We start from the raw sequence: 121896 nt of genomic DNA on the forward strand, positions 1-121896 counted from the left end.
AGGAATGTGTTGAAAATTTCTCCACATTTGTGATTTTAAAAAATATATTTCTTTTAATTTTATGTGTGTTTGCTTATATATACGTAAGCTACCAAGGCCAGAAGAATGGTAGGAACTAGGTTCAATGGTAAGTCAGTTTATATGGTTCCTGGATTGAGTTCTAGAGAACAAATAAAAACCACATGGCAGAGTGTAGAAAAGGAACAGCCTGAGACGAAGCCCTGTGAAGATATTCATGCTCTTCCTTGGCCCCGGGTGATGTCCCAGCCAGGTCCCTGTGGGCAACTTCTATAGCATAGGACCCAGGTTCCTCATCTGGTTTCACTTTCTTAACCTTTGAAGTTATCATTCTAGACAATATTTAAAAGAAAAATGGCAGTGCACTAAGAGACTGGGTGTGGTGGCTCACACCTGGAATACCAATCTTTAGGCTACAACAGGAGGATTGCTGTGAGTTCAGAGTCATCTCTGGGATACACAGTGAGTTCCAGATCAATCTGGTCTCCCAGAGTAAGTTCCAGGGCAGGCAGGTCTACACAGAGAAACTCTGTCTCAAAAAAACCCAAGTTTTAAAAAGGGAGACTGGAAGGGAAGTGAGCCCACATTTTACTAGTGGGCTGGAGAACCTGGATGCTTTGTGACAGCCGGGTGAGATGTAACGGTGTGTCCTAAATGGACGGATTTTATCATCTTTTCTCCCAGAACACAAACAGCTGCTTTCCAACTTCCTACTTGCCTAGGTGGTCCTTTGTAGGTCTCTCTACCTTTAAACTCTACCCCAGGTACAGTTCAGAGTAGTGGCCTATCTTTATGCTGATCAATATTTGACCAGCCCTGAACAGAAGGAGGGAATTCCTTCTGTGGTTTATTTGTTTGTTTTACAAGACAGAGTTTCTCTGTGTAGCCCTGGTTGTCCAGCAACTCACTCTATAGACCAGGCTGGGTTCGAACTCACAGAGATCTGGCTGGCTCTGCCTCTCAAGCACTGTGCCACCGCTGCCCGGCTCCCTCTGTGTTGTAAAGCAGCTGCTCCTATTGCTTTACGGCAGAGGCAGGCTCTACGCTGGTGAAGAGATGAGGCAAAGGTGAATAAAAGTACCATTAAACTGCCCTAGAAGACCAACTTTTTTTTTTTTTAATTCTTTGTTTGCCTGGTTGCTATAGACCTTTATCTATTTTTTTTTGAATGCCTACAAAGTTCGTTCTGACATCTCAGATTATTTTATCAATGTTTCTATGGAGAGATACTATCTCAGAGCTTCCTTGTTTACTGTTTTCCTGATGTCACTCCTGGATGGCCTATTTTAAAAATCATTATTTACTGATCCTTCAGGACTACAAGATAAGTGAGAACTCCAGATATTCTGCCTCTCTGTCTAAAGTACAAGAGGTGGGCAAGGCTATCACAGCAGCTATGGAAGTTGCATTTAATGCAGATGTCTTGAGGCAGATCACATGGCCACTGCCTGTGACAAAGGGGACTTCTAGTACAGGAAGCATACCTCCGTCTGAACTGTGGGCACAGGCCTTCACCAAATACAGTCTGAAAACAAGGAAGTGAGGATGCCAACAGTAGGCTGACTACTCACATTCACGATGGTCAGCAAAGATAACCTTCCCGGCCTTTTTACATAGACCCCCAAACTCTGAATGCTGCTGGGGTGCAGAGAAGTCAGATTAGTGAACTCTCTTCACATCTCTAGGGCCTGCCTGAGCAGCATTCCTTGGAAAACTACCAAGCAAACACCCTGGTCCCAGAGCACTGCCTTGCCCCAACTCCAAGCTGCCCCCTGACAGTGTGAAGTGCTGTACTGGGCTGCTAAGTGACTACATTGTAGCCAGAGATAATTGTATAAATAACAAATATAAATGAAAAAGAGATTTCATGGCTGACTACAGTTTAGTGGGGGTAGCACAGGCTTACCATGTGCAAGTCTGGGGTTCAAATCTCAGTACTAAGCCCTCCTTCCACAAACCCCGAGGTATCTTCTTATCTTGCTACAGTTGCTAAGTTGGTGAAGCCTGGCAGACATAACACATGACCCATCAAAGTGTGGTGAGACACGGTTATGATTAGGTGAGCGTATGATGAGACACTGTGCTTGCTGGCGTCATTGATGTTTGTCCTGGGAGAGTTGGGACTGACCCTTAGCTAGATACCAGTAACAAAATCTGATAATCGTCTGATAATCCTCATTTAGCCCAAGGAATGAAATTGCCAACAGTGCACTTCAGAGTCATAAATGCACTTAAAATCATAGGCTTCAGCTCTGGGAACACATTTGAAGGAGACAAATTCCAAAAATAAAAAAGAAGAGGAGGAGGAAGGGAGATGAGGGGGAGGAGGAGGAGGAAAAGGAAGAGGAGGAAAAGGAGGAAGAGGAGGAGGAAAAGGAGGAGGAAGAGGAAGAGGAGGAAAAGGAGGAGGAGGAGGAGGAAGAGGAGGAGGAAGAGAAGGAGGAAGAGGAAGAGGAGGAAAAGGAGGAAGAGGAGGAGGAAGAGGAGGAGGAAGAAGAAGAGGAGGAAAAGGAGGAAGAGGAGGAGGAGGAGGAGGAGGAAGAAGAGGATGAGAAGGAAGAGGAGGAAGAGGAGGAGGAAGAAGAGAAAGAGCAAGAAGAGAAGGAGGAAGAGGAGGAAGAAGAAGAGGAGGAGGAGGAGAGGGGGCACATCTTAGATATAAAGGGGTCAATGGACACTTATTTATAATAATGAAATCTTGGCAACCGGCTCAATTTCCAATACTGGGAGAGTAGACCCCTCTGCTGCTCCATGGATGACAATTCCAAATAAACATGGTGATTAGAGACTGAAGGCAATAGAGTGTTAAAATCAAGGGAAAAACAGCAAGTGTGCATGCCTGTGTCACATGTTCATGAATGAACTAGTGTGCCCTGGCAAGGCCCACAGGGACTCCCTACACAGGCAGTGACCTGGGACTGGGTGACCTCCAGTGTGACTGTATGTTTCTCATGTTTTTGGGGGGCTTCAGAAAAGAGCTCAGACCACAGATCTGGACACCCATCTCTCTGGGGTCTGGTCTGGGAACAGCTGAACAACCCTCATGAGAACTGACGTGAAGAAGGCAGGGCTTCAACACCCTTTATTTGGGCTTTTGGGGTTTTTCATGTGACAACAGTATGTGTGTGTGTGTGTGTGTGTGTGTGTGTGTGTGTGTGTGTGTATGTATATACATATATATATTTTTTGAGATAGGGTTTCACTCTGTCACTCTGGCTATTCTGAAACTTGCTCTGTAGACCAGACTGGCTTTGAACTGCCTCCCTCTTCTTCCTGAGTGCTGGGATTAAAGGTGTGTGCCACCATGTCTCTATCAGTAATTCCAGGAGTGACCTCAATCAATGACTAGGTGTGGACAGTACCACACCCTCATCCACTGGTGGGGATCCCCGCCTCAGGGACAGGAGCTATTCTTGAATACATCTTGATCATCACATCTCATAGTTCTTTGTCTGCTTAGCCCCCTGCAGTTACCTGAAGTCACCTTCCAAATAACCCATATCATTTGTCCTAGGATACTTGTCTCAGGGTCTGTATCTGGAGGAATCCAATGAGAACATTTGAGATAAGAAGAGGAGTGGGTGGCATCCAGGGAGCAACAAGAGAAGCAGGTGATGTAGTTAGTGTAGGGTTATCCCTGCACAAGATCAGGCCCTGGGCCCTTCTCCTCAGCCTCTCTTGTTCCCTGCCTAAGCTTGGGTGGCTCCCCTCTGAGCCCACCAGAGCCCCTGGAACACTGGTAGAGCTCAGTAGGAGCCCCTCCCTGTAGCTGTCTCCACAGATAGCCTCATGTGTGGCCTTGAAACAATTATCACAATTATCGGCAGCTCAGCCCTGGCAATAGGGGCCAAGGTCCTGGCCTGTCTTGGTGATAGCAAGAGCCCAAGGAAAGACTGGAAATTTCCTATTGGAAAGAAGCAGAGGGTGAACCATGTACCTGGGCCCAGGTTGGGTGGGACTTGCCACTCAGCTACTAACCAGGGTTATTCAGAGGACTAGGCCAGGGCCAGGACCAAGAAAGAGATAGAACAGGCGTGAGGAAGAAGGGTAAAGGGATCCAAGGAATCTCTGTTCCTGTCCCCTGTCAGGACTTTTGTCATGGAATGACTCTGTCTTTTAGTATCTCTGTTACCTGGGCACTAATATCAACTATTCAGTTGCTAGGACGACAGGTGAGTCTGAGCCTATCCTTGATATTGATCTCAAGAGGCAATGGGTCAGACTGTAGGTTGGAGGCCGAGTCCAGGATAATGTTGACATTTTGTAGCTATGTTAAGCCTGAAAGGTCAAAACCAAGCCAGTGTCTGATCTGGGGGAGGAACAGCTCTGCATCTTTTGCCCAGTTGGCTCTAATCGCCTCACTGGACTTCAGTTGCACTAAGAAATGAGTGAGGACCCCAGCACCTTCACTAGGAAGTTGACCTAAGAAGGGGGAGATGGAATGGTGCCATCTGACGTGGGGAAGAGAATGTAAATTATTAACTAGTATTGCACAGCCCTATTGGCCCTAACGTGGCAGATGAGGGTTGTCACTAAGAGGAGGAGGCTGACTTAATGTGCAAATTCGGGGGCCAGCCCTCAGCTTTCTCCTGCTGTCTCTGAAGCCCTGGCCCTGCTTTTCCTTGATCACTTCCTGGCCCTGAGATGGCAGCTGCCTGGCAGGGATGGCTGTTCTGGGCCCTGCTCCTGAATTCGGTGAGTCTGTCGCTCGTGGCTACTTCCTAGTGCCTCCCATTAGGGCAAGGCAATCTGGGTACCTGATAACGAGGAAGGGTCCCATGGCTCTGGGAGGTTTTCCATGCCCAAAGATAAGTGCTGGTGGAGGGATCTCCAGGTCAAGGGGTTGAAGGGATAGAGGGCCAGAGAGGCAAAGGGATGGAGCCTTTGTCTGTGGTTAAATGCAGACCAAGTCTGAGGCTGGAGGTGGAGAGCAGTGCACAGCACCTGAAATATTGTGGGTTTGGGAGGAGGTCCTGTCATCCTCCTTGTTTGCTCTCAACTTGCCAATGCAGGATGTAGGATGGGGGGGAGGCTCTTGTACAGACCCTTGTACAAGGAACCCTTGGCCTCAGTGTAGAGTTCAGCCTGGAGACTCAAACTGACAGCAATGGAGGTCCCTATCTCCTCTCCCCTGCAACATGACCTTTTAAAGCCACACTCTATCAGATCACTTCCTTTTCTGAATAACCCCATCATTGGGAGGGTGTCCCTCCATTGGCACCCTAAGCACAGCATGTGCCCCAATGAGCCTCCCCTTAGCGCTCCCATCCCCTTACTGCTGTACATCTTTCCCATATCCTTCCTGGCCTCTCACTTTCCAGACAGTACCTGACTGTGCCAACCAGACTCAGGGCTTATGGATGCTATTGGTCCTTTCTGCAGGCCCAGGGTGAGCTATACACACCCATTCACCAAGCTGGCTTCTGCACCTTTTATGAAGAGTGTGGGAAGAACCCAGAGCTGTCTGGAGGCCTCACATCACTATCCAATGTATCCTGCCTGTCTAATACCCCGGCCCGCCATGTCACAGGTGACCAACTGACTCTTCTCCAGCGCATCTGTCCCCGCCTATACAATGGCACCAATACCACCTTTGCCTGTTGCTCTACCAAGCAGCTGTTGGCATTAGAAAGTAGCATGTCTATCACCAAGGCCCTCCTCACACGCTGCCCGGCCTGCTCTGAAAATTTTGTGAGCTTACACTGCCATAACACCTGCAGCCCTGACCAGAGCCTCTTCATCAATGTCACCCGTGTGGTTGAGCGGGGTGCCGGTCAGCCTCCTGCTGTGGTGGCCTATGAGGCCTTTTATCAACGCAGCTTCGCAGAGAAGGCCTACGAGTCCTGTAGCCGGGTTCGCATCCCTGCAGCTGCCTCACTGGCTGTGGGTAGCATGTGTGGAGTGTACGGCTCTGCCCTTTGCAATGCTCAGCGTTGGCTCAACTTCCAAGGAGACACAGGGAATGGCCTGGCTCCTCTGGACATCACCTTCCACCTCTTGGAGCCTGGCCAGCCCGTGGCAGATGGGATGCAGCCACTGAATGGGAAGATCACACCCTGCAACGAGTCCCAGGGTGAAGATTCGGCAGTCTGCTCCTGCCAGGACTGTGCAGCGTCCTGCCCTGTCATCCCTCAACCCCCGGCCTTGCGCCCTTCCTTCTACATGGGTCGAATGCCTGGCTGGCTGGCTCTCATCATCATCTTCACTGGTGTCTTTGTGTTGTTCTCTGCTGTCCTTGTGTACCTCCGAGTGGTTTCCAACAGGAACAAGAACAAGACAGCAGGCTCCCAGAAAGCCTCCAACCTCCCTCTTAAGCACAGACTCTCACCTCATACTGTCCTTGGCCGGTTCTTCCAGAGCTGGGGCACAAGGGTGGCCTCATGGCCACTCACCGTCTTGGCACTGTCCTTCATAGTTGTGATAGCCTTATCAGTAGGCCTGACATTTATAGAGCTCACCACAAACCCTGTAGAACTGTGGTCAGCTCCCAAAAGCCAAGCCCGGAAAGAGAAGGCTTTCCATGACGAACATTTTGGCCCCTTCTTCCGAACCAACCAGATTTTTGTGACAGCTAAGAACAGGTCCAGCTACAAGTACGACTCCCTACTGCTAGGGCCCAAGAACTTCAGTGGGATCCTGTCCCTGGACTCGCTCCTGGAGCTGCTGGAGCTACAAGAGAGGCTTCGCCACTTGCAAGTGTGGTCCCAGGAGGCACAGCGCAACATCTCCCTACAGGACATCTGCTATGCCCCCCTCAAACCGTATAACACCAGCCTCTCTGACTGCTGTGTTAACAGCCTCCTTCAGTACTTCCAGAACAACCGCACGCTCCTGTTGCTCACGGCCAACCAGACTCTGAATAGCCAGACCTCCCTGGTGGACTGGAAGGATCATTTCCTCTACTGTGCAAAGTGAGTATGCCTGAGGGCAACAGGTGGAAGCTGCTATGCCCCCAGGAACCAGACCAGAACATAGCTCCATTCTTTGGAGCCAGGGACAGCTCCTATGTGTGTCTATCATGGCCATCGTGTGTCTGAGTCTATTTGAGTCCTTTCTTAGAGCTCACTCCCATCTTACACCTGTTTTCCACGGGACTTTTGTCCTATCAGTCTTTCTAGCGCCAATCCATATGAACTTTCCTTGATGCTCCTGCTGTGGTGTCTACTTAATAACTTTTAGACTTACTTTAACTTCACATGAATGAACATTTTGCCTGTGAATGTGTATGTACACTGCTTATATCTGTGCCTGGTGCTGAAGAGGCCGGAAAAAGTCGCTAGATTTCCAGGAACTGGAGTTGAGGTCAGTTATAAGTAGCCAGGTGGGTCCTGGGAAGCAAACTCTGGTCCTTTGCAAAAACGCCATGTAACTTCTGAGCCCTCTCTCCTGCCCTTGCTAGAGTCTTAGTTTAAATCTCCAAGCAGTGACTCAGTGTTTGTGTTTGCAATGTTTCTAGACACTGTGTCATGATCTGTAGGGACTTTGGTAGCCTCATAATTGGCTAGAAATATGTTCATCTGGGCTCAGGCAGGACTGTGGTTAGTCTTTTGTCCCAGGCATCAGGCTATGGATCCTAGCGCAGTTTTGTCTACAACCTTTATTCTGATGAAGTTCTGCTTCTGGCTTTGTCCATGTTGGCTGGCATAAACAGGATGCCAGTGAGCTCATCAGACCGAGGGAAGGGTGGTGAGAGGGCCAGAGGTGGAGGAGGCTCCTGGAGAAAATCATGGAGAGTGAAGTGCCCCAAATGGCCTTGCCCTTACTCTAGAGCAGGCAAAGGTTACAGCAGGTAACCACACCTGAGTGCTCTTAGGAACACAGTTTTCACCCTGCAGGTCCCAGGCTTCATGGTCTTTAGCTCCACCAGATTAGAACAGAAAGATTTTGCTGTCTCTCCCTGCTACTGGCTGTCTATCCTCGGCTGAGTCTCAAGTACAAGCTGCTTCCTAGAATGCCCGTGCTATCCCTCAGATGGGAAAGCAGAGAGGGGCTGTTGAGAGGTATCGGGGATCAGCCATGCTAAAGACAGTGTGGTTTTTGTTGTTGCTTTTTTGTCTTTAGACAGAGTCACACTATTTGAGGTAGTCCTCCTGAGGGCTGTGGCTGCAGGCCTAAGCCATCATACTTGGCTTGTGCTATCTTTATTTTGATTTTGAATGCTCCCAACTCTTGGTGAGTCATGATGGTCTATGTTAATTGCATAGACCAGAAAACTGAGGCTCAGAGTGGTATGGTGAGCTGCATAAGGCCACACAGCAGTTCATCTCTCCTAGACCGCTTTGTTGATTCATACACTCACTTGCTCAGACCTCAGAATGTGTATAAAGAGCTTTGTGTTGTTATTCTGTTCTGTCTCCACAGAGGTGTGCTTTGTAGAAAGGGTTTAGTTGAAGGGCACAGGCCTGTCCGAGGACACTGGCCGGGTAGCTGCAGACACGTGGTTCTGAGCTCCAGGGCTCAACTCAACACTTAGGTGGGTTTCAGGCTCAAGGAGGCAGGAAATGAAGAACAGCGTTGAGATCTGAGATCCAGGTGGCCACGGCTCAGATCTGGGCTCATCACTTTATTGTGATGCTCATTTGGAACTGGGATAATGACAGGTCTGGAAGGTTTGGCTATGTGAGGGGACATGGGAAGTATTACCTGCCCAAGGGGTCTCCAAGGCAACCCCTACTACATTCACTGGACTAGGGGACCATATGAGACTACCTTGTGGAAAGATGGCCATTTTGAACCCTCTGGGCCTGGTAGTGTGAAGTCACTGCTCCTCCAATAGGGGGCAAAGGGCCTGGGGTAGGGTGGGGCCAAAGGGTCCAGGCTGGGCCAGGAAAGGTTCTTTTCCTTTGTGGTTTCCCTCTAGTGCCCCTCTCACGTACAAAGATGGCACGGCTCTGGCTCTGAGCTGCATAGCTGACTACGGGGCCCCTGTCTTCCCCTTTCTTGCTGTTGGAGGATACCAAGGTAAGTGAGGAAGGCCCTGGGAGGCTACTGAAGGGACAATTTTAGTGCAGAGATACTAGGTAGGAGGGGGGAGAAACCATGGTAATAGCGTTTCCAGTGTTTGGGGCCTGGCTTAAAGGGGCTGCAGACAATGCCTCCTACCTCCCCTCGGTCATTGCCTTCATCTCCCAATGCTACCCAGGAGCTCTGGTTTTCTGCCTTTGGCTGGGAAAGGGAAATGAAGCATGCGATAAAGACATTATTGGAATGGGGAAGCAGTAGAGGAACAGGAATGGGAGAAGGTTACAGCCTGAAGGGGGGAGGGGCAAGGGCTCAATAGGAGGGAAGCTCAGAGTTTCTCTTCTCAGGGACGGACTACTCCGAGGCAGAAGCGCTGATCATAACCTTCTCTCTCAATAACTACCCTGCTGATGATCCCCGAATGGCCCAGGCCAAGCTCTGGGAGGAGGCTTTCTTGAAGGAAATGGAATCATTCCAGAGGAGCACAGTTGACAAGTTCCAGGTCGCGTTTTCAGCTGAGGTAGGGGCCCTGCAGAGTCCCTGGTTCTATGCTTGCAGTCCCTAATGGTGTGGGTCAGTTCCAGTCAAATCCACATCCTGGCTCTACTTGGTCCTCAATGGCCCTGGGCAATGAACACCTGTGCTCACCCAGATGTGACACTGGTGTTAGAGGCTCCTGTAGTTCATTCCCGGAGAGTGCTGCCCCTCAATATGGAGACTCAGTATGTGGTCAGTGAGCTGGTTGTGTGCTTGTAGCGCTCTCTGGAGGACGAGATCAACCGCACCACCATCCAGGATCTGCCTGTCTTTGCCATCAGCTACATTATCATCTTCCTGTACATCTCCCTGGCCCTGGGCAGCTACTCCAGATGGAACCGAGTAGCGGTGAGAGCGAGAGGGACGCGGCAAGAGTGACTCAGAGCCTAGGACATCTCCAGAAGGCTTTCCAAAGCTTTCCGAGAGTGGGCACCTTAAAATAGCAAGTTAGACACATCCAAATGGAATCCCTTGAAGGGTAGCATTTCTTGAATATGTTCTTCATTGAAAGGCTCAGGGTTTTCTTCCTGTTCTCTAACATATTCTTACCTCCTACCGTCCACATGCAAAGCTAGCATTTAAAAGGACATACAATGCAGTTCTAGGAAGGTGCAGCCAGGCACACCTGCACTCTCTGGTGCCATGGGCCTGCCCCTGGGAGCATGGTTTAGCATAGAGACTTAAATGTGGGTTCTTCATTGAGGTGGGTGGCATGTGAGCACCAAGGATACCTGCCCGCTCCTCACCCACCCTGGGAAGTAAGGGGGGTCTGGGCAGGTGCCCTGGTAGCCAGCTGGCTGAGCCTCATTGAATTACAGGTGGAGTCTAAGGCTACTCTGGGCCTAGGTGGGGTGGCTGTTGTGCTGGGAGCAGTCGTGGCTGCCATGGGCTTCTACTCCTACCTGGGTGTCCCCTCCTCTCTGGTTATCATCCAAGTGGTACCTTTCCTGGTGCTGGCTGTGGGAGCTGACAACATCTTCATCTTTGTTCTTGAGTACCAGGTAAGAAGGGAGGGGTTCTTCATACCTGACATCCTCATTAGACAAGGCCCTGCAAAGAGTCACTGGGATTCTTGTAAACTTATACGTGTAGGAAATAGCCTGGGTTGGCACAAACTCATTCATCCTAATTGAGTCATCTTGAACTTGATTCCAGTTAAAGCCATACAACATCCAGTGAGTTCTTTCCTGCCTTTACACTACCAGATGTGGCATTCCATGGTATAAGCACAAACCAGAGTCCAGTCTCTCTCTGTGCTGTCAAACACTTTCAATGACATGAACACCCGGTCCTTTTCACATCTAGAATGTGCCAGGTTCTACACATCACAACATAGAAGCAGAAAGTGTCGGGGAGAGCTGTTAGTAGGCTTTTCTGTCTCCAGAAGGTCTGGAAGTTTCTCAGATTTGGCCAGGACTCTAAACTTTTACCATCCCACTGCTGACCTTTAAAATTTGGTGACCTTGGCACACCCCGGGTACTCTGTCTCTTTGCCCATGCAGAGGCTGCCTAGGATGCCAGGGGAACAGCGAGAGGCTCACATTGGCCGTACCCTGGGCAGCGTGGCCCCCAGTATGCTGCTGTGCAGCCTCTCTGAGGCCATCTGCTTCTTTCTAGGTGAGCAAGGGCTGTCCTCCACCCAGGGTCAGGTTTGCTAGCTTATTCTAAGAGGGGGCACAGGCTTTCAGAAGGCAATGGGTGTTCCCTGCTTTAAGCTGTCTGTGCTGGCATCTGGCCCATGATTCCAGAATGATCTGACAGACACTGTGTCCCCAACAGGGGCCCTGACCCCCATGCCAGCTGTGAGGACCTTCGCCTTGACCTCTGGCTTAGCAATCATCTTCGACTTCCTACTCCAGATGACCGCCTTTGTGGCCCTGCTCTCCCTGGATAGCAAGAGGCAGGAGGTAAAGACAACTGGGCCAGGACCAAGGGACTTACCCTGCCAGTGTCCCCACATTCTCTGGTAGATGTGGCACAGAGGAAGGGTTGGGTGGGAGGCAGGGACATTATTCTGAGAGAGAATGTTTGGGGCTCTGTGCTCACCAACTTTCCGTAGAAAGAGAATTTCTTATTACTTGTGTAAGTATTAAGAAATTCAACCCCCCTAAAAGTATGTAAGTTTACAAAATAAATTATAAATAAAGAGATAACAGGAAATTTTTGATGATGTAAAATTCAGTATTTGATTAAGACAGGAAGTAAAAGAAAAAAAAAACTGCAGCGGGGACTGGAGAGTTGGCTCAGCATTTAAGAGCACTGGCTGCTCTTCCAGAGGCCCCAAGTTCAAGTTCCAGCAATCACATGGTGGTTCATCATCTATACTGGGATCTGATGCCCTCTTCTGGCATGCAGCTGTACATACAGATAGAGCACTCATACAAAATCTTCAGGGCTTCTTTTGGATGAGATGGAGCCTGTGGTCTGCCTTGGACCCAGTCTTGAGAGTCTGTCATTCTCTAGGCCTCTCGCCCCGACATCTTATGCTGCCTTTCAAGCCGGAAGCTGCCCCCACCTAAACAAAAAGAAGGCCTCTTACTCCGCTTCTTCCGGAAAATATACGCTCCCTTCCTACTACATAGATTCATCCGCCCTGTTGTGGTACGTGGGCTGAAGGGCTGTTCCACTTTTGGGAGTGTGACCGGGAGGAGCATGGTGGGAGGCTGCCCAGGCCCAGAGCGGATACTTGGAGCTAGAGCTTGAGTCTGTCCAACTCTAGGATGTTTCCCAGGATGCCCAACAAAGCCATTCAAGTTTGAGGGAAGATGAAGGCTGTTTGGGGAGAGGTTCTCATGTGCCAGTTTCTCCCTCAGCTGCTGCTGTTTCTGGTCCTGTTTGGAGCAAACCTCTACTTAATGTGCAACATCAGCGTGGGGCTGGACCAGGAGCTGGCTTTGCCCAAGGTGAGCCTGGCCTCTTCTCAGCCCTTTGTCCAGAGACCTGGGAGGGGCAGCAGTGCCCAGCAGGTGGAGCGGTGGTGGTGGTGGAGAAGCTTGAGGAGGGGACATAACTCGTGGTATGGCACCATACAGAGTTGCTCTAAGTGGACCCTGAGAGAGAAACTACATCCATGTTTGTAAAATTCGAGGGTTGAGTGCTGGCTCAGGCCACAGTAGATGTCCTGCATGGAGGCCTGTCCATGTTGCCATCCACACCGAGGGACTTCCTTCTGTGTGAGTTCCTCACCAATAGCTGGTTTGGGATTTATTACTTTATCTGTTTGAGTGTTTTGTCTGCATGTATGTCTATGTGCCATGTGGGTGCCTGGTGCCTGCAGAAATCAGAAAGAGGGTGTCAGATCCCCAGGGACTGGAATTACAGATGGCTGTGAGCTACCCTGTGCTTGCTGGGAACTGAACCAGGCACTCTGCTGAGCCAACTCTCTGGCCCAGCACTTGTTATTTTTCTGTGTTTTTAATTTTTGGTGTTGGGGATCAAACCTGTGATCTCCCATTTGTTGGGAAAGTGTTTAACCAGTTAGCCATCAAGCCATACCCCTTGTCTGTCTTTTATTTTATGTAATAAAAAATAAAGGTTATGGTACAGGGGATGAAGTTGAACCTACCTGTTTGTACTGGTGGGTTCTTCTGCTCTTTTGCTTTTGTTGAGACTTGGTCTCACTAGGTAGCCCAGACCGATCTGGAATGCCACTGTCCTTTTGTTTTGATCTCTTGAGAGTCCTAGCAACACCACGGTCTGACTTTGTAGTGGTTTCGATTTGCATTTTCAACGGTTAGAAATGTTACATATCTTTTCATGTACATACTGATCACCTATATGTCTTATTTAAGAAAAAAAAATGTGTTTAAGTCTTTGCTCACTTTTCAAATTGGCTTTTTGTTGTTGCTGAGTCTGGAGAGTTCCCTGTGGATTCTCAGAGACCTGATTAGCAAATGTTCCCCACCCCCGGGGAGCCCCACCCCCACCCCCGGGCTGCTCTTTTATTCTAGTGGTAGCGTGAAACATTTTAAAATATCCATGGATTCTTTTTTCTTTTATTGTCTGAATTCGGTGTCATATTGAAGACATAATTGATAAATCCAAAGTTATTAAGTTTGTCCTGTTTCTATTAAGGGCTTTAGAACTTCAGTTTAAGTCTTTGATTCCTTTGAGATTTGCTTTTTTTTTTTTTTTTTTTTTTTTTTTTTTTTTTCCCCCGAGACAGGGTTTCTCTGTGTAGCCCTGGCTGTCCTGGAACTCACTCTGTAGACCAGGCTGCCTTAAACTCAGAAATCCGCCTGCCTCTGCCTCCCAAGTGCTGGGATTAAAGGCATGCGCCACAGCCCTACTTTGAGTTGATCTTTATATATGGTGTTATGAAAGTGGACAAATTTTAATTCCATCCAACTTCCCCAGGACCATACTAAACGTATAGCTTTCAAGTGGTTTGGGCCCTTGCCAAAAATCATTCCAGCATGCATGCGTGTGACTCCTTATTTTGCTCGGTTGATCTCCATGCAGACTCCCATATCAGCAGGGCCCTGCTTTGATTCAGTAGCCAAATTGCAAATCAGAAAGTATGAGACTTGCAAATTTGTTCTTTGTCAATTTCTCTTGGGCGATTTGAGTTCTTGTGAGATTACATTTGAATTTTAGCTTGACATTTTAGATTCCTTCAAAAACTGTCCCTGGTATTTATGGAGGGATTGCACCAAATCTGCAGATGGCTTTGCTTTGATAGAACTGATACCTTAACACTTGTCATCCAGTCCATGGACATATAATGTGTTTCTGTTTGTTTGTTTTTTTTTTTTCTTTAATTTCTTCTAAGAAACACATCCTCCTTCACATTTTTATTATTTTATTTTATTTTATTGAGACAAGGTCTCACTATGTAGTGCTGCCTCACTGTGTACTCAAATGTAGATCAGACTAGCCTTGAACTCACAGCCTTGTGCCACCACACTAGGCCTGAGCCTCTGGCTTCCCACATGCTAAGCATGCACTCTTACCACTGAGCTATACCCCAGGCCCTCCTCTCTGAAGGGCAGTGTTGCTGTGGATAGGATTCTTTCTTCCTTTTAGCACTTTGAATATATAAACCTCAGTCTCCAAGGTGGCTGATGGAAAAAGTGAAAGCAGGTGTGTCACAACTCTCCTTGTGACAAGTCATTTCTCTTGTGCTGTCCTCAGAGCTCTCTGAGGTTGCCTTTTGACAGCTGTATGACAGTGTGCCTTGGGTGAAGTTGAGTTTGTCCTTTTAGGCCTTCCTAGAGTTCCTTTAAGCTTTATATCCATGCCTCTCTTTCATCAATTTGGGGGAGTTTTGGTTATTGTTTCTTCAAATAACACATCCAATTTCTTTCGTTTTTCTTCTTTTTCTGAGCTTCTAACAGTGCATCTATGGGCCTACTTGATGTCTCCTGGGGCCTCTCGGTGCGCCTTTTTATGTTAGCATCAGGGCATGTTCCTGGAAGTCCACGGTGCTGTGTGTACCTCAGCCTGTATCTTGTCTATATGTCTACATGTACTCTGTACATTTCTGAGTAAGTTCCTTTACATGTGCTCTGAGCATGTGTATCTGAGTGTATCCATGAGTATTCCTCTGAGCACCTACCTTGTGTGTGTACCTCTGAGTGTGTTCCTCTGTACACTTCTCTGTTTACCTCAGTAGGCACATTTGCATGTACTTCTGAGCATGTATTCTGTCTGACCTGGGGCAAGACCATTATGGATATTTCCTAGACTCACAGATCCTCTTCTTTCCCAGGACTCCTACCTGATAGACTACTTCCTCTTTCTGAACCGATATCTTGAAGTGGGGCCTCCAGTGTACTTTGACACCACCTCGGGCTACAACTTCTCTAGTGAGGCAGGCATGAATGGCATCTGCTCTAGTGCAGGCTGTGAGAGCTTCTCCCTAACCCAGAAAATCCAGTATGCCAGTGAATTCCCTAACCAGTAAGTGGTTGGTCTCCCCAATACCCTGGCTTGCTCCTTCTCTGCTCTCTCTCTCCTCTCCTGTTCTCTCTTCCTGCATGCTCTGCCTCTGCAGCTAACAAAGCCGGAGGAAGCTCCAGCTCAAGGGTCAGGAAGGAGTCACCAGCAGACTCATTGGCTCCACCTCCTCCTCTCCACTGTCTGGCCTCAGGTCTTACATAGCTATTGCTGCATCCTCCTGGGTAGATGACTTCATCGACTGGCTGACCCCATCCTCCTCCTGCTGCCGCCTTTATGCCCGTGGCCCCCATAAGGATGAGTTCTGTCCCTCAACGGATAGTAAGTTTGGAACTACAGGGGGTTCACTGCCCATTACAGCTTAGGGAAACTGAGGCAGGAGAAAAGAAAGGCTCTCAGTCTCCTACCAAACCAGTAGAGTCCAGGCAGTTTAGGACCTAGGCAGGCATACTAACATGTGTCCCTGGAGTATTAGACTTTTGTTTGCAGAGCATGCTGGTTGTAGGCGATGGGTTGTGGAGTTGGGAGTGGATCTATGGCCCTGCATATGGAGCTGCTGTGTTTAACAAGTGTGGGAGATCCCATTTCTTGACCTAACTTTCCCTCCCTACCACCTTGAGAGCTAAGAGGGACATATCTCCCACAACTGGGTGTGGCAAGCATAAAGCCCTCAGAACTAGGGACTTTAGATTGGGGCACAGAGTGGGAATCAGAACAGGAGCTGCCTTGCCTGGTGTGTCACTACCCAGAGTCCCCCCTCTCTGCAGCTTCCTTCAACTGTTTCAAAACCTGCGTGAACCGCACTCTGGGTCCCGTGAGGCCCACAGTAGAACAGTTTCATAAGTATCTGCCCTGGTTCCTGAATGATCTGCCTAACATCAGGTGTCCCAAAGGGTAGGTTCAGAGGGTGGCTCCTGCTGGAGATGGGGGAGGCTTGTGGGTTCAAGAGATGGTAGACACAGAGGGGCAGGAGTGCCTAGCCAGGCCCTTCCTGGGGTACAGTGGGTGGGCTGACAGGACAAGGTCCAGTCCCCTCTAAGCCTTTACTCTGGCCTCCTCTTTGCAGGGGTCTAGCAGCGTATAGAACTGCTGTGAATTTGAGCTCGGATGGCCAGGTTATAGGTAAGTGTGGTGTGGTTTGGGGGAAGAGATCTCAAGTTAGCCAGCTGTTTTAGAGTCCCCCCAAGAGCACCTGTGTATGTGGCTGGTGTGTGTGTGTGTGTGTGTGTGTGTGTGTATTGTACCTGTGTGTGTGTGGGGAGGTAGGTGTGTAAGTGTCCTGGGCCTGTAAGCAAGGGTTCTCCTTTTCAACTCCATGAGCTAAGACTTCACCCGTTGTTTCACCCCAAGTCCACTGACACTGTGAAATGTGTGGCAGCCTTTGAGACAGCTGATGTCATTATTGAGAGCCACCCACTTCAACACATATTCACTCTTGTGTGGATCATATGGAGGTGTCAGCAGCAGCTGCTGGCTAAATGAGGTAGAATGCCTCTGTGGAGTGGGATCCCAAGAGCCATCAACAGTAACTAGAGGGATGACGTCTGACAGGTGGGGAGAAGCTTAACACAGCAGGCAGCAGAACTGGCCAGCCATCTGCATGGAGGGAGCCAGCTGTAGTTAGATCTGTGCACACCACTATGAGTACCCTGGTGAGGCTGGCATGGAAATGGGCCTGGGTGCTTTGGATGAATTTTATTTTTATTGAAACAACTCAGAGTTGGGATCACTAGCTGCAAACTGACCGTAGCACACCTAGTCCACCCTCCAAACTAACTCTTCTATGAAGTTTCTATCTTCCAAGAAGGCACCCTACCTTACCCTGGTCCTTATGTCTAGACAACAAAGCCATACAGAACCCATGTGGTCAAAAGGGATTGGGGTATGATGGACAGAGGAGTAGATTGTTTCTTGGAGGGAAGAGACACCATGCCCTGCCTGGCCCAGGGCAGGTCTGTATCCATCATGGCCCTAAATATCCTACAGCAGCACTTTCCAAAATAAGAGCTCCCCTCTCTCTGCCAACACTACCAACATCCTCAAGAGATTGCTAGACATGCCCACACCTTGCCTGCGACATGCCAGACCATATCTCTGGATGAGGATGACCATCCTGGCTGTGAGTGACCTTTGGGTGCTCAGAGGCATGGCATCAGGCTCCGTAGGAACCTAGTATCCTAAGATTGTACATTGGAGACTACTTCTCAACTTGTCTTTGTTTTCCCTGTGTGTGCCTGGCCCTCGTTTCTTTTGTGGACACAACACTGCCGAACACAGTTTGCAAGCGTTGTTTATTGTACTTATAGGCAGGATCCCAAAGTCACAGCTTTAATAATTCAGTCATTTTTGTTTGCCTGTCTTCCTCTCTAGTCTGTTCCTACAGGAATAGGCAAGCTGAAAATTAATTTTTTTGAGACAGGGTCTCATGTAGCCCATACTACTCTAGAACTTTCTATGTAGTGCTGAACTCATGAATCTCAAGTACAGGGACCACAAATATGAAACACCACACTCCAGCAAAAAAAAAAAAAAAAAAAAAAAAAAAAAAAAAAAAAAAAAAAAAAAAAAACAAAAAAAAAAAAACAAAAAAAAAACCCGGCTATGCTTTTGTTTAAAAATCCAGTGCATATTTTGAAAGCACGTATAGAAAGATTTGGTTTCATCAGGGGGATATTTTAGTTTTTGTTTTGCTTTTGAGACAGTATTTCATGCTCACGTTCAAGCCAGTCTTGAACTTGAGTTTTCCTACCTCTGTCTGCTAGCTGCTGGGATTACAGGTGGTACGTAAGGGATGATCTTTCAGGCTTCACCTATCAAAGACAGGCTTTGGTCTCAGTGGCAGAAGTAAGTACAGTTTAAGGATGTTGATGCAAAGTGCAAATGCAGTTCTTGGGGCTGGGGAGATGGCTCAGAGGTTCAGGGCACTGGCTGCTCTTCTGGAGGACCCAGACCTGACTTCCAGCATCTGTGCAGCAGATCATAACTGTCTTTAACCCCAGTTACAGCAGATCCCATACCCTCTTCTGGCCTCCATGGGTACCAGGAGGGTCTCTTGTAGAGAATCGATCAGGAATGTCAAGTGCCGCTGGTGGAACCTTGAACCCAATGCTGTCACATCTGTGTCAATGTCTTTGGGATACACCAATGGGCACTGACGTTTGACTTTCAGCTTCCCAGTTCATGGCCTACCACAAGCCCTTAAGGAACTCACAGGACTTTACAGAAGCTCTCCGGGCGTCCCGGTTGCTAGCAGCCAACATCACAGCTGAACTACGGAAGGTGCCTGGGACAGATCCAAACTTTGAGGTCTTCCCTTACACGTGAGAACTAGGAGGCTGAGCCCGGGGTGTGGGAGGAAACAGCAACACAAGAGATGTTGGGGGGCTGTAGGCTTTGAGTTGTCTTGGGGGATGAGAACTAGCTTTGTCCCAGCTGTCTCCTGGGTAGCTTGGGGCCCTGTCTGTTTCTTACACTGGCCAGCACCCAAACTCAAATCTCTGAGTCTCATGTTTTCCTCCTGAGATGGGATGCCCTTCCCACTTGAAGGAAGGATTGGTGCTTTGACCACACCCTTCTCTTTGGCAGGATCTCCAATGTGTTCTACCAGCAATACCTGACAGTTCTTCCTGAGGGAATCTTCACTCTTGCTCTCTGCTTTGTGCCCACCTTTGTTGTCTGCTACCTCCTACTGGGCCTGGACATGCGCTCAGGCATCCTCAACCTGCTCTCCATCATTATGATCCTCGTGGACACCATCGGCCTCATGGCTGTGTGGGGTATCAGCTACAATGCTGTGTCCCTCATCAACCTTGTTACGGTAACCTACAGAGCGGGTCTTGGCAGTTGGGGATCTAGACTCATAAGCCACCCCATTCTATGCAGGATCTAGACATATGCCTGGCTTGCTTTCTTGAACCTCTCCCCCCCCACCCTGCCCCATCTTCTCCCTTGTTGCCTGAAGTTTCTTTCTCTTGCCTGTAGGCAGTGGGCATGTCTGTGGAGTTTGTGTCCCACCTCACCCGGTCCTTTGCTGTAAGCACCAAGCCTACACGGCTGGAGAGGGCCAAAGATGCTACTATCTTCATGGGCAGTGCGGTGAGTGGAGAGGGATGGATCACCCTGTGCTCCACCTGAGCCTTTATGTCCTCCCTGACTCCTGGCCATGACCCTTGCCAGGTGTTTGCTGGAGTGGCCATGACCAACTTCCCAGGCATCCTCATCTTGGGCTTTGCTCAGGCCCAGCTTATACAGATTTTCTTCTTCCGCCTCAACCTCATGATCACCTTGCTGGGTCTGCTGCATGGCCTGGTCTTTCTGCCTGTTGTCCTCAGCTACCTGGGTGAGTATCCATGCACACCTGGCCAAGATGTCACAACTATGAGTATTGACCAAAATGGTGCCTGCTCCCTTGAAAACTCAGGGAGTTCAGGCCAAAATTTTTACCATATGTCCTACTTTGGAAGCTTTTGTTTTACATATAATATGCAGCAAGCACAAGCATCTTTCTCTGAATTGACTGTGCCTTAAACACTGTGTAGTCTGCTGCACTTTTCTGTTAGACTTTTGTGCATGTACAAACACACACACAAATAGATGCACACATATATACTCAGACACACATGTACATATTCACACACAGAGAGACCCAAACACACACACACTCATACACACAGACGCACACACACAAATACAGACACCATACACACACACTCACAACTTGCATGCACAGACACACAGACACAGATATACACACTTATACTCACATATAAACACACACCAACACACCAACACACAAAGACACATACTCATACACAGACACACATTCACACAAGCACAGACACACACAGATACAAACACAGAGACATACACAAAAAGACACACACATAGAGAGACAGACACAGAGACAAACACATACACACACACAGACTTACACACACACACTTTTCTGGAGATGGAACTCAGAACATTGCACATACTAGGCAAGTGCTGTACCACTGAGTCACACCTCAGCACAGACTATATATTTTACACTGAGAACTGATGTGTGTGGCCCATGAAATTATCTGAGTAGACTCTGAGCCTCTCCCTTATATAGTAAGAAGGTGTGTTTTGGCCAATCACAGTTTATATGTTTGAAATCGCAGTCTCCTCTGAGTATTAACTGTAGTCATTGAGGCTCTGTTTTGGACCAATCACAGCTTTTCTCTTGGCATCAATTCATGGCTTGTGTTTTAGGCCAATCATAGTCTTGCCTCTTAGCATCACTTACAACAGTTCTCCAGTTACACCACCAGGGGGAGTGTTCACCCTATAGCTGATGCAGGCATAAAGGTCTGGCTGATCTTTTCTTAAGGTAGACAGAAGAGCAAGGGAGAGTCCCACAGCTGGTGCTTAGGAAAAGAGTGCCCCATCCTGCAGCACCTTTGCTTATTTACAGGGGCATGAACATCAGAAAGAGTGCTTACAATATAATCTAAAGAGCTTATTAGAACTAATAATGATTTTAGTAGATTTTTAATGGTGCTGCACAGTGCTTAACTCATCAAGTACCCCGGGAAGAAATGTTTCCTTTGCCCATGTCACTTTCTCCACTGTCTATTTAAGCAGCCTATAACTGCTGGTCATTAGACTGTTTCTGACGCCATCCTACTGTTGCTAGCACTGCACTCACTGACCTTGTGGCTGAATCTTTGACCTTGTCATCCAATATTTTCTTAGAGTAAACCTGGAGACGTTGATTATTGATGTCAGCTGTTAATACTCTCAACAAAGTTTGATAGTGATGGTGGTAGTGACATTAGAGTCACCTATAGGAACTCACTGGCTATCTTTGGGGAGAAGAATATGTATGTTGGGAACAGTAAGGGAACAGTCCTAGGAGATGTTGGGAGCCCAGAACTGGAAGTTTCTAGACCTATATGGGGTAGAGAGCACCAAGGACCCTGCAAGCCTGCCATCCCCAGTGCTGCAGCTGTAGTCAAGGATACCCTGGAGCAAGGGCTATACAAGCAGAGCTGAAAGGCATGTGGTGAGTATAGAGCCCGACTCCCTGGTTGCCCTGTGCCTTGGGTTTGTAGTTACAATATAAGGTATCCTTTTTAGAGGAGGGTTGCCCGTGGCGTCAGTACCAGATTGTCCCAGGAACAAAGAGAGAGAGCAGGTGTCATGGATCCTCTTGAGACAGCATGTCTGCTGAGGCAGGCTGGTGAGAGTGGTGGACATGCCAGCAGAAACGGCTGTTGGTAGTGTGAGGCAAGAGCCAGGAGGTGCGGCCAATGGCAGAGCCCAGCTCTAGCTAGATTTGCATTTTCGGCTGTGATGCCCCATGCCATCTGCATGGCTCTCTAACCATAGGTGTATGTTCTTTCTCTTCCACAGGGCCAGATGTTAACCAAGCTCTGGTACTGGAGGAGAAACTAGCCACCGAGGCAGCGGTGGCCTCAGAGCCTTCTTGCCCACAGTACCCCTTCCCCGCTGATGCAAACACCAATGACTATGTTAACTACGGCTTTAATGCAGAATTCACCTCCGGAGCTAATGCTGATAGCAGCTCAGTGAACCAAAGTGACCAAAGGTTCTAATGGAGTAGGAGCTTGTCCAGGCTCCATGGTTCTTGATGAGGGGCCACAAGGGTCTTTCTTCCCTTTGGTTGGCTTTGAGGCCGGGGGAGGTTGTTCCAGAAAAAAATGGCTGGCATTCCTGCCATGAGGCAACCAGCAGCATTGGCAGTGGCCACTTTGCTCTCATAGGTCCCTGAGGCCTTGGTCAGATTACCTCCTCTGTAGAGAGAGTATCTTGAGTATTGTATGGGATGTATCACATGTCAATTAAAAAGGCTATGGCCTATGGCTTAGGCAAGAAATAGGGTGTGTAACATTCAGGAGAAGAGAGGATTCTGGGATAAAGCCAGGTGAGAGATTCACCTGGGGAAAATGTGACAATGACACCTGAGCACAGGCAATCAGCCATGTGGCAGAATGTAGATTAATATAAATGGGTTATCTTAAGCTATGGTTTTAGCTAGAGAAGAGCCTAGCTGTATGGCCAAGGTATTTGTGAATATATACCGAGTCTGAGTCTTATTTCTGAGGCTGGGAGGAAGAACAGGGTCCACATTTTACATCCTCCTTCTTACCCAGGGTCTTGGAGTTGCTGAGAACATGTTTGTCTCAGACTCAGTCACAGTATGTATCTCTCACCCAGCGTTTCCTCCCCTTATCAAAATTATTTCCAGGGGCTGGCAAGATGGCTCAGCAGTTAAGGAACACTTGTTGCTCTTAGAACCTGGGTTCAGTTCTCCCGACCTACATAGTGGTTCACAACCATCTACAACTCCAGCTCCAGAAAATTTAACACCTTCTGATGCTCACAGACACAAGGCATGTGTGAGGTGCATGTATGCATGTGCAGGCAAGACAAAAAAAAAACCCAAATAAATCTTAAAACAATTATAAAAAAACACCTTCAGGGCCAGTGAGATGGTTCAGTGTGTAAAAGGTGATTGGCATCAAGCCTGGTGACTTGAATTTGACCCCTGGAACTCACATGATGGAAGGAGGGAACCAACTCTTTGAAGGGCTCCTCTTACCTCCACATCCATGCAGTGGCACCCCTACCCCCAAAATGTAACAAAAACAACAACAACAAAAATCTCAGTTCTAGGAAGGGGTTGCAGCTCTGTGGTAGAGCAGCAGCATGCCAGCCTCGTGTGCATGAGGCATCATGTGCAGTCCTCAGTGCTGAAAACGACAGAGAGCAGGAGAGCCCCAACCTTGTCCCTAGCATGTTACCACTTCCAGTGACATTAACTGCCTTTGTTAACCAGTGCCTCTGAGCACATTAAAAAAAAACAAAACAAAACTCTGTTCCATGTCAGCATGACTTTTACCATTCACCAGTAGCCCTAGAACAGAGTGTGACCCCCACCCTGGGCTGTAACATTTTAGGAGAGCAGGGAAGGCAAAGGGCACCATCGCCTCATTGCTTTCTGGCTTGAGAAGGTCTCACAGTACTCTGGGAGTGGTTGACCTCATCTGGAAAATGATGTTCAGTTTGGCCTCCAGTTTCTGCAACTATTAAGCCTGTTGTGGCCAGCTGTGTGTCTGTCTAAAGGCAGAGAGCTTCTGGGCTGGGCAGGTTTTCTGGCATAGGTCTTGTGCCTAGAGCACAGATCCATTGGCTTCAGATCTGCCCAGCCTGTATCTGGTGCTCTGGTTGCAACAGAGACAGAGAAGAAGAAGATGCCTTATTTGTGAAGCACAGACTGCTTAATAAATATTTGTTGAATAGTGTCTTAGAGTTTTACTGCTGTGAACAGACACCTTAACCAAGGCAACTCTTATAAGGACAACATTTAGTTGGGGCTGGCTTACAGGTTCAGAGGTTCAGTCCATTATCATCAAGGTGGGAGCATGGCACCATCTAAGCAGGCATGGTGCAGGTGGGGCTGAGAATTCTGCATCTCCATCTGAAGGCTGCTAGAAGACTGGCTTCCAGGCAGCTTGAATAAGGGTCTTAGGCTCACATCCACGGTAACACACCTACTCCAGCAAGGCTACACCTCCTAATAGTGCCACTCCCTGGGCCAAGTATATTCAAATTATCACAAATAGAAATGGTGTTTCTATCATATATCCTGCTCTGGTTGCCTCTAGGTTAAGGATAACTTTTGCACAGGACACAATCATGATGATACACATTCAGGGAAATTTATGGAAATATATTTTTGCTTTATTCCTCTCTATTTCCAAGAAAATAGCCTTGTGACATATTCATTTGCCTTATGAGAGCCTGTGATGGCCAGGGGTACTGTCCTTCACTATGAGGCACGGGGTTAGAACATGGGGCTTCTCCCTTTCCCAGAGTGGTCTGCGAAGTAGGCACATTTGGAGAATGCCAGAATGCATTCAAGATCAAGGGACCCATTCAGTAAACTACCAGCTCCAAGAATGTACCCTGTTGAGTGAGGTTGACAAGGAACATTCTAGATCCCCTTTGAGCCTTTTCACTCCCTCTGTCCATCTCCTGTTTGGCTGAGGCGCAGCTGCGGTTCCTCCTGTCACAGGAGGAAGGGAGCTAGCACCTCTGGAAACTACTGTCTACTTTCTGATCCAACAAGCCCCTGTGTATCTCACATTACTAGCTGATCTTTACAAGGGCCACTGGCAGGTCAGGAAGTAAGGGAAATCTGGTTAAAGATCTGCTACAGAATAGAGGGTGAATTTCAGCTATCACCTTGTTAAAACTTACACCTTGTTAATTGTCCTATGCATGTTACTGGGCAGGAAAGTGTTTCTCTGTCTTATCCAGCTGTAAACTTGGCCTGGCAAGATATGTCCACAGGCACAAGAGTGTCATGAGTGTTATGGGGCCAACCATTTTCTATGTTTATTTATTTTTTAAAATGTGTATGCACGCTCAACTTGCATTTATGTGTTTGCACTATTTGCATCCTTGGTGCCTATGAATGCCAGAAAAAGGTGTCAGGTCTCTTGGAACTGGAGTTACAGAGTGTTGTGAACCACTATGTGAATTTCTCTGCAAGGAACAGCAATGTTCTTAACTGCTAAACCTTTTCTCCAGCTTCCCACAAACCACTTTCTGATTGGACTTGAAGCCAGTTTCACAAGATAGAACCCATGCTTGGTACCATTAACTGGGCTAAAACCTTGTGGCTAACTACATCATAGGCCATGGGGACAACCTAGTCTTATTAGTCTGTTAAATGGACACAGTAACAGACATCCCTTCAAAATCTCATCTTCACACTCAGAGCTCAGTTTATTCCTCAACTTTTATCAGGGAACCTTCTTTTTGAAGTAGGTGGTGATTGATACAACATCCAGTAACTGGTCACCATGCAGAGATTAAGACTGTGGATAGCTCAGCTCTAAATGGGATGTCTATGCCCTGTGCCCTCTCTGCAATGCTCAGAGATCATTGTGGAAGAGAGGGCAGAATGTCTGTAAGAGACAGAGTGAACCAGTGTAGTGAGACAGTTTTTGCCAGACATGATAGGGTCATTGCATATGTGAACTCACATGTATAAGATCTGCCTGCCTAAGATCAAGCCAACCAAAATTATAACAGGATAAGTGAGGGGCTCAAGAAGGCTCACCCCATCTGAGGCACTATGGACAACAGAGGGCTACATAATAAGCTCACCCTTCTCCAGGGATGCAGGCTGTGGTGGTTTGACTAGGATCGGCTCCCACAGACTCATGTGTTTGAATGCTTTGCTCATAAGGAGTAGCACTGTTAGGAGGTGTGGCCTTGTTGGAGTAGGTGTGGCTTTGAGGTTTCCTATGCTTAAGCCATACCTAGTGTGTCTCACAGTCACTTCTGCTGCCTCTGGATCAAGATGGAGAACTCTCAACTCCTTCTCCAGAACCATGTCTACCTGCATATTGCCATGTTTCCTGCCATGACAATAATGGACTAAACCTCTGAAACTACAAGTTGGCCCTAATTAAATGTTCTCTGTATAAGAGTTGCTGTGGCTATGGTACCTCCTTACAGCAATAGAAACCTAAGCTAAGACACAGGCCCTGAGAGGCTACTTATGTTCCAGTAGACAGTTCCACACTGAATGGACTGAATGGACACAGTGGGTATCGAATTGAAGAGAAAGAAAGAGGGTGTGTAGGGGAGAGAAAACATTTGCACATGAAGTTGGGAGGGAAAGACTGTGGAGCTAGGGAGAATCTGGAGGGGAGAAAATGGGGGTAGGTTGGATCCGTGTATAAATATTAAGTAAAATATTTATAAATCCATAAAACTCTATGACCTCCAAAGAACACAGGGGAGCCTGTATAATCTTGGGAGGGACAGTTTCTCCAAGCATAGACCAGGAAGCCATAAACTAAAAGCACAAGATTGGCCTATATTCAAATGGGAACCCTCTGTAATACAAACCAAAATAAACAAAACAAAATCCAAAAGAAAGCTGAGAAATGCATAGTGATCTGAAAAAAATGTTTGCCCTGTGTTCAATATCCGAGGATTAAAACCACGAATACACAGAGGGACGAAGTAGTGGAGTGAGCATAGGATAACTGTCTGATGGAAAACAACATCTCTGGCTGAAGGAGGTTGGGGAGGTGGCTCAGTCACTAAAGTGCTTTCTGTACAAACATGAGGACCTGAGTTTAGATCTCGAGCATCCATGGAAAGAGCCTGTGTGACAGCGTGTTTTTATAATCCCAGTGCTCCAGAAGCAGAGGAGGAGGAGCCCCAGGCTTGCTGGCCATTCAGTGTAGCCAAATCCAAGTTCAGTTGATAGATGTTGGGAGCCGCAGTGAGCATGTCAGCATTCGCCATTCCAAGATGGCTCGGGCATCTTGTCCTCCCACTAGTAAACAATGGACTGCGCAGGTGCAAAAAGGCAAAAGCTCGCCAAAAGTCACTGCCCATCCCGGGGCTTATTATGGGTAATGAGTGAACAGCCAATCAGAAGTGAACACGTCACTCTAGGGTGTATTTAAGCTGTGCCTCTTCCTGTCTTTTCATCTTCCCGCTTCTGCTTATACAAGAAGTAAAGCCTCGTAGTAACCACCTGAATTCTGCCTCTTGTGTCTCTCTTCCACGGGCGAAAGGGGACACGGAGGGGCACGGAATATCTGGCGCCGAAAACCCGGGAATTTCAAGGCGCTGCGGAAGGCCCCCGAGACTCGGGGAGGGTTAAAAGACTACAGGATCGAGGTACACCTCTGGAAGGTATGCCTGGGGTAGGTAGAAGCCTTCGTTGCGAGCAGATATTCACCCATTGCCTCTGCTGCAGTAGCTGGCCTCTTGCTTGTGTTTTCGCTGTTAGCTTATTTGTGTTGTGAGGATTCAATCCAGCAGCACAGCTATTAGGGCAAGTCAAGAGGTTTCAAGAGAGGTCAGCTCCAGGCTATCAAAACCAGAGCGTGTTAGCCGGCATCAGGCCAAAGGGCCTGGAGAAACAGATAAGGCCAAAGAGCCTGGGGAGACAGAGTACTCAAAAGGAACAAGGGCTACTGCAGAGCTCGTTAAGCTTAAGGACCCTTCACCGGCTGGTGGAGAGAGAGTGGAGTAAAAAAAGGACCCTCCTTTATGACAGAATCTTTGGGGAACCAGAGCAAACAATGCCAGTGATAGAACAGATGATCTTTGAAAATGCCACAGCTGAATGCCGTGCGGCCATTGTCCCTCGTAGGAACAGGAGGCTACAAGATTGGCTGAGGGCCTGTTGTGGCCCGGGAAGGGAGATGTTTGTGCTTATTCCACAGGTGAAAACAATTCAATTTGGGTCCCTATGCGGCTGGTACAGATTGTGAAGAAGGAAGCCAGATTGCAAGATGATGACCCTGATTCTTCTGATACTGACGTTCGATTTGGGGATAAGTATACCACTGTGGGACATAGTTAGATCTTGGCCTGTTCCCTTGCCAGTACATTCAAATGCTGCAGCGCTGCCTTTGTTTATAGCTATTGAGTGTTACTTGGTTGCCCTGGCCTCAGGCGCATCCGCCAACAGCCTGGGTCATAAATGCTACAAGTTTTCCATTAAATTTTACACTTTGTTTTGTGGCAGCAAAACTTTATAACATAAAGGTAATCTACTTGGTGTTGATTTTAGAAAAAATAGATTGCTTACATTGTTAAAGATTGGTTTTTTGATTTGCCTATGTTTATAGAGAAAAGATACAACACGTGTCTTTTAAAGTTAACAGTTTAAATTTAAGGTTCAAAGTTAAAGTCAAAACCTAGCCAAGCCTCAGAGAACAGGCCGGAGGGAGGTTACATTTACATTTGAATTAAGACAATACAGACTGAGCTACAGAAGCCCAGGTGCTAAACATCTCTTTTGTTCTGGGTCTTCAGACCAAGCCCTAGAAATGTGCTTACCGGAATTTGTCTTTTGTCCTCATTGTTTCTTGTGAGAAGAGGGATAAATCTAAGACCCAAAGACTTTACAACAGTCTGTGGGCTAAAAGTTTGATTATGCTGGAGGCATTAAAATTATGCCTACTTCCCTCCATGAGTATAACTGTACCTGCTGATAAAATATGGTTCAAATTGTTCTAATTCCTTTTTATTCAAAGTTGTTAAAAATGAGATGCTTTAGATTCCTCTAATATATGTAACAATTATTAGAGAATAAGGTTGGCTTTTATCCAATATTCTCATTGGACAAAAAAAGATTGGTTATTAAATTAATCCAAAATAAAGTTCAAATTTAAGATCTATATAGCCTAACTTGCCTACTCCAGCTGCCATTTCAGTAAATGCTTATATAAAAGATGTTTTATACCATCCCTTTACATTTCTGGTAAAGGTGAAAGGTTTACAGGCAGTAAATTTATTCATAATTTTTAAGAGCCCATGAAGCGATATTTGTTAGAAATAATTGCTTCAGAAAATGGTTAATCGTTTTACATTATATATATATAAATATTGTTGTTACTTTAATACAAAATATTAAGAGGTTAAATCTTTAGTATATCTTATTCATTGTGTGATACTTTATTAGTGGATTTCTCTAAAAAGGTTTTTTCTGCAAGCCATTGCTCCAATATAACGAGCTTTAAAAATTTTTAGAGTACTTGTTACTCCAAAAAAGGATTCAAAGACAGTGTTTTTCAATATTTGAGACCTCAGTTATATCCTAATCAGATGGGGCTAGAGAGATGGCTCAGCCGTTAAAGGCTAGACTTTTAAAATATAAAAGCTGAACTCCCAGCAACCACATGGTGGCTCACAACCATTTGTGGTGGGGATCTAACGCCATCTTCTGACTTGTGAGTGTACATGCAAAAGAAAATGGTTTACTTTTAATCTTGATTTGCTCTTAGTGACTTTTAAAAGTTGTTAAGAGATATTATTTAGCTAAAACCTCATCTTAAGCTTACCATAGGAGGATTTAAACCTCTGTTTGATGTTTTCAAAGGGATGCAAGTCCTAAATTAAATCATATGTATATCTTCTTGAATTTATCCTGCTTCAACACAATTAAATTATGTGTTGTAGCCACTGTTTAGAATGTTAAAAGGGGTGTATCTGCCTTTGTCTTGTTAAATGGTATATTTCATGAAATACAAAATGTTTCAGCTACATGATCTAATATCTCTAGCCATTTGGATAACATTAAAATTAATAAGGTGTTTAGGAATGCATCTGCACAACCGGTGTTGGTGTGTGTCGACCCTCCATTTTTTTTTATGTTATCCAACTTTCAGAATAATTCTGATATCTTGGATTGTAAGAATGTTACATGCCTTTTGGCACAATGCTGGAGTGGATCACTAGACCTAGCCTTGGTTAATCAAGTTACAGCAGCTACTGTTGTTAATCAAATTTCAGAAAAGACCTTTAAGGCCTTGACCATTTTACAGAAAGTGGATGCATATCAGACATCCTGTTGGTCAATCAGAGAGTTGATTTGCTCCAAGCCCATGTAGAGCAGCTCACGGATGTGGTTCAAATGAGCTGCGTGTCAGCAACCCCACATCCAGGTATTACACCTCTGAGATTTGTGAATGATACATTTATTCAAAGCCATAATCTTTCTGCTTATTTTAAAGAGAATTGGACTGGGGAGCTGGACCAGATGCAGCAACAATTGCAGATCCAGATCTTGAGCCTTGATGGAGTGCAGATGGACCCTGTTTCCCTTGGCGATTTTACTTCTTGAATTTCTTCTGCCTTTTCCCTCTTTTTTAATGGGTGGGGATAGGCCTGTTTGATGCAGCCATAAGTTGTGGATTAGTGTTCATGATGGTTGGTCTGTAAGCTCAGAGCCCAACAAAAATGTGACAAGACCGCTATCGCCTAAGCACTCGCAGCCTTGGAGCAAGGATCTCCCCCTGAAATTTGGCTATCTAGGCTAAGAAAGTAGCCGATGACTGAGACCCTCAGTCGATGCACCCCAAGGGTTCAGCCCATTGCACTGGGTCGATGAGAGGTCTAAGTCCAGCCAGCCCTTGCCTAAATAGCTGTGGTACCTGAATAGTAGGTTGACAGCCCTTGCACTCCTGGGAGCTATACTCCATTGCACAGGGATGGGTGTCAATTCCTCTTTACATCCCCTTAGCCCTTGCACCCAGAGGACTTGTTTCCATTGCACCTGGTAGGGTAAGGGAGAATCTTCGGGCTGTAAGCTCTTGATCGCTTATTCCCCCAAGATGGAGTTTGCTTGATTGGGCTTGAGTTCGAATCTTAATTGGTGCTACACTTTATAGGCAAAAGGCTGTTCCATATTAATAATTTAAACAGGGGGAGACGTTGGGAGCCGCAGTGAGCATGTCAGCATTTGCCATTCCAAGATGGCACGGGCATCTTGTCCTCCCACTAGTAAACAATGGACTGCGCAGGTGCAAAAAGGCAAAAGCTCGCCAAAAGTCACTGCCCATCCCGGGGCGTATTATGGGTAATGAGTGAACAGCCAATCAGAAGTGAACACGTCACTCTAGGGTGTATTTAAGCTGTGCCTCTTCCTGTCTTTTCATCTTCCCACTTCTGCTTATACAAGAAGTAAAGCCTCGTAGTAACCACCCGAATTCTGCCTCTCGTGTCTCTCTTCCACGGGCGAAAGGGGACACAGAGGGGCGCGGAACAGATAGACCTGCTCCCTACTCCCCAACAAACCAAAACCAAAACCAAATAAAAACCAAGCTGGGCAATGGTGGCACATACCTTTAATCCCAGCATTTGGGAGGCAAAGGCAGGCAAATCTGTGAGTGATGCCATCCTGGTCCACAGAGTGAGTTCCAGAATAGCCAGGACTACACAGAGAAACCCTGTCTCAAAAAGAATCAAACCAACTAACCAACCAACCAACCAACCAACCACCCACCCACCCACCCACCCAACCAAAAGTCGGAGAGTGATTGAGAAAGATACCTGATGTGACTTCTGGCTTCCATACGTATGTGGGAATGCACAGTCCCACAAATGTATTTATTTACCATACATGCATGCGTGTGCTCACACACACACACACAAATACACAGAGCAGTTAATAAAAAAGATAAATCCCATTTTATTGTTGCTTGATAGCTCATTCCTCCTTCTCCTCCTTTTTTTTTTTTTTTTTTGGTTTTTCGAGACAGGGTTTCTCTGTGTAGCCCTGGCTGTCCTGGAACTCACTCTGTAGACCAGGCTGGCCTCAAACTCAGAAATCCACCTGCCTCTGCCTCCCAAGTGCTGAGATTAAAGGCATGCGCCACCACTGCCTGGCAGCTCATTCCTTCTTATTGCTGAATAGTATTTCCTTTCATGAACCATTCACCCACCGAGGGTGAGGAGACTCTTGACTGCTTCTAATTTTTGCAGTTATGAGTAATGCAATGAACATTTCTTTGTAGATTTTTGTATGATCAAAGTTTTCAAATGCTGGACAAATGATAGCATGTTTGCTATACTGTAAAGTCATCTTTAGCTTCTCGCTTTCTTTTAGGTCTCTTCTTCCTTCCTTCCTTCCTTCCTTCCTTCCTTCCTTCCTTCCTTCCTTCCTTCCTTCTTTCCTTTCTGGGGGTAACTGGCCCTCTCTTTGTAGCCCAGGCTGGTCTTGAACTGTTGACACTCTTCCTGTCTCAGCCTCTTAAGTGCTGGAACTTTACACATAAGTCACTCCACCAGCCCACTAACTTTATTATTTATTGGTTTGTTTGATTATTGCTTTTTTTCCTTTTCTTTTAGACAAAAATCTCATTGTATTTAGCCTTAGTGGGCCTGCCACTTGCTGTGTAGATCTGGCTAGCCTTGAACTCACAGAGATCAGTGTGTCTCTGCCTCCTGAATACTAGGGTTAAACCTGTGTACCACCATATCCAGCTTCCATTAATTTTATTTTAAATTGATTTTATTTACTTTTTGAATGTGCAATTAATGCAAATGCACTCAAAAGTACCCTTCCCTCCTATTTTGTATCCTATTTCTCTTTCCTTGATGTTTCTATTCCAGAGGCAGTCTGTTCTTGTTTTCTTTCTTTCTTTTTTTTTTTTTTTCGGGTGTTTTTTGGAGAGAAGGTGTCATGTGGTTCAGGCTGGCCTTGAACTCCCTATGTAGCTACTGTTGGCATTCAAGTTCTGATCCTTTTGCCTCTACAATAAATGCCAGCTGTGTACCACTATGATTGATTTCTGTTCTCTTCCTTGTGATACCTTTTAGATAGTAAATAATTATTTAAAGTGGCTGGCAATATGACTCAGTGGTTAAAGCACTTGCCATGCAAGTGTGAAGACTAGAACTTGGATCCCCAGAAGCTAAGAAAATGACCAATGAGTGTGGTTGCCTGTAATTCTAGTCTCAGAAGGCAGAGACAAGAGATCATCAGAGAAAGCTGGATGGCATGACTAGCCATAGCATTAAACTCTGTTTGACTGAGAGACCCTTCCTCAGTGAGTGGTAGAAGAGTGGGCAAAGGGGATTCTTGACATTATCCTGGACATTCTACATGTGAGCAAGTGCTCTTCACCAGAAAGCCATCTCTTTAGCATCCACGTTATTTCTTTTTAAAAGTTTGTTGATAGCAAGCAGCACTGATTCAGTGAATTACAAAAAAAAAAAAAAAAAAAAAAAAAAGGAAATGAGGTAGGAGGTGGTCACACTGGGGTTTGGAATGTAGGGACTGGGATTCATATGGTCAGGATATACTGTATACATGCATTGTATTGTCAAAAAATAAAAAATATTTTTATATTTTTATATTTTTGGTTGTGAGCCTAGCCTTTAAGGATGGAGCCATCTCTCCAGCCCAAAGACACTCTTTTTAAAAGTATGTTGATGGTTGAGGCCTGCTCCTTTCAACATAGCTGTAGCCATTTTTATTTATTTATTTATTTATTTATTTATTTATTATTTTTTTGGTTTTTTTGAGACAGGGTTTCTCTGTATAGCCTTGGCTGTCCTGGAACTCACTCGGTAGACCAGGCTGGCCTCGAACTCAGAAATCCGCCTGCCTCTGCCTCCCCAGTGCTGGGATTAAAGGCGTACGCCACCACCGCCCGGCTAATGTTACTAATAAGCCAAAAAGTTATGGCTTAATCGCTTATGCCCTGTTATCTCAATGTTATGAAATTCCCTTGTTCAGAACCTGTCCATCACCCTTCTTACCTCGGTCAGGACCAATCAGCTTAAAGGTTAGCTGATTAAAGGTTAGATAATTAGCTTAAAGGTTAGAAAATACTTTGTCTAGTTAGCCAAAACTGTTGTACCACTTCACTGCTTGCCTTTGAACTCTAGAACTTGGTTTTTCTTATAAAAAGCCTGCCCTGAGGACAGACTGGTGCCACAATTAGGTTTTTCTTTCTTGTGGACCTGGATATCCAGTGTTATGCTGCGTGTTCAATAAACTACTCTTGTTTAACTGAAATTGATTTGTGTGGCAATTCTCAGACCCTGACATTGACATGTGATGTGTATGGTTATTTACAAATTAATATATTTAAGCATTAACTTCCAGGATAGTAAATAATTATGAATAAAACATGAAAACTGTTTGGATTCTTCAACAAAATTTTTCTCATCTTATGTGTATGGGTGTTTTGCCTTCACGCATGTTTGTATGTGCATGCGTTTGCCTTCATGCATGTTTGTATGTGCATGCGTTTGCCTTCATGCATGTTTGTATGTGCATGCGGTGTCCTCTAATGCCAGAAGAGGGAAGCAGATTCCCTGGATTTATAGATGATTGTGTGTCACCAATCAAATCTGAATCCTCTGGAATATCAGCCAGTGTTCTTTGTTTTTGTTTTTCTGAGACAGGGTTTCTCCATGTAGTCTTGGCTGTCCTGAACTCTCTGGTAGACCAGGCTGGCCTTGAATTCACAGAGATCTGTTTGCCTCTGCTGGGATTAAAGGCGTGTGCCACCTCCAACTGTCATATCTGCTGAGCCACAGCAGTAGCTCCATGGGTTCATGATACAAAATTTAAGACCATAAACAAGTTCTAAGTTGAAAAAATTTTAAGTTATTACTTTACATCAATTTATCTGTATGCCTTTATTTAAAATTTATTAAGGCCCAACACTATTAAGATATTTGTTAAGGCTGTGATGTATCTTACTAGAAAAGCATTTGCCTAGTATGTTCAAGACCCCGAGTTTGACTCCAAGTACCACACAAAAAAAACAAGAACAAAATAAGTATTTTGCTCTGTGTGGTGGCATATGCCTTTATTCCTAGCACTTGGGAAGCAGAAACAGGCATATTTCTGTGAATTTGGGGACAGTTCGGTCTAAACAGCAAGTTCCAGGTTAGCCAAGGCTGCATAGTGAGACAATGTCTTTTTAAAAAAGTTAATTTGTAGATGTTAGTCTAGTAGAGATGCAATTCATTTTAAAAATCTTTTCCTTTTTTTTTTTTTTTTTCTGGTGAGGATCTCATAGAGCCCTTGTTGGTCTTAAACTGGCTCTGTGGATGAATACATGTTTCTGGTTCTGTCTCCACCTTCCTAGTGCTGGATTTACAGGTGTGGGTCACTACACAGTTTATACAACACTCAGGGCACAGTAGTCACACACTCTACCAATTTAGCTACATTGAATGAAGAAAAGAAATAAAAAGGAGGACATGACTGCTTCTAGGTATGGTGGTGGAGGTTTATTGTAGACAGGAGGGAGCACACAGTCAGAAGCAGAGGCATCTGGGAGAGTTCAGAGTGGACAGGACTGTAGACATAGCTGAGCGAAGTGAGGAGAAGGACTAGGGGAAAGGATAAGAGAGACCTGGAGTCAAGAGGCCAGGAGACCAAGAGACCAAGAGGCCCAAAAGGACCTCATAACCAAAATGGCTGGGTTATATAGGAATCAGAGAAGCTGGGGAGGAAAAGCCCAGCCCAGACTCTGGACTGGAGACGTTTAGGATAGAGGGCAGGGTATGCCAGCTAGAAGGATCCTGTAACAGAAGGAACTGAGGGAGACTAGTGGCCAGTCTGCTTTGATATGTTAGCAGGCATCTCAGCCATTGGGGTTTGTGACCTAGCATATATGTCCCTAGTCTGTCTGTCTCTGTCTGTCTGTCTCTCCCTTTCTCCCTCCTTCCCTCCCCCCTCTCTTCCTCTCTGTCTCTTCTTGAGACAGAGTTTGACTCTGTAGCCCAGGTTGGCCATGATTTGGATGCCGGGATTACAGGTATAAACCAGATTGATTGTGTGTCAATCTTACACAAACGTTTTTCTTAAAATGTCTATATACAGAGGCTCAAAGTGATCTTTGAATCAGCTTTATACTACTTTGACAGGCATTCATTACTAACAGAATGTGTACACACACACACACACACATATCTACAATATCATAATTCTTGTTTCCTTCATTGAGCTTTTCATACTTTTCTTGTCCTTTCAAGCCACCTTGAAATCTGGCGCAACCTTTTAAGTTTCACCCATAGCTCTGTTATTAATAGGAATTCTATAAAACCCTACAACATTCCTTTTCCGTTCCCTGACTCACAAGCAAAATGTGGTAGCCCTGGCTTATAAGAAGGCGCACCAGATACCTAGACAGGAATTCAATCTACAAAGAAGAAAGGCTCCCAGACCACGTGACATCTCCAGGGAACACGTCAAGTGGCCGTCACCACAATGCTTCCGCCCTCTTCAAACATGGTTGGCAAGCGCTCTCCACACCGCGACTATGGTTATTTTTGCATGTAGGAACTATACTGAGTGCATACCAATCTCCTTTAGGCAGGTGTCGCGGTGGAGGACATCCAGCAGGGCATCAAGGAGCACGATTGGTTACCGCCGGTAGCAACAAGCGCGGACCGGAAGTTCCGCGTCTTCGCTGTCCGGGGGAGCCGTTAGGCGTGCACGCCGGAAGTGGCCAATCAGCCGGTGTGAGGCGGTGCCCACTGTGTTCGCGTCCCTCGGGCAGCAGAGCCATGGAGCCTGGGGCTGCTGAGCTTTATGACCAGGCCCTGCTGGGCATCCTGCAGCACGTGGGCAATGTCCAGGACTTTCTGCGCGTGCTCTTCGGCTTTCTCTATCGCAAGACCGACTTCTACCGCCTGCTGCGCCACCCTTCGGACCGCATGGGCTTCCCGCCCGGGGCCGCACAGGCCCTGGTGTTGCAGGTGAGGTGGGGAGCGGCGGCGAGCCGTTGGGACCCATCAGGTCCCTACCCCAGTTCCACCTCCCGGCTCCAGAGGTGCCCCCGGCTCACATCCTACGTCCGGGAACAGCGTCAGTCCTCATCCCACCCTTCAGGTTTTCTGTTCTCTCTGGAGTGTCAAAGGTGATTTTGTGTAAATGGCCAGGCGTTATCTGAAGCACTGAGCCGGTGTCAGGAGTGCGTTGCTTTGGGAACGAACAGGCTGGGTTTGTGCGGGAGATTCTTAGGTGTTGGAACCTGCCAGCCTGGTTTTGAGGGCCTCTCAGCGCCCTATGGGCACCGCAGAACGGTGCAAGGGGCTTGCTAGTCTGTGTTCAAACCGTGCAGGCTAGAGGGGGAGGACTTTCACAGCGGGAGAAACTGAAGGATTTCAGAATTCCCGGGCTCAGGAGGTGGCAAGAATGACTGGTATGTATTGATTGGTGGGTGTGGCCTCTAGCCGTAGATTTACTAGGTCGGAGGACAATTGAAATGATTAGGAAATTTACATTTGGATTAAAATCTGTATGTCCTAGGTTAAATTTACTGTTTCTTTTTTTTTTTTTTTTTTTTTTTTTTTGAAGCGTTACTAATGACCGACCGTAGTTGTTTGGACACCCTTTTAAAAATTGTTTTGTTTTGAGACAAGGTCTTGCTTTTAACCCTGATTGACTTGGAACTTGCCAGGTAGATCAAGATGTCTTCGAATTTATGGTCCTCCTTCCTGACTCTCCAGCTCTGGGACTGTTGACATTGTTGAGTTAGTAATAAGCAAGCATTTAATGAATATATGTAACAGTCTCAGCTGCGATATAGGCTCTGATGGTATGGATATTTAAATAATGGTCAGACAATAAAGCATAGAAGGTAAATAGCAAGCTCTGCTAGTTCTCTGTGTGGTAGAGCTCTTTGGAAGGGAGTGATAGAAATAGTAGTTATGAAATTGAGACCGTTTTGTAGGAGACTTTTAATGAGATTAAAAGTAGGTTTTGAAGGGAGCGTTAAACTTGGCTGTTAGAATCTGATTCATTAGTACCTATAAAGTTGTTTTTTTTTTTTTTTTTTTTTTTTTTTTTTTTTTTTTTTTTTTTTTTGACAGGGTTTCTCTGTATAGCCTTGGCTGTCCTGGAACTCACTTGGTAGACCAGGCTGGCCTCGAACTCAGAAATCCGCCTGCCGCTGCCTCCCAAGTGCTGGGATTAAAGGCATGTGCCACCACCGCCCAGCTATAAAGTGCTTAATGTCACCTTCTTTGCTGTTTGTTTTCCCCTGCACCAGCCCCAGACAGGGCTTCCCCATGTAGCCCTGAAGTCCTGGAACACTCAGGCCTTAAACTCAGATATCTGCCTGGAATTAAAGGTGTGCACTACCACCACCTGTCTTACCTTCTGAAGTCTTAATCCAGTCTGTGGGCTTATCAGGGGTTATTTTCCTCAGCTTCTCTCAGTGGAAGAAGCCAACGCTTAGAATGTTCTAGTAACTATCAACATAATGGCTGTCAGGTGATCAGTGGGATGCTTTGTTAACTGAGTTTCAGTTTGAGAATGGAAACTGATGAGTTCCTGTAGTAGCTCATCCTTATCAGTGGCCCAAGTGCCATCTGAGTAATTGGAGCATGTGAGAGGTGGCTGGAATGGAGGAGCCTTACCTTACTGTATAATGAAGTCTTGCCACCTGATCTTCATACTCTGAATCTGACGTATCAGTTCAACAAGGTTAGATGACAGAACAAGAACTTCACCCTGTTTCCTTATAGCTGCAACTCAGGACTTGAATTTTCTGATTCCAAGTCTTTCTGCCCTGTCGTTTAGCCACTTCATAATAGGGCGAGAACTTTTGATTTGGTTATTGAAAGGTTTGGAGGAGGAAAGAGTATATATCCCAGTGGCTGGCTGGTATTTAACTTTCTGATGTATAACATCTTATTTTAGCTTTAACACAATTTGAGAGGTTGGTTCTTGTTTGTCTGGTGAACTGATAGAGGCAAGATAGCTGCACTTATCTTGTAACTTTATAAAACAGCTGCCTCTGAAAGGTTAAGATAGGTTAATACAGCTCTCTAGGTTACAGTGTGGTGCCCATGCTATCAGAGGTAGGGAGCTGAGGAGGGGACAGGGAACCAAATATTCCAAGGTTCTAAATCTGGGTGACTGGAACAGTGATGTTTATTAACTTCTTTGTCACTTGGATTTGGGGGGTGGGAAAGTTTTAGACAGGTTGAATTTGAGATCACAGACAGGTTCTGACCTCTGAACTGTTGGAATGGTGGAACTGGATCTTGAAGGAGATGGAGGAACTGGTGAAGTCTGTAGAAGAGCCCAGAGTAGAGGACAGTCACAAAAGGGCATTGGGTTCTACTAAAGCCAAGGGTAGTCTCAAGGACAGGCTTAAGAGTTGCTTGTCCTTGTCCTCCTTCCCCAACCCCAGGGGGTTTTCAACCATCAGCCTTGACCAAGAAATTATTTATCTTCTCAGTTTCTTTCTTTCTTTCTTTCTTTCTTTCTTTCTTTCTTTCTTTTTTTCTTTCTCTCTCTCTCTCTCTCTCTCTCTCTCTCTCTTTCTTTCTTTCTTTCTTTCTTTCTTTCTGAGTTGAGGGGTTGAAGACAAGGTTTCTCTATGTAGCTTTAGCTATCCTGAAACTTGCTTTGTAGGCCAGGCTGGCCTCAAACTCACAGAGGTCTGCCTGCCTCTGCCCCCTGAGTGCCGGCATTAAAAGCATACACCACCACTGCCTGGCTCGGTTTCTATTTTCAAACTATTTTCAAAAAAGTATTTATTGAGTGCCCACCATACACTGATTTGGGCCCTAGGAAGCAGAGGCTTATAAATTGTTGTGCGTTTTGGATTTTTTTTTTTTTTTCTGAGAAAAAATGTAGCCTCTCACCTTGGAGCCTTGACTGGCTTGGAACCTACTATGTGGATCAGTCTGGCCTCATATTCAAAGAGATCTGCCTGCCTCTACTTCCTGAGTGCTGGGATTAAAGGTGTGTGCCACCACATCCAGCCAACCAAGAAACTTTAAAAATATATATATATTTTATACATACATACATACATACATATATATGTATATATATGTGTGTATGTATATTTATATATTAATATATATATTCTTGAATAATATTTTCATTGAGTAGATCATAGTAAGTTCCTTGAGGATTGGCTGCTTTTTTAAAAAACTTTTTTTAATTTACAGAAAGCCTTTCAAGAAGCTTGTAAGGTACACTTAGTATTGGTAAAGGTTTTGTTGTCCTTTCTACTCATTTGCTTCTTTTTCTGTTCCTGATTCAGTGATCCTAAGATTCCTTCCTGTGACTTCCTCTCTCAAAGTGTGCTTGATACCCAGGATCTCTGTGCACAGGCAAAAATGGTTTGGGTATATTTCTGTGGAGCTTGGGAGCTTCCTGCTAGTATTTTGGGGAGTGGACTGCTGGTGTACGTGCTGGTTTGTGTGTGTGTGTGTGTGTGTGTGTGTTTTCTTTTGTTCTGTTTTGTTTTTGTCAACTTAATACAAACCAAGACCAAGAGTTAATCTCAATTGAGGAATTGCCTTCATCAGATTGGCCTGTAGGCAAGTCTGGGGGTCCTTTTCTTGATTAGTGATTGATGTGGGAGGGTTCACCGTGGGCAGTGCCGTCCCTGGGCAGGTTGTTTTGGGTGTATAAGAAAGCACTGTTCCCCTTCTCAGGTCTTAGAGCATGAGTGAAGCTTGTGAGGATTTTGTTCTGTTCATATATTAGGAAATGTTAAGAACAAAAGTAGTTTAGTCAGCCAGTACAGTGATAACTCCTGGAGTCAACGTGAGCAGCACTGCTAAGTGGAACTCTTTGTTATGAGAGTCAGGGGCCACCTGCTTCTCACTTCTCTTGTAACTTGTTGGAAAATCTTAGAGAAGTCAGTTCACCTCTTGTCCTCTGCGATGGCTTAATGAAGGCCATGGACATCTATTCCAGCAAGGACACTGTGACTCTAGGGTGAGTACTGTAAACATAGGGCAGCTGGGGCTCTGGAGTGGCTTGAGAACCAGGTGCTGTAGATGGGCAGGCGGAAGGGATTCAGCATACATGAAGGCTGAGGAGTCTCAGGCCTTGGTTTGGAGCAGCCTAAGTTTACGGGAAAGAGTCTTTGCTGTCTGACTTCTTGTAGTTAAGTTGAAGATTTGAGGTGTTAGAGATAGACACTGTTAGTGATGTGTTTATAAAAAGGTAAAGAGATATGGGATGGTTCTGTGGGTATGGGGGAAGGGGAGGTCTCATCAGGCCCATGCTGAGACATCCCTTCCCGCTCAGGGTCCAGCCACACGATGGTATAGTATAGAATAGAGTTTATTTAGGGCATGGGGAGGGGAGTTAGGAGGGAAGTGGAGAGAGAGAGAGAGAGAGAGAGAGAGAGAGAGAGAGAGAGTTAGAGAGTTGAGAAGTAGAGGCTGGCCATGACCATGTGGAGAGGGGGAAGGGAATGGAGAAGGGGAGAAGGGGAGGAAGAAACAAGAGGCAAGAGATGAGAAAGAGCAAGAGGAGGGGGCAGGCAGCTTCTTTTATAGTGGGTCAGGCTACCTGGCTGTTGCCAGGTAACTGTGGGGGTAGAGTTTAGACAGAATGCTAACAGTTAACATGGATGCTGGAGAGTCAGACCTTTAGGTTACTGGCAGATTAGAAATGGTTCTGGGCTTGTCTGTAGGTGTTTTGTTTTGTCTTTTTTTTTGAAACAGGGTCTGACTGTGTACCCTGGCTGGGCTGGAACTCACTATGTATCAATCACTATACCAGGCTAGCCTGGAACTCTCAGACATCCACCTGCCTCTGCCTCCTGGGTGCTGGATTAAAGGTGTGTACTATCATACCTAGCCTTTGTCTCCAGTTTTACATCTTTTAGGAGTCCATCCATACATCCATCCATTTATTTTGGCTAGATTGATTTTTACTGTTTGTTGTGTCCCGTGTAACCTCTCTGGATCTTGATTTTTCTTCATTTTAGGATGTTGGTGGTGTTTTTCACAGGGTTTTTTGAATTTTAAGACTGTTAGAAGCACATAGCATAGTTAGCACTGTCTTTTGTCTTCCAAGTTGTGCTCAGACATGTTAGTGAATGCTCAGTGTCCTAGCCCTTTGGAGTTGGGTCTGGACCATGTCCCCACTTACTTCTTCAGCCTTTACTACCTGTGCCTAGTGCAGGGGGTCTTGCTCTTTCTTGGTGATACTGCTTCTTGAAGCTCTGGTGGAAACACTCCTTCTTTAAGAACCTGATCCTTCTTCCTCTGTAGATTTCTTTCTCTAGAAATGTTCTCACCAGTCTGACAGGGCATCAAGGCTCCATGGTGCCTCACTTGTATAGAGTTCTATCAGTGTGAGTCTGTATTTGTGTAGTGTTGAAGATAGAACCCACTGACTTGTCACGACTAGCCAAGCTGACCTATGCCCCCAGCCCTTTAGCTGTATGGACCATCCATGATAGTCTTAGCACCTTCATGGATGTGATTATGTCTGGGAAAATGTTAAGGGTGTGTCTACATACCAAAGGAGGACTATCAGACCCCAGTCTTGGGAACTCCTGTGTTAGAAGTCCCAGGTAATAGGGGTAAGTTTGTATCCTTTTGTTGTTTTAGAGTTTTTATTCCTTGCATACTGTAGGCCCAGAGTGGGTGTTTATGGAGTCAAGTACTCACTCCTACATCCCCTCAGCTGTCAGTTGGGAAAGTGGTGGCAAGAGTCTGGTAAGCCTGAGTACATCTTGTGTATTTTCATTTTTTCACTTTTTTTTTTTTTTTTTTTTTTTTTTTTTTTGGTTTTTCCAGACAGGGTTTGTCTGTGTAGCCCTGGCTGTCCTGAAACTCACTCTGTAGACCAGGCTGGCCTCTAACTCAGAAATCCACCTGCCTCTGCCTCCCAAGTGCTGGGATTAAAGGCGTGAGCCTGGCTTCTTTCTTTCTTTCTTTCTTTCTTTCTTTCTTTCTTTCTTTCTTTCTTTCTCTTTTTTCTTTCATCTTATACTTTTTTAACCTGAATTGTTGGCACCTTGAAGAATTCACACCCTGAGTGTGTTCTTCATGTTGCCAGCAAGGTTGGTGAAAGTAATGACAACTGTGGTATCCGCCTTTAATTTCAGCACTGAGGAGGCGGAGGCATACAGATCGATGAGTTCAAGGCCAGCCTTGTCTACAGAGCAAATTCCAGGACATCCAGGGCTACACAAAGAAACCCTGTCTTGCTATAACCCCCACCCCCCACCCACACACACTGCGGGACCGGTGGGTGGGAGCACCGGGAAGTCCTCCACTAGGGCTGCATGAGAAAGTCCGTGGGTTTCCAAAACAGCTTTATTGGCGTGGCGGATGGTAGACGGTCTGGATGTTCACCCCACCCCCCCTAAAACAAAACAAAACAAAACAAAACAAAACAAAACAAAAAAAACTCAGGGCAGACCTCTGGGAAAAGGAAACTGTAATTGGCTATGCCCTCTGGCCTTTAGGTAACTCATTAATATAGAAGTCTTTTGATGCTGAAGCCTGTGGTCACACCTTCTGCCTGTGCTCTTTGGGAAGGGCTGGATCCTATGTGACTGAACAGCACAGGTTAATGGAGATCCACGCCATGTGTTAGGAGCCTGGATTCTGGGAGTGTGGTGGAATAAATGCCTGTCCCTTGCAGGGTCTCCGGGCTACTACTTCTAGCCAGCGCTTCTACCAAAAACCCAAGACCCCTTTTACGGCCCTACACACCACCTCGGTCCCAAAAAAGTAGTGAACAATTAAAGCTGTCTAGTTTTTTGTACTCTAGGTTTGTATGTTAGATTTGACTTATTTTGAGCTTGTTCATTTTGGAACTTCTTGAGGAAGAGCAATTCCTACCAGCTTTTGGTGAAGTCGTAAAGTGTTTCCATTTTGCTTTGGTTTACTGTTATTTAATTTTGTACTTAGAAGATTTTCTTATTTCTGTAGTGATATGGCCTGATAGGGTGCAGAAGAACTTATTGTTGGATTGATGTTTCATTTTTAGGTCTTTAAAACATTTGATCACATGGCCCGCCAGGATGATGAGAAAAGGAAGAAGGAACTGGAAGAGAAAATCAGAAAAAAGGAAGAAGAGGCTAAGGTGGCAGCTGAGAAGGAAGCTGTGCCAGTCCCAGTGCAGGAGGTAGAGATCGATGCTACTGCAGAATCGAGTGGGCCTCAGGAAGTGGAACAGGAGGAGCCCCCAGGCCCACAGGACCCTGAGCACAAAGTGACCCATGGCTTGGAGGAGGCAGAAGCTCCAGGAACAGTTAGCAATGCTGCTGAAGGCCCTAAAGACCCTCCTGTGCTCTCCAGGTAGGACCATCTCTGCAGTGTCCTCCTTTCTCTGCTGTGGTTAAGTTTGCCTATGAGTGGTTTTTGTTTTGTGTGGTTTGTAAAATATCAGTTCTATTTTGGTGGACAGTGGTTAACTACAGAAATTTATTTTCTAGTAGTTCTGGAAACTGGAAACCCCAGATTAAAGTATTGTCTCAGTTGTTTGAAGGCATCTGTCAGTGGCTTGCAGACAGCCATCTTCCTGTCTCCATATGGTCTTCACATTCCTTTGTTCTTGCCTTTGTCTTAGGCTCCTTTTCTGAAGCAGCACTCAAATGCATTAGTGAGCCAGACTGCCTTCCACCCGGTGCTGCAGGGGTCTCCTTTAGGAACTCAGCTTTGAATTTCGTTACCTCAGAGGTTTTCTTTATTTTGTATTTTTATTTATTTATCTTTTTCAAGACAAGGTTTCTCCGTGTAGCCCTGGCTATTCTGGAACTTGCTCTGTAGATTGGGCTGATCCCGAACTCAGATCCGCCTGCCTCTGCCTCCTGTGTGCTTGGATTAAAGACGAGTACCACCAACTGGCTAGGGTTAGTTGATTTTTTTGGGTTTTCTTTTCAATGCTGTAGAATTCAGGTATTCAGAAAAGTTTTCCCATGTTTATATACCTATAATCCCAACACTTAGAGGTAGAGTTAGGAAGATCACTTAAGTTTGAAGCCAGCCTAGTCTATATAAAGAGTGAGAGGCCAGCCTAGGCTACAGAGTGAGACCTGTCTCAAAAACAAAAAATAGCAAGTGCAATGGAACTCGATTTGTCTGTCTGTTCCTAAAGTGATCTTGAAGATCACCAAGGTGGAGATTGTGAGAGTCAGTTTTTTTCTGTCATGTAGGCAAGGCTGTAGTTTCTAGTCACTCAGATACTTGTCCAGTATTACTCTGAAAGAATATGTAGCTATGTGTAGGGTCTGTGGTAGTTGACTACAGACTTCTAAGAAGAGAGGCTGTTCTACATGAGAGGACCTGATCAATCAGTTTCAACTTCCCTGAAGTAGAAGAGATTCTGGGGATGGGACCTGCACTCAGTTCTGGGGAGTTTACAGTGTCCTATGTGGATTTTGGACTGGCATAGACATTCTCCCATAGTTATATTCATTCATCTGTCCATCTCTATATAGCCTTAGCTATCATGCACCTCTCTATGTAGACCAGGCTAGCCTTTGCTTTCCGAGTGCTTGGACTAAAGGTACATGCAATCATGCCTGCTCTCTGTTTATTTTTTTAGTGTGTGGGTGGACTTGTGTCAGGGTGCTTGTGTGGAAATCAAAGGGCAAGTTCTGAGGCTTTGTTCTAACTTCCTGTCATTTGGGCTGCAGGGATTGAACTCAGGTTGTCAGACTACCAGGCTGTCTCACCATCATCCTTCACAGAAATCTTTTCAGTATTTGCTGCTAGTTCTTTTTCTCTTAACTCTTGACAGATACAGATGTTTCATGGTATAATTAATGTTAAGTGAGAGTAATGGTATATACCTTACTGTTGAATGCCAAGGTTGAAAAGAAGAAGAATTGCCCGAGAGAAGCAATGCATTATTAATGATGACTCACAGAGCCAGCAGTAAGGAGTGTTTTAGTTACCTTGTGTGTATGAGTGCATTTGGCAGTCAGAACACAGCCTTGGATGTTGTTCCTCAGGTGCCTTTTTTTTTAAAAAATTAAATTCTGATAGAGTTTCATCCTGGAACTTTGACAAGTTGGCTAGGCTGAAGGGACAGTGACCTTGCAGGGTCCCCCTTATCTGCCTCTCCTGGACTGGGATTACTAACCTCCACTGTACCTGACTGTTTTGGTTTGTTTTGACTTGTGTTTTCGAGGTTAAATTCAGATCTTTCCACTTTTTATTTTTAATTTTTATTTTTTTTTTAAAAGAATAGAGTCTCACTGTGTAGCTCTGGCTGACATGGATTTCACTCTGTAGACCAGGCTGGCCTCATTTACAGACATCCTAAGTGGTAGGATCAAAGTAGCCTAGCTTAGGTTGCATTTTAAAGGCAAGTACTTTACTATTACTGACTGAGCCATTCCCCCAGCCCCTCATTTTTTTTTTCTTAAAAAGAGAGAGTTCATACTTTTTATTTTTAGAAAATGTGTAATCCTATGTACGAACATTCAAAGCAGGCTTGCCCCAGCGGTATTTTTTTTTAATTGGATATTTTATTTGTTTACATTTCAAATGTTATTCCCTTTCCTGGTTTCCCCTCTGCAAATTCCCTTTCCATCCCCCCTTATCCTGCTTCTGTGAGGATGCTCCCTGACCCACTCACCCACTCCTGCCTCACCACCCTAGCATTCCTTTACACTGGGGCACCATCAAACCTTCTTAGGACCAAGGGCCTCCCCTCCCATTGATGCCAGATAAGGCCCCTTCAGCTCCTTCAGTCCTTTCCCTAACTCCTCCATTGGGGTCCCTGTGCTCAGTCCAATGGTTGTCTGTGAGCATCCACATCTGTATTGGTCAGGATCTGGCAGAGCCTCTCAGGAGACCACTGTATCAGGCTCCTGTCAGCATGCATTTCTTGGCATCAGCAATAGTGTCTGGCCAACCCCTCACTTTTATATTTACCTGTTTTAAAAACAGAAATGAAGAATTTTATTTTACCTTTTAAAAAATACATTTTTTAAAAAAAGAAGAAAAAAAAGAAATTTATTATTTGTTTTTAATTTGAGTAATGGACTAGACCTTATTGTAGGGACTCTATTTTAAATTCTTATCGCGCCAGTCAGAATGCTACCATAGCAGTAAGTACAGAGTGAAGATTTGCATGTGTTTCCAAAACCAACATTTTTACTTGCTATTCAGGTTAGACTTCTACTGTCCTTACATTTCTTTCAGTGCTTAGAAATGCAGCCTCTCACCTTTCAGTAGTTGAACCACAAATCAATTACACGTTGAAGCATTAGTTTATAGCTGCAGCTGAGATGAAGTTTCTGCATATCTGAAAATGAAATGTCAAATGCTGTTCTTTTCTTTGTTTCACTTGGAGCTGGATCCCAGAGTTCTTCCTCCAGTTAGCTCTCCATGGTAGATGTGAAGAGTTGTCATTTTGTCAGTTGAATAATTGAAGAAGAATCTTAAGGTGACTGTCTATACTCAAGCACCTCTCCTTTTGAGTACTCTTTTCAAATCAGTTACCCAGGACCTGAGACTTGGAGCATTGATCTCTTTTCTTTTTTTCTTTTTTCCTCCTTTGGTTTTTAGACAGATCTTATAGCCCAGAATGACCTTGAACTCCCGATTCTTTTTCTACCTCTCAAGTGCTGGGATTACAGGTGTGTGCCACCATGCCTGGCTTTGATTCTGCTTTCTTCCTGCACCCCCATGTTTGACTGCTGTTTCTGATGGCCTGTGCTAGAGAATCATTTGCTGCCAGTTCTGTACAGCATTGACAGATGCTCCTCTTCAGTAAAGTCCTTGAGATGCTTAACAAAATTTGGCATAAGTGCTGGGTGAAAGAAAGACAAGATGATAATGTATGTATACTTTGCATATCCATTTTTATTACAAGTTGTTTATTAGTATATATATATAGTATACTGGTTTTTGGAGTTTTGTTGTTTTAGTTTTGTTTTGTTTTGATACAGGTTCTTACTGTATAGTGCTGGCTGGCTTGGAACTTGCTATGTAGACCAGGCTGGTCTCAACTACAAAGTCTATTTGCCTTTGTCTCTCCTTGCTGGGATTAAAGGTGTGCACCACTGTGTGCCTTGTTATTAACCTTCATGTTTTTGTGTGTGTTAAACAACACTTCATCACAGCCAAAATGCTGAGAAGCAGTCATTTTGTGTCTTTGGAACACAATTTACTGAACAGTGCAATGAACTTTTTTGGGATATAGTTATGACTTCTCTCAGGTAGTTTTGTAATTCTTGTAGCCACAGTAGAGACATTTGTGTTAGTCAGGCTGCATGGTGCTTCTTTGTTCCTGTCCTCAGGCCCTGCATCATTGACAGTGCTCTGCCTTAAAGTTTTATGGTAATAGCTTTAAAAATTTACATGTATATGTGTGTTCTTTCCTTCTGTGGTGTGGGTGCTGGGACTGAGCTTAGGTCATCAGGGTTAGTGACAAGTGCCCTACCCAGCTGAGTCATTTTGTGGGCAAATTTCTTTCTTAAGAATTATTTTAACATTTTTGTTACTTTACTTTGGAGACAGGGTCTTGCTGTGTAGCCCACGTTGTTTGTAACCTTGTGTGATCCTCCTGTCTCCACCTTCCCAGTGCTGGAATTGCAGGTGTGTGCACCATGGCTGGCTACAGCATACATTTTACCTATATGTGATGATGTAGAGTTTTCACACAAAGCTACAGCCACAGCATCCTTGGGATGATTAAGGGGTATATTTGAAGGATATTTGCTGTCAGTCTGTTACTGTCTCCCTTACTAATAGGCCGCAGTTGCTTTAAGTCTCATTGTTATTTTAGCCCGCTGTCAGAGGTCTCCCAGTCTGAGCATGGCATGGTGGTGGCACATGCCTTTAATTCCAACTCCAGGAGAGGCTGTGGTGGAAAAATTGCTTGAGCTTGCAAGTTTAAGACCAGTCAGACTTGGCAACACAGTAAAAGTCCACTTAAGGAATGAGGAAAAGAAGAAATAAAGGGAACAGAAGTACCAGGATGCTTGAAACACCCACTTAATTTCCACTTATTTGGGTACAAAAAAAATGTCCTGGTTATGCAAGATTGTAAAGTACATCATAGTTTTATAAGTTTGGGAGTAGATATTGTGTTTACTTTGTCTCAGTGTCTGTGTTGTAGTTGATCAGTAACCAGTGCCTGTGAGCATGACTAGTACTGTGGAAAGAAGGGACATGCAGCTTTCACCATCTCCTGCCAGCTCTGTTTAAGTTGCCTCTTGGCTTCATCCCAGCACTCACAGCCAAGCTATCAGAGCACCTGCAGTTCAGGCTCTCCACCTGTAGGTGTTGCTGCAGGCAGTGGAAAAAGCTATGGCTGAGTCTGGGAATGCAGATGGCTCTTGACAGCTTGTGGCAGTTCTGTTTTTCTTATATAAATCATGAGTAAAACCCTTTATAAAGGAAGGAAAGGGTAAAATGTCATAAGAATATTAATTATTACCCAGCTATGGTGAATGGGGGCCTGGTTTGGGCTCCATAGTGAAACCCTCATCTCCAAAAAGACAAAGACAAAAGAGAAAAACCATAACCAGGTAGACAAAACCAAGATCACCCCCACCCCCAAACTCACAACAAAACAGTCAAAAGGAGTATCAGTTATTACCTGGAAATAGTTACCCTGACTGCTAGGACCAAGTGCCGTTTTATCCCTTGGATGAGTGACCCCATGCTATTGTTGATTTCTCCTGCCTGTCCTGGTAGGTAGAGTGGGACAGTGTGAGGAGAGGGCTTCATGGAACCACATAGTGTATGGCTGCTTCACTTACTTGGATATGGTGCTAAACGAAGCCATCAGTATTAGTATGTTTTTATAGTTTTGGCAGTGTGTACTTTGTGCCTAGGTGTTACAGGGACCTAGGCATTTCCTGGGAAGAGAATTGCATCATTTGGAAGAGGATTCCTGACAGTGTACTATGCCTCGTAGCTGGGATATGCTACATAAGTGCTCCACTGGGCTCTGTTACCAGCATTTTTTATTGTTGTTGTCTCTCCCACCCCCTTTTTCTTTGAAAACAGGGTCTGGCTTCAGATTGACCTCAAATTCACTATTTAGCCAAGTATGGTTTGAATTCCTCTTGCTCTTCTTGCTTTTACCTCCTAGTGGTATAGCCATGTTTACTGTGGCTGGTCCATCTCAGTCTTCTTTCTGAATTGTCATGTTGATGTGCTTCTTGGCTCCTTGCTTCTAAGTCTGTTAAGCCTTATTAGTAACTGCTTGGCCCTCATGACCTGATCATCTCCCGGAGATCCCAGCTACAGTTAGCTGCACCTTGAGGAGTAGGGCTTCAACATAGAAGTTTCAGGAGAACACTGACATTGATCCTGCAGCACTGACACCTTTGATGGCAATTGTGTCATTGATGCTCCTTAGGCAGGCTGTCAGAGCAAGGCCTGTGTCAGAGGCTCTCTGGGTGCAGTCACAATACCTGGGAAATCTGGTCCTTTGGTTTAGCTTTATACAGTTCTCTGTTTGCTGCTTTAGGCTTTTCTCAGGTGTCCATCATAGGCAGTCTCTTGGTAAAATCATGGTGGCATAGTCAGAAGTCACTCATGTAGGTTGTTGTGAGAGTTGAAGAAAGTGAATACTGAAGACCCACTTAGCATGGTTCCTGATAGGGTATCAGTCAGCAGCTAGCTGTTATTACTATTGTGTTTGTCCTAAAAAAGAGAAACTTGTTTTTCTTTTGGATGATACTCATGTGATACTTGGAAAACAGATTAAGTATGTAAACGAAGAAACTCTTACTATTACTCACTAAATTTTTGGGACATTTTCTGTTGTCTTCCCTATGTATGTAAACATATTCATATATTTAAATATGTATATTTGTAAACATTTATGACATACTTTTCTATTTTGTTGAACAGTATATGGAGAATTTCCAGCATTCTCTTTTGAACTTTGAGTTCTTTCTACACACTGATTAGTATGATATGCATGGAGTGACTCTTGTCCTTGGACAAGGGTGGGTGCTGCATAGCATGTGCTCAGAGGGAGCAGGTAGAAATCTGGAGAGCAAGTGGAATGAACACTAGGAGTAGAGGGGTGTTCGCTCGTCAGCTTAGATTCTGCACTCTGTGGAGCTTTCTGCTGTTTCATCTTGCAGACAGACTCACCTTGAAATTGCTGCTTTTTAAAGGAAGCTCAGACAGCAGCCATGAGGGCCTGATTAAATCATAGCCAGGCAGACTTGATTTCTAGAAGGCTCTTGGTAATTTACTCTTGAACTAGGAACCTCTTATCTAGCCTCACTGGCCTAATGCCCCTGCCCAGCTGGCCTTGTACTAGGGATTGCAAGTATAACAAAGTGGGTGGTGGTGTTGCTGCTGCTGTCTTTTGTTTTTTGCGTTTTTAAATTTGGCAGTTCATTTGTTTGTTTGTTTTATATTACACTGAGACATAACAGGCTTTGTTTTTAGGAAACAATAGTTTGTGGTTTTTGATATTGAAGCTGTATCAGAAATTGACCTGCTGTTCTGGCTTGTCATAATTACAGAGGGTCTGGGGTGGAGGTAGTAGCATGGTTGCAGTAGCCAGAAAAAATGTGTTCTTCACACACACATACACACACTTTTTTTCATAAGGCATTTGTTAGGTAAAGAGTTTGTTGTTAGGTTTGAAGTAGAAGTCACAGTGGGCATAAGAGTACAATACTCTGAACAGCCTCACTGTCTGACCTTCTCGCCTGTCTTCTGTTATTTTGAAGCAATCAGCCTCATAATATTTCATGTTTTCGGCCAGTATTTAAACTTTGTTTCCTTATGATGTTGTATGGTTTGTTTGTATCTGACTATAAATAACCCTGCAAACACCAATGTCTCCTAATTGACAGTTTTCCACCCCTTGTCCCAGAACATCCTTGTTAAAAGAAGTCAGTGTGCAAGACCCTGGGTTAATTCCACAGAAGCATTTTTAAGGGAGAGGGGGAGAGGGAGAGAGGGAGAGAGGGAGAGAGGGGGAGAGGGGCAGAGAGAGAGAGAGAGAGAGAGAGAGAGAGAGAGAGGGGCAGAGAGAGAGAGAGAGAGAGAGAGAGAGAGAGAGAGAGAGAGAGAGAGAGAGAGAGAGAGAGAGGAAGAAAAAAAAATCAGGCTGTTAGTTGGGCTTGCCACTGTGAATTTTACTAATTGTTAGTTGTGAGCTGGTTCAGCATGTCCTTTGTCCTATTTCTTGTAAGTCACAGTTGGATTAAGGGTAACATTTTTAAAGTTACAAGGCTATGTAATGGAAATAAATTGTTCTTCCTGGAGACAATTTGTCCATAGTGTATTTTGTAAAATTTATTCGTGTGTGTGTGTGTGTGTGTGTGTGTGTATACTTTGTCTATAATACACAGTACATGTGTATACACAGCACATCTGTGACTGTTGACTTTGCCACATCCCCTAAATATGTTGTGATCACTCAGGCCTGATAAACAGCTGGCACTGACTTGGTGATTTCTGTTGCCAGGCATCCTCTCCTTAGCACACATGTGAGTTTTTATAGTCCTTAAAATTACATGGGGTAGGACTGTCCTCTCCTATTTTGCAGTTCAGAGAAGTGGCTTGTGCTTATGTTGCTGGTGGGGAGGGGCATCTGGGCTTTTCTTTCTCTTGAATGATTGGCCCCAAGGTTCTTCACTACTGTTGAAATTACCCTCACCTGGGATGCAGGAAATTGCTGGGCCCCTTCGCTAGAGGGCTGTCTGAAAGGTCTGGGTGTGGTTTGTATATCTTGTGGATTTTCAGAAGCGTTCCAGTGACTGACACATAGCCAGGGTTTTTCTTCACTGCCCATAGTCTTGACTGTATTCTATATCCTATGGACTTTAGAGTCATTATCTAATGGGTCCCTAGGGCGGGGCATAGGCGTATTTAAGCTGTTTATAGTATGCTGGTGTCACAAATGATGCTGCAGCGAATATGGTTGTGTGTGTTTCTTGGAACATGTGTATGCATATCAATTGGATGAATTCCCAGAACAGGAATTACTGGGTCAGAAGGTTTTTTTAATTTTGATGGATGTTTCTAAATTGGCCCCTGAGAGAGTCTACCCATTTGCTCTCTCACTGCCAGCTTGCCTGAGGGAACCTGATCCCTTTCCAGCTTCTTGGAGTGGCTTAGGCTTAGGTCTGTGCTGCTCTTACCTGCTTTTTAAGTACCATTCACTGCTTTATGTTTTGATTTGTCCTCATGGATGGTTTTCTGTTACTTACAAACCCTAAACTATATATTTCTTCTGTTTGCCATTACCAAGCTATTTACCATACCATGGATTTCTAATACATTTTAACACTTGGTAAGACTCATGTTTAATCATTTTCCCCAGACTTTTCTTTATAGAAATTAATTTTTCTTTATGGAAATATGATTGAATGTGTTATAGGAATAACTTCAGTTCATGTTTTGGGACAGGATGAGTTGATAGCTTTATATTTTTCTTTCAACCTAAGAATAGAGTGTGTCTTTAAGGTTTGTGTGGAATTTTAATGTTTTTGTTTTTTTCCAGTAGAGACTCTGGAAATGAGACTCTTATCTCTTCTTGGCTTCTAATAGTCTTTTACTTAATTTTGTTTGGTTTTGTAGGTATATAGACTGTTTAGTATTTATTACGTTTAGTAGTAAATTATATTTTATTACTATATAATGACTGTCTTTAGTAGTAAATTATATGTATTTTTTTGCACTTAGAATTTTAAATGTAAGTGTATTTTTCTCCCTGTCAAGCTTGTTGCCAGGCAACTGAAAGGATGGAGTTGACAATCACTAAAGCACAGGAAGGGAGGCTTCTGTGGGAGATGGGGGTGGGGAAGCTGTGGCTTTATTGACTTAAGGAATTGAGACTGACCAGACATCTAGGTGGCATTTGAGCTGTGGACACTGGTTTGGAGTTTTGTGAAGAGCAGGGACTATTGCATTTAAAGCATTCGCATTTAGATGCAATGGAGGCTGGCTGTGGCTTGGATGAGTGTCACTGAGGCAGCTTGATGAGGTCTCAGGATTCTCCTAGGAAGGGCCTTTGTCTACCTGTTTGCAGGGGATCCTAGTACTTGACACATAGGTGGCACTTGGTGAACCTGGATTTGGTGATCTGAAGAGAGGGGGTAGGAAGAGAGCTTCAGTGAGGAGAATGAGCCTCTCTGAGCTGGTGTGTTCAAGTCAAGCCTGGAAACATAGGTGACCCCTATGTCATGTAGCAGTGAGGTCAGTTTTGCTGCTAGAGCTAGCTCTCTTTGGTGTTTCCCTAGAATCTCCGTAAGCACCTAAGATCCTATCTAGTCTTTGGTGATTGTTGTTGCCCCTTTTTCCTGAGGTGCTCACTGAGGATCCCATGCTGTCTGCTTTGTGGTAGCCCCAGAGTGTACCTAGGTAGGCTGTTTTCTGTCTTGTGGGTGGTAGATGGATACACTCACAGCTCTCCACATGACTGTCCCTTTATGTGCTGGCTTTGATGTCTTCTTTGGATTCCTTGTGCCCAATCCTCTTATTTTCTTGGTAGAATATTGAAGCAGGAAGTCAGCTGATAGATGTGCAGAGCTGGGGCTGGCCCTGCCACTTTTCTTGTGTGTATGTCTCCATTAACTTTTGTCTCCCTGTTGGCATCTGACTTTCCCACTAAAGGAGAGCATTTTGTCTACCTAGTCACCGCTGATTCTAGCACCTGGCACAAACTTGGCACCGAGTAAACAGTTGAATGAATGGTGATGGGCATTAAATGTCATCTTTACAACGACCGACCTTGGAGTTTTAACACAGCTCACGAATGCTATCAACTAGTAACAATTATTATTTGTTTTTCCTCCATTTTTGCATTTCTTCATAATATATACTGTACTGTCTTCATAGGGCAATTTTGTCTTGAGCCTTGGGGTGTGAGCTCCTCTAGTTTTGCCTTGGTATGATCCTGTTGTCCCTGTTCCTGTCCCTTGTGATTCACAACGCTTGTCAACACTTGTGTGACAGCTTAGAATTGTGCAGACCACATTAGAGGGTTGGGGGCTCTGAGCCCCACTGTGAGAGGATTGGAGTAAGTGACCTGAGGCACCCCTCCTTGCAGATAGAGACTCAGTATGTAGGCTACGCTGACCTGGAATTCATATCCTCCTGTCTCTGTCTCCCAAGTGCTAGGATTAAATGCATGTGTCACTACACCTGGCTGAGTGGCATGATTTTTAACATCTCTTAAGATGAAGAAACTGTTGTGGAAACCGTGCTTTCATGCTTGGGTGAAGATAGCTTCACCTTGAAGAAATCCCCTGAGATTTCCTGGAATAAGTCACCTCAGATGAATGGGCCAAGAATTCTGCAAACTGTGGTACAAGATCAGATTTGGAGCTCATGGAGATCTGGTCCGTTAGACAGTAGCATGGGGTTCTGTAGAGTATGGTGACATGTGTGGCATGTGATTTGTATACTTATGGCCTTTGAATACTACCAGTTTTGTTCTTGGCTAACCAGGGACTAGTATATTATCACCACTATTACTCAGTTTTGTTTAAAAAAAAAAAAAAACCCTTGATTTTTAGATAATTCAACTTTTTAAAAGAATTGTAAAAGTCATACCAAGAATACCCGTATTTCTCAGTATTGGCTTATTCATAGACGTTCAATTTTGCTCCTTCTTTCATTAATGTCCTTTTTGCAGGGGTTGGGAGCAGGGTTTACTCTACTATTGCCATTGTATTTATGACTATGTTTCCCCAGCTCCCACTTTCTTAGGACAGTTTTTAAATTGTTTTTCATGACCTTTAAAGACAACTTATTTTTGCTCCCTTTCCTTCCTTCCTTTTCCATCTTACCTTCTCCTCCTTCCCCTTATTCACTTTCCCTTTTCTCTTCCCTTTCCTGTATGAATCTACCTGTCTTGGTGGAATGTTGCTCATAGTTTCTTCTGATGCTTACTTATGACTATATTCATGATACAAATTTTGGGCAAGAGTGCTTTCGAAAACGTTGTGTTTTTAATCTTATATTAGGAAGCTCACACTGTCCGTCCCATTCCTTTTGATCATTACTGTGATTGTAGGCTGAGGTCAGAGCCATCACATTTTCCTCCTGTCTATGTATGATTTTTTTTTTTTTTTTGTAATTGCTAATATCTTGTGGGGAGATACTTTGGACTAGGTAAATGTTTTGCTTCTCAATATACTTAGAGTTCAGTTATCTTAGCTCGATTATTTTTGCCTAAATCAGTCATTACTATAATGCTTGGTAATATTTATTTATGTGTATGTATGTTTTTTTTTTTTCATGCATGTTTGTGCACTGGTACCTGTGGAGGTCAGAAGAGGGTGTTGGATCCTTTGGACTTAGAGATAGTTGTGAACCACCATATTGGTGCTGGGGAATTGAACCAAGCTCCTCTGCAAGAACAAGTGCTCTTAACCATTAAGTCATCTCACCAGCTCCATTCTACATTTATTAATATACTTACCAAAAGACAAAATTAAAATAAACTTAAAGATCTAATTGGATCATTTGCTATTTTAGAATCAACAATATGTCATAAAAGACCAATGTTTTCTGGAGCGGAGAAGGAAATTGGTTTTATATACAAAATGATTAAGGTTAGCAGAATCCAGGGGAAAGTGGATTGGCTATACCATAGATACCTTTGTAAATGGTTAAAACCAGAAGAGGGGCTTCCCTATCATGTTGATTCTGCTTGACCTGAATTATCTTTTTTTTTTTTTAAATGACCAATTCTAAAATTCCGTTTTGAGGTAGTAGTTACCATTAGTTACTCTATTTTGGTCTGATCTGCTGGTGGCTAGTGTGGGAGCTTAGTTCAAATCAGTTAGCTGTCAATTTTGTGTAACTCTGTAAGAACAAGATTTTCTTTTACATTTGAGATGCGGTTTCTCTATGTAGCCCTGGCTGTCATGGAACTTGTTTTGTTGACCAGGCTGGCCTCCAACTCAAAGGTCTGCCTGTTTCTGCCTCCTGAGTGCCAGATTAAAGCCATGTGACACTGTTACCTAGCTCATTTATTAAATTAAAAAAAAAATTTATATTCAGTAATGCTTGTTACTAATATTTGCTCAAGTAGCTTCTCAGTTGACTTGTTCTTCTGATATGATATACATGTTCAAACAGAGTTTTCCCCAGAACTGGAAGGGTGTTTTTTTTTTTTTGGGTTTTCTTTTGGACATAGTATTTTTTTATTTATTGTATGCTAATTTATGTATTAACTCTAAATAGTGGGTTTCATGTTGACATTTCCACACGTGTAGCGTACACATTGATCATGTTCATCGCCCATTGTCCCTGCTTGTCCAGCCCACTCCTGCTGAGCCCTTCTTCCTCACTAGTCCTCCTGCCTTCACCTCTTTATTCATAATTCTGTTTATTTTCTTATTTTGGTCTCTGTTCTCTGTGTAGCCCTGGCTGTCCTGGAACTCAACTCTGTAGACCAGGCTGGCCTTGAACTCAGAAATCAGCCTGCCTCTGTCTGGGATTAAAGGCGTGTGCCACCACTGCTTGGTTAATTTTATCTTTTTAATTATTTGTATGGATGTGTTCAATGTTGGGGTCAGAGGGTAATTTTGGGGGTTGGCTCTCTCATTGTGGATCCTAGGGATTAAATTGAGACTGTCAAACTTATGCAAGTGCTTTTAACTGAGCCATCTTGCGGCCCTATTTTTTTTTTTTTTTTTTTTAATGGCCCAAGGGAATCACAGTAGAGCTGCTTAAGGAGCACAGGTGAGGGCCTCATAAGTAGCATGAGCACCTTGCTAGCAGGTGACACTGCTACACTGAAGAGCGCCCTTCCCTCTCCCACCAACTGTTGACTCTGTATAAATCCTCAAGGGTAGGTAGGACCTCATGAGCTTTCCTCCTCCATGTGGATGTTATTGGGGTCAGTCTTGTGCAGATAGCCACAGCTGTCTATTCAGGCATGCAGTAGCCATGTTATGCCTGGAAGTCAGCATTCTACATGATTGGGCCCATTTCTTCACCTCGGACTTTTTCTTTTGACTCAGTGTTTCCTGAGGAGTGTAGAAATGTAGCTGAGGACTCAGCTCTTATTCTCACCACTTTAACCAGGGATGGGCTGCTTTCTTGAGGTTAAAAAAGAGAGTTATGTATGTGAGTTTCGTCTGCTTCAAGTGTGTGTATGTATGTGCGTGTGTGTGTGCGTGTGTGTGCATATGTCCCCTAGAACTGGAGTTACAGATGGCTGTTAGCCACCATTTGGGCACTGGGATTGGAGCTGGGTCCTCTAGAAGAGTAGCCAGTGCTCTTAAACCTCCAAGCCACCTCTGCAGCCCATGGCTTTGCATCTTTACATTCAAAAACCATGCATTCATTTATCCCCTCTTGATTCCATCCTCTGTTCCCCTTAGATTATTTTATGGATTGAGAGTGAGTCTGAAGGCCCTACCTTCAGTTGCTAGCTCTCTGGCTTTCAGAGATTGCTGCATCTCAGTGGGCCTTAGTTTTTTGTTTGTTATGTGTGTGTGCATATGGGTGCCACAACATGTGTAGAAGTCAGAGGTCAGCTTTCAGGAATCAGTTCCTTTCTTCTACCACATGGATTCTAGGGATTAAACTGAGAATGTCCTGAACAAGCCCAGCGGTGGCCAGCGCCTTACCTGCAGAACCAGCAGAGGGTCTTGGGCCTCCTTTTTGTCATGTAAACCTAGAGCAACAACACTTAGAGGGTTTAAGGATTTTAAATGAGATAGTATGAGTGAATCCTGGAGTACAGTCACACATTACTTAGCCAGGTAAATTCTGAGAAATGCATAGTTAGGTGATTTAGCTGTGGTACATACATCATGGAGTATGCTTACACAAAGATGGTAGATAAGCCTGCCCATCATGTTACTGTACTGAATACTGCAGGCAGTTGTAACATCATGGTGAATATTTATGTGTTTAAAAATAGAAGGACAGCAAAAAATAGGATGTAAAAAATAAAAATGGTACATGTCTTCTAGGCACTTGCCATGAAGAGGTTGTGGATTGGAAGTTCTGTGTGAGCCAGTGAGTGAGGGGGCGTAAGGGCGTGAGCACGGATGCCTGGTTAAATTGGATACTACTCTAGAGTTCAGCATTGGCTTAGCTATATTGGTTTCTTTCTTCTATAATAAAAGTTAATATGCTTTTTTTGATTTCATAAATTTATTAATTTTTTAAACTTTGACTCATATAATAACACTTGCCTGAAAAAAAACCATGAACACATTGTACTTCGTTTCACTGTACTTTATTCTTCTATTACCTTTTTTTTTCAGACTTAATTCACTTTATTTCTCTTATATAAAGTCTCTTATGTGGTAGCTACAGCTGGAGCCTGGGTCCTCTGAACAGAAGCTCTGGTATGGGTTTCCAAAAGATGATCAGTGAATTCCTGGTAAGGAGACTTGGTGAACACAGTCTCTTTCCAGACACTGGGGGTCAGGTCTAGGAGATGCCATAAAAGGTGGCCTTGGCAAAGTTGCTAGGGTGGCAGTGCAGTTCCTGGCTTATGTGGAGCAGTCATCAGTGCCAGCAGCTCTTCAGGCACCACCCTAGTGGTCTATTACCTTGCACAGAACAATGTAGGGCTTGCCAGTCTTGTTCCCCTGGAATTCTATTCACACAGGGATGGTGGAAAGCTTGGCCAAGATGATGGCCCCTTTGGATGTCAGTGGCTACCTCCTTGGAGCATGTAATACCAAGACCAACATGACCATTTTGTCCCCAATAGCGACAAAAGCCTTGAAACCTGGTCCACTGTCCAGGGCAGGGAAAGCAGGTAGATCTCCTCTAGGGACTTGATCTTCATGTCCTAAACCAGGAGGCCCAGCTTGATGACAGGCATTCATTCTTTGTCTTCAGCTTTACCTCCATGAGCCTCGAAGCCATGGCCTCGACCACAAACCATAAACTGAAGCTCCTAGGACCACTGCTAATCCACCGTGGAAGCTGCGGGAGGCCTCCTGATCCTGAGCCCTGGGCTTCTGGGCCCTCCCGCTGCACTGGCATCAGCTAGCATTTGTGTATCATTATTTGTAAGCTTTTTTTGATATATGTGTTTTTAAATTTGCATTTTTGTGTATGTGTAAAGCTAACACCCACCCACATATACAGGATTAGGATATCAATATTACTGTTCTCCACCTCCATATCTTGTTTTCCTGGAAGGTCTTTGGGTTAGTAACATGCATGGAGCTGTCACCTCCTTTCAAGACAGTGACTGCCTTTTGTGGGATCTTCATGAGAACCTGCCACAGGTTGAGGAGGTGCTGCTTCTTTTAGCTGTCTGTCCATGGAGGTTGCTGTCCATGGAGGTTGCTGTCCATGGAGGTGGCTGTCCATGGAGGTGGCTGTCCATGGAGGTGGCTGTCGATGGAGGTGGCTGTCGATGGAGGTGGCTGTCCATGGAGGTTGCTGTCCATGGAGGTTGCTGTCCATGGAGGTGGCTGTCCATGGAGGTGGCTGTCCATGGAGGTTGCTGTCCATGGAGGTGGCTGTCCATGGAGGTGGCTGTCCATGGAGGTGGCTGTCCATGGAGGTGGCTGTCCATGGAGGTGGCTGTCCATGGAGGTGGCTGTCCATGGAGGTGGCTGTCCATGGAGGTGGCTGTCCATGGAGGTGGCTGTCCATGGAGGTGGCTGTCCATGGAGGTGGCTGTCCATGGAGGTGGCTGTCCATGGAGGTGGCTGTCCATGGAGGTGGCTGTCCATGGAGGTGGCTGTCCATGGAGGTGGCTGTCCATGGAGGTGGCTGTCCATGGAGGTGGCTGTCCATGGAGGTGGCTGTCCATGGAGGTGGCTGTCCATGGAGGTGGCTGTCCATGGAGGTGGCTGTCCATGGAGGTGGCTGTCCATGGAGGTGGCTGTCCATGGAGGTGGCTGTCCATGGAGGTGGCTGTCCATGGAGGTGGCTGTCCATGGAGGTGGCTGTCCATGGAGGTGGCTGTCCATGGAGGTGGCTGTCCATGGAGGTGGCTGTCCATGGAGGTGGCTGGCCATGGAGGTGGCTGGCCATGGAGGTGGCTGGCCATGGAGGTGGCTGGCCATGGAGGTTGCTGGCTTTCTTTCCCTTTTCATAGTATATATGTTCTAGCATATGGTGTGCCATGAACATTCCTCTCAATTAGGGGAGAAACTGGGTGCTGGGCCATGTTTCAGACATTTTGTGAAGCTGTTGAGGCCTGTAGCAGCCTCTCCTATACCTTACCCTGAGTTTTCTCAGATCTTTTTGTGTTCTTATCACTGTTTCCTTTTCTTTGTATCTTCAGCCATGTGAGTTCAGTTCTAACCGTATGATAGTATGTGTTCAATTTCACAGCTGTGTTGGGTTTGTTTATTGGATTCAACAAATGTGAAAGGAATAAACATTTGTTTCAGAGTCTTGAAGCAATGAGGCAGAGAGTGTCAGCCCATCCCAAGCCCCCTGCCCTGTCTCTACTGGCTTTGCTTAGGGTGTTCAGGAGCTTCTGGCTTCTTGGTTCTTTGTTCCCTTGAGTTCTCAAGCAGTTCAAGTCAGGACGAGAAAAAGGAAGGGTTCTTCCTGGCCACCCACGAGTAGGAGTTTTAGAGTGGGTGTTGTGCTGTCCCAGAGTTAAATGAGCAGTTCTGATTGTGTCTGGGCACATTCTGCCTCTGAAAGCAAACCCCACTCACTGATCTGCGGGTGGAACCGTTGTGCTGTGCATTGGAAAGGACTCTGCCTCCTTCCAGCCTCTTCTGCTGCCTAGTGCTTGTTTTTAATTGACCTGTTCTTCACTAGGGTTGGGTGCTGCTCCCTTAGTGGCAGCACTGTCTGCTATTTAGGATCTAGGGAAGACCTCAGGCAATTTTCTTCATCGCTGCTCTGTTGAATGCAGTGAAGGAAACTTACTAGGGCTCCCTTCAGCCTTCAGTAGGTGGCCAAGCCCATCAAAGTGCAGACTAGACTCGTCTCTTCGGGAGGCCAGTGCTCTCTTCCTGTGACCTGTAGGGGTCTGGAACACAGGTGTGGGCTGGTCATGTGCTCTCCTCTTGGGAACTTTGTAACCTGGTGGTCCTGGGTAGCAGCAGTTCGCTGTGTTCTCCCCACCCCCACCCCCACCCCCACCCCCTGCTTGGCTCATCCAGAGCTTCCTGTTCTCTGCTGCCAGAGCTCCACAGAGCTAAAAGACTCTATCCTGCGGTTCCTTTGTCTCTTGTAGTTGAAAATTTCCCTTTTCTACAGTTGTTAGCCAGTGTCAGTTCCTGCTGTTGCTCCTCCTCCTCACTAGCCTTGGTGGGTCCTGGGTAGCAGCAGTTCGCTGTGTTCTCCCCACCCCCACCCCCACCCCCACCCCCTGCTTGGCTCATCCAGAGCTTCCTGTTCTCTGCTGCCAGAGCTCCACAGAGCTAAAAGACTCTATCCTGCCGTTCCTTTGTCTCTTGTAGTTGAAAATTTCCCTTTTCTACAGTTGTTAGCCAGTGTCAGTTCCTGCTGTTGCTCCTCCTCCTCACTAGCCTTGGTGGGTATTTATTGGCTGCAATTTCTAGAGTGACTGCATAGTGTTCTGCTTCATCAGGCTGGGCCTGTGGGTGGGAATAGTTTTGCTGGATGATCTTACTCCAGCTGTCTTGATCTAGTCTTGAAACTTTTTTTCCAATGGGGTTATGGGGGAATGGTGGCTGACTACAAATGATTATGAGAATTTGAGCAATTCTTTAGAAATAAGCTTAAGGAAAATTAGAACAATAAGAGTTTAAAATGTTTCCTGGAAATGGAATATCTGTGATGTGGACCCCTTTGTCCTGCTTTGGCCTGAGTGCACCCTTGTACCTGCTTGGCTCCAGACACTTCTGTCCATATGAGGTCTCCCAGTGCTCTCACAATCCCACCCCCAACATAGATTTTTGCAGTTATAATTGAATTTCCAAAACAATGACAAGTGTTTAAAATGACCGTTGTGGCATAGTGTTATTATGTGCTATGAAGGCTGCAAGCTCCTCAGCTTCCCACGTGGGCTCCAGTTTCCATGTTGTGCTGTAAGAGCAGACTCGCAGGTCCAGACAGGGAGTGTGCTGACAGTGCTGGCTACTTTGTGTTTCCGTGTGACATGTTGTGAGGAGGAAGTACTACAGATTCTTGATAAATTTGGCTCTGTTCTAATAGGAGTTTTGCAGGTTTTTGCATTTGGGATGGTGTTAACCCAGCTTCTAAGGGAACATTTACTTACAGAGCTAGGAGATGATCGATCGGCAGCTTCACAGCTGGACAAGCTGTGAGGGAATGGAGGCAACGAAACTGAGTGTGCCAGGTGAGCTGAGCGTGTTGTCCATCTGTGGCAGCATTGTATATCGACTCCACATACTGCCAGCTTCATTTCTGCCGTTGTAACCAATTTTGGTTTGATTTTTGTTGTTGTTGTTCTTTACTTTTGCATATGTAAACCACAAGTTCACAAGTAAAAACATTTCCAAGTGTGAGTTCACATTTGTCGCTCTACATTCTTTCTGCCTCTTGCTCTTTAGAGAACACTTTTTTATAAATTAAATTTTATTTTTTTACTTACTCACTTTACATCCCACTCCCTGCTTCCCTTCCAATAACTCCCTCCCACAATCCTTCCCCCATCCCTCCATCCCCTCTCCTTTGAGCCAGTGGGGCCTCCCTGAGTATCTCCCTCATCCTGGCACTTCAAGTTAGAGAACACCTTTTGAATTTTTAGTGAATTCTGGTGAATTTCTGTCTTTTTCCCCCTTCAGAGGAACTACAGTATCCATATATGTACAAGCTTATTCTTATTTTTGCTTCTTATAAAAATCATGTACTCTCTATGTTCTCAGCATTTGACTTTAAAGCTGACCACAGGCTCTGGCAGTCCTCCTCACTGGAGGTCTGTGCCTATGAGTATTGGTTCCTGTGTAATAATGTGTGCAGTACATGGCATAATGACTAGCCAGCTTTCTATGCTGGACTGTTTACATGTTGTTCCAGTGTTTTGCTGGGACATGTGTTATAACAGTGATAACTTCATATTATATGTTGTTTTAATTTTGAGGGAATGTGAATTCCCAGGAGTGGGGTGCTGATGGCAAGTTAGTGCTATCCAAATCTCTTCTGATAGTTGTACCAGTTTATATCCTTGCCATAATATATGAAAGGCCCAGTTCCCAGAGTTGACCGGTCACTGGGTGGGTAGTTAGGGTTTGAATTGGATTCATTTGGGAGGTAGTGCATACTGATGTTTTAATATTTATCTTCATAGCTAGCTGTGGTACTGCACATCTGTAATTCCTGAGAGGGTGGAGACAAGGAGGATTAGAAATTTAAGGCCAGCCTTGACCACATAGTAATTGCTATGCCTACTTGGGCTGTGGGATACACTGTCTCAAAAATGAAACAAGTGTGGAGTTTCATTTTGGGAATGGACATTTGGGAAGTAGAGGCAGGTGGATTTCTGAGTTCCAGCCCACCCTGGTCTACATAGTTCAGGACAGTCAGGGAAAAAAAAAAAAAAAAAAAAAGGAACAACAGAAAACAAAATCTAGATAAATAGATCTTTTATTTTGTGTGAAGATACATGCATATCATTTCATTTACAGGAGTCTTTTTTTTTTTTTTTTTTTGTCTTTTTATTTTTAATGTTGGGATTCTACTTTTCTACTTTTGTTTTGTTTTGTTTGTTTGTTTTTCGAGACAGGGTTTCGCTGTGTAGCCCTGGCTGTCCTGGAACTCACTCTGTAGACTAGGCTGGGCTCAAACTCAGAAATCCACCTGCCTCTGCCTCTCAAGTGCTGGGATTAAAGGCTTGTGCCACCACTGCCCGACTCTATTTTTTAAGAGTTTACAGTATATAAGAGAGGATTAGAACTTCATCTTTAATAGTTATTTTAATGTTTCCTCCATTTTATCTTTTTACTTTGTTTTTGCCTTTTTTCCTTGCTTGGTAAGTTCTTTTTATTTTCTTTAATGTTTAAAATGTTTATTATGAAACTGAATTTTTTATCTGAAAATTTCAAAGTTAGGATTATTATTCATTTTCCAGTAATGCTTATACTTTTTCCTATATTTCTATAAACTTCTGTGAAAATGACCTTTGTGTAGTTTGAGTTTTATATTTATATAACTGACCCACTTGGACTTTATTCTCATTGTGGAGTATAAATTGAGTTTTATCCTTTTACAAATGACTGTAAACTATAGGAACTGCATTTTTAAAGAAGATTCTTAGGCAGTGCCTAGGGAGAAGTATTGGCTGAGACTTTAAACTGCCTGAATATGGGGGCGTGGCTCGGGTGCTATGAGGACAGGAGTTCACTCACCATCCCTTGTGTTCTCAGGTTGAACTGTGTGAGTGCAGACTGAGGGCGCCTTCATTTCTCTCTTGTTATTGGGATGCTGCATCTCTGCAGTTACTGTTTAGCACTAGAGGCAGCTCATGAGTCTTCTGTATCTGATCCTAAAAAATGTTTGAACCTGCCAGGGCACAGGGTTAGAAAGTGCTTTGAGTGCTTAGGGCAAGTCTCTAAGACTTGTTATTTTAAAGACAGTTTTCTTCTAGAACAGCAGATCTCAGCCTGTGGGTTGAGACCTGTGTGTGTGTGTGTGTATGTGTGTAATATCACATATCCTGAATATAAGGTATTTACATTCATACCAATAGCAAAATTATAGTTTATGAACTAGCAACAAAACAATTTTAAGGTTGGGGTCACCACAACATGAGAAACTGTATTAAAGGGTCACAACATTAGAAAAGTTGAGAACCACTGTTCTAGAAAGTGTTCATCCATGATTGCTGAAGTCCTTTGTTAATTCTGTGAAAGTGATATTTGTTTAGAACATTTGTGCTTCATAGAGTGCTGGAGTTCTGACCTTTGAACTTTCTTTACAGTCTGGGTTTGGATATTGTCTTGTACCCATTCCTCAGGGCTCCCTAGGTTATTGCCCTTTCCCTTACCAAGAACCCAAGGTTTTAGAGGCATTGGCACAACTTTGTGGGTAAGTAGGCTGGGTTCAATGGAATTCCCAGAGAAAAACTGAGGAGAAGCCATGTTGACCTGCTAGAGTATCCATCCTTTTCTGACCTTAATGTCCTGTTTTGAGTTTCAGACTTCTAACAGTTTATCTCCAGAGAGGTGAAGAGCTCCAAGCTTCCAGTTATATAAAATGTGTAACACTTTGTACCCTAGTCTTCCCTGGCTACTGTTACATCCTTAAAACAAATACTATTATCCTGAAGTGAAGATAAACTATACCATTTTATCTATATACTCCTAGAATATAATATTGTATATGTGTGTACACATATACAAAGATAATTTGAGAGATCCCAAGTCAGTTTGTCATTGTATAAATACCAGTGGCCCTAATGAAGTAGTTTCTGGTGACATAGGAACTGCATGTAAAGCTTGCTTGAATCTTGATAGACAGACTGGTGTTGGTGCATGCATGGGTGGTCAGTTTTTAGTAAAGCCTAAAGGCAGACAAATTTGCATAGTACTTGTCATTCTTATAAAATTCATGGTATAATAAAGCCATGCAAAAAAGAATTGGAGTTTTGTCTAAAATTAAGTTAGAGTCTCATTCAGATGCACCAAGAATAGGTTTCTGCCTCACTGAATGATGGAAGCATGTCAAGGTAGTGTGGCTTTTAGCATGCTCTGCTCAGTGACTGTGGTTGCAGGCATCTGCTGACACACAAATCCCCATTCTCGGAGTCACCCAGCACTACTCCATATATCCCCCCCAGTTACAGGAGTTGTCTGTTTTCCTTTGTGTTTGAAGTTAGAGTAATTTGCTTCATGATTTCCTTTCTTTTTTTTCTGGTCTAGAGTTTACTGTTCTGATCAAGCTGGCTTTGAACTTGTGTTATCCTTCTATCTTAACCCACTAAGTGCTGTGATTAGAGCTGTGAGTCACTAAATCTGGCTTAATACTTTTTTCATTTAGGAAGTTTTCTGGAGACATAAGCAATAGGGGATTTTTTTATAAAAGGGATATGATATACTGTATATGTAACCATTTGATACAGTAATTGTATAAACAAAGATGCTGACAGCATACATAATGCTTGCTTTTGTCCAGCAACTGTCACTAGAACCCTTGAAATTAAGTGCTTTGTAAGGAAACCTCATGAAGTGGTGTTTGTTAGTAAAATGTGCCTAGCTCCTTAGCGGAGTTATTTTAAATACACTCAAAGATGGGAAGGTAGTGGGCAAGAGTGTATAGTGTTCCTGATAATCCCATTAGAGCAGTGGAAGGTGTCTGCGTTTAATATAGGTACTTGTGTTATATTTGTAGAATACTACAGAATATCTCCTTGGGGAGACCACCTGTGTTCAGACTATCTGCTTAAACATCTGAGCTCTGATTTTGGTTACTGTGGAGTGAGGCACTTGGATGCTGTTCCATTACCACCTGTCCTTCCCAACCGTGTCCGTCAGTCAGGGCCTGGCTTCCCTCTTCCTTTGCTTCTTCCCCTTTTGGCTACTGTGGCTGAACTATAGACATAGTGCATGTTACATGGTTAGAAGTAGAGTCCTTTTTCTTTGCCTTTGGAGTCCTTCCAAAGGCTCTGTGATCTCAGTGGCAGGGTCTGAGTTTCTGTGCCTGTTTGTGGCCATTTTACTTAAGGCTGGGTCGGGCAGTGGTGGTGCACGCCTCTAATCCCAGCACTTGGGAGGCAGAGGCAGGCGGATTTCTGAGTTCGAGGCCAGTCTGGTCTACAGAGTGAGTTCTAGGACAGCCAGGGCTACACAGAGAAACCCTGTCTTGAAAAAGCAAAAAAAAAAAAAAAAAAAAAAAAAAAAAAGTTTAGGGCTGGAAGATTTTTAGTACTTTGCTACAGCATGTCCCTGATGGGTGGGAAATTGATACTGTTTGTTAGAATGGCTCCAGTTTCAAGAAGCTTGGGCTGATTTGAATGAAGCAGCCTCCTCCTTTTTTCCCCTTTCTTTTTCCTTTCCTTTGCTTCCTTCCTTTTTTCCCTTCCCCCCTCCTCCCTCCCTCCCTCCCTCCCTCCCTCCCTCCCTCCCTCCCTCCCTCCCTCCCTTCCTCTCTCCCTTCCTACCTTCCTTCCTTTTTTTCTGATTTATTTCTTTTTATGTACATTGCTGTTCTGCCTGAATGTCTCTGCAAGGGTGCCAGAATCTCTGGTACTGGAGTTACAGACAGTTGTAAACTGTCTTGTGGGTGCTGGAATTGAACTCAGGTCCTTTGGAAGAGCAGCCAGTACTCTTAACCACTGAGCCTTGTCTCCAGCCAGCCTGCCTTCTCCTTTTTAAAGAGGTGTTTTAAGATAAGTGTTCAGGCTTCCCATGCCATCTCTCCCTCCACATGTGTAACTTCGATGATGTGCAGGTCCTATTCTAGGAGCCTTACCACAGCAGGAGGTGCTTGCTGGGCTTGTAGTTCAGTTACAGTGTTGACAGTCATCTGTGCTCCAGTGTGAGTATAGCAGTCCCTCGGATGTCATTCCTCTATGCTACCTGTTTATGAATTCAGTGTTTCAGGAAGCCAGAAGAAAGGGGAAGAGACATTTGTGATGTGTGTGACTTGGATGTGTAGAGTTGGAAGGAGCATTGGTGATGAGGAGGATTGGGTCCATGTTGGTTCTTTGATCTGTTTTGTAGGACTGCCTGAAACATTTGAAGTAGAAAAGAAGGATGGAGCAGGCCAGCTAAGTCTTTAAGGTGACTCAGATTTTGTAGTGAAGAAAACCCAAAATGTCTTAATGCAAATTTTACAAAAAAGCATACTGACTAAGGAAGTGCATAGAACATAATTAATTTACTTGGCACTGTGTTTCATGGTTATATGTGGTCTTCATAATGGGCTTGGGTTTGATAGTAGGTCCAGGACTTAAACTTGCTGATTTTCCCCTCACATTAAAGCATTTTATCTTTTTTTACTTTTATGTTTTTCTTCATCATCTTATTTCTTCTTCTAGGTTGTGGGTTCTGCTTTTTACTGATAAAACGGAGGTGCAGATAGGTTTAAAAACCTAGGTGGTTTAGAACTCCAGATATTGGACGAAGCAATGGTTAAGAACACTGGCTGTTTCTCCACAAGACCCAGGTTCAATTCCCAGCACGCACATGGCTGCTCACAGTTATCTGTTCCAGGAGATCTAATGCTTTCTTTTGGCCTCTCTAGTTGACAAGCATGCACATGGTGCACAGAAATATATGGTGGGTGGCAAAACATTCATGTATATAAAATTAAAACCAAAACAAAAAAAGAAAAAGAAAAAACCAAAACAAAACTAAAAACAAAAAAATCCCCCCAAACCAAAAAAAACCCAAAACCAGCCTTAACCCAGATACCCAGATGTAGTCTATGATAAAGATTTCTTTTCTTGGTTAAGAGATAGCTTTGGTGGTGGTAAGAGTTATATATGCTGGTGGTTTTGAGGAAGAGCCTCTGGTGTAGGCTGGCATCTTTTTTAGCAGAGTCTTGTGGTAACTTACTGTTTCCTGTTAACGCAGTGGAACACATTCCTGACTGCCTTCTTTTTGATCTTTCCTGAGTTGGCCAAGTCTAGATCATAATAGATAACGAGTGTCTTTACATTTTAAATAGTAGTTGTGATATTTATGGTTTAATTTGTGTCTCCTTACTTACAGAAAAAGTTTTGTGTTATGCAATGGTTTATTTTTTATTAGTATTAACTATGTAATGAGGTTGATGTGCACCTCAACATTGTCCTTCTATGGTTTTAGAAGTAAAACTTTACATATTTTTTTAATTCACTGCTTTTCTTCCAGTTGATTGGCTGTCCTTTCTTAAAGAACTTACTTTATGTTAGACTTCAGAAATTTCTTTCCTTCAGTGACTAAATGTGCCATCACGTATTTACAGAAGGGCCACTGCTAGTCTTCAATGTTGCTTGATTTTTTTTTTAATGATTTCTTTTTATTTTTAATTATGTGTATGTTTGTTCTGTGTAAGTGCATGAGTGCAGTATCCGAAGAGACCAGAAGAAAGTTTTGGGTCCCTGGAGGTGTATGGGTTGGAAGTTGTTCAGTGTGGGTATTGAGATTCAAACTTGGGCTCTTTGGAAGAGATGCAAGTGCTTGTAACTCTCTATCCCCTAACAAGGTGTTTTCTCTTCCTCTTTGCTATGCCATGGTGGGGATTGAGCACAGGACCTAGTACATCTTAGGTAGAGTACTTTACCACTGATATAGACCCATTTTCTTGATTTCCTTAAGGTGTGTTTCATTCTGACTCAGTGAATGGGTTTTATGTTCCTTAGAAACTAATTGGTAATAAATTAAGTTAAGACAGCATATTAACTTGAAAATTACCCATTTAGTTTTACTCATTAAATAGTCCTATTAAAAGCAGTAGCATGCTGCTGGTGGCCCCATTCAATCTGGTTACAGAAAGTTACTCTGAAGGATTTTATACAAATTGCATGTGTGCTGAGTTTCATTAAAAGCCAGGTAGTTAATGCTTGTGTTGTCTTTAAGAATGCCATCTTTTCCAGAAAATGTTCTACCTAGGTGACACCATAAAAATAATAAGAGCAGGTTTTAGAAAATATGGAAAATAGAAAAAATTAGTTAGGTTTCATTAGTATAGTATCTTGTTGTTTCCTCTAATTAAAACTGTACTTACTTCTTTTTAAGAACTTTATGTATTTAAATTTTGTGTATGTTTGCACTATGGAGTGTGGAGGTCAGAAGAGGTGTCAGATTCTCTGGAGTTGGAGTTAACAACTGGGAGCCACCATGTAGATTCTCTGCAAGGGCAGTAAGTATTCTTAACTACAGAGTCATCTCTCCAGCCCCCTTGTTGCTTCTTTATTATAGAATTCTAACATTAGAAAATGCTTGGCTACTGTGACTAGTGAATTGCTGATATGTGAAAAAGAAGCCTTGCTTAGCCCTAGTAACCCTATAATGAGCAGTGGCACACCATGGGGTTCGTCTTTACTTACAGGTTCATATACATGTGTACACCCCTTACCACAAATGCATACACACACAGTATTCAGAAATTTTAGATATAATTCATATACCTTAATATTTATCTTGTGTGCTGTTTAAGGCATATGTACAAGGGTATACAAGACTCACTATTGCTAATTGCAGTACACCTCTGCTTTTCCAGAACTTCACACTCACAGGCGGATATTCTCCATATCCTCTCATTCTCAGATCTAGACTCCCAATAGATCTCATGGTTCAGGTGGATGGAACATGGAAAACTTGTTATTAAAATTTGTATGTGTTTGGCATGTCCCATGGCAAATATATTGAGGTCAGAGGACAACCCAGAGGAGTCAGTTCACTCCTACCATATGGGGCAGAGGGATCAAAGATTGCTGATAGACTCTTGGCTGAAAGGGCCTTTAACTTGCCCAGCTACTTCCCTGGCCTCATGAATGGAATCTTTTAATTTTTTTCCCCTCTTTAATACTGATTTTTGTGTATGTGTCTATATGAGTGTATACCACATGGGTATGGGTGCCTGTGAAGGTCAGTAGACAGCATCAGATCTTCTGGAACTAAAGGTATAGATGGTTGTGAGCCTGATATGGGTGCTGGAAATTGAACTCGGGTCCTCTGCAAGAGCAGCAGTTCTTGATCACTGAACCATCTTTTTAAATTTTTTAAATTATATTTTTACTCTGTGTGTATGCACGCGTGGGCATGCATACACACGTGTGCAAGCACATGCATGTATGTATATGGTTGTGTGTCATGACATGCATGTGGAGGTCAAGAGGACAGCTTGTGGGACTTGGTTCTCCTACCTTTCTGGGACCCACTGGGCCCAGGCTAGCCTTAAACACTTTGCCTCCTCATACCTAGGATTACATTATACTCACTACACTCAGCTTGCTGTATGCTTTTACATGTAAAGAGTAAAAGTCCTTTCCTAGAACCTTACAAAGAGCATAACAATGAACTGCTTTCCCCATATTCTAAGTCTTGTTCTCTCATTTGTTTACCTTGTTGAAGGAGGATCTAACTTTTGCATCTGTTCTCCAACAGGCAAGTAATCAGTCGCCAAGACCAGTCTGCCCCAATGAACTCTGTCATTACCCCATCCTCCTCCTGACTCTTTGGGAAGTCAGTGACTGAGGCCTTCTCAGATCTCCAGATCTCTGATGCAGAGCCCTCCAAGGCTTTGGTTTTAGGAACAATAATTTAAGTCCTTTAAAAAACGTATGTGTGCATGCACATGCGTGAACGTACATATATGTGGCTGGCTTAAGACTTGCCATGTGTCTCAGACTGGCTTTGAATTCAGAATCTTCTTCCTTTTGCCTCCTGAGTGCTGGAAATATAAGCACAGGGCACCCATGCCTAGCCAGGAATTCATTAAAGCAACTTAGTGATATCTTTAGGATTCTGTAGACTTTGTTCATTTAGAAAATCATTTCTTGCATCAGTTTCACTATTGCACAGAGCCGTAATGTGCATCTATAAGAGTAAGTGGCCTTTTGGTCTGGGAATGGAATATCTCTGAACTGTCACAGCTGGTTTTCCTTAGAGATGCCCAGAGTAATGAAGGTAGAGAAAGTGAGAATGAGAGGTCCTTTAAAGCGCTGTTCTAGAGGAGTGAGTCATCAAATGGGCAGTCATGGCCCACGTGCCCTCAGCCCTGTCTCTAGGCCTTCTTTCTCATTTTAGTCCTTGGGCAGCCAGGTGGCTGGTCTTGTTGCTCTGTCAGCCCTGTGTTCCACTGGCCCTTCCTGGCTCCTTCTGACCTCTGTTAAGTCAGATCTTTCTCAGCAATGCATGATGCTATGACCTTGCTGTTCTTCCCCACAACCATTTAGGGGAAGGAGATACAGAACAGAATTACAAGTCCCTGCCTGGTGCTGGCTGCTGCTGGCCTTTGTTGTCCTCCTGGGTTTCATGCTGTTCCAGGAAGAAGCTTGTGTGGAGCTGTCCTGACTTGAAGCAGTCTGTTGTACTTGTGGAATGCTGTGCAGTTTCCCTCCATAGATCCTGGTCTTGGGATTTACCTTAGTCAGGGAGCCCTTTCTCTTTGTTCAAGAGGTTTCTGAACCCTGTTCTGTAAAGGCTGCCTGAGCCTGGTTTGGAAATACTCCACACATGGCACAAGGTTGGCAGTGCCGTCTTCATCCATTATGCTTTCCTCTGAACCTTTGTCCTTCATAGTATGCTTTGATTCTGTTGATAGGGTTATGCCAAAGGTATGAAGTGTTTGTTCTTTCTCTGGGTAGCTCTCATCAGCTATCAACGATCACTCTGGCTTCCTTTTGTCTTCCTTTTCCTTCTCTTTGTCCATTTTCTATTCAACTGAGCCCTTCTCAGAAGAGGAACCTTCCCTCATCTCTACTCTCCTCTTTCTCTCTCAGACATGGTCTAAGCCCAGTCTGCCTCCTCAGCTTGTTATGTACCCGAGGATAACCTTGATCCTGTTCTTCCTGCTCTTCCCTCCTACGTGCTGGAATTGTCAATGTGTGCCACCACACCTGGCTACTTTCTTACATACTAAGTTGCATGCCTTTAGAATGTAACTTGATGAGTTGTTCATGGACATGCCCATGTTTTATTTTTGATGTTCCCTCTGTGTCAGGCCTCAGTCTTGAAACATACCCTTGAGCTACAGTTGATCTGTTCTCTCTCATGAAGCTTAGTTTATATTTTCTAGAATTCTGTAGAATAAATTTCAAAATAATTGTTAATGCCAGATGTAGTGGTCCAGGCTTGTAATCCCAGAATTTAGGAGGCACAGGCATATACACTCCCATACATATGTACATATATACACATGTGTGTGTATATGTGTGCATCAATAATTCATTTGTTTTTATTTTCTGTTCCCCCCCCCCCCCCACTAATCTACTGATAGGTATTTAGGTTTGTTATGGCTAATCTTTTCTCTATTTTATTTTCATTTATTTATTTTTATGTGTGCCAGTGTATGCTTACATGCATATATGTACAACACGTGAGTGCCTGGTGGCTGAGGAGGACAAAAGATGAAATTACAGACAGCTGTAAGCTACCATGTAGATGCTGGGAGCCAAACTCAGTTTCTTGGGACGAGTAGCAAGAGCTTTTCATCCCTGAGCTGTATTTTATTTGTGTGTGCGTGTGTGTGAATACGAATATGCACATGTAGGTATGTAGGTGCAGGTGCCTATGAATACCAGAAAAGTCCACCAAGTCCCCTGGAACGGGAGTTATGTGAGAACCCTACTGAGACCCTAAGCAGGATCAGCCCCCTTTCTTTTAATGGCTGTTCTTGATCTTGTCAGCTTGATTGGATTGAAAGCTACCTAGAAAAGTAGTGAAGCAGACTAGTGGGTATGTCTGCAGGTATGTTTCCATGAGGTTTTTGACCTAAATTTATTGATGGACTGACAATGTTAATAGCCTGTGGTAAGTGATGGAACTGAAAGATGCGGCCTTGCTGGAGAAGGTGGATCCCTGGGATTGCTTTTGGGGATATCAGGGTTCCTTTCTGACATACTTGTTTCTTGGCTGCCATGAGGTGACTAGCTGCGTCTCACCATGCCCTTCAACCATATTTTTCTACTTCACCACATGCCAGAAACAATACACGTCACCAAGTATGAACTGTATGCATCCTCTGCAACCAGAAACCAAAGTAAATATCTCCTCCTTTTAATTGTTTTTCTCAGATACTTGTCTAAAGTGGTGGAAGTTTGTCTAACACAGTGCTATTTGCTTGGCTGTTAAAAATGAAGCCGCCAGGGAACACTTCTCTGTAAGTTCTAGTGGGGACACACACTTTGTAACAGTCCAGGAGTAATAAGGTTTTGTCCGTAGCAGTTACCACATTGTGCTGTGTGTTACTGCCCACTGTGTGTCAGGGATTCAGTGGCTCCTCATCCTAATTAACATTTGATGTTCCTTTTTTTTTTTTTTTTTTTTAATTTTAGACTTTTTCATAGGTGTATGCTGGCATGTCATTGTGGTTTGAATTGCATTTCCCTAATAAGCAATGATGGTGCAGTTCTTTATGCCTTCTTTGGTGAAGTGTCACTTCAGAGCACTTGCCTATTTTTAAAAATTGAGTTGTTCATTTTCTTAGTAAGTTTTGAGAGTTCCTGTATACTTTATTAGGTATGTAATTTGCAGATAGTTTTTCAGTCTTTGAATTGTCTTTTTGATCTTTTAAAGTTGCTTTTTGTACTTGAGCTTAGGAGAGGTGGGGATCAAACCCAAAATCTTGCACATGTGAAACATGCTATGTCCCCAGCCACCACATTGCCTTTAGAAAATAGAAGGCTTTATGTTTTATTTTATGTCTATGCGTGTTTTGCCTTCATGTATGTCTATGCACCAAGTGCATGCTTGGTGGCCATGATGGCCAGAAGAGGGTGTTGGATCCCCTGGAACTAGACTTACAGATGGTTGTGAGCTGCCATGTGGGTGCTTTGAATCAAACCTGGGTCCTCTGGAAGAGCAGCTCCTAGTTCCCTTAACCTCTTAGCCAAACTTTGGCCCAACCAGATGACTTTTGATAGGGTATAGAATGGCAGTTTCTTTTATGGATTGCGTTTTTTGTTGCCGCATCTAATTTTACCTAGCATAAATACTTTAAAACATTTTATAGTTTGATTTCTAAATTCTGTCTATGATGCATTTTGAGTTAATTTAGAATGTGAACATTGGGGCTGGAGAGATGGCTCAGTGGTTAAGAGCACTGGCTGCTCTTCCAGAGGTCCTGAGTTCAATTCCCAGCAACCACATGGTGGCTCACAGCCATCTGTAATGGGATCTGATGCCCTCTTCTGGTGTGTCTGAAGACAGCTGCAGTATACTCATGTAAATAAAATTAATTAAAAAAAAAAGAATGTGAACATCACTTCCTGTTTGTGGATATCCAGGTGTGGCAGCAGTGTTTGTTAAAAGGAGTCTATTGAACTTAGGGATCATGTCCCCTTTCCCATCTCCTGGTTTTTAGTGTTTTTGTATGGTCACTTTCCCATATCCCATGCCTTCTCCTGTCCCTGTTCCCATTATGGTTATTAACACTTTTACTTCCCATGTCTTCCTTTTGCATTTGCAGTTGTGCTCAGTCCTTGTCTATGACTCTTGTGTGATTGTCAGCTGTTTCTCTTTACAGTTCTCTTTGTTTTTAAGTGAGTATCTCACAAGCTATGCTTATGTTTCTTGATGTGAGACTATATGTCCTTTAAAAAAACTTTTCAAATTATTTTACGAGAGAGAGAGAGAGAGAGAGAGAGAGAGAGAGAGAGAGAGAGAGAGAGCAAACACATGTACATATTGAGGCCTATGATTAATTTCACTTTCCTGTTTGAGACAAGACTTGTCATTGACCATTGAACTCACCAATTTGGCTAGATTGGCTGGCCAGTACGCTTCAGGAATTTGAGCTTGGGTCCTCCTGTTTGTATGGCAAGCACTTTATGAGCTAAGCCATCTCCCTCAGTCCTCAGTGGCTTTTCTCAGTTCTTCCAATTTTGATGCTGTCAGCTCTTGTTAACATGTGTGCTTGGCTTCTGTGCACTCAGCTGTCTTCCTACCATCAGTGACTTTTCAGCCTTCCTTAGCCTTGTCGTCTTCCCACCCTTGAACGTGGGTGTTGTGGAGTTATGTGTATAATCAGTCTTTGTCTTCCCTCTTGCAGTACTCTTCTCTTGGAGAACACATCTACTCTTAGAGACTGAAGCAACACAATTTTTCTAGGGTCTGACTCCTTTTCCTTGTTTTTAGTCCTTCTGGCTAATTGTCCTTATGCCATGAGGGTCTTTAGGTGATTGTGTCACCCTTTGATCTCTCTCTGTGAGGGCTTTACCATTCCTCCCTTGCCCAAGTTCAGATCCCAGCTAGACTTCATTGTGATTTCCTGACATTCTGAAAAGAGTGGACATATTTTTTAAAGAGAAAGACCTATAGATTACTTTTCTGTCTGTTATTCTGGCATGAGCCTAGTAGAATAGAGTGACGAGTGGACCGTGCCTCTGGTTTATCTACTTCATCAGAAACAGGGCCTTAGATGTGTGCTGTGGGTTGTAGAGAGTAGGTCTGTATGGTTGGGTAGACTCAGGATATGTCAATCTTCGACTATATATTACTGTGAGGACAGTTCTCAGTATCAGTAGGATTTGCTTTTCCCTTGATGGTAATGTCTACTGTGATTTGACTATATTTCTAGCAGCAAGGAAGCCGAGGTGTTGGGCTAGTGCCAGCAGCATTGGGAAATGGCCTTGACACCCATGAATTAAAGTGTAAGGCAGAGCTATCACACCCACTCTTTTCCAGTGCTTTGAAGGTATTCTGGGCCCTTTAGAGAGCCTCTAGTTGGGTTAGCATTTGCTCTCCATTTCTCTCTGGCATAGTAGGCAAGGTCACCAGTCCTAGGGAGTGATTGTATAGATTGATGGAAAAGGCTCCAGGCCCTGAGAGGTCTTATTGCTGCTCCTGCCCACTGTGCTACAAACTAGGAATTAACCCTGGTTTCTATCTTCTAACTAGGCTCCTGAAATTGGGAGAGAGGGTGTCATGTGGTTCAGGCTGGCCTTGAACTCTGTCTTAGTCAGGGTTTCTATTCCTGCACGAACATCATGACCAAGAAGCAAGTTGGGGAGGAAAGGGTTTATTCATCTTACACTTCCACATTGCTGTGACCCAAGGAAGTCAGGACTGGAACTCAAGCAGGTCAGGATGCAGGAGCTGATGCAGAGGCTGTGGAGGGATGTTACTTATATTAGCTTGCTTCCCCTGGCTTGCTCAGCTTGCTTTCTTATAGAACCCAGGACTACCAGCCCAGGAATGGCACCACCACAATGCCTCACCCCCCCCCAGCCCCTTGATCACTAACTGAGAAAATGATGTACAGCTGGATCTCATGGAGGCATTTCTTCAAGGGAGGCTCCTTTCTCTGTGATAACTCCAGCTTGTGTTAAGTTGATACACAACACCAGCCAGTACATCCTACCTTAGTTCTTCACGTTGATGTCATCTATCAGCAGCTTCTCTGTGACCTTAGTAGCTACGATCAGTGGCTGCTGTGGTTACCAGAGAGGGTGATTTATAGAGAATGCATTTTGTGTCTTACTGTTTTGGAAGCTCCAAGATCAAGACACTGCTAAGTTGGGTATTTGGTGAAGGTTACCTTTTGCATCCAACATGGCACCTCACTGATGCCTTTTTGGAGAGGAAAAGCCATGTTACCACACAGTGGAAAGGCAGTTGGGTTGCATACTGGGAGAAACATGTTTCATAAAGGCCTTGGTGTCATTTATTAGTAAGGAGCCTTAATGGCTTAATCACCTTTTATAGCATCACACTGATTATTAAATGCCACTCTCTGAATTTTAGAGGGAATATTAAAATCATACATAGCAGGTGCAAATGTGTGGAGTCTCCAGAGAAAGTGCTTACTACAGCCTTTTCTATCATTAGAGAGGGGCCATCAGTCCTACCAGTTAAAGAAGCTTGTTAATTTTTTTTTCCTGGAGTTTTTTGCTTTGGCTCTGGCAGGTTAAGGTCATGGCTGTTGAACTTGCTGGGACTGTCATCCCATGTGGGGCATTAACAGATGGACTTTCACAACAGGTCTGTTCTCAAGGAATGAAATAGCCCTACAGCAAACTGTCTCCTTGTTAGAGGCTCCTTCTAAGCCAAGAACTAATTGCTTTTTGTCAGCCGAATAAATAAACACTCTTGTCTAAGCTGGCTTTCTGACATTTGTTTCATTACTGCCTGTTTATTGAAAAATTCCATGTAATTCACTACAAAGAATTCTCAAAAAACATCATAAATATTGCCAGAAGCCAGGCCGGGTTTCTGAAACATTGTTTTTTTACTTACTTGATTTTTAGTTGAATTGTGTAATTTGTTTGTTTGTTTTGTTTTGAGACAGGGTTTTTCTGTGTAGTCCTGGTTATCCTCTGATCTGTAGAATAGGCTGGCCTCAAACTTAGAGATCACTTGTCTCTGCCTCCTGAGTACTGAGATCGAAGGTGTGCATGACCACTGCCTTGCTCTATGGTTATGTTTGATGGACTATCTAGTCCCGCTCATTGAAAAGGTAATAATAGTATATGGATACTAATTTGTGTATTTATGAGCAATCTCCGTTGATCAGTGATCTTCCTTCTCTGAAGTTCTGTTTTTAGGAATGTGGTCACAGTTGACTGTTAAGCTCGCAGTGAGTTACACAATCTGTCCAATACCTTATAATGTCAGATATAAACCAACAAGACAAGTCTAGTGTTTGAAGAACCCTGTGGTCTGGGCTTTGGGCTTTCCTATCAGCATTCCAGTCCTTTGGGTATAGGCTGCTGGAGGATCTTATCCCATTTATATGCAAAAGACAACCAAATTGGCTAACTTGGGGCTTTATAAATAGTAGGACTGTTTCTCCAGCCTGTCTTCATTCTGCTCAGTGCTAAAATTTCCTGGCAGCCTGTAACTAATGAAATGGAAAAGTACTGTTTGCAGAACTTTAAACTAGCTTACTTGAATGCTCCTGTGATTCCTTGTCACCAGGCCATGTATTGGTTGCTCTTGAGGTGGCCAGTTTCTTCCTGAGTTGAGCTTTCAATAGCAACTCTGATCAGAATTCCAAAACAGTTATAGGAAAGCCCATTTGTCACCATGAGGTTATGATATTATATTGCTAAGAACAATGGAGGTCAGGGCATCTGCTTAGATTTGAGTAGTCCAGTCTCATATGTCAGCTTGATAATGGTTGGACTGGTTTAGACCTCAGGAAAGTGTATAGAATGTTAGATGCATGTGGTCCCTGTGCTACTTCTACAGTGAAGATATTAGTTGTTTTCTGCTGTTTTACTGATGAACAAACCTAGGCCTAGAGACCCAGGGATAAATAGTACAATGTCAGATTGCTGGCCAGTGGCAGGGCTGGGATTTTGACTCAAGTTTGTATTCGTAAGCACTAACTGGTATTGTTATTCTTTTGATATGAAATTCTTGTGCCTTCTCAACCTCAAACAATATCTCTCCACTAAAGTTCCTGCAGCTTTTTGTAGAGGAACTATAAGACGTTTTTAGAAGGGATGAGAGGCTGCTGCACACATGCCCATGGAGCATGTCCTGAGCAGATCAACACAGCATGGACAGACACGCAGCGTGGAGATTGTGTAGAGTGCTTTTGCAGAGTAGGTTGCCACTGGTAGGTTGGTGTCCACAGGATCCAGTGTCACCTCTTTCCTAGCTGCTGTGGATACGTGCTCACCCTGCTCTTTCATGCCCCAGGACTTTGGCTTACTGTCTGTAGTTGCTGTCTATCTCTCCACTGACCAGGAGGTGAACTCTAGTGTTTATCCAACACACTGCCACGGTGAAGCAGGGACTGCAGTTCTGTGTGGTAGGGTTTTGTACTTTGCTGCTATGTTTGTGATCTGCAGTTACAGTGAGAAATGCGTGTTTCAAAGATCCTAGATACACACAGTAGCAGTTTTGAGAAACAGCTTGTTACATCTGTGGTGTGTCTTCATACTTTCACTTCATTTTGTTCTGTTCTGTTCCACTGGATAGGTGTTATACAAAACGTTATTTTAGAGTATGCATTCTCCAGTAGTGTCTGAAGACTTTAGTCTTCTTGCCATAACTCTCTTACACTGAGGCTGAGGTCTGGAATAAGACTGGGTGGGAAATAGTGCAGAATTAGTGAAACCCAAAAGTTTATGGTTTGAGGGGGAGAATTCACAGCTGTAAGAGGGTGCTACCCACTGTAGTGTTGGTGGCTCTGTGGAAAAGTGTGTATTGTCTAGGGGGAGACTTTGAGAACAGGCCATATTCTGGGGTGGGAAGAATGCTGGGATGGAGCTAGGGGGTGTCACTGAAGATAACTATCTGGACTCCAGTTCCAGTTTCTTTCTCATGTTTAGGGGTAGACTGCAGATACCTGAACTTTTTGTGTTTTCTGCTCTTAATGACATTTAAAAACTTTAAAGACACTTAGTACGAATGTTTTGCCTGCTTGTGTGATTGTACATTGCCTCTGTGCCTACCACAGTGTGGCAGGAATTGCAGTTCTGTGTCATTGGTTTTCACACTTCCCAACTATGGCCCAGACTTGAAGTCACAGTGAGAAATGTGACTTGGAGGACAAAAGCGGGCGTTGGATCCCTTGGGACTGGAGTTACAGTGTCATGTGGGTGCTGGAATCAAACCCAGGTTATCTAGAAGAACAGCTAGTATTCGTAACCATCTGCTGAGAGCCGTCTCCAGTCTCACATTTGATAAACTTAAGAATATATTCATTATTATTGTGTGTGTCTCCTTTGGGGGAGGGGCCTGTAGGGATGTCAGACAATTTTTTGGAGTCAGTTCTTTCCACCCTTCCATGGCTTCTGGAGATCGGACTCAGGTGATCAAGGCACACCTATTCTGACTGAGCCGTTGTGCTAACCCACTTCTGAGAAATGACATGTAGTGCTCCAGAGGCCTGAATCATGATGGTAGTTTAGTTTAATCATTTCTCATTTGGGACTTTTTTTTTTTTTCCTTTTGAGGGAACTGAAGTAGAAAAGTAGTCTGAATGTTTCTGATTTTGCATGCATAGGAAAAAAAAGTTATATCAGACATTTATGTGCTTATATAATTTAGAGTGAATATTTAGGAGCGAATTGATTGTCTAATATTTTTTTTTGATATTTCATTTACACTTCAGATGGCATCCCCTTTCCCCATTCCCCCCTTAGAAAACCCCTATCCCATGCCCCCTTTTCCTTTTTGCATTTATACACTTTTTTAAAAATGTTAATCAAAGGCTTTATAAGTTTGGTAATGCTCAATCAGAGGTGTAACCCACTACCCAACCTAGATATATCAACTATCTTTAATTGGTGGAGATACGTGAACATCTGCCTCCCTGTCTGAAGAAATTGAGCATCTTTGGAATTACTCCAGTTGTGGTGAGACAGCCACTAGACAAGAATTGTCTCTTTCCATCTACAGACAAATTACCCTCCAGAAAAGGACACATTTGCAGAATAGTCGACTGATTATATCTGCCTAGACAGAGTAATCAGCTCTTAATAATTCTGCAGCACTAAGGTCTGTCAGATGATCCTGGGCCAGAAGGTAGAAGAACAGATGCTCCAACGTTTTGTAGTAGAGGGAGTGCCTAGGTGTTCAGAGGTCTCTATAAATTGGCTAAGGTTGAGAAGCTATGCTTTGTGCTTCCCACAATTATAGTTAACTCAGTCATTCTGGATTTCTGACGGGGTTGAATTTACCTTATGAAATTGGTTCTATTTACCTTAAGAGAAAAGAACATTTATTAATGAATTTTAGAATGAATTATACTCTGTCACTAAGATCACTGATGATTTGGAAACTTAATGGCTTTCAGTGAATGTAACGTACGTTATATTGGAAATTGTCGTGTGTTGTTTGAACACACAAGAAACTGGTTTTTGGGGATGGTGTTGCTACCCTCTGATTCAGACCCAGTATTTTTATGTATTGTATCCTCCAAGAAAATCCTTACTGGCTGGCTCCCCTAACTTTGAGACAGAGAGAGAAAAATAAGCAAGACAGCCCATAAGTGAAATGCCACCTCATGAATATCTAGAAGTTGAACTGTTGCCGACCAATGTTTCTTCTATTCTTCATTCCATGACGTAAAAGTGCCTCCTGTGGAAGGGAGAAGCTGGACAGTCAGCCATGAGAGAAAGCTCAGTTAGGAACTCCACCTGACTGTGCCTCAGCTTCCTTAGTCAATTTCTGTCAGATGTTGTGAGTGTCCAACATTGCTGCCTGTTCTTTTTCTTGGAAACCTCACCCAACAGGACACTCTGCTTTGAATGTTATTCCTGATGGGGAGCTCTATCAGGCTGGTTTGATGGAGCTTCCTCTGTGACTTCCTGCTGGATGTTTGTAAGCCTCCAACTTGATGGCAGTATTTTTCTGTTATTATTTGGTCTTTTGTTTGGAAGCCTCTTTCTGCTCTTCCCAAGACTCTATTGGGAACTTGAGGTGGCTGCCTTTAGGAGTTCCCAGTTAATTTCTGCTGGGTGTTTGAGAGTCTGATTTGATGGTATTTTCCTGTTTTGTCTACTTATCTATCCATCCATTTCTTTCATTTTTCCCTTTACTTTGACTTATAAACAATAAATTCACTTATTCAAAACCCAAAATATTCCTATTGTAGATCATCTTCTAGATTGCTCAGAATAGTCCATTTTTCTGAAATGTCTGAAAAGGAGCCCAGAACAGACACTTTTCTTCTTTTTTAAAATTTGTTTTTATTTTATGTGTATGGGTGTTTTGCCTGCATATATGTCTGTGCACTACTTGTATACCTGATGCCTGTGGAGGCTAGCAGAAGTTATCAGATTCCCCTGGAACTAGAGTTTAGACACAGTTTTGGGTGCTGGGAATTGAACACAGGTTCTCCAGAAGAGAAGGGCCTAAACCCAGGCTTAGAGCCTGGCGGGTTAGAGTGTAAGGGCTCTGGAGCAGGACAGTGAGTAAGCTATTTTTCTAACTGTGTCTGTTTTATAAAGTCTCAGCAATAATGAACCCAGAAGAAAAGTTACTGGATCTCCACCAGTTGTAAAGGACTTAGGCAAAATTGAGTACTGTCAGGGAGGAGTTAACAAGAGAAGGAAGAATCCTTTATAGAAGGAGAATGGGAAAGAGGACTCTGATGACTGATAATCATGAATACCTTGATGAAGTCATAGCCCAGAAAGTTGTTGAGGTCCACATGGTCACACTGGCTTGGGGGGAGGGGGAGCGGGGGAGGCGCAGACAGAGACAGACAGAGACACAGAACACATAAAGTTGGGAACAGCTACCTTCTGCTTACTCCCTCATACCTGTGGCATGTCTATCCACAGATGTACTCCACATGTGCACATATTACATTGGTGCTGTGTGTGTGCATATGCTTTGTCTCAGCCTATTCAGGCTGCTATAACAAAAAGCCATAGACTGGTTGGTTTATAACAAGAATCTGTTTCTGAATTTCAGATGCTGGAAGTTTACTATCCAGTCATTGGCAGATTGAGTGTTTGATGTGTATGCTCCTCACATACAATGTTTTCTATGTTTTCATATGGTGAAAAAGCAAGGGGTCTCTTTAAGGGCCTTTTAATAAGGACAATAGTCAGAGATGAATGAGAATTCGTGGGGCTGCATCCCTTTCACCAGCCTTTCCAAATCCCACTTTCTGAAGCTGTCATGGGCAACTGGACACATGAATTTTGGAAGGACATAGTTTTCAGACCATAGCACATACATATGATCCCTCTTCTGATGACCAAATGGACAGTCATAGGAGTGTGGAGTCAACATATCTGGATTGACTGAGGCTGGCAAGGGTGGTGGACATTGTCAGCCAAGCACAGAGTCAATGATCTTTGAGCATGTTATGCAGGATCCTGGATAGTATTGGTAAGAGAAGTAAAAGACTGGCTCTGCTCCCCTAGGGAGAGGGGTGACCTGCAGCTGAACTCCACCTCTGCTGTGCTGGGACCTTGGGAAGCCAATCCCCCAGCTCCCTTCCATCTTGTAACAAATGCCTCCTGTATTCACCCTTTCTTGGGAAAGAAATGAGGGCAATGCATATAATCCCGTTGAGTTTGGGATTCTATCTTGTACAGAAACCTTTAGGTTAAGGATTTAGTCTCCTTTTTTACCTTTTTACATATGTTTTACTAGTTATTCTAAACCCCAAATTGTCTCTGAGCCTTTGGTTTTTAAAAAACAAACTAAAGGAGAAGCTTGAGGTTAGTTCAGTGAGGGTTTAGCCCCTCCACAACAGCAAACAGAAGGAGAGAGGTCCTTTTGGTTTGAGTGATGGCTTCAAGCTGACAAAGTAGGTTGGGCTCCTGCCCAGGCGTGAGTCTTGTTCCTATTCCCTGAGACAGTGATGGTTCCTCGTGACAGTATCTGCCACACTCAGGTGATTCTAGTTTCCTGGCTTGCCCCACTTTGGTGCCTAGGCCTACTAGGAATTGTTTAGCAGTCAAAACTGTTGTGTCTTCAAGGAGACTTAGAGCTTGTGGCCCATAGTGCCCAGCAGGATGTCGACCCTGTGTTCTCTTTTCCTTTGTCAAGAGCCTTCTTGTCCCGTGCTCCTCAGCAACAGAGTGGGAGCTGCAGTGAGACTTGGTTGCTGACTCACCGTCTCACTCCCACCCTGATGCTGAAGCTCTGCTGCTCATCCCTCCTCCCCCGCCTCCTGCTGCAGGCCCACAGCTGCAGGGGTGGCCTTGGATTTGCTGGGTGGGGCTCAGAGCCACCTGCACTTGACAGGACACATTTTTACATACTGTTGGCTGGAAATAATCAACTTTATTTAAAGAGAATGTGAATTCAGAGTGCTATAAAAAGCAACAAGCAACCTGGTAGGGCTGTTTTAGGAGGAATTTTCCTGCCTGCTGTGAGGCCCATGCTAGGGTACCTGGGGTCTGTCTGGACATAGTGGGAAGAAGATAGACCAGCAGGTCCCAGGCAACAAATAGAGAGACCCTAGTAGGCATGCAGAGCTTGAGGACCTGATAAGGGGTCAGGCAGAGACTGGCAGCCTTTTTGCTGAAGAATTGAGTTTATATGCCATACCGATGTTTGCATGAGGAGCTAATTTAGAGCAGCCATCCAGAGCCCTTTTCCTAGCTAATCCAGGCTCTTCTTTGTACTTAGTCACTGATCTCTGTGAAGTGCTAGGGCCATTTTGGTTTTAATTTCATGTGTAAAGGTATTCATTTATATTTTTATATTCTTTTAAAAATATTTATTTTATGTGTACTAGTGTTTTGCTTTTGTTACTGCACCATGTTGGATTCCATAGAATTGGAGTCACAGATAGTTATGAACCACCATGTGGCACCAGTTCCTCTGCAAGAACAAGAAGTACTTTTTAACTGCTGAGCCATCTCTCTCTAGCCTTGTTTTCATAGTTTTGTCTATTTTAACATGGTAATATTGATAGGGCTGTCAGTGGAGAGGGATCTGTTTCTCCCTACTTCCCAGCTGTAGAAGTAGCCACTGTTACCCTGTTGTTGTTTTAATTTTCATAGATACCACTCCATATTCATGTGTGCCCATGTCCAGTGTGAGCCTAGTACTACCAGTGGGGTTCACGTGGGAGGGCTGGGTGGAAGCTTGTTGACCTGCTGGGCAGCACTGTTTGCTGTTCTTGTTTCTTTGTACTCATTTCAGGAGACTTTAGGGGCTGGGTTGAGGCTACTGCACTGGATCCAGGGCCACGGGTACATCTTCACTCCAGTCTGTGCTTGTAGAAGTAGTTGGCATTCTCTTGGCTAAAATGTTTGCATATTGTAGAGAATTTGGATATTACCTAAGGAAGCAAAGAGGCCAGATCCCCTCTTATCACAAAAATCAAACCTGCTTATGCATGTATGCTCATTTCCTCTTTCTAAAAGCTGAGACAATACCGTATGTAGAAGTTGTATATCCTTTTTAACCCCTTCAGGTTTTGTTGTTGTTGTTGTGTTGAAAGGTTTCCCATACCACTAGTCTACAGTAAATACTTCACGTGTTCTGGATGTTTTCCTTGTTTTGGTGCCTTCATCTTGCTCTGCTTTGTCAAATCATCAAGCCAGGTGTCCTCTGTGGCTCTCAGTTCCTGTGTGTTCTCTGTGCTGCACAGTGCTTCCCTCAGACGGTCTTGAGTTGGTGTCCATGCTGATTGATCTTCACAGTATTGAGTGCTGAAGTTTTAAGTCACGTGTGTTGGAAGTGAATTTCCTTAGCTACCTTGCTTGTGCTGACATCAAAGCTTAAATAACAGATATCTGGGATCAGGTGTGGGCTGGCTCTCACTCCTGAAGCTGTAGGGAAGAAGGATCCTTCTGGCCCACAGTTCTTGTTCTATCATTCTGATCTCTGCCTGTTCTTCATAGCCACCTTTACATCCCTTTCCTTGATAAGTGTGTGTTCAGAGTCTCCACTTGAAGAACAATGGTCATGGTGGGTGAGGGCCCATCTTAATTGACCTGAATCACTTTTGAGGCTTTAGGGGTCAAGACTCAAGGATATCATTTGATAGGGCACAATTTACCTTCAGAAGCCTTCTCTTATCCAGCCCTGAGATTTCAGGCCATGTTAGAGGCCCAGTCTCTTAAATAATACAGACACAAAAGTACACATACCATGAGTAAAAGTATTCTTTTTTAAAAATGATTCTTTAATTTTATAGGCATTGGTGTTTGCCTGTGTGTGTGTGTGTGTGTGTGTGTGTGTGTGTGTGTATCTGTGTAAGGGTGTTGAATCCCCTGGAACTGTTGTTATAGGGAGTTGTGAGCTGCCATTTCAGTGTTGGGAATTTAACCCTGGTCCTCTGAAAGAGCAGCCAGTGCTCTTAAATCACTGAGCCATCTTTTCAGCCCCAAGATATTCTTAAAACTTGAGTAGAAAACCATGTCCTCTTTAATTACCCTTTCCCCAATCCTGGTCTTGTTTCTGTGTCAAGACAAATGTAGGCACTTGCAACTTCGTGTCCTCCCAAGTGCTGGGATTAAAGGTGTAAGCCACCACTGCAACTTCATGCTTCCCGGAATGAGCAGAACCACAGACATACCTAACAGTGTGTGGAATTCCCTGCCTGCCTCAGTTTGTCTGTTGCTGTTTGAGAAGACTCTTAAGGGTGACTGCTGAGCCACATCTGCTTGAGAATATTCTGCTACCTTCTCTAGACAACGGCTTTTATCTGTGAATTAGATCTACTCACTTAGTGGACTTGTTAGTCTAGACTCATCTTTAAGGCATTTATATGATTTAACATAGCTAAATTTTATGACAGATTTTGTATTTATCTTCAACATCTGCTTCCTGGCTAGGCCTTTTTGTACCTGGACTAGGTTTGTAATACAAGGTACATAATAGGATTTGGTTGACTAGGTTTTTTTTTTTTTTTTTTTTCTCATCTCATTAAATGAATTGCTGACCTTTTACTAATGATGTGCAGTTTTAATGCAGTCTTTGTGGCTTTGATTTACTTACTAGGAGGAAAGAGAGGCTTAGTGTTGGGTTAGGATTGAAGTAAAGCAGCTGCAGGATGGAGTTTTTTTGACTGTTTGAAAAGGGTAAGTTCTACTTAGCAGTTCATCAGACACACCCAGTGCTCATGAGCCAGGGATTTTCTTAACCAAGCTGTTTGTCTACTTTACAGGGCTGGTTCTGAACTGACAACAAGCAGAACTGTGATTTCCTGGGAGACCACATATAAGTGTCACCAAGGAAATTGCTCCAAAAGAGACCTTAGCAGACCTTATCGTGTGTGTGTGTGTGTGTGTGTGTGTGTGTGTGTGTGTGTGTGAGAGAGAGAGAGAGAGAGAGAGAGACAGAGACAGAGACAGAGAGACAGAGAGATACACAGAGAGAGATATTTCTTCAAGACATAGAACTAGCACATGTGAAGCTGCTCTGGGATTTCTCTGGTGCATCTTAATTTTCCTGTTCTTTCTCAGGATTCAGGAGCAGTTCCAGAAAAATCCTGACAGTTACAACGGTGCCATCCGTGAGAACTACACCTGGTCGCAAGACTATACTGACCTGGAGGTCAGGGTGCCAGTGCCCAAGCATGTGGTGAAGGGGAAGCAGGTAACAGCTTGTGGGCAGGGGCTTCGCTGCAGCCAGTCTGAGCTCCAGGCAAAAAGCTGGTAGATTTCAAGAGAGCTAGGATTGGTTTTCGGATCTTGTCCCCCAGGGGGTGGTGCCTTTGCTGTCCTTGGCCTTTGCTTCTTTGGTAGCCCTTTTCACCTGGTCTTCAAGTTTCCCTGGGGACAGTGAGCCCTATTCTTAGTCTGAGCAGCCATAATCTGGAGAAAAGCTCACATTTGATGTCCTAGACTCTTAGAAAGACTCGGACATTTTTTTGGTCTCCTTGTAGACAGCTACTCTGTTGGTTTTCAAGAACAGATCCAAACATTACCTTTAGCAAAGTCTACCTTCAGCTTCCCTAAGAAAACTCCAGCTAGCTGACTTCACAGTGAGGGCTAAGGTGCCTTGCATGTTGACTGTCATGTCTGTTTACTGGTATGAGACCTGTGTTCCACACAGAATAGGGCAGCAGAGCCCTTTTGTGTACTTTGGAGGTAAATAAATACTGAAACTGTCCTAAGACAGTAAGATAATAACACAGGAAAACAGTTCCTGTTCACACACTTCTTTGCTGATGTTGGCCAGAGGTTACCAGAGGACATCCCATTTCTGTGAGGTCCAGATTTGGTATTACTTGATGTACCTACTTTGTCAGTGCTCAGTTTCATTGGCCAGGCCTGTCACTTCAGGGTGCTCATGGAAGGATAGTTCTACTTCCTCTGGCACAACTTCTATGATGTATACATTTTCTCCCTCTGTTGACAACGTTTATTCTCTTCTTCAGATATAAACACTCCCTATAACCACCCGCCCTCAGCCTCCCAAATTGTGTCCCAAATGGGTACCAGATAATGTATGGAACCCATTGCAGTTCCAGCCAGTCCTGAGGCAAAGCAAAGAAGTATAGGATAGGGAGATTAGTCACCTGAATGCAAGTCCATAGACAAGCAAGCTGGGTGGGGCTACATATTCCTAATACTGTAGAGGGTGCACATAGGAGGATAGCCCAACAGCTGACCTCTTAGTTCTGTGAGATGTCCTATTTCTAAGGAATAAGGCAAAGAGTAATAGAGTAGGGATGTACATGGATGGCCACTACCACATACATACACATACAAATCTAGGCTACAGTGACCAAATTAATACATACATATATATATATATATATATATATATATATATATATATATATATATATATATATATATTTTGGGGGGGGGGTTTCAAGACAGGGTTTCTCTGTGTAGCCCTGGCTGTCCTGGAACTCACTCTGTAGACCAGGCTGGCCTCAAACTCAGAAATCCACCTGCCTCTGCCTCCCAAGTGCTGGGATTAAAGGCGTGCGCTACCACAGCCCGGCCCAAATTAATATCTTGGCTTATGTCCTGTGGTTCTTCCATAGGGCAGGAGCTATGTCAGTTATGTATAGCTGTGACATTACCAATTTAGGGTGATTTCTGAAACTTCTGTTTAGGACCTAATTTTTTGGAGGGAAAGAGGTTTATTTAGAAAACTTTGGTAGAAATAACATTATTATAGGTTGTTATAAATAAACAGGATTTGCTTAAAATAATCTCAGGTAACAGATTCAAATAGGATATAACAGAATTTGAGTCCACATTATAACAAAGCTTGACATGTACCAGAATCTTTCCTTATTTTAAACTTCAAAAGAACCTTAAATATATAAAACAATCCTGTGTTTTATAGATGAGATTAAGGCTGGGAGAAATGACTAAATTACCCAGTGTTGGCTCCCTTGTTACACCCAAACAGGGCTTTTAGATAACCTATTTGAGGGGACTGGAGAGATAGTTCAGTGGTTAAAAGCACTCACTGCTCTTCCAATGGTCCCGAGTTCAATTCCCAACACCCATATATCTCACTGCCTAATGTAGTCTTCTGGTATACAGAAGTACATGCAGACAAAGCACCCATACATAAAATACATGAATAAATATTTAGAAACCTATTGAGTAGAAGACCTGCTGGATAAATACTGTGTTTTGGTTCAGATGTATCTGTTTCTAAGCTTAGACTTCTGTCTGGGTCTCACCTCTATAAATTCCTGATTTAATGGATCACAGGCTTATGTGGAATGTGTAACATGGAAGTTGAGTTATACTTGTTTTTTAGGGGACAGTTTGCTCTGACATTGGGGACAACTTAGATGTCACTCTCCATCCCACATATTGACAGTCCATAAAGCTCAGTTCACCTTTGTCTATTTTGGATGGCTGGAGCATGTTGTGGTAATATTTTTTAAAAAGGGGCTGTGTGGGTGACCATCTAAGTGGCAACCATCTAAGCGACAGCGGCTATGCCTAGCTCAAGCCGCCATGCTCCGCAGCCTGAAGCCAAGTGCTCCATAGCTGGAGCGGCCAGAGGCCACGGGCACACCCCAGCTAGAAATGGCTAGCCAGAAACACTGGCCCTGCCACCCACAAGACCAGTGTGGGAGATAGCCCTGCCAATCTTCCACACTGTCTCCACAAAGCTGGACTGGGCCCAGAACATCCGCCATCCAAGCAGGCCCAGTAGAATGAGACTCTAATGCTTAGATTATCCAAAGGCTTTATATGTTTGGTAATGCTCAATAACAAGATGCCCACACAATCAGAAGTGTAATCCAATACCCAACCTAGATATATCAACTACCTTTGGCTGGTAGAGACACTCGAATGTACACTGCCATGTCCCCCCACCCTCCTTCTCTCTCTCTCAGCTTCTCCTCCTTCTTCCTCTTCTTACTCCTACCACCTTTGCTCCTCCCAACTTGTGGAAAAAATATGCCAGTACAGGAGCAGGTGCTGATATCCTTTCCCAAGTTGCCTGCTTAACATCTTCTTTGATATTAGTGGATCAGGTTTTGTCTTCCAGCTCATTTTGTGGTAAGAGCACTAATAAATTCTAAACAAATTTAAGGGCCAGGGGAGATACTTCAGTCGATAAAGTACATGCTCTGTGAGCACAAGGATCCGAGTTCAGATCCCCAGTACACATATGCAAAGACTTAAGCCATACTGTTTGCCTGTAATTCCAGTGCTAGGGTGGCAGAAACAGAAGGATACTGAGGATTTACCAGTTAGCCAGCATAGTTGAATCAACGCTTCAGATTCAATAAGAGACCCTGTCACAAAATAAGTGAACAAAATAGAGAAAGATACCCAACATCAATCTCTGGAACACACACACACACACACACACACACACACACACACACACACACACACGCGCGCGCGCGCGCGCGCGCGCGCGCGCGAATATATATCCCCTTATACAAAATAAATTTAATAAGCTATTTAAAATTTAAAATTTTATTTTAAATTATACATATATCTTTGGTTTGTTAAGGTTTAGTTGCTGTGAAGAGACATCATGACCATGGCAAGTCTTATAAAAGAAAACATTTCATTGGAGTTGGCTTAGAGTTTCAGAGGTTCAGTCATTATCATCATAGCAGGTAGCATGGTAGCACACAGACAGACATGATGCTGGAGAAGAAGCTGAGAGGTCTGCATTTTGATCCACAGCCAGCAGAAGTGACTATGAGCCACACTGAACATAGTTTGAGCATAGGAGACCTCTAAACCCTCTTCCACAGGGACACACTTTCTCCACTAAGACTACACCTACTCTAACTTCCTAATGGTGCCCCTCCCTATAGTCTTTCGGTGCCATACTCATTCAAACCCCCACACATATAAACATGTGAGTGTAGATGCTCACGAAGGCCAGAAGGAGGGTATTGTATCCCTTGTAGCTGGAGTTAAAGGTCGTTGTAAGTTACCTGACATGAATGCTGGGAGTTGAACTCAGATGCTCAAGGGAAGAACCTCATCTCTGAAGGTTTCTCTGAAAGGCTTCATAGTAGGCCCAGTTTAAAATTAGTTTCTTTTTTCTGTTACTCAGAAGAACTGTGTTAGTAACCCAGACAGCTTCTAGGGACATAGGCTTCAGATATACTGGCTCAGAGTTGCTACCACACCATGTAGTTTAGACTCATATCTCTCTTATGTATTTGTTTTGATCTCGATGGTGATGCAGTCCTGCTTTTACTAACTAACCCTGGATCTGGCTCATTCTTCTGTGGACATTGTCATAGCACATGGCCCAAGTGGTGTTACCTAGATAGATTGCTGGCATCGAACATTTGTCCCTGTTATTGCATAGGCAGTAATGGTTAGCAAACTGATGGTTTGTGTATGTTCAGCACAGATGTTGGAGTGCCCATCTCAGTGACTCAGTCCTTTAGCCCACCACACAGAAACTACTGTATACTTAGGGGAGCCCAGCTAAGAATTAAAGCTATCCCACCCAAAGGAGGCTTAGCTTCTTTCTTTAAAGCACTGTGGTGGGGTGAGCAGCTTTCCAGTTCTGCTGCCAATTTTAATGTTGGCATTTTGTGACACCTACTGATGTTGCTTTACCTGTGAATGTCTTTATTTCACACATGGTAAGAAATTTTCTTTTTCTCCTTAATAATATTTCTCCATGCTATGCTTAACAATATCACAAACTTGTTTTACAAATCCCTGGTATGTTTGATATAAGACCTGAACCTGTGAAACTGTTAGAGGAAAAAGTAGGGAAAACACTTCAAGAAGTAGGCACAGGCAAGAACTTTCTGAGTGGGTCTCCCTTCACTTGGAAATAATAAGACCAACATTGACAAATAGGATCGCATGTAATTAAAACCCTTCTACACAGCCAAGAAAGCAGCTAATTGAGTGAAGAGACAGCCTACAGAATGGGAGGCAATTGCTAGTTATGCTATGGACAGAAGACCAATATCTGGAATATACAAGGAATTTTTTAAAAACCCAACCAAACAACAAGAAATCAAACAGTCAGACTGATGAAACAGGCTGAGTCACTGACAGTCCCTGAGGCTGGCACTAAACATGAATTGTTAATAATCATAAAAAATGTTTCAGCAGCCTTCATATAAATGCAAATCAAAGCTGCATTGGGTAGTAGCCACACACAATACCTCAGAAGCAGAGGCCGGTGAATCTCTGTGAACTCCAAGCCAGCCATAGCTTTATAGTGAGAACTAGTCTAAAGAAAACAAATACATTGTTAATACATTGGGATTTTATTTCATTACAGCCAGAGTGACAGTTATTAAGAAGATAACAAATGCTGGGGGGGGGGGGGGCATGGAGTAAAGGGAACTCTTACACACTGCTGGTGGGAACCTGAACTAGTCGTAACCCTGTGAAGTCAGTGTGGAGGTTTCTCAAAATAACAACAACATAAATACTGGACAAAACCAGAGAAGTAAGTCTTGCATCTGACTCAGCTGAAGCACTCTAGGTACTGGCCGAAGGCCCTGTGTCAGGATAACAGCAGGGGCTCAGGCAGCATGGTCACAGCAGCCACGACGTGGGCCTAAGCAAGGAATCACAGAGCAGAGAGTGGAGAGAGATGCGTGATAGAGACCACAATGAAAGTCTTACAACCATAAAGTACAGTTGTGTGCTTGGCGGGAACGTATCACATCTGGCAAGTTAAGGTAGTCTCAGGCAGATACATGCTTCTTCTTTGTAGTCCTATATTTTATGTACATACATAAAATCATACGCATACACGTGTGATATGAAAGTGAAAATGAAGCTGTTAGTAGAACAAAGACTAATGGGGGAGGGAGGATGGGAGGTAAAGGAACCGCATATGCTTACTGTGCAGTATGTTTACTTAAAACTGTAAGAACATCTTGGTCTATTAGTTTCTTATGATTTGTAAGAGTTTTGGCAAGCCTCTCTTAAATCTGTGAAATAAGTTTCTTTTGTGTCTCTTGGGTTCCACTGGCCTAAGGGCTTTTCCTCAGAGTTGCACTTCTTGACTGGTTCCTTTCCAGTTGTTCCCTAAGTGTACCTGTCACAGTTGCCTGTCAGCAGTATTTTATTTTTGGTTTGTCTCTGGCATCCATCAGATCTAATCATGGTAGCAACCACGATTGCATCAGCTTTGTTAGATTGAGCCAGAGTTGGTTCTGGTTGGGGGTGAAGAGGCCCTGTGTAGTTTCCTTGGGTGTGAGACAAGCTTAAAGGAGGGAGCATTGCACAGAGCCTAGGCCCTCTGTTCTCCAGTGTAGCTAGCTCAGTGCTGAGTTGCCTCCTAAGCTGTCTTCATTCATCTTCTTTCTGAGGAAGTAAATGTGAGCATGCCAGCCTTTCAAGGGTAGTGGAGAATGAATGGAGTGTTTACCAAGTGCATTATGTTCTTCAGGGGAAATAGGAAGTTTCTTATTTTCCATACAAGATTTTAAACAATGGTTCTTCTGGCTATCTGAAAGATTCCTCTTGTGAAGCTTCTCATCTGCCTCAGTGAGCATTGTCTGGTCTCTTGTTCACCATAGTCTTTGCTTACCTGTTCTCTGCTGCACAGGGGGAGCAGCATACTTGTCTTCCTTTCTTATGGAACCCCTGAGAGCAGAGGTGAAGAGCTGTAACTCCATGGTTGCTCACTTCAGTCAGCGTGCTGACTTCTCATGGCACCGTAAAATGTAGTACCCTGAAGAGTAGACTCTGTGAGGTTTTGTTTTTCACATAAGAAAACTTTCTGCTGAGATGGCTCTGGAGTGGGGACCAGAAACCAGGCTCACAGTCACCTTGTTTTGACTTCTTTTGAATGGAAAATGCTAGGATTTTATCACAAAGTCATTATTGAATATTGCTGAGTAACTAGTGAACCCGTCTCCTGATTTTCTTTTCTCTCAGGGCTGTGGGTACTCAGGACCTGTTACATCCCTAAGTTATCTCTGACCTCACACCAAGAGCCTCTTGGAATAGATTTGGTCCTCAGACAGGATTTGTATGGCTCTTGCCCTCCTAAGCTTTGACTTGTGGTTGCATTCTCCTGAGCTCGATGCAGGTACTGAAAACTGTGTTGAAAGCTTTAACACACAGCATTCGTTATTACAATTGCTCTGCAGAAAAATGTAGGAAGATAGTGGGGCATGATGGCTCCCAACACTTGAGGGGCAGAGGCAGGTTGATATCTGTGAATTTGAGGACAGCAGGGCTAAATAGAGAGACCCTGTCTCAAAATTAACAAAAACAAAAATAAATTAAAAAGTAGAAAGACTTTATTGCAAGAAATTTTCATAATAGAAAAGCTATTAGGCTGCATTTAAATTTACCTAATGTATTCAAAATGTAATTTTTGAATGTACAGCATACTATTTGTCACAAGTGTAACTGTAACCATTGGAAAGTCCCAGACCTGACTTTGTGCCTCTTGTACTGTGAGATCTTATTGCTAACTGCTTTGGGGTCTACTTTAGCAGAGGCATGCATAATCAAATATAAATATGTAATTCTGCATTCCTGTTTTTAGCACAGATGATAAATTCTACTTAGATGCCCCTGTTGCTACTACCCATTGTTCATCTGGCACCATCAGGGCAGTTCTGGTCACTTGTTTATCTCCATGCCTCAAGGGCCCCTCCTTGGTACACCTCACTGTCCTTAGTCTTCCAGTTTGGGTGGCTGCCCCTGGCACTAAGAATTTCCATCCTCTGCTTTTGCACGCTTTGAGCAACAGGGTGATTATTAAACTATACTGAAGTCATGGTGGCTCCTGTAGTAAACAGCAGTGCTCCAAAACATTTTGTTTTGCATCTGTGCATTTCCATATGAATAAATTCTGTAAAGTGCAGTTGCAAGACCAAAGGTATGTTTTTGTAATTACTGCAAAACTCCCTTTGTAGTACTGTACTAAATCTATATGATTGCCCACTAGGATGTACAGGAGCTTTTTTTTTTTTTTTTTTAATATTTATTTATTTTATATATGTGAGTACACTATTACTCTCTTCAGAATACCAGAAGAGGGCATCAGATCCCATTATAGATGGCTGTGAGCCACCATGCAGTTGCTGGGAATGGAACTCAGGACCTCTGGAAGAGCAGTCAGTGCTCTTAACTATTGAACCATCTCTCCAGCCCCAGGAGCTTCTTTTTAACAAACTTGTTGACAGTGCTCTTCCTCAGATTGCTGGGCCTTTTGAAGGTTAGGTGAAAAATATCATCATAGTATCTAGTGGGCTGTGAAAAGTGCATGCTTGTAAAACCAACACTTTGGACACAGACAGCTGGACTATCTAGGAAGACTGTTGCAAGCAACAACATTTAAAAAGTAATATTTAGATTCAGTGTGAAATTATATTTCTATGAGTTTGTTCTCTCTCAGCTTCCCCATTTTTCTAAGTTGTTGCTCTTTTTCAGGAGCTCCCTGTGGATAGAGAGGAGCAATGTTTTGTGGTGTGTTGTGGGTTGTGATGTGTGTGTATGTGTGTGTTATCCTCAGGATATATCCCCTAAGGAATATTTAAAACCAGAGATGGCACCAAAATCTATATATGATGCATTTTCTTTATGCAACACTCATATGATAAAGTTTAATGTATAAAGTGGGCTCAATAAGAGATTAACAGTATGTAGTAATAAAATATGAGCATTTAAAAAGTGTACTGTAATAGTTATGAATATCATCGCTTAAAATTATGAGATGATGCAGTGTCTGTCTGTGTGATGAGATTAATATGCCACCCATATGTATGTGGCGTTGACAAATGAAATCATGTCCTCAGCAAGGGGCTGATATGTTGAGGTTGTGTTTGGATCAAAAATATAACCCCTACATTAACATTTTCATGGCAGATCAGAATGATGGATTTGTCTATCATTAATGGGACATTCTCTCCCCCCCTCCCCGCCCGCCCCCTCCCGTGGAAACACTAGTGAAAGGATTCCATAAACAATATGGCTGTCACCCACACTTTCTCATTAGGTTGCCAGTGTTCTGGAGTTTTATTGTTGTTTGTTTTTTGTTTTTGAGATCTCATGCAGTCTCCTCTCTGTACTCTGTGCCTGACTTTATTATGTGACCTCAGATTTCACTGCTACATAGTACCCAGGCAAGTCTGTCCCTCTGTGTCCTGGTGCTTCCTTTGCATGTTTGTGAGAGAGACTCTTTGAGCATCTTCAAGGCCCAGTTTCAGTGCAGTGCAGACAACCGGTTTCTTTAACTTTGTTTGAAGTGTGGCAACAGCTTCTTTGGTAGACCAGGTTTCTCCAGTAATTTTTATAGTTTTCTATATAACCATATTCCTGAATCTACGTATTTTTCCTTCTTTTTAGGTGGTTTCCTGATGAGATTTATATAGTTCCAGTGTTTTCTAGTGTAACACAGTGCTATTATTTGTTTTTGTTTTTCAAGACAGGGTTTCTCTGTGTAGCCCTGGCTGTCCTGGAACTCACTCTGTAGACCAGGCTGGCCTCAAACTCAGAAATCTGCCTGCCTCTGCCTCCCAAGTGCTGGGAATAAAGGCGTGCGCCACCACCACCAGGCCGGGGGAAAAAGGTTTTTGAAAACAACTTTACATCCAGGTGTGCATCCACATACACACCCCAATACACACCCTTTCGTTGGTGGGGTCTTCTAAGCACCCTTCAGTAGGTTATACAACGCTTGGAGAATGGAGTTTCTTTTGATGGTGACTAGTTCAGTGAGAATTGGAGCTGCTCAGGGCAGAGAGGATGGGTTTAGGGCAAAGTAGGAGGTCACAGAGCTTACTGGGTTTCTTCTGTAGCTTTCCCTGGTTAGTTTCTAAAGTGCATAGTGGAATGCTGACAGATTGTGTCATACTTTTGAAGCACATATAGAAGAAGACTTTTTAGGAGCCCCTTCACCATTTTTACTGACATACTTTTGAGTTAGGAATTTCTCTTATAATTTTATTTTTTTTATAGATTTCTTACTGCGTTTTTTCTATATTGTCAAAAACAATGTACTTTCCTCATGACCTTCAAGTTACTGAGTTAGTCATACTCTGTGTTGTCCAGAAATCAACTTTCTTCTTGACTTTCTCACCTGTGACTCCAGCATGAGTGATTTGTTTCCAGTTGTGCCTTGCACTCCGAGATTAACACGTTACAGTGTTTGCATCCTGGTTGAAAAGTACTTCTAGTTTTCTCATTTAGGTTTTTTCCTCACTGAAGTGATATGTATGAGAGAGATCTTGTATGTTTTAAGATGTATTTATTTTTAACCTTTACTTCAGTTTGAGTGTGTGCCAAAGCCATTTTAATTTTTAAATTACATTGTCTGTCTATCTATCTATCTATCTATCTATCTATCTATCTATCTATCTATCTATCTATCCACACATACATGCCATCGTGTGTGGAGGTCAGAGGACAGCTTGCAGGAATTGGTTCTCTCTTTCACCTTGTGGGTCTCTGTAATAGAACTCAGATCATCAGGCTTAGCAACAGAATCATTATCAGCTGAGCATCTCAATGTGACCCTCTCCTATTTCTTACAGTGTTACTGATTCTGCATGTCTCATCTACTTGGGATCTTTGTGAGTAAACTTTATCATGTCTTTTATAGTACTAATAGGACCTTCTGAAAAACACTCAATGTTATCAAAGTACATGAGTCTAAGTCATCCTGTTTTCATTCTGTTCAGCTCTCAGGGATTCTTTTCAACAGAAAGGAATAGTTTCTTACACTTCCAGAGAATTAGATTATTAGAATTTCTGGACTACTCATTTTTAAATAAATTGATCTGATTTGTCTTTTTTCTAGCCTTTCTCTTGAAATTTTATTTATGTATTTTTTGCAATTATGTTTTTAGTTCTTTTTCAGTTTCCTTGGTCAAGCAAAGTTATAAACTGGAACTATTTAAAAAATTTTTTTCCTGATTAAGTCTATTATTTTTGGTTTTGCTTTTTAGCTTTTTTCCTTTATGTTGCATTTTTCATAAGCTACAACTCTCATTTCCCTACAAGATTTATTTTTCTTGTTAATATTTAGTATCTTCCCACATTGTCTTGAGTGTGGGGCTTTATAGATGGTTTTTTCTGTTGCATTTCAAAGGTCTGTCTTTCCATCATCTGTCAACTGAGTGAATTGACAGTTAGGTTTGCCTGACAAGGTATGAAGCCTTAGTGGTTTCTGTGTTTGAGGAATTAGTATTTTACCTGGAGCATGGCCATCACACCAGCTCCTCAGAATGATGGTCAACCTCTGAAGCAAGCTGCCTCTGCAGATCCAGCTGTTCCCTTGGGCTGCCTCTAAGCTGTTCTCACATATGCGGTTTCTGTGCCTGCCTTCTCCTAGCCAGAGCTTCTAGCTGCCAGTGTGCAATGACTCCCAGCCTATGGCATCTATGCCATGTGTCATTCTGTTTTCACAGATGTTCTGGACACTCATCCATTCTTCCCTTCACTGTCTCTTTCTGTCCTGGTTCCTCCTTTGGGTATTTATTTTATTACACTGGTTAGTTCCTGTTAGAATCATACCCAGATTTGGAAATGAGCATGTTGTATAAAACTACTGGGAGTTTGTTAAGGTGAGTTTGTACTTGGGAAGTAGTACCAAGGCTGTATCATGTCTTGTTTGCAAGTAGAAATTCATAGTTAGATTAATTTGGCCAACATTTGACATGATTATCAGGAATGAGCCATGCCACATTTGCTTCTGTCTCTTTGGCTGTTAGAAGGTGGACAGTGAGCCTAGACTGTAATCAGCAAGACTATCCAGGTAAAGACTTTAACAATAAATATAGAGAGGGGGTGACAGTGCCATAAGTCCCATGAGAAGTCCCAAGACAGTGTCCCTGAAGTCCCATGAGAAGATGCCTCCCCGAGTCTGCACTTGAACCTGGCAGTGTGGCTGTGACAAGTACTGTGTAACAACTTTTCTTACTAGGGCCATGTGTCCTCTGGAGCAGTCCTTCTATGACCTCCTCCCCCAAGCATGCGCATAGTATGCTTTTTCATGCACAAGCATTTTCACTGAGAGCATAAGGTGGGATCACTTTCATGTATGGTTAGTCTCCCCCCCCCTTTTTTTTTTAATAAAGGAATTCTTCCAAACTCTTCTCCCCTTATTTTTATTACATTTTGTGTGCATGGGTGTTTTACTTGCATGTATGTTTGTATCACATGCATGCCTGATGCCCAAGGAGGCTAGATGGGGAGGTTAGATCCCCTGAATGAGACTGGAGTTAGAGATGGTTGTAAATTGCCATATGGGTAGATGCTGAAAATCAAATCTGGGTCCTTAATCACTGAATCATCTTTCCAGTGGGGGTGGGGCTTAATTTTTTTGTTGATGGGTATTTAAAATGCATTTAGGGGCTGGAGGGATAGCTCAACTGGTAAAATGCTTACCATGTAAATATGAGGGCCTAAGTTCAGTTCTCAGAACCGTCATAAAAAGAGCAAAAACTCAGATATGGTGGCAAGTACTTATAATGCCAGAGTTAGAGAGACAGAGACAGGCAGATTCCTGGGGCTTGCTGGCCAGCCAGCTTAGCTCAGTTAGCAAGTTCCATGCCAGTGTGAGACCCTGGCTCAAAAACAAGGTCTATGGGTTCTTGAAAAATAATATCCAAAATTGTCTCTGGCTTTCACACATAGGCACACACACACTCTCATACATGTACCCCTTAACACACATATACACAAAACTACACAGGTTTTACTATCAGAATTCATTAGCAAATAGTACTTGACTCAGAAAATTAAAAGCACTCCCTCCCACATCTAAAATGAAGCACTTAATGAGCATTTACTGGGTAGTCTCTGAAATTTAACTTCATAAACCCATTAGAAGAAGAATCTGAATTGTCCCCAATGTCTATTTAGTATTGCACATTATACAAATACACCTGTAGTGCAAAATTTTCAGAGTAAGGAGGTTCGACTAGTTAACATCTGGGCAGATACTCCAAAAAAGAATGAAAGTCTTTTTTTATGTGGTTCTTAGACAGGATTTCTCTGTGTAGCCTTGGCTGTCCTGGAACTCAACTCTGTAGATGGGGCTGGCCTTGAACTCAGAAATCTACCTGCCTCTGACTCCCAAGTGCTGGGATTAAAGACATGCAGCACGGCCTTGCTAAGAATGTCTTTTTAAAATAAGAAAAGTGAAACAAATACAAATATATATTTTTTTCTAATTAATTGAGCTTATGGTTAGGGTTAGGGTTGTTAGAGTTAACCTTTTCCTAGCACTTCCCAGTCACATATATTTAGGGCAGGAAGAGATGACCCATGATAACAAAGTAGACACATAGACAGTCCCTGCCCAGAGCAGGCCCTGAGGCTGGTTTTATGAAGAACCAAGTAAAAAGCCCAGCATGGTGGCACATGCCTTTAGTCCCACCACTTAGGCAGCAGAGCTAGGAGGATCTGAGTGAGTTCAAAGCAAGCCTAATCAATGTAGTGAGTTCCAGACCAGGCTACATAGTAAGACTCTGTCTCAAACAAACAAACAACCAGACAAAAACAAAGCTGAAGGAATTGGTTTTACTCTCCTGAACAAAGACCAAGCTATCTATGGTCACACCCTTTGTAGCAGCTCAGGGAAAGAAGAGGCCAACCACATTTGTCTTTTGCCAGAAAGTTATGAGTGAGCCACTCTAGGCATAGTGGTCCAGAACCTTAAGAGGTCAGAGAGAGTGCTCTTGCCAGTGGCTGTCTGTGTGGCCATTTGCGAGGGGAGTGGAGAGATCCTCCTGGAAACAATGTTGAGGATTCCCTCCAAAACCTTGAGCTGAGGCAGTCTAGGCAGTCATAAGGGAGATGGAAGGAAGCACCCACCTCTCATGTCTTCTGCTTGCCTCCCAGCATGAGAACCAGTCTCTGTCACTGCAGAGGGGAAAATATTTGGGTAGAAAGTCAAGTGTTGTGGAGGTTGCTTGGAATATGGACTAGGGTTTGAATGGCTTCCTTCACAGAGATGCTTGGTGAGCCCATGCACAGCTGGAATGCAGTAGCTCCCACCTTCACAAGCAAGATGATTTTTTCCTGCTGTGTTCTCAGGTCTCCGTGGCCCTTAGCAGTGGCTCCATCCGAGTGGCCATGTTGGAAGAGAACGGAGAGCGTGTCCTCATGGAAGGGAAGCTCACTCACAAGATCAACACAGAGAGTTCCCTCTGGAGCCTTGAGCCGGGCCGGTGTGTTTTGGTAAGTGTGGTCACCTGTGTGCAGAGCGCCCATCAAGGTTTTGAACCTGCTGTGATGACCCTTTGTCCAGGTCTTTCCAATAAGCAGTGAGGTCTTTAATTGCAGTAATTGGAGCAGACTTAATTAATCTCTTCAGTATTTAGTACCCCACTCCTGCTTGGACTCCAGCTCCATGAGCTTTTCCATCTGTATATCCACCCTCAGTGTCCTCATCATTCCTGCCTGAGAGCCCACTTTTCTATGTATAATGCCAAAACCAAGTATATTAAAATGAAAATGGTGAATTTTCCTAGTCTGGGGTTATTAAGTTCACCAAGTAGATCTCACCTAGAATCTGGCAAAGTGTGGGTTAAATAAAATCCATGAATATGATAGAGAGGTGTGAATCCAAATGAATAAAGTCAAATGAATAGCAGTCGGCAGACCCTTTACAGTTGGGCTATATGTTTGGCTAGATGTGCCTGTGGCTCAGCCCACTCTGCCGTGATAGCTCTGACCCCTGTTAGTGACGGTTGACTGCATGCAGGCACCCAAGAGGAAAATGGCAGCACACCATATCTTGGACTAACTTGTTTCCTCTTTCTTCCTTTCAGAGGGAACAAGTTAGGTAAGAGAGATAAAGATGAAAAGGAAACCAGTATGTCTTTGGATGAAAAAACCCTTCAGGCATTCTTCATACATGTAACGTATACAATAAAGAAAGCATTTATTAGATTCTACAAGAAGTATTCAATGGTGGCCGGCTTATCTAGGATATCTTAGTTGGTACTGGCAGATAAAGAAGAAAGTTCTCGAGCCCATAGTTGTTCTGTCTTTGCTACACTCATGTTTCAGAGGGAGGTATAGGCTAGGGACTGAGTGGATTGAACTCTGCCTGTGAGAATTGGGAGTATCTTCTGCCTCATTTTGCTATCAGATCCAAAAATAGAACTTATTTGCTTATGTGGAAATGTCCCCCTTACCCTAGGCATGTGCCTAAATGCTGCCATGTCCCTGCCCTGTCCCAATTCCTCCTACAGTCTCCTAAGGCCCATGTGATAGCATATGCAGTTTTCAGAGGTGGGGCTGGATCTGGTCTGTCGTGTGTTCTTGAATCTCCCAATACCCAGCACTGATGATATCCAGAGGGATGTGGCCCAGGGCTCTACCAGGCTACATCTGTCTGATCATTGTTCTGTGCAGAGCAGAACTCCACAGCCAGAGAAAAGAGAAGTACTGTTCTGCCTAAGGTATGCCTCTTGCCTCTGAAGGTGGACTTTGGGTGTCAGCATGTTTGGATTGAATGAACTGGCAAATCATGGATGTGCAAGTATGTTTCAGAGAAGAATTGCATGTGTGTCAGTGATCTGAATGAGAAAGATCTGCCCTGAATGTGGGTAGCATAGAACCATTTAGTAGGCCGGGATTAGATTAACAGGGTGTGGTGGAAGAGAGACATTTCACCTATTTCTTGTTGCGGGAAATATTAAAAAAGATGGGCATGTTCCTGCGCTATGCCCTGCTACTCTCTACCCTGGAGGGCTGGCTGGCTATGTACTGACAGGCAGGCTATGCGAGCACCAGCAGGCAATGGCCGACCTGTTTTTATCTCATGGAGACTCTCAGACTCAGTGCTCCAAAATCTCTCAACCTAGCTCATCAAGTTCCCACTGGCGGGTCGCTACCACACTAGCCCTATGCTTCAAAACCCCCATGGCCTTTCTAGTGCACATCTGGCAAATCCAAGCTTTGCCATTGTACCTTTTTCTCTGGAACCCAGTAGAACCGCCACAGGAAGGAAAACACCACACAAACTTAGTTCAGAAACAATGGTAACTCAATTTCTGGGCAAAACAACTAGAATACTAATCTTGTATCTATATTAAATCTAAATATTCCAATGGCTAATCCTGGCAGATCCGCCATAGAATCTGGAAGACACTAATAGCTACATCTTGTCCTCACACTGTCCCCATCCAAAAAGGACCTATCTCTCTCCTGCTTCCTTTCTCCCTCCTACTCGACCAGTGATTGGCTCCTTTATTCATTAGGGGATGGTTTTCAAGTCACCTGAGTGAGTACCTCACTCCTTATCCGCAGTCCCTCCCAGGAGAGTGGAAATTGCATCAAAATACAAGCAACCACAGGGCTATCCACCACAGTTTCTGTCTCTCCGCTCCCAAGCAAGCATGCCTTTTGCCTTGGATACCAGACTCCAGCTTCTTGGTCTTTCCAACTCTATGGTTTGTATGAATGGCCTTTGCACATAGATCTCTCTTAAATTTGGCAGAACTGGACTAGTAGCCTTGCTTTTGGTAGGCACTTCCTGTCACTGCTTTGACCACCATGCTAGGGTTCTCTGATTCTAGGGCTGCTGTCTTCAAGGACTGAGAGTTCTGAGACAGCCATGTCTTTTGCCTTGGCTAGTTAAACCTCTCTACAGAGTATGAGATCCCAACTCTGCACAGATCTCTTTTGAGAGCACTTCCCAAGTGGTCTGTGTCACTCAAAAGTTACCAGTGTTCACTACTGAATGGTCTTTACAGACTGCATTTGTGTTCGGAATCCACTGGGATTAGAATCTGTGTACTAGTAATTCCTTTTACTCTATGTCTATAAAATGTGATCGTTACTAAATTAACCTCCTAAGAGCTTTTGTTGATAAGTCCAACTCTGACTTGATAAATATTCCAGAGCCATGATACTTTTGGGGGATAGGGGGTGTCCATATAAGTGGAATAGGATGTATCAGACATAGTAACTTGTACCTATAATCTTTATACTTGAGAGACTAGGGCAGAAGGGTTTCCATGAGTTTTATGCCAGCCAGAGATATATAGTAAGAAAATACCTCAAGAAAAGAGAAAACAAACAAAAAACTGAGCCAGCAAGATAGCTCAATAGGTACGGGTGCTTGCCACCAAGCCTGACGACCTGAATTTGATCTTTAGCACTCACATGGTGAAGGGAGAAAACCAACTCCCACAGTTTGTCCTCTGATATCTCTCTGTATGTATGCTATGATGCCTGCACATGTGTATGTACACACACAAACACACATGTCCGTGGCTGATAGCTAAAACGCTAACTTCTTACATTAATTGCCAACATATATATTGAACACATTTGTGCGCTCTATGAAGTACATTATAATGTTTGATTCTTTGCAAAGTCTGAGAAGTCAGGACCTTCAGGCTTTGAGTTTGCCCATCTGTGGGATTGAGCCTCAAAACCCTACCTATTAGCTGCAGTTTCTTTCTTGAATAGATTTTGCTCCTTTAATGGGGGCTGGGAAAGGTGAAGGAATAAAAATAAGATGAAAAGGGAAGGTAGATGATTATGGTGGTTTTGAATAGTTCTTGTGTGAGATAGATATGGTGATACTACCCCCAGGCTGGAGAGATTCATGTATTCTACCTGTACCCTGTAGAGACAGTCAGATGTTCTTGTCCCTGGTATCCATGCACACATTCCCTTCCTGTAGACTCCCTAAGGACTCTCCATCCGTGTTCTGCTATGGCCTGGTTTACTTGTGTGCCAGTTGCTGTTAAGGTTTTATTTTGATTATTGCCAGGTCTACTGTCTGCAGAGTTTATGAGAGAAGCAGAACTAGCTACATCCAGGTGTTATGTCATCTCTCGTAGAACCAAAGAAAGCCACTTGGAACTGATACCACACCATCAGTTCCTGTAGTCCCCCAGAGTTGGATGTTTTTGTTTGTTTTGTTTTTCAGGGAGCATCACTTGTGGACAATAAGTGATCTTACAGAGAGGAGCCATAGGCATTATAGCCACTTCTCCAGGCTCTCTTATCAGCCTGGGCCCATGCCTATACTTAGAGTCCCTTCTTGATGAGAAGTTCAGGGCTGGTCTCCCACCACCCAAGAAAGTACTGTGTATTATTGAATACATCTACTTAAAGATGTTAAAAGTCCAGTGTGTTTTTATTTTATTTGTTGGTGACATATGATGGCCAATTTTTAACTTTGAGTACATATATGAGACAATCCTATAAACTGTTAAGGAGATTGTTTTTATTCATGAAGGGTTTATTTTTGAGCCACTCATCACATTGTATTGGCTGTGTGGACTCAGCATAAGAATTAAGAAAAGGTTACCTAAGGGGATAAAGGGTGGTGTGGGCCTGTGGGCCATCATTGTGGCCATGTTTGATTGCTTTATGATCCTTGAGATGAACACTTGGCTCCTTAATCTCTACATGCCCACTTACTGCTTCTTGTTAGGCCAGGAAGTTGGCTGTGAATATAACCTTTTTTGGAGAAAAGGACTTTACAAGTAGGAATTTTAGTACAAGATCATTCTGGATTTTCTGGATGACCCCTGAATTCATTGAAAGACACCCTTAAAAGAGACAGAAGAAGAGCCATAGACATAGGAAGTCCTTATGAAGACCAAAGACTATAATGGTGTGGCCATAAACCAAAGGATACCAGCAGCCACCAGAAGCTGAAAGACGTAAAAGGATCCTTCCTTGAAGCCTGCAGCGGATATAGCCATGCCAACTCCGTGATTTTGGACACCTGGTCTCCAGAACTACAAGAAATGAATGGGTGATGTTTTAAATACCCTCTGCTTTGGCCCAGTCTGATTTTTATCATAGCAACCTTGGGACACTCACAGAGGGTCCTTGCAGCATCTGTGAAGAGGAGTGGCGTTCAGAGCTGTTATTGGTATCCCTAGACTCTTCAGTAAGAGCTTCTGACCTTCTCACCTCCAAGCAGGGGAGTACAGACATGCTACTTGCTTCTCAGTTCTTCCACGTGTCCTGCTGCTTCTCCCTTTTGTGGTGGATCCCACACCAGACAGTCAGGGCAGGCAGGGGTGGCAGCTAAAACCGTGTGACAGTTCTTGCCTCCCTCCCTCCCACACTTGAGAATGTTAAATGAGACTTCTTGACTCAGGCAAGCTCCTTGCCTGGTTACGGAGATGTAAAATCAGCCGTGGCAACGGCACCAGCTACTTTTACTGACTCTTCATTCGGTTCCAGAAGCCAGGCACTGAGCTTGTGCATTGTCCTCGTTTCTTCCTCCCTGTGGAGAGCTGGCAAGCTGTCTGCCCTCTGCATTGCGTGGGTAGCTGTAGGCAGGCGGCATGCTCTGCTTCAGGGACTCTTGGACATGGCTGTGTTACAGAGGTAGTTGGATCTGCCTGAGCAGTGAATGCCATTCCACACACACATATTCATGTACTGACATCTTACACACAAACTACTTAAGCATTGCTCAGATAGCGCTAGAATATTTTCTGAAGAAATAGATGTTGGAGTTCAGGCTTTAAAATTTACTGCACTATGTTTATTTATGATTTTTTTTAAGCCCTGTGAGTATTTTTATATAAGTTGCACCTCCCTGACTGTATTGAGATGATTTCCTGAAGTTATTATTTCTCAAAAAGTGGAAGCCCAGGATAATTGCTCTGTGGCTCTCCCTGAAGTGGCACTAGTACTGCGTCAGCACTGGCACCCTTTGTCTCCCAGCTACAGACTGCTTAACGTTTCTTGCCAGTTTGTCTGGGCATTTCCAGTTTTCTTTTAAGGATGAAAGGGTTCACTGTTGGACTTCCCTGAGTTGCAAGCCACCTTTCCTGATGTAACAACATTCCCTGGCCTGTGAAGATGTCCTTGCAGACCACTTACTGATCATGTTCATTAATCCAGAATGGAAGCTACGGATTAAGTTATTTTAGCATTTTGGCAAGTGTCCCAAACCTTGCATGTGTATGTACTAGAATGTGAGCCCTTTTATGCCTGTAGTGCCATGCTGTCTCCAGGCTGAGTCCCGTTTCCAGTTTTTGTCTTGATTTTTAGTATTGTTCCTGTCCTTGGACACTAGTAGGGAAGAGCTGAGGCTTGGAGACCACACAGAAGGCAATGGCTTAAGACTGCTTGTTCCAAATGAAGGCAGGATTATGCTGAGCAGTGGATGGCCCTCAGCACCTCCTCCTGTGTAGTAGGAAGAAAGTGGTACATAGCTTTGTAGCACTGTGTTGTCCCCACTCTACAGAGTGTAGGTATATTTTGCCTCCCTGGATGAGATCCATGGTGTTCCTGTCTGACCTGTGTAGCATCTTAGTTTTTGTTTTAATTTCTTAAGCTCAAAAAGGCAGGTGATGACACTGAAAATCAGGAGATTACTTGTATAGTACTGGCTTGCAGTATATCCACAGGAGTCAGGCTGCCCACATCTCCCAACAGTGGGTGTCGAGCTGAACAGGTGCTCCCACCATGCTGTCATCTCACCCCATTATCTGCCCTTGTTCCAAGGTGCCTTCCTGGAAGGAACGTCCCACAACATTCCCGTTGGCCCAAACTCAATCACACGGGCAGCTGCGAGGAGTAAAGCCATCCTCACTGGGCACAGTGCTTCCCTGAATAGAAATGAGGTTCCGTTACTAAGGAAGGAAAGGGATATAAATGCTGGTGAGTCATCGGCACAGATCGGGGGATGCTGAGGTAAGTTTATTCACACTGAGGGTGAAGTTTTTTTGTGAGGACATTTTGGGAGCACTGTTCAGTCAGTGACAGTCTGGGGTCCCTCTGGGAAATTATTGTGTTCTGGGACCAGGCAGATAAAAGAGGACTTGGAAAATGAGAGTGTAACCAGGAAATGGTTAGGTCACAGTGACCTTGTAGAGGGCCACCTAATCCTGACCCAGTGAATGGTTCAGAGTGACTTTCTAAGCCACTGAGAAAGGAGGAGGCCAGGAGGCAGCAAGCAGTTTCCTTGTACAGAAGGTGCTCACTTTAGCAGTGCCCGTGCCCTGTCAGTAAGGAGAGACTGGCTGCTAGGTCAGGTGTCCTGGCCTGTCAGGAGATGGGACCTCTCCTGACAGGGTCCTAAGATCTTGACACACACATGGGAAGGCCTGGGATAAGAGGGAATATCCCTGCAAGATACCTGCGGGTGGACCACAGATACACCTGGGTTCCTCAGGAGACACTAGACAAGGTCCTTGGCGAAATAGAGAAGACTATGGTCCTATGCTGCAGGGACGTTGAAGTCAGACTGCTACTTCAGAAGACTTGCTTAGTCTTAGAAAGTAACTCAGGGTAAAGGGCCAACACAATGTTCTTCAGTCTTAAATGATTTTTAAAAACCCATTATTATGTTTTATGCAAACACATACAGAATGGGACAGCTGCTAAATGCCTATGAGGCTGTCTGTACTTTGAGCATTGTGTAAATGAAGTTATTTGCAAATAAGAAATGAGTAGTGTTGCAAGCATACAAGTAAACTGAGTAACATTAGGGAAATTAAGTCAAAATTACAGTGAGATGCCTTGTATTCCCATGAGAGTAGCTGTTAAGAAGCCCATAGTGCTCAATTTGGAGGAGCTGTGCTACCCTGAACTCTCCTCACTGCTGCCATGTGCGCCAGGTGGTGGGCCTAGCCAGTGGGCTCACATTGCAACCCTAATGACCTGCTCTGTACTCCCAAGAGTTGAAAATGCACAAGTCCTTACAACAGCATCCTACCCTACTGCCAAACCCTAGGAACACCTACATGGCCATGGAGAGATAGCGATCACCTACATCATGGAATAGTCTTGCCAAACGTCATAGCCCACAGGATCCAGAAAGGAATTGTGTATACAAGCCCACAAACTGTGGGTTTCATGGGGAAGACATCCTGGACCTGGACAAGCTGGATGGCAAGATGAGCAATGCAGAATGAAGTGGAGAGAGGGGCCTGGATGTGGGTAGATTGTAGTGGAGGCTCGATGAAACTGCAAGGGGGTGAATTTTAATGTGTGCAAACTACACCTCCGCAAGTCTGACTTGTTACAAAGTAACAAAATGTTAAAACAAAAACAGCTAATTTAAGCAAGCCATGGGACTACTTTTGCCAGGGTGTGGTCTTTAACCAGGAACCCTTGAAATCTGCTCTATGAGTGTTTTTTCTCTGTTCTTAAACAACTCTGATTCTGTCTTCAGTATCAAGAACACCATACCCTACCCTCAGAGACCCGAGTGTATTCTAACCACTTTAAGTAGTTTATTTAGAAGATGCTAAGAACTTGTCAGCTAAGACTTCTGTGACATGAAGCTATATAAAAAGTAAAGGATAGGTCCTGGGTGTGAGGATATGGAGCCAGACAGAACAGCATAGGAAATGCTTCAAGGAACCTTTGTGGAAAAGGAGGCCAGGCCAGTGAAGGGTTAGGATAATCATCACACTGACACTATACTGCACCTTACTTAATCTTTGACTACCCACTCAGAGTATTCACAAAATTTTTGGAAATGACATCTTGGGTTTCCCAAGAACCTTTGGTGTGGTCTGCTGCCCCAGATTCAGGAGCATCCTGAACCTTAGGAGAGAGGGCACTGAGGAAAATACTGGACCACGTATGCTTGTATGCAGCCAGGCAAAGGAATGACAGTTAAGCTACTGCACCCCTGAAAATAGCCATAACCAAAAAAACAACAAAAGACCAAATGTCCACGAGGGAGTAGAGAGCTGGATCCCTCCCTTGTGCGGCACCAGGATGGGGAAGTGGTCCAGCTCCAGTGGGAAACTGGTGGTTTCTTGAAACCTGAAGTAGATGTACCAAGTGAGCCAGCAACTCCATTCCTAGGTACATACCAAAGGAATGGAGAACAGAAACCAATGCAGATAGCAGCATTACTTACCATAGCCAAAAGGGGGAGAATGGGTAAACAGGCTGTGGTAAGTTCAGTCCAGTGAAATGTTACTCAGCATGGAGAGGAAGCAAGCTCTGATACATGCCACAGCACTGATGACCTTCAAAAACTTTATAATAAGTGAAATAAGCCAACACAGAGCAGTATAAGGTTTCATTTGTATGAAATTCGATGAAACAAAAGTAACAGTAATTGTGCCAGAGGTGTCGGGAGATTTTTAAGAGATTTTATTACAGTAAAATGAAGAGTAACTACAACTGGCTATAGGGCTTGTTTTCAGGATATAGATGTGGTGGTTGGTTGTATACCATCATGAATGTACCAATTGCCATTGAACTGTTCACTTTTGAAAAAAAGTGTTATATAATTTCACAATAAAAAATTGTTTTAAAACACGGTGGCTGACATCTTTTACCAGCATAAATAAGTGATGCATTTTGGTGATACTTGGTGATGCAGTGTGGGTGAAATCATGCTCTCGGGAATAATAGCCCTCAGCTGCTAGCAACATTCAGCTAGATAGTTGATGTGCACACCTGAGGAATGTTTGTGTTTTAGTTACAGATATTTTAAAAGCTGGTTGTTGTGGTGGTGCATATTTTGAATCCTAGTTCTCAGGGACAGGATAATCATGAACTTGAGGTCAACCTTAACTAGAAGACCGGGTCTCAAAAAAGGCTTGGGGGCTGGGGGAGTAAGGGGCTTGAGAGATGGCTTAGTGGGTAGAACACTTGCTGTGCAAGCATGAAGACTGAATGTGAATCCCTAGGACCCATGTTGCGAGGGTTTATTTCTTTGTTTGTTTTAGCAAACAGCCAAAACCAGGCATGGATGTTTGTGTCTTAAATGGGGAGTGGGGCCAGATCTCAGGAGCTCACTGGCCAGTTAGCATAGTTCATGGGGTGGAGAGTAATAGAGGAAAATACCCAACATCCTCCTCCGTTCTCCACTTACACACACGGGTTACACACTTGTACACACACACATACCCAAAGAACCTGAAATGTAGTGTGGTAGTATATTACTTGTCTGCCACGCACAGTGCCCTTACATTGATCCTTACTGCTACATTAACTTTTTTGACAATATTTTGGAAGAATCTGAGCATGTACCTGTAATTAGAAGTTCTGTGAAAATAAATATAGATAAAATATTTCTTTTTCTTTTTTTTAAGATTTTATTTATTTATTTATTTTACATATATGAGTACACTGTAGTTGTCTTCAGGCAAGCCAGAAGGGGGCGTCAGATCTAATTGCAGATGGTTGCGAGCCACCATGTGGTTGCTGGGAATTGAACTCCGTGGCAGGACCTCTGGAAGAGCAGTCAGTGCTCTTAACCACTGAGCCATCTCTCCAGCCCTGATAAAATATTTCTAATGATAAAAAGTGATAGGATTCATCATAAACTTTGAATTGCTAAGTATACAGGTGGGCCTGGAATGGAATGAACCCTACCCCATCTTCCCACTCTAGACTTGGAAGTGAATCTTTCCCTTATATCTGGTAGGTGGCTGTAATCCACTCTGTCCTGTGAGGCAAACCAAAGACGTGACCTGTGTTCCATTTCTCATCATGTCTGTGGAGCTATGGGCTTGAACATCTGTGTAGACTTGGTGGTAGTTTTTGAGTCTGGTCCTTGTGGTGTGCAAAGGTCCACTAGCAGTAGCTGATCTACAGACAGTGTTGGGTCTTTCCCTGTAGTGCTATTGGTGGGCTTGGAGCTGAAGGAGGCTCTGCCTTCCACAGCCCTGACTTAGAGGATTTGCCTTTATCTTAAATAGTGACAATGTGTGTGTATGTTACAGAGCCCGGGGTGGGGGAGGGTGTTTTAATAGTTTACTACTGTAGATCTCAGTAATGATCATTATTGATAAAGATAAAAGGCTCTCTTCTTTCCAACAGCTTAACAGTTCTTCTGTAAGCACCTCAGACTGTCTTCTGGAATAGAGAAAGCATATTTACTACTTGAAAGTTCTTCATCCCTCAAGCTTGGTAAAGACAGGGCAGAATTCTCAGCATCAGGGTTTCTGTGGCTTATTTGGGGTCCCCACGTCATAAACTGCACATCATTTTAGGGCCTGTGGATTGGAAGATCTAGAATAGCTTTGTTTACAAGTTTATAGTTTATAAGTTGGGGCTAAACAGCAGAAGCCATTTACTGGTGGAGCTGCCACCATAGGCAAGTGCTTTTACCTATTTAAAAAGTGTTTTTTTTTTTCTCTCTTTCTCGTTTATTTTATATATATGAGTGTTTTGTGTGCAAACTACACGTGTACAGTGCTCAGAGAGGCCAGACGGGGGTGTTAGGTCCCATGGGACTGGAGTTATGGGCAGTTGGAAATGACCATTCAGGTGCTAGGAATCAAACCCAGATCCTCTGGAAGAGCAGCCAGTGATCTGAACCAGTGCATCATCTCTCTGGCTCCTCTTCCCTATGTTCACTTTCTTGTATTTTGGCCATAAGAAGTAGAAGTTACAAGGTACTGATGTCATATTCTGATTACATGTTTTTTTTGTGTTGCTTTTTCCATTTCTGGAAACCTCCACTGAATGAATGTTCCTCAACCACCAGCCTGACCTCTTAGATGATGTACTCTCAGGGACTGACTCTGGGGTTCTTCAGGTCAGGCGTAACAGCCTTTAACCTCATCTAACTGCTGTATTGTTTACCCCATCGCCGTCATCTTAGAGGGTGGGCAAACATTATACCTTGGTCTACTCAGATAAAAGTTCCCTGATGACTCATCCAGCCAGTGCCCACAAAGCCTACTGTCAATGCTCCCAGTTTCTTTTGTGTGCCCGTTTGACCAGTAGCCTTGGGGAATGGCATGTCCCGTACTGTGTCCTTGTGACAAAAGCAGCTGTGCCCTTGAACACTGGTTTTGTAAGATGCTGCTGATGTTCTTTGTTCCTTTCTTGCTGAAATTCCACTTGGCTTCTGAGTTTCTGTGGTTATAAGTACAGATTCCAATACTAAGGACACTGCATGGTATTGGGCAGATGCTGCTTTGCTTGCCCACATTGGTCTAGACTATCCTACAGCTTGAGTTCATCTCTTCTTGGGCACCTCTTTGAACCATTGGAGGTCAAGAACTGGGCCTGCCAGGCAGTGGTGGCACACACCTTTAATCCCAGCACTTGGGAGGCAGAGGCAGGTGGATTTCTGAGTTTGAGGCCAGCCTGGTCTACAGAGTAGGTTCCAGGACAGCCAGAGCTACACAGAGAAACCCTGTCTCGAAAAACCAAAAAAAAAAAAAAAAAAAAAAAAAAAAGAACTGGGCCTGAAGGGTTACCGTAGGTACCAAGGAGGAAGTGGGGATAGGCCTTGTCATGGGAGGGATCCTTGGAAGATTCTGTCATGTATTAATTAGGCTACATGCTTCATCTCAGAGGTTCCACCTCCCAGAAAGGCAGCAGGAGACTGACTGTGGCTCTTGGAAGGAAGAAAGATCATTGCTAAGGGAGGAACTTGCTTGAGCTGGGCAGAGACAAGGTCTTACCAAGCAGGAATGTACCAGAATGTACCAGCGTGGAAAGGCCCAAGGCCAGGTTTTAGAAAACAGTGTCTGCCTAGGAAGTGTGGACACATGTGGCAGACAATATTCTGACTCTGAGGACTAAGACCTGTAGGATTCAGGTCTCCTTAAGAGCCCTCAACATAACCTCTGACTCAGAGTTCCTGCATGTGACCTCAAATACCTACTCATTCAGCCACCTTCCCTTCCCTTTATGCAGGTTGTAAGCTCAGCCTGGAATATCTGCCCATCACACACTTTGCTGTGTTTCCAGCACAGTATGACTGTCTTCTACTAGGCTCTGTCCACAGTGCTAAGTATTCTTTCCCAAGAGGCTTGAGCTGTCTCCTGCCATACTTGATACAGGTTTTCTCCCTGCTTGTCCAGGTGAATCTAAGCAAGGTTGGCGAGTACTGGTGGAATGCCATTCTGGAGGGAGAAGAACCCATCGACATTGACAAGATCAACAAGGAGCGCTCCATGGCCACTGTGGATGAGGAGGAACAGGCAGTCCTGGACAGACTCACCTTTGACTACCACCAGAAACTGCAGGGCAAGCCCCAGAGCCACGAGCTGGTATGAACACCATGGCCCTCCTTGTACCATCAGCAGGCGGGTGGGTCAGAGGGCATGGGAATAGGCTAGTTCTGGCTTGGCCTCTGGCCCCTGCTTCAGTTCTAAAATGCCTTACCTAGCTAGAGAAGCCCAGCTGGTCATGTCACCTAGTCCTTACCTGAGGACAGGTAAACGTTGCTGTTCAGCCCTATCTCATACCTGAACTGTGAGCTCTGGTGGCACAGCTTAGGTTTTGACTCCAGAAGCTAATGCACAGCAAATAGGGAGGCGAGTGGAGTGGAGTGCTGGGGCTGTAACAAGGGAGTGTGAGGTCAGCAGCTTCTGGAGAGCAGAAGGCTCTGCCTGACCTGTATAGTGCCCAGGCACAGGCTGCTCGTGGTACAGAATGATTGCTTAGATAAACACATTTGTTCTTCATCTTAATAATCCTGAGAGCAGCTACTTAGGGAAATAAAGGCTGTTGCTTCGGGTTTTCATCATGTCAGATGCCCAGCCAAACAGCACATGAGCTTGTGTACATGGAGATCAAGCATGGCTCAGAGCAGGATTGGCAACTGGGTAGAGGCTATCTGCAGAAAGGCAGCCCCCAGTCCTCCAGAGAAGTTAATGTGTGTTCCCTGTTGTCTCTGAAGGAGCCTTTCTTCATGATTTGTTTGGAGTGGCATTGTATCTTGTAGCAGAGGTCTTTAATATGCTCTGTTGCATTGGCCACTGTAGTCTGTTTTCATGACGTTTCCTATGCTTGAGGTCAGGAAGCCTTTAGAGGCAGCACTGGTGTCCTTACTTCTTCCAGGCCATCCCAGGACATGTCATGAGCATGACCTATGATGGACTGGGTGGGTTGACTGGCTGTAGGCTCTGCACAACAGTTCTGGTTAGATCATCTGCTTCAAAAAGAGATTGCAGTTTTCAGGTCTCGGGATATATTATGCCTCAGAGTAGCTCTAGCAGAAGTCTGGGGTTTACTTCTCTGTCCTGGCCCTGTGTGTGGTGAGGGGAAGGACATCTGTGAGGGGGAAGATCCATGCAACACAGAAGTACTTAGGCAGAAACTTGGAACTTCAGAATCTCAAATTAGCAGAGGTAATTACACAGCTTGGTCACAGTGTAATCCAGTCATGTTGGCCTGTGTCTGCTGGACAGAAGGTCTATCTGTGACACTTTGCCTCATGGGTGGGACCTTATGAATCTGCTCACTCTTATGCCCAGGGTCAGGACTTTGTCCAGAGAAGGGCTTAGATGTGTATAGAAGGTGACTGCCAGAGAAGAGACCGCCTTGACTGGAGAAGTGAATGCAGCTGCTATCATCCTGGGTGGGTTGGAAGGAGGAGCTAGCAAGTACCACTGAGAAATGTGTGCCACAGAATGGAGAGACCAAGGATGCGTGACTCTTCATACCTTCCCCAGATGCTGTCACTAAAGTCTTTGTTGTAGAGAAACATTGAAATAGATATTGATTGTGGCTTGAATTGCTTTTGTGCATTTGCCAGACTTGAGTGAAGTCTTCTGCAGATTTGAACTATGAGATTTAAGAGAAGCTAGAAGGTCCTACAGCTTTCTGCACCTGAGAGTCTCAAGGTCTTTGGGTTTGCATCCCTTTCAGGACACATGTCAAAACAATCTCAGTGCCACTTGCCTGGGAGTTAGCAGCAGTGCAGGATTTGCATGATAGGTCAGGTTCTGTGCGCCCTGTCTCCCTTTCCCTTCCCAGGTTCTTGTCCCTTGATCTTTGCACTTACCTCTCCACACTGTACAGCCCTCCTTTCTTTCCTTTGGTGCTGATGCCCTCTGGCATGGCTTAGTGTCACCTTCCTCAAGGACAGATGGAAAACAGTCTGCATCAGTGAGAGCAAACACACAGCTGTCTTCAAGAAATTAAGAGGCCAGCCTCTTTAATGTGACCTTATACAAAGAACAGTTCAGCCTTGTTTTGCGGTCTTAATAATGGTCCTCTGCAGGAACTGGCTGCTTTGTTCCCATTCTTGTAATTCTTACATCACCTGGTTGTGATGACTACTTCCCAGCCTGCTGTCCCGGACTGGGCATAGGGTAGTGTGCTTGGCTCCAGTAAACCAAGGCAGCTCTCAGGAAGTTCCTCACTGCCAGTCTGAAACAGGCTAGCAGAAGGATCAAATGATAGCAGGGCTGATCCTCATATGTATGCACTGTGCACAGACACTGAATACAGTCTCCTGTGTGGGGGCTGCTACTGGAAAGCTGGCAGGCTGGCTCACTCCAAAGGCAAGGCTTTGGGGGTGTCCTGTTTTTGCTTTCTGTGAAGACTGCCCTCTTTGCCCATAAGACATTGCAGAAACCTGAGTATGGAACAGAAGGTCCTTACAGCTGTGCATAGAAGACTTGCCCATGGCTGATGTACAACTTCCACACAGCTGTGTGTGATCCAGCATTGTGAAACTGAGGAGACTGAACAATAACCCAGCTAAGAAGGACCCTAAGGAAAACCTTGAAGATGCTGTGGTCTAGTAGAAAGGGCTTTGTCTTGAGTCTAAATTGATTTTGCTGTGAACTTGTCATGGATCTGGCAAGGGCCATTGAGGGAATGAGTGTGCTTGCGCATATGAGGTCCCAGCAAGGCCTTCAAGGAGCTAAGGCATGAGTGGACCCAGTGTGAATCCCTCCCCAGAGTTGAATGAATCAGGATGGCCAAGGAAGCCTCTGGCTGTGGATAGTCAGGAGCATAGCTCTTAAGGCTTTGTTAAATTCTCACATGTCCCACTACCTGCTTAGTATCCGTGCTGAAGCTTTAGCTCCTTTCTAGGCTTGAAATGCCTTGGAGACATCTTCAGTGTACAACACCCTGAGGTTCCATGTAAAGTATCTTTAGCGCTTTCTTTTATTGAGCAAAAAAACAGAACTAGAAAGGTAGGTCTAGGACTTTGTGTTTCCTGATATAGCAGGTTAGCTCATAGTCAGGACTTACATGCAGGGGCTTTGTGGGTAGTTGAGGTCACTTCTCTAGGATTGCTACTCCTAACTAGCAGAGAGAGAATGGAAATGGGGCCAGGTTCCTCTGCCAGCCTCCATCTGCTGTGCATGTTGGCAGTCACAGTTACCAACGGGCTCTGTATTGATGCCCATTTATGGTGTAATCTTGAAGTTTTCTAAATCTGCCAGAATTTTAAATTGTGTTTCTAACACCACCAGTGCTTTGTATTTTAAAGCATTTTAATTTTGAAGTGGTAATATACCTCTTTTGTCATTTTTAATTCTTTAATGTCGCCATAAGGTCACTTATTTCCAAAGCCAACAAATGGAATACTCTTCATCTTTTCCCCAGGTAGATTTCTTTGAGTGGGTGTTCATCTAGAAGGGTTATGTGGAAGGACACAGGTGCCATTGCTCTGTCTGTACTTCGATGTGTCTCTAGGATTTCTCCAGCCTGATGGCACTTATCCCTAACAAATCATGACTGACATTGCACAGACAGGTGTCACTCTATCTATCCTGTGAGTGAACTTGGTGGTACACAGGCATCTCCACCTTGGCCCTGGAGAAAAATTTATGCTTTATCTTGGCATCCTGGGCTCCTTCAATTGTGAAAACAAACCTAGCAGCTTGCCCTTTGCATAGTGGGTCCCCATACAGCTACTAGGCTCTTGTTCATCCTGCAGCTGGCTAAGGCTCAGCAGCCTCCTGCCTAGTTTATCTAGCTCGGCTCATCTTGTTTTCTTTTGAGACTATACAGCTTCACACTTCTCATGGACAAAGATGAAGGCCTATTATATACTAAGTATCTCTAGCCATGTGTCTTGTTAGTCTTTTAGGTTTCTTATGGTTAGAAGGAAGGAATGATCTCCTTATCTTGGGTATGTCTATGGTAGCATCTGAGGAAGGCAGATGCTCAGAAGAAGGGTAGCCCATTAGCATAGGCACAAGTGCTGTCACCAGGGACATTGCCTAGAACCACACAGCTCCAGTCTGCCTCTGGTTTTCAAAGGCTAGACAGTAGTGGCCATAGGCTCGGAGGAGCTAAGTCTACCAGCTCTTACTAAAGGCAGTGGGTTGTATCTGACTGCCAGGCCCACAGCTAGACATTTGGAGGTCTCTCCTTGCCTCTGCATCATCATATCCTTGGTCAATTCCAGTATTGTCTGATGCATTTCTCAATGACAAGAACTTCCTTGGGCAGGAGGTGTTAGAACACCTCTGCATACATTAATCATGTCCTTAAGGGGCTGGGGCACCACCCCTTCATATCTGAATCATCTCCCTGGGGATTACTGTAGGCTCTGTGGGTTTCGTGGAACTTGGACAGACCTAATGGGATAGGGACCGAAGACAAACTAAGATCAGTCAGGGTTTTACTGGAAACTGAAGCTGGAAAGCTAGAAATTCAGTCTTGGGAAAACAGTCTTGCAGAGAAATTAACAGTCAGGGGTTGCCTCCCTTAGCACAAACTACTGCAGGGCCTGCAGTCCTCTGGCCAGTTGGCCCAAGTCCTCAAGCCCTGAGGAAGCAGGATGTCTCTGTGCCTGCAGGCAGTCTGTTCTAGGAGAAAGCATGCAATGCCTTGTGATCTCCTTTAATCTCTCTATTTTCTGTTTGTAGAAAGTCCACGAGATGCTGAAGAAGGGGTGGGATGCTGAAGGCTCTCCCTTCCGAGGCCAGCGATTCGACCCGGCCATGTTCAACATCTCCCCAGGGGCTGTGCAGTTTTAATGACCGGAAGTAAAGGAAACCCTCACCATCGGGGAGATGGAGATGTTGTCCTCCTCACTCCCTGCATGCCAGGGACACACTCCTCCTGATCAGTCCTAGCCATTTTTTTCTTTCATAATGAACCAGGCCTTCCATGCTGACCTTCCACCTTCAGACTATACTAGAGAAGGTGCAGGGCCAGCTGCTGCTTGGCAGTGTCTATGACCAACACTAAATGAAGGTGTTTGACATGCAGGAGGGACATGTCCCAGCCTACTGGTAGCACATGTTCTGTCTCCACAGCAACCAGGCACTGCAGGCAGCATTTCTTTTCTCCCCTGCTCTCTCTGCTTGCTGTTGTTTTGATGCTATTCTGCTTGCTTGTCTTCTGTTTGGGGATAAGGAGTGACTGGGCTCAGACAGAGCTAAGTTGATTGTATGGGGCCAGGCACCTGCATGAGGGCTAATGGGGCACGGGGCATGGTTGTGGGGCTACTTCTGGGCCTCTTCCCCCTTACTATCCCCCACTTTCTGTGTGTGTGTCTCCTCCCCCCGTCCCTTTCTCTTTCTCTCCGTGTGTGTGTGTGTGTGTGTGTGTGTGTGTGTGTGTGTGTGTGTGTGTGATGTGTGTTTTCCATCTTGGTCATTTCTTTGTGAATACACTTGACCTGGCTCAGTTTTATGGGTAGAGCAGCAGAAACTGGGGTCTGTTTGAGATGTTGGGAGAAAGTCTGAGGTTCTGGTCTCTGACCCTGGTGTGGCAAGGATCCTGTCTGCCCTCTGACTGCTGCTGCCTTGCTTCGATTCTTGTTGAAGTGAACTGAGATTAGCCACCACTATTTGCTCCCCACAAGACCTCCTTGGGTATGTTGCATTGAAGTTTGGGTACCTTCAAGAAGAGATCACAGCATTTTGGAAGTTCATTGGCAGATCATGTCAACTATGCTCCCTAAGGAGCTCTGACCCTGAAGGATGCCTCAGGAAGAAAAATATACCCACTAGCTTGAAGGCAACTATAACTGAGTCCAAGGAAATGAAGATTTCCCTGTGCCTATCACTAGACTGCTTCCTGGAGCTCAGAGCCCGTGTGGCCAGGCCAGCCAGTGTGTGAATACCTGACCAAGGGACCAGGACCCAGGTATTCCAACCCTTTAAGGACTCTCTCTGTGCCTGTTGGTGCCTGGCATCTCCATTTGCCTAGTTTTCATATGTGTGTGCGTGTGTGCACACCACAGCACTGATTTCTGTACTCTGATAACCAACCATTAAAACTGCAAGAATTAAGACCCACTGAAGCCAAGGCAGCCTGCTCTCTGGAAATAGCCCTGCACTGAGTGCCATGTTCACATGCTTGGAAGAAGCCATTGGAAGAGCAGATTGTAGAACTTATTCAACTGTATAGACAGGAGCTGGTTCATTGCAGTTATTTAAGGGATTTCTGGTTTACATCTTAGAAGTCCATACTGGGAGTTAATCTGTGGGCCCAGGTTGACCACAATGATGGTCAAGGGACAATGGTGAACTGCAAATACCCACTCTGGAGTCTGAACTTGTGATTGGACATTGATCACCAAGTAGATTAAATCTCTCTTAAGGTCACCATCCAGGAGCAGAATCTGTCACATTCACAAGATACCCAGAATACTTAGCTATTTGTTCCTGAAGTTTCCATCAAGGTCCTAGGCTATGCACATCCCTGTCCCATGCAAGCTGTCTCACCTAATGAAGGAAGTCTTGTGGTGTGTATGTATCTGCAGTCTTCTCTCTAGTCCTAGTTACCGCCCTCTCAACCCTCATCCTTTGGGTAGTCTTCCAGAAGGAGTAATGCCGTGGAGGAGCCCTGCCTCTTTTTATTTAGGACCGTGCTTTACTCTGTGACAACTCCTCTTCATCATTGTAGCATGGTTTTCTTTTCTGTGTTGCATTTTTTCTTTATTTCTGCCCTGTTTCAACAAACAAGCCTGTGTAGAAAAAGTAGCTTGAGTGATCTATAGTGTCGGGTGTAGGCCGTGTGGCAGGAACCTGTGCTCTGTGTGATCCCTTTGGCGTGGTGTAGTGCATGGTGTGGTGGTGTCTACTGTATCTACATGTCTCCATCATAGTGAGACTCAATCCCAGCCAGCCAAGTAGATAGTTCTTTGCCCTGAGGTACTGCCCTGGTTCGCTCAGCCACTGAAGCTGGCACATTGCCTGTTTTTTCTTTTTAAACACAACAGCCACAGTTTGGTCTCTAAGCCCCACCATCTGAGGTCTGAGGAAAGCAGGGTGACTCTGTCCCCTTTGTCCAAAGACCCAAAGAGTGGGGTGTCCAGCCTGCAAAGTCGCTCTGGCTCCTCGGTGTTGGTTTGCAATAAATCTGTGTTTAAGCAGTTCTGGGTCTGTCTGTGACATTCACTATTAAGACACTTCTGTGAGTGGCCATTACCCTTGACTTCTAGCCATGAGTTCTAAGTCCCCTGTACATAGTCAGCACCAAAACTAAATTCTCTGGGTTGTTTCTCATTTGACCTGTCATTACTTTTAGAAATCCTATAAGCTATTAATTTTTTTATTGTTACCGTAAAGACCCATTCAAAATCCTGAAGCACCCTGCTGGAGACCTCTTTTTTGGGGTTACTATTGCCTTGATTAAACACCATGATCAAAAGT

General features: G+C 44.2%; 2 protein-coding genes across 4 annotated transcripts; both read left to right on the top strand.

Annotated features, from left to right (window-relative positions):
- The first annotated feature begins 4347 nt into the window (after nucleotides 1-4347).
- On the top strand, nucleotides 4348-23705 carry Npc1l1 (NPC1 like intracellular cholesterol transporter 1). 2 transcript variants are annotated; one of them, XM_034509145.2, is made up of 19 exons: nucleotides 4417-4713; nucleotides 5401-6929; nucleotides 8879-8979; nucleotides 9327-9499; nucleotides 9736-9864; nucleotides 10335-10517; nucleotides 11019-11133; nucleotides 11296-11423; nucleotides 11980-12117; nucleotides 12330-12419; nucleotides 15227-15417; nucleotides 15608-15735; nucleotides 16182-16308; nucleotides 16481-16536; nucleotides 18584-18734; nucleotides 19000-19231; nucleotides 19396-19509; nucleotides 19591-19753; nucleotides 21793-23705. In XM_034509145.2, the coding sequence occupies exons 1-19, from the start codon at nucleotides 4663-4665 to the stop codon at nucleotides 21993-21995; spliced, it is 4002 nt and encodes a 1333-aa protein (XP_034365036.1). In that variant the 5' UTR covers nucleotides 4417-4662; the 3' UTR covers nucleotides 21996-23705. The 2 variants fall into 2 exon arrangements, with proteins under 2 accessions (XP_076794279.1, XP_034365036.1); XM_076938164.1 differs by lacking the exons at nucleotides 15608-15735; nucleotides 16182-16308; nucleotides 16481-16536; ... (3 more) ...; nucleotides 19591-19753; nucleotides 21793-23705 and having other exon boundaries at nucleotides 4348-4713; nucleotides 12236-12419; nucleotides 15227-15411.
- A 12474-nt stretch (nucleotides 23706-36179) lies between these two features.
- Nucleotides 36180-121616, top strand: Nudcd3 (NudC domain containing 3). 2 transcript variants are annotated; one of them, XR_013111763.1, is made up of 6 exons: nucleotides 36180-36453; nucleotides 43466-43776; nucleotides 87731-87863; nucleotides 101708-101851; nucleotides 108113-108301; nucleotides 114400-114534. XR_013111763.1 is itself a non-coding variant. In XM_034508679.3 (6 exons), the coding sequence occupies exons 1-6, from the start codon at nucleotides 36262-36264 to the stop codon at nucleotides 119266-119268; spliced, it is 1080 nt and encodes a 359-aa protein (XP_034364570.1). In that variant the 5' UTR covers nucleotides 36181-36261; the 3' UTR covers nucleotides 119269-121616. The 2 variants fall into 2 exon arrangements, 1 of the variants encoding a protein (XP_034364570.1); XM_034508679.3 differs by lacking the exon at nucleotides 108113-108301 and adding an exon at nucleotides 119158-121616 and having other exon boundaries at nucleotides 36181-36453; nucleotides 114400-114588.
- The last annotated feature ends 280 nt before the right edge of the window (nucleotides 121617-121896 follow it).

Source organism: Arvicanthis niloticus, chromosome 7 (genome assembly GCF_011762505.2).
Source record: "Arvicanthis niloticus isolate mArvNil1 chromosome 7, mArvNil1.pat.X, whole genome shotgun sequence".
NCBI classification, from domain to species: domain Eukaryota; kingdom Metazoa; phylum Chordata; class Mammalia; order Rodentia; family Muridae; genus Arvicanthis; species Arvicanthis niloticus.

Bases quoted from the DNA above. Each gene is read 5' to 3' on its own strand.
- Nudcd3 (XM_034508679.3), top strand. From the start codon at position 36,262: ATGGAGCCTGGGGCTGCTGAGCTTTATGACCAGGCCCTGCTGGGCATC. The intron at 36,454-43,465 runs GTGAGGTGGGGA...TTTCATTTTTAG, and splicing joins CACAGGCCCTGGTGTTGCAG to GTCTTTAAAACATTTGATCA. The intron at 87,864-101,707 runs GTAACAGCTTGT...CTGTGTTCTCAG, and splicing joins ATGTGGTGAAGGGGAAGCAG to GTCTCCGTGGCCCTTAGCAG.
- Npc1l1 (XM_034509145.2), top strand. From the start codon at position 4,663: ATGGCAGCTGCCTGGCAGGGATGGCTGTTCTGGGCCCTGCTCCTGAAT. The intron at 12,420-15,226 runs GTGAGCCTGGCC...CTTCTTTCCCAG, and splicing joins AGGAGCTGGCTTTGCCCAAG to GACTCCTACCTGATAGACTA. The intron at 16,537-18,583 runs GTAAGTGTGGTG...TTTGACTTTCAG, and splicing joins CTCGGATGGCCAGGTTATAG to CTTCCCAGTTCATGGCCTAC.